Genomic DNA, 144,179 nt, shown 5'->3' on the forward strand with positions numbered 1-144,179 from the left:
TTATACCATTTCAGTATTTGTTAACATGTCAGGACAGAAATGCTTTAAGCGGATTACAATTTTGCTGAACACTATAAACACAGTCTGGAAAGGCAAGGCAGCATAATTCACTGAGAAATCCTGTTCGTCTAAGGAATTTCATCGCTTTAAATGGTTTGAAATGCAATGTGGGTCTAGTGCAAACAGTGGGAAATGCTTTGAGCATTTTTCCTGATTTGCATTTTAAAGGAAATTCGGCTTCACTCATGGAGTGTGCATCCCTGTGTTTGAGCTGCCGATCATCTGCAGTTTTAAAGGTCAAACCCACGAAAGTCCCAAAAGCTAACTTTACCAACCAGCATCATATATTTATGATGATAAAACCAAGATGACACAGTTATGAAAAAGACACAGCATTAAGAAAGATGTAAATAGATTTATTCAGGCCATTACAACAACCCTACTTAGCTGATCTAATCAGGAGTACACTGTTGCTTAAATAGTAACTTATAAATAGATTGTACATCAGGCAAATAAATAATTTACTATAGTGTATAAGTCACTTGGTGGTCGAGGTTTTTTTGTGCCGGCTTTGAACAGTCTAGCGCTAAATGCTACACGTCATGCTTTGTGAGTGGCTGCACGCTAACACGTGGGCTGACTGTAGCGGCGTGCAGTGCAAACCTAAAACCAAAGGCAGCTCCAGTTATCACAAGTCAGTCTCTCCCAAAAAGCTCTCACCCAGTCCTGATGACATCAGGACCATCTGGGAGTGGGGGTCTGGAAGGGTCAGAGACATTGCGTAAATGTTTGAAATCTGCAATTCTGAAGAAGACAGGAAAGGATGACAACAGCTCTCTAGTACTGTTTCTCTTCCTACTGACTTTTACACATTGTACATGGAGTTAAACGCTAGGTTTTAAACCATATACTGTTTTTTTTACACTGATGCGGCTCTTTACTTAGTCAGACTCGGGTTCTGGAGAGCCAAACGCCTGCAGAAATTATTTCCCAAACACAAAGTATAACAATAGTTGCTGAATACTTGATTATCATTTCTGGGATATTTTGAAGTACTAACATCATAAGACTAACACTGCATTAATAAACTCTGTGCCTTTTTTAACTGCACAGTAAATTGAAATTTTATGTCTGCAAACCAGGGCCGGCTTTTTCTTTATTATTATTATTTATTTTTTTTATCACTACTGAGTTTTCTGGAGTAGACAGATGAATTGAAATGATCCTGTTTTTCACACTGTTGGAGCGGTTGCCAAGGAAACAAGTTTGTAAGATCAAATTGGCTGAGCAGCAACATTTTAGAATGTAAATAGACAGAGTTATAGATGTTAATTTAGTTTAAAACAGCTAGATAACATCAAGACAACATCATTGTAATGTTATGTACAAATTTCTTCGGTACTTTGGATGATTTTGACTGATCGAGACTTAATGCACTCTGAACTCCACTTAACTAAATAACCAAACTGTATTACCCCTAAAAGAAACATCTGTATGGTGTAATCAACAATCTCCATTAAGGTTTACTCCGTCTGCAATAATCAAGATGAACACACCAGTCTAGATTTGTTAAATGATGTAAGGAGAACAGGCCCCCAGTGCTGCTCAGTCATTTCTCTGTGGCTGAACTCATACCTGCTCAAAATGTTAAAAAGGTAACACAGTGGTCTTTGCTATACTACAACTATACGGAATATTAAAAATAAAGACTATGAAGAAGTCGGGTAACAACTGATCTTATGCATTCTAATATTTGGGTAATTACTTAAAATGGCAAGTTTTGGTCAGTCTAATTTAATTGGTCAATTCGTCTATTAATCTATCAGAATGTAAAGTTCTATACTGTAGGTACTACAGTCGACACTTTTTAAGGAATAAAACTGTTGTCTTAAAATATGACCACTCGTCATCTGAATCTGACGATGCAAAAGCGATGCCAGTTTTACTGGCTGCACCTTTAATGGAAATGTACAAACCAACATGAGCTATCTAGCCAATGTACAAATGAATGTTGTCATTGGGATCTGATTCAACTAGTGGAGCTTAAAATACACAAAGCTCTTGTGTCCGAAATATCTCTTGCTCTATATAATTGTGTGTTTTGTTTATAGTACTATTGACAGCTGTGATTAATAAATACGAACCAAATCACAGAGTACAGACGTTAAGAGGTAGAATGCTAATCTCTGCAGTGCCATGGTGATTCAGGACACTCCTGTTATCTAAAAATAAATAAATAAATAAAATCATACACCTTGTCCGTATATTGCACAAGTAATGCTACCGATACCCCTGTATTACTCTAAACACACTAACACTCCTGCTCCTCAGAGTGCTGATGACTCCTGGAAAGTTCCGCATTGAGAAAAAGAAAAAGGGCTAATGAGAGAGTTTAGCTCAGGCGGAAGGAAAGACAGTGTGGGAGAGTGGATCAGCCCTTACTGCTGTGAGGAAGCCAGGCAGGTTTCTCACGCATGGTGACTGAGCTGCCATGGGCCTCAGCATCCCTGTCCTCATCCTCCTCGCCCTCAGACAGGAGGTCAGAGATCTGCTGCTGTAGCTCAGGGCTGATGGCGTTCTCAGCCAACACCAGCACACGCAGACAGGTCGGGTAGTTCTCCACCATGTCCAGGAAGACCTGAGGCCGTAGTAACAGAACATACACAAGCCCATTAACTGTTTCGGCCTGTGTTCTGTCCTAAACAATATATGAAAGTATGATGCAGACAGAATTTACACTGGTATTTAAACTTGAGCATGTGTAAGAGAGAGAGATGGAGATGATGGGGCAATGCAGTGTAAGAAGTGCTCTGCACTCAGCATTAAGTTATTTTAGTCTGTCTTATTATGAGGTTTGTAAAGGGAAATAGAAATTACACAAACAAACGAAAACAAATGGCTTTGCTCACTTTTAATTAATGAATGCTTCTTACCTATTCTGTTCCAACACATTCACATATAAATACAAATACCCTTGACTCATCTGATGGTTAATTTGTTCCCAGCTACTCTCATTTACTACCTGTTAAATATTTAGTAACTGTCAGCTGAGAAAAAGCAACACTAAGCCCTCGTTTAATAGTCAAGTGTGACCAGGACTGAATGCAAAGCACAGTCTACAGTGGGGGAAGGCAGACATTTGATTTGTGATCAGCCAGTGTTTAATTGACATTTCTTGACCATTTCTTTGAGCCCTAATAGTGTACGTCATCATTTGTTCTGGTGTTTTATCCCGTATGCTCCGCTCAGGCAGCCCACACATGAAAGTCTTGTAATAAAGGCAGGACTGAGCACCCACACAACAAACCCAACTGCTATTTGGATTACGAGGGCACAATGTTGCCCTCTAGTGGAGGTTACCCCAAGGACTATTAGAATTTTACATTTGCTTCAAGTGTACTTTATCTCAGTTGTATGCTTGTACAACACACATCATCTGGAAGTCACAAATTTTGGCATTTACCCATAATTTCCATAAACAATGTCACTGATGTCCACCTGTGGCCAAAGATGATTGATTTCATTATGGTTTCAGTTATGTTTCATTAGCTACCTACATGTCCTCACTCTACAGAGATGGCAAGTGTTTAGGAACTAATTTGTATCATAAAGAGACAGGAAGCATCAAATTTCATTAATTCAGTATTATTTTCTAGTCAGACTGTCTGGAAAATTTTAGGCCAAATATGGCAGTCCGGTTGGTGGGTTTTTTGTCATGGTAGACCAAATACTGATGTTCCTCAGAGTGTTCTTTCACAAGGACAAATAAAACAAATAAGAGTTCTCTCATTCTGCTTTAACCTGGGAAAGATTATGATGACTGGTGAAGGACACATGTATATTTTAAATATTTTTTCAGGTGGCATAAAGTGGCAACTCGGACTGCATAAGAGAAACGATTTTCATTAAAAAATGAACTAGTGTTATCAGTAATCAACTGCTGGCAGCTCTGCTGTATGTGTAGTAGTAGACATTGTAATGGCTCAAACATAGGTACTATTAAATATCATAATATGGGATTAAATATTAGTCCTGATCAGAGTCCTCAGTTCTAGTCCTTTATAAACCTGTTTATTCTCATGCTCATGTCCGCATGTTTCTTTTTATAGAATGGTCTGTAACTGCAGCAGTTTGCAGTAATTCACACTAACAGCAATGCTATCATGGCTGTTTGTCTCTCTGTTGACACGCTGCTAGCCGAATTTTTAGCCCTGTGTCAATGTTGACTTGCAGCAAGCTAACCGTGAAGAGAAATTAACTTCAACATCTGGTACACTTAATTATTAACTCAGCTAATGAAACATGCTCTAAGTGACTCACCTCCTTGTGAGGGTGTTGGAAAATGAATAATGAATTAAATCATTTCGTTTAAATGTGGACTGTGATTGAAGAGTTGTACAGTAGCATACTGCACAGCCACAATGATTGGCAGTGCTATTCTGCATTTGGGAGTCACATATAAATGCACACTGCAGAATCAGTTTAGAATCGTGTTAAATCAAATTAATCGAAATATAATTTTTTTGTGTTTATAATTTCAAGCTTTTTGCTATTTTTTTTGAGCAGATAGTGTTTCACATAGCAGCCAGCAGATGTACACATTTAGAAGATAGCAACAGATGCACATTTCCTCACTAATGCATGTATGTATATATCCCTTTTTTTCCCTGAAAGATTTGTGTACAAAGGTAGATTTATTTTTAGAGCAGAACTTAACAGCGTGGAGTGTTATATGGCATAACGAAACACAAGCACTTAGGCCTACTCTGCATGGAACAGTTAAAGATTGCACTGCAATGACTAATAGTTTATTTTAGATCATGCCATTTCCACTCCATAATTATTTGAAATAACACAGCAGTGGTTGCTCTGGGTTACTGAATGGATGGTTGGGGTTTCAAATCCCAGCACCACCAAGCTGCCACTGTTAGGCCCTTGAGCAAGGCCCTTGTCCCTCTCTCTACTCCACAGCATGCATCATGACTGACCCTGCACTCTCACCTCAGCTTCCTAATAAGCTGAAATATGTGAAGAACAAAAAAAAACAAAAAAAAAAACACATATCACAGTGCAGTAATGTGTGTGTCAAATAAAAGTTTAAAAAACAGTAATAAAAACACCAAGGCCCAGACTTCAGGACCACCCATGTGCCACTGCTGGACCCTTGAATAAAGCCCTAAACCCTTAACTTCTCAGTTATATAAATGAGATAAATTAAAGTCACCCTGGATAAGGGCATCTGTCAAATGCTGGAAAAGTAAAATGTAGCTGCAGGATACAAGGCATGTTTAATCTATGACCTTTCTGTAATCACTAAGGAGAGGTTTGACAGTCACAGTCGCAGGATGATAGTTACTGTAGAATATCTTTGCAGTGGGACCAGTCCAACAGAAGGAGCTTTACCTCTCTCTCTTTTGCTCAGCTTAATTATTTAAACTGTTTGTGAAATGTGGCTTGTACCTGCAAAGAACATCTCCTGTATGTCAGATCGAGCTTTGAATAGAAGAATTTATTTTGTGACCTATTCTTTACACCACAGTGAAAATTAGAGCACAGGGTTAGCCATGACACAGCAACCCTGTAGCAGTGAGGGTTAAGGGCATTGCACTAGGGCCCAACATAGCTTGAAAGCGCTGGGGCTTGAACCCCAATCCTTCGATGGAACTGCCCTGGTATGCTAAGTATTAAATAATAAAGGGTGCATGTGAAGTGAAATGAGTGGCAGAATTAAAGATAAATAGATGTTGATTATCTCATAGCAGTTTCAAGTCATCATGTTTTAAAGTTTAGAATTATAATAATCCAAATACGATACATAAATCGTCAAAAAGAAACATTTGAGGAGAGGTTACATTTTTCATAGAAAATCATTATCAAACCCTGCTAACAGATGCAAGAAAAAAAAGGAGAACAGACCATATGCCATAAACTTTGAAGTTTATGAAATAGCAGAAGTATAACATGACAGATTAGACATTAGCAATTGATGTACAGTAAGGGGAAAGAATATTTGATCCCCTGCGGATTTTGTACATTTGCACACTGACAAAGAAACCATCAGTCTAAAATTTTAATAGTAGGTTTATTTTAACAGTGAGAGACAGAATAACAAAAATAAATCCAGAAAATCGCATTTGAAAAAAGTTATAAATTGATTTGCATTTTAATGAGTGGAAAAGTATTGGATTCCTATCAATCAGCAAGATTTCTGTGCTCCTAATCTCAGCTCATTACCTGTATAAATGAGATCTGTCCACAGAAGCAATCAATCATATTCCAAATTCTCTACCTTGGCCAAGACCAAAGAGCTGTTCAAGGATGTCAGAGACTAGATTGTAGACCTACTGTACAAAAGGCAGGAATGGTCTACAAGAACATCGTCAAGCAGCTTGGTGAGAAGGTAACAACAGTTGGTGCAATTATTTGCAAATGGAAGAAACACAAAATAACTATCAATCTCCCTCCTTCTGGGGCTCCATTCAAGATCTCACCTCATGGAGTTTCAATAAGAAGAAGAACATGTGAGGAATCAGCTAAGAACTACATGAGAGGATCTTGTCAATTATCTCAGAGCAGCTGGGTCCATAGTCACCAAGAAAACAATTGATAGCACACTATGCCATGAAGGACTGAAATCCTGCTCCAAGAAATCACATGTACAGGCCCGTCTGAAGTTTGCCAATAAGCATCTGAATGATTTAGAGGAGAACTGCGTGAAAATGTTCTGGTCAGATGAGACCAAATTTGAGCTCTTTGGCATCAACTCAACTCGCCGTGTTTGGAGGAACAGGACTGCTGCCTATGACCCCAGTAACACCATCCCCACCGTCAAACTTCATGCATTGGGGTGTTTTTCTGCTCTAGGGACAGAATAACTTCACCACATCACAGGGACGTTGTGCACGGCCATGTACCATCAAATGGGTATTCCAGCATGACAATAACCCAAAACACACAGCCAAGGCAACAAAGGAGTGGCTTAAGAAGAAGCACATTAAGGTCATGGGGTGTCCTTGCCAGTCTCCAGACCTTAATCCCATAGAAAATCTGTGGAGGGAGTTGAAAGTTCGAGTTGCCATACATCAGCCTCAATGACTTCGAGAGGAACTGGAAGTGGGACAGAATCCCTCCTGAGATGTATGCAAACCTGGTGGCCAACTACAAGAAACGTCTGACCCCTGTGATTGCCAACAACTATTTAGTTTTGTGAAGGGGTCAAATACTTATTTCACTCATTAAAATGCAAATCAATTTATAACTTTTTTGGAAATGTATTTTTCTGGATTTCATTTGTTATTAATCTGTATCACACTGTTAAAATAATCTTACCATTCAAATTATAGCCTGATCGTTTCTTTGTCAGTGTTCAAATGTAAAAAAATATTTTTCCCCTCACTATACACCTTCACTATATGAAGTGGGTCACACTTCTAAATCCCATCAATAGTTAATTCAGAGTGTTCTGCGTATACTGTAGCATTCTTGCATGTATTGTTTACCTGTGCTGATTGATTTGTGAGCCCTGTTCCCTCCAAGTCTAAAACCTCCAGAGTCCTGCTGGATGCCACAGCAACAGCCAGCATGCCAGCTATCTGGTCCCCTAAGAAGTACATTTTAAAAAAAGAGCTGAGACAGATAGAAATGTTTTCTGCTTTGGAGTCCTGAATTTGCAATCACTGCATTGCTGCAGCAGTTTGGACACTAAGATGGTATTTTCATTCTGTGGAAAGAGGCAAATCAGCAAAACACCTGGAAAATAGAACAAGGACATGGCATCATTAAATGTGGAGCAGACATCTTACAGAGCACACTAGCACTTTTTTTTACCTGTGCTCATCACAACGCAAATGATGTATGTAAGCACAGGCTAATTTTGGGACAGGCTAATTTTGGGATAGGCTAATTTTGGGATAGGCTAATTTTGGGACGACAGACTTAGAAATGTAACCAACAATTAAGTAATGAAAATAAACACAATTAAGATAAAGCTTTTAAATCTTTTTATTTATACATAATTACCAGAATAGATCTGTATCTCTATGGGAAAAGAAAGTACTCCAGCTAATTAGGCACCTACAAAAAACAGTAATGGCAAAACTTTAGAATTTGTTGAGCTGAAAAGCTTGCGATTTATCAGAAGCCGGTTACAAGACAGCCTGACACATTCAGACTTTCTTAAGCAAATGATTAAGGGAAGTAATCATCTGAAAAGTACAACAGACTTGGCCTGTTAATAAAACAATGCATCAGAATAAAATCACAGTGTATTGTTCTTCATTGTTTTAGATAGTGTTTTGTGTTTATCGGGGGAAAAAAATTATCTGCCAACTGAACAAGACTATCTCAAGCTAGAAAGGAGTAAACAAAAATGCCTGGAAGTTCATTATATGGTCAATAGTGTAGGTGGAAACCTGACCATCACGTTTAAATATTAACGTGATGCAAGTCGTGGTCTGGGAGCAAGTCGTAGAGAGTCTGACTCGTAATCCTAAGGTTGTGGGTTCAAGTCTCGGGCTGGCCACGACTGAGGTGCCCTTGAGCAAGGCACCAAACCCCCCAACTGCTCCCCGGGCACCGCAGCATTAATGGCTGCCCACTGCTCCAGGTGTGTGTTCATGGTGTGTGTGTGTTCACTGCTGTGTGTGCACTTTGGATGGGTCAAATGCAGAGAATGAATTCTAAGTATGGTTCACCTTACTTAGCCATATTTCACTTCACTTTTTCACTTTTTTCACTTTCACTTTAAATATTCAATGCTTGCTGAACATTCCAGATTCAGTTCCTCTTTGTGGTTATAATAACTTCCTCTCTGTAAGGAAGGCTTTCCACTAGATTTTGGAGCAGGGCTGTGAGGATCTGAGCTCATTCAGCTACAAGAGTGTTAGTGACATCGTTTTGTGCATTCTGAGCATCGTCGTACCGGAACAGGTTTGAGCCACTGAATGCTACAGAATATAGAGACTTTCTAAACAATTGTGTTTAAAAGTTTGTGATAACAGATTAATAAGGACCCAGAGATGAGTGAGATGGTCAAGTCTCCACTGAAAAAAGTTTAGACTGATGGTCATTTTAGTATGGTATTCTTAGTCTGGGACTTAATGAACCAGTATTACATAATGACTGTATTCATGACTTCTAAACTTCAATGTGTCCACATACCTTTGATTATATAATGAAGGTTTAATAAGTTTATATTTGGTTACGCAACATACTAGATAGATTTGACAATTAATATCCAAATTATTTTTACTTGACAAGATGATATTTTTGGATTTGGATTTAAGTCATCCATAAAGTATGACGAATGAATTAATACAGCATTTTGTCCGGCATCTTCAAAAATGCTTACCTAAGGGATTGTAGTCTAGATTAAGGACCCGTAGTTGTGAGCTGTGAGCCACTGCGATTGCCAGGCGAGCCCAGCCTTTAGTGGTGACGGCTGGGTTTGCACTTAGTGTCAACTCTCTCAGACCTGCAGAACAAAAATATAAGTCCAAACAACACATTAGACATGACAAAACATTTAAACGTAAGGATTCTTAATACTTAATTGCTCTGTAACTGATTTTGATGTTACATGGCTGAATAACAAATTGCATTTTTTTGTGTTTAATTAATTCAAGAGTAATATGAATTTTTACCAGATTTGGCCCCATCTGGAGGCAACATGCCACAAATCAGCTGAATCGCTTCATCTCCCAGCATACAATCGCCAAGGTCCAAGGACACCAGAGAGGGGTGAGTTGACAGCGCTGTGTTCAGAGTGACCAACCCTGCATCTAAAAGAGGGCTTCCATGCAGACTGTGAGGATGAGAGCAACACACAGACTATTAGAGGTCATGTTATACAAGGTATTAGTCAAATACACTCAGTGCATTCTGATATCATGTGTTATAACTAGAGGGTTTTGCTTTGCTTTGCAGCACTTGCTTTGATAAAGGTCCCTTTGGCCTTTGCCTAACTGTGGACTGTGTAGTGGAAATGTTAAATATAATGAGTGATTTTATATAATTGTTATGTGCTTTTACCGTATTGTGTATGTCAGACCAGCAAGAAAGAACAAGAGGCCCTTGTTCCAGCCGTTAACATTGTACATGAAAGAAAGATGGGAAATTTAGTGGAGTTTGTGTGCATGTGCTCGATAAAAACTGAAAATGGAACGTGGCCTTGCTGAGGTGACTCAGCGATACATCTTCAGTAACCAGGGAGGACGCATGAACACACACACACACACACACATACACACACACACACACACACACACACACACACACACACACACACACCTAGGGTACAAAAGGGAGAGCTGTACACAAAAGAGACTTTGCACTGTATGGAAGACACCCTTTGCTGCAGCAAAATAAAATTCTCTCATTACTTCTTTGCTTTTACCACCACCTCGGAGTCTGTGTGTTTTATACATCTAGATCAAAACTGCCACCACATTTTTGGAGGTTCCAACGAGATCCCTTCATCTGTGTGCTAGTCTCGAGGTTGATCCCAGATCGGTCTGGGCCGGATCAACCCGAAGACAGTTACTTTGTCGAACCATGCAATTGACTACTAGTGGGGAGATCTGGACAACAATGAGACTGACCCAGCGACGGGATCCTGAGCTAAGTGGTAAGATTTCAATTTATTTATATTCTCGATTTTTCCATCTTCAGACATTCTGCCTCAAGGAAAGGAAAAATTTAAGTTTGGATTCTGGCCAACGGTTCAGAGAACCGGTAAAACTGCATACAGTAAATATCTCCAGGAACTGACTGCATACTGCAACACGTAAGCCTTAATCATGTAATTACTTTCAGCAAGCTTTAAGGAACGAGCACAGCGAAGTGTATCTGCCCAGATAAAATTGTCTGTTGATTGTTTGGAAGGAAAAAAAAAATTAAAAAGATATGGGTGGTGGAGGAAGCAAAGATGAGAGTGATGATTTTTTTTAAAGACATGTAAACATCCTAATGTTCAATGTTAACTAATATAACTAATTACTGACCTGTTTCTGTATCGCAATATCGTATGTGGGTGATAGACTGGATTTCCAGAAAAGGGTAGTTTTAGAGAAAGGCAGTTAGAAAAGTTGAGAGAAAAGTTGCAAGAGCATGAGGCTTCAAAGAAAAGAGGGAAAAGAGACGAGAAGTAGATTAGGTTACATATAATATGTGCCAGAGCACGCAAAACAAACACAAACTAATTCACAATCTTCCTCTCTTCTGTGTATTAAATCTCTTGTAGACCCAGACCTGGACGGCTGCCACCCAGACCGCCACCTCAGGCCTTTTGACCAGGCCTTCCCAGTAAAAATGGACATGACAAAAAAATCTCCTTATGCAGACAAGAGGACGATGAACAGTCTCCAGATATCTTGCACGACTGACCGAAGTACACTGACACGATTAAACTCACACCATACGAGACATGTCTGAGAAACAGTTTCATAAGTGGATTAAGAGAGGACATTGCAAGAAAAGTGAAGCAAACACTGTCTCACCATGGTCAGTTGTCTGAGGCCCGATGAGATTCCACCAGAGGGAGAGGCCGTGGCCGTGGAAAAGGTAGAGGAAGAGGACGGAGCAGACCTGGATTTCAGAGTGGATGTTTTTTAGGCAGAGGTTCAGACTACTAGGCACGGGATTGCCCTAAGAAATATCGACTGGAAGCTGGGAAGCCGAGAACCAGGAGGCATGAGGTTTGGACGGGTCTGAGACAGGTGTTCACCTAGGGAATCTAACTCTTTTATGCAATGCAATAAATAAAATAAGCTAACTGTTCCATTTTCACCTGACACTAATTCAATGCCTAGCAAAGAATTAGAGTTTGCAATCTCCCATGTGAATGAAATCTTTGCTAAATATACTGTAGTGAGCCCAGGTTTAAAGAAATGCCTGTAACTACATTACTTGTCTAACAAATACCGATAGAGCAGGGTACTCTGTGATACGATTGTGTAAAGTTTCCGTTCCACCTAGAATGTTTACTACAGGAGCATCAGGAATGTCAGTCATTCATTGAGACATTCTCAGTGCCCTTAAGGTGAGAACCATAACTACTTAAGATAGAATATTCCCCCTTATCACACAGACTACATGACACCAGACGTTCTGCATTGCACTGCAAACATACACAGACACGAACCAGATGAGAGCTATGAGAAGGAGTGGTTTAGGAATATCCAGATATACTGATGCTGATGTTTGATATGGAGTGAGCACAGATGTGTTATAGAGGTAGACTTAACTCGGGTTTCAGCTCAAGCTGGTCATCCAAACCCATTCCAAATGAAACATGCATCGCCACATCTCTCTTTAGCTAAATCCGCGAAGATGAGTGGGAAATCGCTCAGACTCATGATTGGGAGCAAACCTAGCAGCCAGCTGTTTTTTACAGCACAAAATTGAATGCATATAGCACACCACTACATTGACTGGTTATAGCCAAAAGAGATGTGGACCACCCTAATCTGGAACTATTTGTGGATGGAACAGCATCCAGGAACTCAGAAACAGGTCAAAACTGTGTGGGGTTTGCAGTAGTCACTCAGAACTTTTACTCTCAGTTAAACTCCCATCTCATTACTCAGTAATGGCGGCAGAACTTACCACCTTTATAGAAGCCTGCAAATTGGCAGAGGGTAAGACTGTGACTGTGTATACTGATAGCTGTTATACTAGGGGCTTTATTACCTCCTCGGACAAACCCATCCCGAACCATGGCCTTATAACTGACCTCCTGGATGCAATCCTACTTCCAAAAGCAATTGCAGTTTGTAAATGCAAAGCGCATACATAAACAAAACACAAATGTTGTGACTAAACTGTTTTAGATCTCAATAAACAAGAGTATGAGCAATCATGAGGAGAAACAATGCTGGACAATGCTGGGATGTGTCTAAAAACAGGGTGTTTGTTATGGCCCCCCAGGGGGTAAAAATGTTTCCTTTTTATGCTAAATTGACACATGGTAAAAACATGTGTCAAAATGAGGCATGGTAACAGAAATAAAGAAACGTTGTCATTGAGCATTTCATAACATTGTCATTGAGCATGTCATAGGCTTTATTAATTATTTCCAAAAATTTTGTAAATGCTGTGTCATATGTGCAACAAACAACGTTGGAAGCGGCATCCTGGTTACTCGGAGTGTACATCCACCACCGCAAAGGCCATTTGAACACTTACAGAGGGAACACCTTTATTGAGCAAACACCTAGTGAATATAAGAAGTACTGTCTTGTCATTGTAGATATGTTCTTTAATGGGTAGAAGCTTTCCCTACATCTTAGCAAGATGTCAGTGCATTGGCTAAAGCACTTTTCACTGAAATTATTCCACGATGGGGAATTCCTGAGAGAATTGGCAAAAATTTGTAAACCAGGCTCCACAAAAAGTCAGTGAATACTTAGGATTCAACCTAAAACAACACTGTGCCCATCATCCAGCTATTAGTGGAGCAGCAGAAAGGGAAAATGGCACACTAAAACACAAATTGGCCCTTTCAGTAGAGTTGATGCATATGCGAGCACAAGCAAGAGGTAGAGCTAACCTGAGTTCCTTTAAAATTCTTTTTGGCAGGCCGTTAACCACAGGAGTGGGACCCCAGGGAATCCAGAGATCCAGTATCGGCAAATGTGGAGATGAAATGCTGAACTACTGCACAAATATGTACTCCGTGTTATCTGATATTCATAGACAGGTAAAGACGCCCTTCCTAAACCACATACAGATGCATTGCATGACCTGAAGCCTGGCGAGTGGATCGTGGTGAAAGTCTTCAACCTGAATCAGAAATACATGCTAGTGGCTGAACTCTCCGTGATAACCAACAGACCAGTCGAAGATCACCTGAGAGGAATTAGAAAAGTGGTTACTGAATTCACACACCATCTCACTGACATCACAGATATAATTGACACTGAGTTCCGAACCAGATGGGCAGGTCCACTTTTTCCACCTGGGGTGAAACTAAGCCCCTATGAATAAGAGTTCAGCTATCACCACCTCTGAATGGTGGAGCTGTTCATCTCTGCATGTACAAGAAGAAACCTCATCAAAACCTACTTTACCATTCCAGAAGAACTGTGTGGAGAGATTTCTAACATCATCACTGCAGAGGCAGAGAAACGTGGGTTGAGACTACATCTGTATGACAATCCGCACTCACTCATGAGCCTAGACTGGTAGTGTTCCCAAGCCCTGAAGAGGTGGGACGAGTGCGAAAGGGCAGCGCCTGCACTCTGAGCACCGATATACATCAAGAAAGGTGAATGTTCGCTTAAAGTTTAGTGCTGTCCACATGAATCACCCAACAGACATCCCAAATATCCTGTTACTGAGACACAGAGAGTTGAAATTTGACGAGAGCACACCTCTGCTGGAGAGAGAAAAGACGACAATTTTGATTAGTGGAGAGAACAATTTCGAGACATGGACTTTCCGCCTGATCCAACACAAACTGACTATGCTCCGGCATTGACAAATATAGGTGAATAAATTTGCTTTGCTTGTTTTATTTTCTTGCATACCATTGACCGAGGTCTTTCCCTAATCATGATTATGTTTAAATTTTGTTTATATAATTTGTCCTAAAGGACAAAAAGGAGGGAAGTGTAGTGGAAAAATATCATGTTTTTTTTATATAGCTGTTATGTGCTTTTACAGTATTCTGTGTGTCAGACTAGGGAGAAAAAAACAGAGGCCCTTGTTCCTGCTGTTAACATCGTACATGTTAGAAAGATGGGAACTTTAGCGGATTTTGTGTGCATGTGCTCGATAAAATCTGAAAATGGAATGTGGCCTTGCTGAGGTGATAACTCAAAGAGATACATCTTCAGTAACCAGGGAGGGTGCATGAACACACATACACACCAACACACAGCAACAAACACACACCAATGAACACACACCAAAAAACCTGGGGTACAAAAGGGAGAGATGAGATACTAGAATATGCCTCTCACTGTATAGACTTTGCACTGTATGGAAGACGCCTTTTGCTGCAGAAAAATAAAATTCTTTCTTTACTTCTTTCTTTTACCATCACCTCGGAGTCTGAATGCGTTTTATACATCTAGATCAAAACTGCCACCAGAACTGTTAGCTCTGAACAGTGTAGTGCAGCAAACCAGTTCTAACCCTAACCCTAACCCAGTTCTTCCCCAAAATGTGGCCACAAAGCTGGAAGCACATAATTAGACATCAAGTGAACATTCAGTTCTTGATGTTAATTTGCTGGAAGTAGGAACAATGTGCAAGCGTAAGAATCTGAGCGACTTTGACAGGGGCCAGGTGGGGAGTTCCCAGTATATGTCGGTTAGTATCTACCATAAATGGTCAAAAAAAGGGCAACTAGGGAACTGGTGACAGGTTCATAGGCTCACTGATGCATGTAATAAGTGAAGGCTAGCCTGATCCCAGAGAATATCTACTGTAGCCTGCTGTAAACGTCAATACTGGAAATTATAGAAAGGTGTCAGAACACACAGTACATCGCAAGTTGCTGCATATGGTTGGACTCTGGGCACTCTGACTGGTCTGTGTATATGCAAGCTGTCCACTACCTAAAGCACCTACAATGGGCATGTATGCATCAGATCTGGACTATGGAGCAATGTTAGAAGGTGAACTGGCCTGATGAATCATGTCAATGTGTGTACATTGCTTATCTCTGGAAAAGAAGGAAATAGGATGTACTATGGAAAGAAGGAAAGATAATGAAGGACGTGGATGTTAATTTTCCATGTAGCACCTACCTAAACATTGTTGCTGTCCAAGTACACCATTTTATGTTAACAGTATTCCATGATGGCAGTGAGTGGCCTCTTGCAGCAGGACAAGGCATCCTGCTACACTGCAAAAATTGTTCAGGAATGGTTTGGGGAACATAGCCAGAGGTTCAAGGTGTTGACCTGGTCTCCAGATTACTTAGATCTCAGTTTAATCGAGCATCTGTGGAATGTGCTAAATAAACAAATCTGCTAGAATCGATAAAGGCTCCACCGCAACTAACAGGACTTAAAGTTTTCTACTGCTAACATCTTGGTGCCAGATCAAACAGCACACCTTCAGAGGTCGTGTGGTCCATGTGTAGTCCATAGAGCTGTTTTAGTGGCACCAGATGAACCTACACAATATTAGGTACGTGATATTACTATTACGATAATCTTTATATTTCTGTAACTCGGTACAATCTCATTGTACACTGTCAGTTTAATTGCACGGCCTAATTCGGGTGTTCTATTATCACTTTCATCTGTTATATACGAGTTGATTCGATCCTGCTTGTTATTTCACTACAGCAGGAGTTTATTCGTTATGAGTGAATTGTAATGCAGCTCTGAAATGGGAGTTATTCAAAACAAGGTGAATAAACCTGATTTATGACAGAGGGACATGTTCACTACATAATGTTGTACTTACAACAGTGTCTGTATGGACCTGTTGGCTGTGAGCGCTTCCGCGAGCTGCTTTGCGCGGCCGCTGCTCGACACCACGCCCAGGTTCAGGTTGAGCTGCGCGAGCGAACGCGACTCGGACACACCGCGACACACGCGCCCGAAGTCCCGGTCAGACAGCTGACATCCTCTTACCGACAACAACCTCACGCTGTTCTCCTTCAGACTGTCGCAAATGTCTCGGATTTCTGCTCCAGACAGCGCCTCTCCTGTGATCTGAATGGAACCCGGCAGCATACTGGTGAGGCTGGAGGAGTCACGGACGAGTCGACACCATAGTCGATTCAGGTAACTGGAGGTAAGGCGGCTGAAGTTCAGGTTCAAAAAGAGACGATGACGCTCTAAAGGAACGAGCTACATCATCGTTCAAATACACGACAGAACAATAGGGTGTTGATGGGAAAAATGAAACATGCCGTTTGATAAACTATAAACCCTGAGGATTTGTGCTCATGTTATTAGCAGATTAGCTCATCTCTAAAGTTACCGCATTTAAACATACACGGTTTCTCTCCTGAACCTTTCCTCGTACAACAGAGCCTCGTTAAGTGGTGTTCGTTTCGTTTGAGCACAATTCTTATGCTGGCAAGCCAATAAACGTGGCTTTAAATCCTTGAACAGGTGCAATTTTCTCAGTCTCAGGTTGTCCGCTGCGTTTTGCGGCATCCAAGACAAAGCTAATCGTTCCTGCTGTCCGTTACCATGGACACCACCCGTCCTGTGTCTATCCAGTCCAGTCACCAGTGATGCTCTGAAAGCTGGAGGTGCTGATAATCCGCTTCTAAGAGATTTGTGCTAAGGGTAACCTACAAAACAGGTCTCCACTGAGTGCGTTTCCTAAAACTGGGAAAAGATCCCAGAGCTACTGATGTCACTATACACCGTGTTAGGGATCACATGCGATTAGTTGGGTCTAGTTTGCTTGTATGAGAAGCCTCATACCCTGAGGAAATTAAAGAGCACACGTCGCTTTCTAATGGTTCCATTTAGTTAGAGGTCTTGTTGATCATTTATTTCATAACATGGACATTGGACCAGCCTTGACTTGTTCAAAAATGTTTCAGATTTACTAATGGCTCAGATCACACTTGATTGGTCAGCACGCTAGATGATCTAAATAAGGAGTATAATGTCTAAATGATGTCTCTGTCTTAGTCATTTTAGTAATTTATTATGCAGTCTATCCCCAAAATGTGATTGCTTATAGTCTACCAGTTGTACTTAGAGTGGATCTGGTTGCAAAGCCACATTTCCTATGGAGCTTGGTGTAATATGAGCCCAGATTCTTGTCACAAACACAGGTGGTATACAGCAAGGACTTCTCAAGGCTGAAAACAGATCAGCTTTATCTTTATTGGGTTACCTCAATAACCCAAACTAGTATACCACACTAGTTCACATCAGTATGTTCCACTTCATTTTCTAACATATTAAATATAACCAGTACTGTGTGACTAAGAAATGTCCTGATGGCAGAAATGGTAATGTTTCAATAACCTTAAACTTGACAATAAAATAATATAATCACAGTAAGAAGCAATGACATTGTGTCATGTTACAGATGAGCTGACTTTTGTTGGCATGGCAACAGCCAGTGAATTTTACTCATCACAGATCAAACATATTGTCACACATCTTTAGTCTCAATGAATACTGAATATAAATGATCAATAAACTGTAAACACACTGAGTATATAGTGGACCATGAATATAAACTTGTAACACTCATATGCTCTTTACGTTTATGAATTCGCAGAATGAAAGAACATGTGTTAATCTTGTTTTAATACATTACTTTTATTCTAAACTTTCTCTGTACAGCATTCCTATAAATACAAATCCACATGTCAAAGAAAAAATAATGAGCACAAACTGATATCCATAATCTCACACCCAAAGTACCTCCAAGAAATCAATGGAGGTGTAAATGACAGTTCAAATAAAACTGAATTAAAAAAATGACACAAAGGAATTCATAACTACATGATCACCACAGATCTGCATCAAGAATTTGCTCATACAAAATAAATCTTTGCCCAAGTAGAAAGTACAATAGAGAAATTGACCAGATATTTTTCTGATTGAAAAAAAGCTTAAATTTGGGAGTAAGCAATGTAGTGCCACAATTAGTGTAACATATTTCTTAATCCTAATGTTTCATATCATCATTATCAAATTTGTTTTTTTTGGGAAAAGAATTGTAAAGTTGTGAGGTTAACAAACAACATGTAAAAAATCTTTTAAATAATAAGCATGTTTTTCTTTGACCAGATTAAAAAGTACCAATAAACCCCATAAAAGGAAAAGTTTTACAGATTTGTTTTAGTGGACCCTCAAGATCTGCAGTACTTCTGCAGAATATCTGCTGCAAATGTGAAATTTGCAGTATATAAGCACAAGCAGGTTTCACAATATATAATTAAAGGTGGATTTCAAACATCTCTTAGAATAAATGATACAGAATTTAATCAGCCCTAAATAACAGTGTGTGTAAACAAATTTTAAGGAGCTTTAGCCAGGATGGCTAATAAAATAACAGCGTCTCAATTTTCATTTACAACTGCACATGTATATTCCAATTCCATTTAAAGGAAAGTTTACACCATCTAGTGAAGGGTATAGGATTACAGACTATAGAACTCTTATCATTTTTAACATTAATATAATAATAAATAGTGTTGTCCTAACAAGGATAATATTTGCAGTTGAAGCTTCTCTTATTTTAAAAGTTATTACTCAAAAATTCCCACAACTAGAAAAAGGTCCAATATTAGACTTGAGATGGTGTTTATAAAATTGGTAAATTGTAGGTGAAATAAATTCACCTGTTACGAAAGCCAAAACCTTATGTAATGAACTCTAAATTAATTAGTTCATGTGGTGATGCATCGCTCAGGTGGACAAACTTCATTGCACTTTACTTACAGAAATGAGTCTTTAGTGTTGGCATTTTATACAAAAAAAAAATTGTGTCAATGCCAATAACAGCAACTTAGAGCAAATGTTCCTGTTGCCTAACAAGGTTTTACAACAGCAGATGATCTCAGGGAACTATTAAAGTTAAGACCCAAAAGAATAATGAGGAATGTAGGCATAATTTTTTGTTGTCTAAGCCTATTCAGATCAAGATCAGATTACACCACCATATGACCATATCTTATGCCAGTCATCATGTCAAATATGTTATTATTTAACCGTTAGCTAAACTGACAACTTACTGAGGTGGTAAATATGAACTCCTTTTTTTACGCACCTGTGCCTAGTTTGTTCACACCAAACCAGTTTCCTTGTCCAAAGAGAAAAACATGAGAATAAGTGATTTACTGCAAGTGTATGATTGCAGCCACAGACTTCACTGTGGCATTCATAACAACAGTAGCCACGTTAGGGACATCTCTGGCCACTCTCTGAATGGGGGGAACATTGGGTCCTTCCAGGGTGTCCAGGATCCCTTAAAAAAACAATAATAATAATTATATATAGGCCATGCTTTATTAATAACCTATTATTTAGTAGTAGTACTAAAGAATAACAATAGTAGTAATAGTCTATAATATTTATGAAATGACACACATTGGCACATCAGTTCTGTTAAGAACCAGCTAATCGTGTTATTAAACAAAAACTCATTGATATAGGTCAATAACCTCATTCAAAATATAAGATGATTTTTAATGTTATTACTAATAATACAGCACAAAGAGATCTTGAAGGTATTAGTACACATTTCCTGAAGTGAACAGAAAAAGAAAATTACACATAGCACTCTCAATTCAATGTTTTAGGTGGGCAAATTTTTCCAAAATTCTGACCTACTTATACATCATTTGGACCACATAATTGTTTCTAAATGTAGAGTCAAGACTAAAGACAAGAGATCTATTATCACACGGTAATAATAATGTCTAGCTATGCACAAGAGACAATACTTTCATTATTTGGTGGCCCATTGGGACGTTGGACTCCTTTCTTAAATTTTCTATAATAGCCCAAGAAGTAATATATGTACAGGACCCTGAATTAACTGTGAATCAGATCAAATGAAAGATGAACAGTGACTGAATATAGTTTGGTAAACATACAAAATAGAGTGAATACTGAGCATAGATTTATGTGCAATTATAGTGAAGGATCAGGCATTTCATAATCTCTAAGAGCATACTCGTTACCTTCAACCATCTTGTGGTAGGCAAAATGCAGGTAGAGCAAGAAAAGCATGTGGAGAGCCGACAGGGTTCCACACAATATGAGACGAGGAGTTTTACCCACAGTACGAGAAATCAGCACAGCTACCTAACACAGAAAATGGGGGAGAAAGAGAAAATCAGGACTGAACTGACTCGACACATCAATTTCTGTACTAGATACGCAGTATGGTTCGAATACCAGTGCACTATGAAGAAATTTGATTTAATTACTTCTCCTCAGATATTTTATTCCATATTATTTTAAACAATTTATTATGTAGTGAAAGCAGTTTAGATGGTAAAATAATTGACACTTATGTACCATGTATAAAGGTATAGCTGTCTACTTAAAGAGACAACGTTAATCCACACTGTGTGTTGGAGGTGTGCATGTGTTACAATTTAAAAGGAATTAAATTATAATCCTTTTAAAAACAAATGTAACTAGTTTTTGGCAGGGTTTTTAATAATGTGTTCCTGAATATAAATAGTAACTGTATAGAAATATGTGCTTTAAATAACCTAGTAATTCTCCATTTTATTTCTAATAGTTTTTTTTTATAAACTTAATAAACACTTGCATCTTAATAAATATATGATATAGCATTTTGCTGATTGGGTCAGTTACCTTTAAAAAGTGAAATGCAATACAAAATTTGATCAGTGCTGTCTTTGTAAAATAAATCATTATGAGCATTAAACTGTGGACTGAACCCTGATGTCTCATGTGAATATGTGAATTTAAAATGACAATAAAATTAGTTTGTCATTACCATTCGAAGGGTAGAAAGTCCTCCTATTACCAGCCACAAAATATAGAACAAGGAGTGAAAGTGGACATTGTAGGTGATGAAAAGGATCACACAATGGCCAAAGAGACCATAGCCCTGTAAAACACAGTTTCAAAGCATAATACAGATGTGCCATGGGACCACCTCAATCAGAACAAATCAAATCTCATTCAGATGTTACTCACTAGTAAAGACAACATCTGGAGCATGGTGATCTGAGAGTTGCAAAGGTAAGCCAAGAAATAGATGAAGGAGGATGTTCCAAGCCAGTAACCAAAACATGTCCCAATGGCAGTTCCCATAAGCGTGCCCTCTCTCTGTTTTAGTAAACATCATTACTCGGTGAGAAAGATGATGCAAAGAGATTTAACAAATATTCCTTACAGGCCTCCAGAATGGGAGATAAATGTATGAACCACAGATTTACACAAAATTCTAATTGGCTGACTAATAGCTGTGAAATGTATAGAGTTTTACATACAATAACAGTTCCAGAAGTCTTCATGCCATGAAGCAGGATGGCCACCAGAGTAAACACTAGCATCATTGGACCATACAACTCCCCAGCAATTTTCTATTGGTTTGAATAATACACACTTCAGCAGAGCTCTCGAAAGCCTTCAATTTATACACACTTTAAATAACAATTTCTTATTAAATTTTCCACAAAGATCAACCATTCAGAAAATGACTTTCTACTGTTAAACAACAATGAAAAAAGGCTTACCTGTGGGAAGTTGATCATTTTTAACGGAATCATGGATTCAATTATTCTGTGAATTTGAAATATCATTAATGGAAATACCCAAACACAAGCACATTACACATGTGAACATCCCCTTGTTTTGGATTTTACCTGTTTCTCACTTGAATAGGCTCCACGTCAAAGTAAGGTCGGAGGATGTCGATGTTAGCATACAGGTTAAAGGCTTTTGAGGCCTGACGCTTGCCTGCTTTCCAAACCTGTATCATGTGGAATATCAGTCATGTGCTTATACATTTCACCTCACTAAGAGAAAACTACCTCTATGTTTCTATACTTTATTGGACATTAACTGTGAATGAAAGCAGATTGAAATGCACTAGTGACTGAATATAGCAGAACTGCATGCTGAATAATGATAATATAGCAAGAATGCATCAATAATTAAATAAAATTATAGATTGAAACAATAAATTTCTGAATGTCCTTAATGTCTGCGTTAGATTTATAAGAGTTGAACAATGTACATGGAATTGCAATTACATATCAGCTATCACTTGTATAGCAAGAAGAGGACAGCAGACTAATAACCTGTATACTGTAACAACATAAAATTGTTACTCGCCACTACATGGCTGCTAACCTCATCTGCAACTTGTCTTCCTAACTGGCCTTTAAGGCCCTTCATGCCGAGGAACTCTCCATCTTCTCCAGCCTCATCCTCAGTAGCTGCAGCCTCAGCTGACACCTCCTCCTCTTCCTTCATCCTCTGGTGCATCTCTCCCATGTCCTCAAAGCTGGAGCCAGAGGTGTCGTCCATGTTCTCCATGTCTATAACTGCTGAGTTACTACCCTGTAATGATATGAAAATGGAATCAACACACATAGAGACTAGACTCCTCTAGTAAAAAACACAGAAATGTAAAAACATTACATTGCCAAAGTGATTTTTGGGACAATGGTAAATGAAGTGGTTTAGAGTCAGAAGGGTTTTGGGTTCATATCCCTAGAGCCACCAATCATTCCATTACACAGCCTGTTTTAAGATTTACCTCATTTCTAGATTATTTTGGACAAAGGAGACATATAATGCAAAGTAATTGAACTGGTTATTAACCATAATCGTTGCTATCAATAAACAAAAACACACACACACACACAAATAACATGTTCAAAAACAGATTAGACTTTATACATTTGGGCTGTTTATAGTTTGATATAGTGAATGTGACACTGTTTAAAACATTTATCGTGGAAAAAATAATAATAAATATTCGTCAACAACTAGCTAGCTAACAAAGTTAACGACTTAGCCGAGTCGCTGGACGGATGTAAAAGTGCCCTAGTCTATAGGTAGGGCGCATAGACAGGGAGTCGGGAGTCATTTGTGATTCAAATGGTTAAATGACAACAAAGACCTCAAAAACGAACTAAAAACGCATCGTGGCATTAATTATTGTAGCTTTAATGAAGAAGATTTAAAATAGAAAAGTCTGTAAATAACGCTAGTTTACCTGAATCATAATGTTGTCATCAAAACCACCCCATGGTTCCGTATTCGTGTGTTTGGCTCCTTCCGATGCCGACATTTTAGCCCTCGGTGTAACGACACTACAGTACAAAGTTAAACAGCGGTGCGACTACAACGTGTCTATACAAAGGCACAAACGCTCATTATACTCTTAGCTAGAAATACACGAATTCGGACGATTGTTCCTGCCAGAAACGTTCAACGAAATTCCACATAGCAGCTGTGAAGCAAGAAGCAATAGAAACCGACACTATACAAAGAATCGATTCACTGATCCGAAACCAAAGCTTCGAATGCCAGATTCACGTCACGTGACGCACTCACCATGCGTAAACAAAAAGTGCGACAGGTTGTGATGATCGGCTGATGACTTTAACTTAATTATCACTTAACACATAACTTCATTGTTTATCTTGCCAATATTTTATACATAAATGTTAGATATTAAAAATTAAACCCTATTTTTTTACTTTATTATTATTATTATTATTATTATTATTATTATTATTATTATTATTATTATTATTATTTTAATAACCATTGTTTCTTATATTAGACATTAAAATCAGAGATACGTGCAATAACAGAAATTTTGAAAAACGTGCAATATTACCTGTGTGCAATACGTCTGTTAGTGTAACTATACTCGTGGTCTCTTTTTTTCTCCTCTGTATTTATACATTGTGTTGTGTATATACTGTATATTATATTATGTCTCTTTTATATATATATATATATTTGCATTTCTTTCTCTTTGCTGCTGCAACAGAGAAATTTCCCCATTGTGGGAAGAACAAAGGTATATCTTATCTTATTCATGCTTCTCTATTATTACTATGCACCAACACACCAAGACAAATTATTGTACATGTAGACCCTACAGTACCTGGCAATAAATCTGATTCTGATTCTGGTACAAAAAGTTAAAAACAAAATAATAATAATAATAATAATAATAATAACAATAATAATAATAATAATAATAATAATACATTTTATTTAAAGGCGCCTTTCTAACACTCAAGGTCACCGTACAAAAGAAGAAGAAAAACAACAAAAAATATAGTTATACAATACTTGCATAGAAAAAAAAAATTGGACCAACATTACAAATCATGATCTAGAATATGCTAAACTAAACAGATGAGTTTTAAGCTGAGATTTAAATGATGAAAGAGAATCAATATTACGGAGCTCAGATGGGAGTGAGTTCCAGAGCTGAGGTGCAGAGTAACTGAAAGCTCTGTTCCCCATCGTTACAAGACGGACAGAGGGAACAATGAAATGAGTGGAAGAAGAAGACCTAAGAGTGCGAGTTGGTTTTGGAGTATGAAGAAGATCAAGAAGATATGAAGGTGCAAGATTGTGGATAGCTTTAAATGTTAGAAGAAGAATTTTATACTTGATACGAAAATTAATGGGAAGCCAGTGTAGCTGTTCCAGAACAGGTGTAATATGATGGATAGAGGGAGTATGAGTGATAATACGGGCAGAAGAGTTTTGAACGAGTTGCAGCTTATGAAGGGTTTTGTGAGGAAGCCCAATAAGAAGAGAATTACAGTAGTCAAGCCGGGAGGTTACTAGACTGTGAATAAGAGTGGTGGTAGATTGATTGGTGAGAAAGGAACGAAGCCTATTGATATTTTGAAGGTGAAAGTATGCAGCCCGAGTAACATTATTTACATGTGAGGTAAAAGAAAGGGTACTATCAAAGATGACACCAAGACTCTTAACCTGAGATGAGGGAGCTATGAGAGATTCATCAATGGAAATAAGAAAATTCGAAAATTTGTTAAGCACAGTTTTTGTGCCTATAAGGAGAAATTCTGTTTTATTGCTATTTAGTTTAAGAAAATTTGCTGAAAACCATGATTTTATGTCAATGAGACAATCAGAAAGAGCAGATGGAGGGAGTTTGGAATGTGGTTTTGTGGAAAGGTAGAGCTGGGTGTCATCCGCATAGCAATGAAACTTAACCTGATGTTTATGAAAAATATGACCAAGGGGTAAAAGTTAAGTAATAAATAACAAAGGGCCAAGAACAGAGCCCTGGGGAACACCAGAGGTAACGGAAACTACAGAAGAGGTGAATGATTTTAGTTGAACAAACTGTGTGCGATCAGTGAGATATGAATGAAACCATTTCAGAGGCGTGTTGGTGATGCCAATAGTGGAAAGCCTGTCTAAAAGAATATCGTGGGAAATTGTATCAAAAATGTTTACTTGATTGTGTCCATGCAGAATTCCTCCAGTTTCTTCTCACCTTTTATCAAGAGATTGTATAGGAATATAAGCCTAAGGAGATACTGAGAATGTTCACTGCTTTTAGACTACAGACAAACTGGTTAACATTGCACAAACCCAAATTGTGTGTTAAGAGAGTTTAGGTTGTGATGTCTTAATCTCCACTTTAATAGGAACACCTGTACACCTGCAGGGGGCACAGTGGCTTAGTGGTTAGCATGTTTGCCTCACACCTCCAGGGTGTGGCCTCCGCCTTGTGTGTGGAGTTTGCATATTCTCCCCTCAGGGGTTTCCTCCGGGTACTCCGGTTTCCTCCCCCGGTCCAAAGACATGCATGGTAGGTTGATTGGCATCTCTGGAAAATTGTCCGTAGTGTGTGAGTGAATGAGAGTGTGTGTGTGCCCTGCAATGGGTTGGCACTCCGTCCAGGGTGTATCCTGCCTCGATGCCGCCTGAGATAGGCACAGGCTTCCCGTGACCCGGGACGTTCGGATAAGCGGTAGAAAATGAGTGAATGAATGTACACCTGCAGATGTATGCAGTTGTTTAATCAGCCAATCATGTGGCAGCTCTACAAGGTATAAAATTATACAGATACAGTATTGAGTATTTCGGAAGATGCATTATATAATGAACTTTCATGCACAACAGTCTCTCATATTTACGCAAAGTGGTGTAAAAAGCACAGATATTGAATTAGTGACTGTTCTGTGAGTGGGTAGGTAAGAGTTGACGAGTCAAAGGAGAGGAATATTGCCAGATTTGTTTGAGCTGCCAGGAAGTCCGAAGATAACTCAAACAGTAGAAGACATCAGTTCCATTCCTGTCCTGTCCATATAGACTATCATGGGCACAGACTACCCAAATCTGGTGGGTCAGTATACAAATCACCTGCTCTCTTCCCGGTGTTCAGCTGTCCAGTGTCTGTATGGCTGTGCTGAGTTTCGACAGATCTCATGTCAGCTAAGACCAGTCTGGTCATTCACCTCTAATCTCTCTCATCAACAAGCTGTTTCCATCTGGTCCTCACACACCTTTGTTGTTCTCACCATTCTGTATAAATTCTAGCGAGCTTAGTGGGTTAAAATTTGAGGAAATCTGGCACCAGCAATCGTGCTTGAGATCAGATTTTTCTTCATTCTGATGTTTGATATGAACATTTAATGAAAGGTCTTGACCTATATGTATATGATTGTTCTGCTGCCACATGACTGGCTGATCAAATAATGTGTTCCTATTAAATAATAATAATAATAATAATAATAATAATAATAATAATAATATACACACTACTATATTAAGAGAAGTAGAAAACATACATACAAAAAGGAAAGTTTTTAATCGTTTTGTCAACATAAACTAAAATAATGCAGTTTTCGGTATTACCTTATTTTAAGGAGACTTTATGGAGTGTTAAATTGTACCACACTGTGGCGCGCTGACCTTTCAGTGCAGTACCTTGTGGCGACCACCAGGTGTCAGTACAACAACAACAACTATGTAGCATGTGTCATTGAAGGACAGAATAGATATTTTGTCTATGTGGAATTTGCCGGTTCGTGTTTCTGTCCTTTTCCCGTACGACAGTCTGTCTACGAATAATTCTATGTCATCAGTGTCATACAAACACAAACGGAAGGATCGTAGGTAGGTGTTTTATTTAAAATATTAAGATAAAATGAGCTAATTTATGGTGGCAGAGACTCGGTGGTTTAACTGGAGTAACAAACCACGATTGGCTGATTTTAACCTACACTTAATGTACTTCGCTAACTTTCGCACAAGTCGACAAAATATGTAAAAGAAATGTTGTGAAATGGTTTTTTTGGGGGGGGGGGCTTTCGCTTTTACTAGCTCAGCAAATCTCCGCATTGTGCTTTCACTCTGGGTTGCCAGGTCTATCCAACAAAACCGTCTGTATACATACGCAGATAGAGTATATACAGAAACTAGCATAAATAAAAATCAACCACACAGTATAGTATTACGAAAATCTCGAGTTTCACACGCACAATTATACACATATTAGTAGTTAATTGTTTGTAGCGTTTAGCGTAAGACATTCAGACCTGGCAACTCGTGTGTACGTGCGAAATGGAAGAGCCTTCGTGGACGACGCCTCGCGCCGGATATGATCGCTTTTCCATTGCCCGTATAACGAGAAGAAAGCAAGCTCTGTGATTGGCTGTGATTGAGAGCCAGCAAAGCGCACAAGCCAATAAGGGGCGGGTTTTAAACATGCAGGAAGTACTGATGTGGAAAGAGACCCTGGTGGCAGTAATAAACCGTCCAGAAGGGTAATTAGAGCTTTGGGTTAGGATCACTGGAGACAATACTGCGTTGAGGAATATCTCGTCACTGATCGGATGAGGTATGACCCATTAATGATGTATAGTTAGTCAGCTCCACGTGTAGGCCTGTGCATTTCACCTTCATACGTTCATTAGTCACACGTTTTCATATGGATCTGAAGTCTACACTCTTCTGTGACTAGTAGCTTGTTTACTCAACTCTAATATGCCGGATTGGTCGTTTTGTGTTGATTGAAACTGGTTCAGTAAAATTGCTCCTAGTTCAGTGACGGATGTTTTGTTATAACTGCATTTTATAATGAAGAACAATGGCATCAATGTTGTGGTTTAATTAACCATCACTTTCTCTCCTGGATCTGGACCTTTTTATTTTTTTTATTTTATTTTTGTATAAACGTCGATACAATAATAATAATAAAAAAAAGATGAATGCGATCTAAGAATTGTCGAGTTCTTCATATCATTTAAATATCTATGGAGGTCTTATTTTATTTAATAAGACAAAGCGCCTTTTTAAATAAAAACATTTAAAGACTTATGGTGGTTAAAAATATAATGGGTTATAATCGTTGGTTATTTTCAGTGCTAACAGATCAATTTTGTTTTATTCAGGATTTCTATCTTTCTCTGTGAAGGAAAAACTGAAGATATAAATAAATCAACATGTCATGTAAATAGAAGTACTGCTGTTTGGGGGAAAAGAGTGTTTTGTTCAGCATATGGATTTTGTCATGCAGAGAAACTGAACACATTTTCTTAGAAAAAAACGAAAGTGAATCTTTGCTGAACAACGAGTCCAAACATGTTTCAAAAGCATTTACACCAGACATCGTTCATTAAACTTTTACTATCAGATTTCACAGAATCCACACAAACTGTACAGTGACACTGAAATATGTCGAAACTGTCGTTTTTACAGCAGATTAAACAAAACTGAAATGACGTTTTTCTGCAGCATGTCACAGGTAGGCGAGCGAGAGAATGCAGCCCTCAGGCAGTGTGTTCAGTCTCGGGCACAGCTGGAGGAGGCCATATCCGGGGTTATTAAAGCTGAGGCCCAGCTCAGGGGTAATTCTAGAGAGGTGAGTAGCTTTAAGCAAGTCTTAAATCTGCTGTCTGCACTATAGGTCTTTCATTATGTTTTTCCAGCTTTACTCATCATGCCTGGTATTTTCTGCTGTAAAGACTGTTGTTTAGAAGGTCTTTATTTAAGCACTTTGAGTAATCCCTTGTAGTGCATAGAGAAAGGGGGCATTTTTATCAGAAGCACACAGCATATGACGTGATAACCACTATTTCCCCCACACCCTTGTGCATGCTGTATCATGTGGTAAAAGTCTGGGAAGGCGTGTGTGTTAGGATGACATTACAATATCTTTGTGGCTTACTATTGATTTGTAATTACTACCTCTGTCTAACAATTCTAAGCCTGGAAGATTTATTTACCGCACGTGGTTGACAGGTTAACATGACGGAATCATTGACCCTTCTCGTATAAATAGGATGTAGGTTGATATTCAGCTTCCTATTCCCTGTTGCCTTTGACTAGTGCATGTTTCTCCTGAAGTAAATTCTTGACCAGCAACAAACTTCTTTATAAATCTTTCACACCTGGAACTGGGGGAAAACTAGGTATTTCCAGAAGGGAAGATTTATTTATTTATTTTTTTATTGATTTGTTTCAGTGATGATTTGTTAGTCTTTGATTACAATTTCGGGGATTGTATTTAATAAAGCCACAGCTTTTATATAACTGCAGAGTACAGAAAACTGAAGTAAAGGTTTGAGTGGTTTGTAATCAGACACAGAATATTTGCTGTGCTGCTGCTGTGTGCGTGCATAGGAAAAATTCGTTGTCTTTCATTTCCTAACTGTAAGTTCCTCTGCAACATTGAAATGTTCAGGTGAAGTCTCAGCTGCACAGCTGTATCAGCAGGCATTTGGAGACGCTGCGCTCACGGGAAGTTTGGCTCCTTGAGCAGATTGACCTGTTGGAGCACTTGAAGGCAGAAGCTCTGCAGCAGCAGTTACACCAGCTCCACTGGGTGGGTACATTACTGACGACTCTGTCTCTCGAACCTGTATGTGTAATCTCGTTGATAACGATGTACTAGTAACATACATGTTACAGCTTGTTCTGTTCTAACCCTGATCTTGAAGACTTTGGTTATTCAATACAATAATATATTTTGATGTGTGTGTTTATTTATTTTTGGCTGTAGCTCCGGGGTCAGTTTGACATCCTTATCCATCAACTGCAAAATTCCTTCAGCAACAACCTTGCCAGTCAACTCACTGCCTGCTTGGAAAAGTAAGCCGCTGCTCACATGGGAGTTTTTCAGTCTTTGGTTTAGTCTGCGCTTCACACAGAAAAATTATTGTTTACAAGTCACAGTATTCTGTAGCAGCAATGTAGTGGTTAAAGCCTCTGTTCTTAGCTGCTCTTCAGTGAGGCAAGCTTGATCCCACACCCAGGCTATGATGCTATGTATATGTCAGAGGCAAAGAGCTTAAGAGCTACTACTCTTGTGCATTGTGCAGGTTTTCTGGTCTGAATCTGAGTCCTGAGGAAACACCAGAGATGAGTTTTGAAGCGGACGCTCGTGCCTTGCGCCAAGCTATTACCTCTTTTGGGACCATTTCCACTGAGGTTTGTGCTTCTTTTTTTTTGTTATTGTTTTTTGAGTAAACACATTTTATTTTTCCCCCCTTTTCTATCTTTGCTTTTGTTGTTGGCATAATATAATTTTCTGTTACATGGAACCCTAAAGTTAAAACTAGTTTAAAATCAGTGCTGTAGATCCTTAATGTCAGTTGGTATTATTAACTTTTTTGCTGTGTGCAAATTGACTTTGGCCTTACACCGTGTACCGTCCCAGCTGACCGGAATAGAATGTGATCTATTGAACTGTCTTGGCACTTATTACTCCCTACCTCAGCAGATGTTGAAGTCCTCTGTCTCCAGCCTAACCAATCAAAGATCAAGCTCTGCTGAGGAAACTTGGCTTGTACAAAGCTGCCCAGTCACTGCAAAGAGACAGGTTTGTCCTTTACAATGTGCACTTTTCACCAGCAGAATGTGATTTGCATACTTTGCTCCATCTTTTCATGTTATGTAAATAGCCTGTTAATCTTGTTTCACAGAAGCTGGATCAAGACTGCGGAGGCCTACTTTCTGAATGGTTACTCACCAGCAGTCCTGTGACCAGTGCTCCAATTGGATACCAGGGCAGTAAGAACCCTCAGGACTGGTTGTTAACCCCTAGAGAGAAATTTCAGGTGAGTTCTTATGGCTTGTTACCTGGTTGCTAACGTGAATATTTTGCATGTCTTCAGCTGACCTTTAAAATCAATGGCTAGAGATGGCTTGAAATTTAAAAAAAAAAAATTGATCAGCTCCTCTTGGATGGATTACTGTTATGCTTAGGTGATACGTGAGATTATTTTGAGTGTCTGGAAAAAACGAAATGGGTTGAATTTAAGTACAACACAAATTCGTGAATTCGTTTGATTTTTGCAAACAGGCTAACAATATGAATCAACTGTTGTCTAGTACACCAAAATGTTTGTTAGGTCAGGATAGAAACCTGTAAATGTAGATAAACATATGCCAAGCTTTTTGACTTTGACTAATGTTAACTGTTTTGTTGTTGTTTAAAGTCTTGTGTGTATTTTGACATTTTGGTACTGCTAAATAAATGTTTGATAATATGATGCTACTAATTATCAGTATGAGATTCATGATATTACAAAGGGATATAGATGTGTAACCAAAGTCCTGATCAGATGTACCTGAATTTGGTATTGAAAGGGCAGCAAGGCACTGAGGGCTATTACATATACACATTATAAACAACAAAAATGTGTAAAAGTTATGGCTCTATCCACTCAAGGTTAATGTTCAGGTTAAAATAAAGTGAAGACTCTGTCAGTCATAAACCAAATGTTGTGGTATCTTTATATTTAAGATATTAAGTCCCCACTGAAATGCCAGTCTGTGGTATTGGCACATTGAGTAAAGAAGTGGGTTTGGAATGATGAGGTTATATAGATTAGACAATTAAACAAAATGTATCTATGACTATCAATTCAATTTATTTGTATAGCGCTTTTAACAACTTCCCATTGTCTTAAAGCAGCTTTACAGAAGTATGGAATCAGAAGAGAGAGAAAAATAAATAAATATATAATAATAATAATAAGAAGAAGAAGAAAAAATAATTCAAGTTTAAAATTAATTCAAAAAAGGATTAACTTTTCAATTTAAAATACTATATATCTATCCCTATCCCTAATGAGCGAGCCGGCGGCGGCAAGGAAAAACTCCTTGAGACGATATGAGGAAGAAACCTTGAGAGGAACCAGGCTCAGAAGGAAATACCTCCTGAGGAAGTAATGGGTCAGCACAAACTGAGGAAGTAATGGGTCAGCACAAACTCTGAGTTCAGCACAGACCTGAATGCTGATAAAGACCAGACCATACAGCTGACTGACAACTTTCTTTTTGTTTTTAGATTTTTTCTTTTTTGGTAAACAAATGAATAGTGAAATGCAATTGGTTCCTTTTAATTGTTTTTCTGGCATTTAATTCAGTTTAATGGTGTGTATTTATTTAGTATTTTTAACAATGAACATTTGTTATGAAGTGGATTAGTTGCTAATAAGGAAAGATTGCTTGAGATGGAGTGAGGATGTAACATTCAAACAGAGACTCCATGCTTTTCTGGGAGATGTAGTTATGAATCAATGATATCATATTGACCTGCTCAAGTAATACTTTTACTGTTCAGCTACCACTTCAATAATTTCTTTAAACTTGCCAGATTAAATAAAGAGATGCCAGAGATTTGTGACTAATTGCTATGAATTTTGCTCGGGGAAAAGCCTAATGAATTTTCATTGATCTCTCTCTTTCAGGCACACTGCCCACTTGTGCCCTTTGACTTTTATAAGGCCTGGGGTCAGCTCAAAGATCTAGAGGTGTGGCTCATGAAAGAGAATTCACCTGCACGTGAGCGAGCCAACAGCAATACCAGCACCAGCAGCTCCGCTTTCTCCATTGAGAAGATTGAGGAGAATGACTTCCTGGGAGAAGGGGAAGTTGAGGGAGCCCAAATGGAGGATGTTGAGACTGATGACACAGAGTCTCTCGATGACTGGCTCGTCACCCCCAAAACCAGCAAATCCATGGAGACCAGCCCTGTTTCAGATTCAGTCCAGTGGAAGCAGGTGTTCCAACCTTTCCATGAGAACTTCTCTTCCAGCGAGTGGCTCCTGAAGTCAGACTGTGGCTCATGCTGCACCTCACGTGTCAAAGCGGTGGAGATTGAGAACCTTGGCAAGCTCAAGTGCCTGAAAACTCCCTTGTCCTCAGGGGCTACCTCTCCCACTACTCCCACTCCATCTTCTGTGAGTCCTGATCCAGTGGAGGTCTGGCTCCAGCAAGCCATCCCTATAGAAAATAACTGCAAAGCCAATGAGAAATGTTCAAGCTTTGCTCAGTGCGTGTGTGATACCAACTGTGGGAAGGAAGCTCTGAGTGCCTGGCTGCTTAAGAAAGAGGGCAAAGATAAGAATGGTGTGCCCTTGGACAAGAATGCCAGCAACAAATCGTCCATGTTACAGCAGCAAGAGCAGAAGGTGCAGGCCATCTTGGATGCCTGGCTTTATCCCAGCAAAAGAGAAGAAGCTGAGGTTCTGTCCTCTCTGTCAGGCTGGGTATCTCCATGCAAGCTTGAGGCGAAAGAGAGAGCCACTTCTGACAAAAGCTCACCCACTGATTTGCTTGGACATTCTGAGGGTGTCTTCCACAAACCCCTGAAACCTGAGAATTGGCTGCTTTCAGAGATTAGTAATAAAAACACACCAGAGCCAGATGCTGAAGAGGACAAATGGCTTCTACGCAAGAGGGCCAATATACAGGTATTACAGAACTGTTTCATCTGAAATAATTTCAAGGTGCTTTTTCACCACAGTGTGTAATGTGAATCTGACTCTCTTGTTTTTTTTTCTCTCCCTGTCCATTCTGGTTGCTTTACAGGACAGACTTGGTCTCCCCAGAGTATGTGATTTATTTTCCTGTCTCAAGCTTGATGGGGACAGGGACAAGTGGCTACATCACACAACATTTGAAGTAAGAACTAGCACCTTTTGATGAAACAAAGTTGTAATGTTGGGTCAAACGGATAAAGGAGAGTAAAACAACTTCTCTTTTCCAGATGTGAACAACAAAACGCGGCATTAGATTTCTGCTGGACTGAATTGCTGATCATCTTCCTGTTGCCTTATTTTCATATTTCTACCCAATTTTTTTTGTCTGCTTAACACTGCTCTCGGGAGAGAATGAGCCTGAATCAGGCTGAAGGATTGAGTTATGAGGTAGTATTTTACCTAACTCGCAAGAATAATAAAGGTAAATCAGATCAAGAGCTATTTTAAATCGGGTTACATAATTCAGCATAATTTAACACCATATGGCTTTCTGAATAGGAAAAAAGGTTTATTAGCAAATTTTATTACACTTGATTTCTATTTCCTTTCATTTTAAGAAGCCAGTCTATTCTTTCTGGTTGTTTTTTGTTTTTTTTGTTTTAATAAATATGGTAAAATATGATCCTCCATTGTTGACCAGGTATAGTTTTCTTCCAGTATGGATAGCTGATATTATGATATATGATTTAAAGAAATAAGCACACAAAATAGGTAATCAGTACAAATTTTGGCACAGTATATTTTTAATAATTGCTCACCTTCCTCTAAGCCTCACTACAGTTTTTATTCTTAATATCCCTCCGTGTGCATTTCCACCAAGCGGACACCCTGCAGTAATTCCTGAATAAAGTGTGGCAAACTGCATTAGAACATATTGTATTATGACCACTTGTTTTCCTTCTGCTTTGTTAGCTTGGACAGATATAGTTAAATTGCTCTAGATATCATGGGCTTGAGAAGATCTAGTTCTGTGATGTAATAAAGCAAATATAGGATGTTAAACAGATTACCAAGGAAATAGGATGTTTAGCTTTTGCCAGCTCTCCCTAAAAAGACTAAGGGTTTGGTGCAATATATAATAACAAAATATGTGACGTCAATACCACCTACGTCAGTTTTAATAGGGTCCCATTTTCAAACCCATTCTCATTCCGAAGTTTAATGCTACACGCACATGCATCACTAACAGATCATATGTTATTTAAAGAAGTATTGCTTCTCTGCTTTCTGTCTTCTGCTCACTGTATCACAATCTCTTAATAAATATATTTAAACAATAAATGACTTTTCTTTTTGTTCATATTGGCTGATGAAAAATCAGTTTTATTTTCTGTATTCTGTTGGGAATTTAAAGTATACAATAAAGAAAATGTTCTTTAAACCATGACTCCTTCTCCACCTTTCCATGACTTCTTTACACACTTTGGGTTCTTTGCCCAGTTTAACACTGGACATAATATTTTCCATAAGTTAAAACACTACATGCTGAAAGTGTCATGGTTTGGTGGATGTTTTCTGCAGCATGAGTTGGCCCTGAACGCAATTTTTTTTTCAGAACCTTCTTTGGCAACACGCGATTCCTTCCCTATTAGCATTTCCTAATCCTAGCCTGTAATCTTCATGCAAGATTCTCAACAACGTAAAGGTTTTTGTTGAAGTGGCTTCAATATTTTGTAAAAAAAAAAAAGAACAGTGGTATTTTTAATTGTTCTCTAATTTTGATCTCCATTATGCACTATATTGCCAAAAGAAGTGCATTTGTGAGGTCAGGCACTGATGTTGGAGGAGATGGCCTGGTCTCTGCTTTAATTCATCCCTAAAGGTGTTCTATCAGGTTGAGGTCAGGATTCTGTGCAGGTCAGTCAAGTTCCTCCACACCAAACTCCATGAGCCATGTCTTTATGGACCTTGCTTTGTGCACTGATGTACAGCCATCTTAGAATAAGAAGTAGCCCCAAACTATTTACAAAGTTGGGAGCATGAAATTGTCCAAATTTCTTGGTATGCTGAAGGATTCAGTTCCTTTAAATGGAACTATGGGGCCAAGCTCAACCCCTGAAAAACACCACCACACCATAATACCTCCTTCACCATACTTTATACTTGGCATAATGCAGTCAGGCAAGTACCGTTCTCCTGGTGACTGCCGAAGCCAGCCAGATAAGCTTGATTCGTAACTCCAGAGAACACGTCTCCTCTGCTCTAGAGTCCAGTGGCAGCGTGCTTTACACCACTGCATCCAACACTTTGCATTGCACTTGGTGATGTAAGGCTTGGATGCAGCTGCTTGGCCATGAAAACCCATTCCATGGAGCTCCCTACACACTGTTCCTGAGCTAATCTGAAGGTCACACAAAGTTTGGAGTTCTGTAGCTATTGACTCTGCAGAAAGTTGGTGACTTCAGAGCACTGTGTGCCTCAGCATGTGCTGACCCTGCTATGTGATTTTACATGGCCTACCACTTTGTGGCTGAGTTGCTGTTGTTCCTAATTGCTTCCACTTTGTTTTATACCAGTAACTGTTAACTGTGGAATATTTAGTAGTGGTATTATTATACGAATGCACTTATTGCACAGATGGCAACCTATTACGGTACTGTGCTTGAATACATGGAGCTCTTTCACAAATGTTTATAGAGGCTTTTGGCAATATAGTCCATATCAGGTAATCTGTATAGAAATTCTTTAAGTGCCCATTCAAGCAGGTTGCTGTATGTTGTCCCCATATCCATGTGGGACTTCTTTCATACACACCCAGTATTACAGAGACAGCGATTTACAGTGATTCACCAGGATAGAGAAGTTTCCCAAACTCTCAGTTCAACTGTCCTTTTCAGAAAATTAGCGATATGGTCCTTGCTATAAAACACAGTTCAATGGTTATTTCATACTCTCTTCCCCTGTTACCCATCTGTTCTGACATTCTCTGTGATTAAGTCATGAATTATCCACAGGCTTCAAGTTTTTCGCTCCAGTGTGCTTTGGTTCTTAACGATGTACCAAAATAGTCAGTTCTGACCTATCTGATGATTTTGACAGATCTGATTCCTTTTAAAACTTGGGCTGGTTTTGAGAAATGAAAATTTGTACCCACAATGAAAGACCATAGCATTATGCTTCAGGCACAAATGTAACATTTACCGTTTTTGTGTATGAACTATTTATTTAATGACACAGTAGAAAATAGTTTTCAGGAGATATAATTTTATGCTTACAATGCATTGTGCTTCGTTTATAGCAGGGCAATTTCCTCCTTATTACTTGTTTTGCTGATAAAGAAAGTCTTTACAAGGTTGAAATCACGGCAGAAGCTAAAGTCATGTCTTCAGAGCAAGTGAATGACTGTCAAAGCCAATTAACAGTGTTACCATTCTCCTTGATTTATTTCATGAGCCCATATTTTTAATAAGGAAATTTTGCCAAAAAGATCATCAATTTATTATTTTTTGTTGAAAAAAAAAACACAACAACAACCACCTGGGCTTTTATATGTAGAATAATTCTTACAGATATTTGAGTTAATAGTTCACATTAAAATAAATTCACATTTATTAGCATATACAAACAAGGCCTAATAACAGTGCAACAATTCAGGAGCCAAAATTGTGAACACAACACAACATCTGAAATCATTTAGATTTTGGGATTCTGGTTCAAAAATAAAAAAAAAATGTACAGTACCAAGTTTCAGTTTATAAACCACACAATACTTATTCATATCTTCAACTTGAAACCTTTTAATCTTGTTAAAACCTCAGAGGCATTAATTCATAGTTGAAACGGTGGTTTTGTAGGACTGACCCATATACCAGGCTTTGACATCTCACGGAATGTTTGCTCTTGGCCCTCAGTAGCGAGTGGTGGAGCTGCCTTTCAAATGGTTCCAGTTGTTATACAAGGCGTACAATCCTGATAATGCAAAGCCAGCCACACCACCTCGAACTGCTCCACGCAGACCTCCTGTAAACACACAAATACCCCACTGGATCTGAAAAATCACCTCAAGATGTTTTAACAGATGATTATTTCTAAAAAGGAGAACTTAATACTGACAGCATTGACGGAGATGAATTCACTCCCAAAAATAATTTATATCCTTCAAATACCCTTAATAATATACTTCAAACCGGAATGAAAGCTATTAAATAGATATTACTGACATTTGATCTTGCTGTGATCTTGACCTTGTTTGGATCGATTCCAAAATCTAACATTCAACTACTTGTTTTTAAGATATCATGCTAACTAGCATTTTGGATGATTACCAAACTGTAGTAAAGGCATAAAAATATAATTAGGCTCTGAAACACAAAGAAGTGCATACTAAACAGTGTCAGTGGTTTAAAACAATTAACCTTAGATTTGACCTAATGCTAAAAAGTTCATTAAGGTTTAGTTTTAGAATCATTTTCTAGGCCATTCGGCGTTCAGCGATTTTCATTCAGTGCCTGAAAATGTCAAATACCAGCGTTGGAGTAGCAGGATGAAGTTTCAACTTAAGGGTTTTTATCCTGCTTAAGTGCAGATAAAGTCTGATACAGTTCTCAAGTAGTGCTTCATGTGCTCCACACCCAGCACTGGTCGAGTCTTGATAACTGCAGGATGACTCAACTCTACCTTCACTAAGCAGCAACTTAGTGTCCCTAACACTGTGCACTAATTAGTGCTGGATTGAGAGTGCACACGATCATCTCGACTAATAACAAAGCCAATCTAACACAGAATGACCAAAAATGGAATATATTCAATTCAGTTTAATTTATTTGTATAGCGCCTTAACCATTTCACATTGTCTCGAAGCAGCTTTACAAAAGTACAGAAAAAAGAACAAAAATGTAAAAGTTTAAAATGAAGTTACTATATATATCAGATGATATGAGGTAGAAACCTTGAGAGGAACCTCATCCTTATTTGGGTGGTATACATATTCTCAACTCTATACATTTCTTCTTTTGCTATCCAATTTATTTCGATGCAAAACTCTTACCATTTGGCAGCAAATCAGTGACCCAGGTCTACACGAGTCTATAATAAAGGGATCTCTACAATAAAGATGATAAACTCCCTATATTTCTTCACTAACCCTTAACATTAACGTGTGTTCTAAATAAAATAAAATAAAAGTAAAAATAATAAATTAGCAGTACTACATAATCAATAGTTGACTGCCTCTCCATGGCCCTGTATCTCAGTTGCATGTCTGTTTACTCAGCTGCCAGCTGATGTCAAAAACATCGTTCCAAGAATACATCATCCACACAAAGACTTTGACCTTGATGTTACTTATATAAAACTTTGAGAAGCTTGTAAAAAGGGCTTAGCAGTTAACTACTGTACTTTCTACAAGTTTCTTCCCTTTATATTAAGACAAACAAAACAATTCACTGTTTTGGATGACATGGAAGAGGGAAAAAATAAAAATAAAACTGAACCGGTCAGTGAACGTGCAATAAAGCACAGACTGCCTGTAGCAGGCGCGGAGGTCAAAGAGCAATCCGGATTCTCCTTTCAGCTGACTGGCAAAAATGAGCTGGTCTTTTCCCCCTGTGCATAACAGCATAATTGCTTTCTAGTAACTTTTCCCTGAATTGAGCATAGACTTCACTAACTACAATAAAACCTGAATGATTAAAAACTCTATCATTGATCAACTCCAAACTTCAGTGTTAAAATGGCATCAAATTAAATGAAACTCAGAAACCTCCTCTATCCATTGTTGGGCATAAAGAAGAGAAGTCACGGCTTTCATTTATGTTGAAATAAATGTGCATGATTATTTATTGTTTATTTGTTATTTGATTTGCCTTGCATTTTGCCTTACACTTATATATATGACAAGTCAAAACTTCAGGAGGTATGAGAGGCATTTAGTAATTTTTGTTGCAGAAACCATTTTATTTATAAAACAACTTAACTATATTTTATGTTGAAACTAAAATAACTAATATTTATCAGATTCGGGTTAAAGGCAGGGTCTCCGATTTTTGAAAGCCAATGTTGACATATAAACTCACCAAAACAAACATGCCCCTAACCTAAATGGGTCCCACCCCTGTATTGATAGCTCCGCCCACACATACATACACAACCCAGACAACTAATGGAAAGAAATGTGTCCATCATAGCTGAAGGGAAGAACAATACGATTGCAGATACACACTAACTTTTTACATTTAAGACACTTGCGGTAGTAGTTCAGATTGTTTTTATTTTTAAAATACGTTTTCGAAATAAAGGCTGTCACAGACTTTTTCATATGCAAACCACATAAAAATGTCTGCTCTTCTCCAATGGCTTCCTGTTTACTACATAATCAGATCAGCCATGACATTAAATCGATCTGCCTAACATTGTGTAGGTCCCCCTTGTGCCCCCAAAACAGCTCTGACCCTCTGAAGGTATGCTGTAATATTTGGCACCAACACGTTAGCAGCAGATCCTCTAAGTCCTGCAAGTGAGCTTCATGGATCAGACTTGTTTATCTATTGTTATCTTGGATTGAGAGTTCCTCAAACCATTCCTGTGTGGACAGCTGGATGTGACTTCATTGCCTTGCAAAAGAAGAGATGGCACCAGGATGCACTATGGGAAGGAAATAAGCTGGCAGAGCCTGTGTGATTCTCTACACAATGTTCTGCTGGGAAAACTTGGGTCCCACCTTCTTAAACATTTCTGCAGACCAAGAACTCCCTTCATTGTAACAGTATTCTCAAATGTAAAAAATGTTCGGAACGGTTTGAGGAAAACGACAGCTCTGATCTGATCTGTGGTTTGTGCTGGACAAACAAGTCTGATTAATGGGGGCCTTACTTCCCAGCTTAAAGTATCTGCTACTTGTTTAGGTTCCAGATACCACAGAAATCCACTGAGCACTTGTGACCTCTATGTGCTTCCCCTTTAAAAAAAAAAAAAAACTAAAAAATACCAGCTGCTACTGTTCTGCACTACATTTCCTCAGATAAACTTCCTCAAATATGTAGCTGGGAAGTTTTCACTGTTTCAATGAAGCAATGAAATATTTATGTGATCTCAAAAAACTCCCAAGCATTTCTCGAACTCATGCACCAACATGAATGTACATCAACTTCCTAGAAAAAAATGATTGTGCAAAAAACTATTCAAAAACATAAGTAATCTCTGAGTGCATGACATAAACACTAATCTTCATTACAGCATCTTCAGATCTACACCTGTTCTTGTTTATCCATGAAGTGAATCACCAAAAATATCACAGGTTTAGGGGGCAGTTTTCTCAAGGGGTGTGAAACACTCTTGTTTTTTTCTCCCAAAAAAGATTTTTTAAGATAAATGCTTACCAATTACTCATACACAACTACACAGCACCTCTCCTGGTAGAAATAGATTTCTGTTATAAATGCCCCTTTGTTTTTTTACCTGGGGATTTGTAGAGGATGCCAGTCATCGTGCCCGCAGCCAGGGTGTTGAGATCATCCTCCGCCCCTCTGGTTTTTTCGACGATCACACCAAATACACTGTATAATAGAGCTGTACATGTACACACACACACACACACACACACACACACACACACACACACACACACACACACACACACACACACACACACACATTATGTTAAAAACATTGGCATTTGGCAGAGGCCCTTATCCAGAGCGACTTACAGCTGAGGATTTACCCAGCAATGCCATATTTGTGGTCCAGTGAAACAAACTCACAACAATCTTATTAGTAGCCTAATACCTTAACCAGTGAGCTAACATGTCCTTTAATTATTAATTTATTTACTATTCTGAATATTTCATGTTGTTTGCTTTGGTTCAAGACAACATTACACAGTACAATTCAGGTCTATGATATCATCTGGTCAGTCTGTTCTGTTGCTTTTTTCAATGTACATATGTTTTTAATGTAAACTGTTTAACACCACTTGTTTTGTTTTTACAGATTTAATTTTTTTTCTGATGCAATAAACAAAGTGGGGAAATGTTAAGAGGCAAAGTGAAAGAGACGGTCATTAGTTAGGCGAATCATGAATCATGAGATAAACCATATGGACAGAAAAAAGGAAGGGCAATAAATAAACAGCTACATTAACATGGGGAGGGAGAATACAGTTATCTAGTCTGCATGTCTATAAAACAGGCTTTACAGACCTCACCTAATTAACACAGTTACCATTTATACCATTTAGCTTTAAGTAAAATGAAAACGGAGGTTTAGACATAAATGCCTACATATTTAACATTAAAAAAAAAACTACACATTTAACCAAAGTTAAAATGACGCCAATTTTATTTAAAAAAAAAAATGAAAACAATATAAACCACCAGATCATTTTCCAGTTCGATTCAATTTTATATGTATAGTGCTTCTGATAATTTACAATGTCTACAAATAGCTTTGCAGCAGAGTAAAAATCCAGAATTTTGCCAGATGCTCTTATCCAGAGCGACTTACAGAAGTGCTGTAGAAGTCTAAATCAATGAATACATCAATACTGGTTCACTCGTTTAGTAAAAGAATACAGTCAGTCTAAAACTCTTAAAGCTAAAATATCTGAAAACACGTGTGGTCAAAAGGACTTCTGATGTAAACAGTGTAACTGAAACACTCACCCAATGAGCCCAGATTGTTGGCCCATGTAGCTCCCTGACGAGTCACCAGGTTTATTATTCTGCAGGAGAAAGAAAATGACTTGATTGTGTGAATGTAGGGATATATTTAGGTTTTTTTTTGTTTTACACACTACCATATCACACAACTGACAAGACTATTTTCTCTAATAAACTAGACTAATTTAGTTGTAAACATGAAGGAACATTACAACATTATTTGCAGTAGCTGCTCTGACTTTTACATTTTAATTCCAATGTCTCTTCCATCCCAATATGTTCTTTGATTAGATTGTGCGTGTGAGGAAACACAGTCAGACTTTGGCCCACCTAATCAGATTTCACTTCTACTAGATTGCTTTTCTCTGTGAGAGGATAAACGCTCTCTGCACACACAGCTGCAATCGAGGTCCTGTTCAAACAGATGTTCGAATCCCAGACATGCTCTGTTGTACCTCATTGCATCACTGTAGTACACATGGTCAATAAACTTTATCTGATGTAGACATTTCTCACAGGCTATACTGGAAAATACTTACACTAGAGATGGAAAAAATCTACAAAGCCTAAAATATATTGAATTAGACCTTTATATAAAAAATACACTGAATACAAGTCATGCTCATGAAGGATAAAATAAGTAAAAAAGGAAAAGGTAAAAGTATCAATCAAGAAATAAATTGAAACAGATGATTCGCTGTGGCGACACTGAACGGGAAAAGCCAAAAGTAATGTTTTGAATGACACTTCCACTACCAATATTATACCAAGATAAGTTAAAGAGGAACTGGTGTTAACAAAGCCCGAGAGCCCTGTGTGGTCTTGACAGTGAGTGTGTGAACAATGGTGCTCGTGTTACCGCTGTATTAAACAGACACCTGCTTCTTGTTGGGTTGCATTACACCACCAGTGTGGATTATTGCCCTATATACAATACAGTTAAATTAGTGCAAGAATTATGTCTTTAGTTATTAGTCATTTGCTCTATACAAACATATGTTACTCGCAGAATTAAATGTTTATTTATTACAGTAGTCCTATATTATAAATCTAAAACTAACAAAATCTGTATAAATTCTGTAAGTGTGTGTTGCCCCAATATTACACAAACACACACACAGGCAAACAGACAGACAAAAGACAGGCAAACACCACACAAAGACACAGAGACATGCACAGAGAGATGCACAGAGAGACGCAAAGAAAGACACACAGAGACGGACACACAGACACACAGGGACGCACACAGGGACACACACAGGGACACACACACAGGGACACACACACAGGGACACACACACAGGGACACACGCAGAGACTTCCAGGTCATTTGTTAACCTGTTAAGCTGCCAATTTAAACCAGATACTGATTTGCTAGATAAAGCTCAGAAGGAAGCTGCATATAATGTGCTTATGAAAATATAGTGACTTCAGATAGAGAAAACATTAAAAATGATAAGCCATGAGTCATTACAAAGGAGAAATGACTATACATTTCTTAAAAGTAGGGTGTGGTATTCTCAGGTCTGTTGGCCAAAATATTAAACTCACGGTAAATACTGACCTCTAGTGGCTGGAAAAATAAAGACAGTAAATAACGGAATTTTATATGCAAAAAGTCCAGAGAGTAACTGTAGTACATTTTTGCAGATGAACAATGAAATACTGATGCGATGGACTTTTGTCTGAAGTCATAGAAATCTGAGACTAATGCTTAGTCGTTTTTGTAAATCGCTTTGGTTGTTGCATCTGTTAGGTCAGTTAGGTCAGGTAAGAGTCATGTCCAGTATATTGTAAAGATTAATGAGCAAATTTACATTCAAGAGAAAGCCTGAGAAGCTGAAAGCTAAATACATGTTCATTAAAATGTAAATGACTTAAATCAATTTGTTTTTACAGAAATGAAAGTATAATGAAATGGTACTCACTGTACATTACGGGGTTTAGACCAGGCCATGTTTCTAGTTTCAGACAATCCCATTCGTAATCCATTGATGGAGCCAAAGAGTGCACCTGAGTGTCAAACAGCCAAAATCTCATCACAAGTTTCAGCAGCAGTAAATAAGCAAAGGCAGGAGGCTGAATTAGCTAATGGATGAGTGGAAAGATGCCAAAAATTGAGTCATTCACATAAGCTGGTCATTTGTTTCTAATATGTGTGTGATGTGGATTTTTCAAAACTGTGGATAATCTCATTTTGCTTAAAACATTTTTATTGCATTGAGTCTATAAATCTCTTTAGTGCTATTGCCCCTCAGTAGAAACTGAGACATTTTAAATAACACAGTAGAACTACTGAAATATTACTTTCATACCACTATCGACTATCAAAGTATTTTTTATTCTCTATTTCTACTTATTATGTATTCGTTTTAATAATAAAATTTCCCTTATGACAGATAAAAGTATGTATTTATCTGTTTAATAGATCATCGCACAGGATTCTGAAAAATAAATGAAAAATAAAAATACGAAAGAACACCTGCCTGTTAAACAGCATGAGCCAATGGTGAAGAAAGCCAGCTCAAAGCGTCCTCTTGTCTTGTTGGCACCAGTGGGCAAAATGAACTCATCTGCATCCTAGAGAGCAATTAATTCAGTAATAACATGAGTAACCATATCCAGCTCCTCAGAAGGCATAATGAATGTTGTAGTCTATAGGCCCCTAGAAACACAGGGGTCTTAATATCTCACCTGAATAAGATATTTGGGGTCAACATTAAGATAAGGTGAAAGAGGGCTCATACCAGACACTGTAAATAGAACCACATGGTTTTTATTACTAAATGCACCTTTCATCCATTCATCAATGCAAAAAACTTCATCAGTACATCTTCAGTAAGTGACCAGAGTCACGGTGGATTTGGAGCCAATTGAAGGAACACTTGGCATAAGGTTGAATAGAACCTGGATGGAATGCTAGTCCATCACAGAAAGCACAATGCCTCGGTGCAATATTTGATAGAGGTTTTGTGCATGTTTCAATGCACCAGTGTTATAGACTTTATAGGATACTTAGCACGAATTTCTAAATGCTGAGATATTGTCGATTTCGTTCTTGTAGAATTGCAGTATGTTTTCTGTTTGTTTGTTCTGTTTGTAACAACCATTGCCTGTAACTTCCACTTTGTAGCTAAACATAAATTGAACTGTGGGCCAGGTGTAATAACAGTGAGCAAGGAATTATGTAAAACTCACACCAGCCATATGCCAATGCCAATACACTAGAAAACATACAAATGAAGGATTTGTTTCTGCAGATCTGATGCACACAAAACACATATCATGCAAATTTATACAATTGCAAGAGTTTTTTTCCTATGTTATTCATTTTGATAGACCAACTCAAGTAAATATAATCCATTATTTAAAAAATAAGCATATATAAAGCCAAGTAAAGGTAGTACAGTGGTCAGCGCTGTTTTTTGTTAATTGTCTTTTGTGTGATGTCTTCTATTTTTTTGTTTGCACTGTCTTTTGCCTTTGCCTTTCTGCACAGATGCACTTTATGTATCTAGGACTGACTTACTTGTCTTTGTCTTTGTTTTATGTAGCACCACAGTCCTGGAGAAACGTTGTCTCATTTCACTGTGTACTGCAACAGCTATATATGATTGAAATGACAGTAAAAGCTTCTTGTCTTGACTACAGTGGTATAGCAGAGGGCCACCTCGCAGTTTAGCTTTAGTTACTATATATATGTGTGTGTGTCCTTTGATGACTGATGGCTCTAATATGCTCTTAGGTATGAATACACGTGTGTTTAGTGCTTCTAATCAAGGGTGTATCATCATCCTGCCTCATGCCAAGTGTTCATTTACATTTCTGGCATTTATAGCAGACACTCCTTATCCAGAGTGACTTACTTTTTTTCTTTCAGTTTATACAATTGAGCCTTGCTCAGGGACCCGGCAGTGGCAACTTGGTGGACCTGGGATTCGAACTCATGACCTTCTAGTCAGTACCCTGAATGTTGTTGAGATGCTCTGGACTCAACACCACCCCGAACAAGAATAAACATAGCCTGAAAATGAGCAGTGTTAAATGTGTGATTGTGTCAGACTTGATTTACTTACAAGACACACCGGCTAGGTCTGGATTTGAATAACCTGGACCTGTAGGTCTGAATAAGCTGCCAAAGCCTCCTCCTCCTCCTGAGCTCGGGTTAGACGACCCTTCAGGTTCTTTATCCATCTTCCTTGTTATTGCTCACCTGCACTCAGACCAGGCAAAACAAACGACGTAACAAGTGATTTTAGCGTAAACATGCCACACAAACCAGCACTACTTCCTTACTTGTACACAATCTAGTTCTTACCGAAATATTAGACGAATTTTGTAACGTTATAAATACGAACAGTAAGAAAAAAAAGCGCTGTTACGTTCACGGCCAGTTTCATATTACCAACTTACACAATAACCGTCGCAGCCGCCAATCCCCTCGTTTGCCGTAAAGCAGGCTATCGTCCCAGAATAAAAATAAAAATACAAAATCAAAAATAATATTGCTTGCAATACAAGCAGGCGAATTACATTATTGATGCATATTAATTAAAAAGCAGAATAACAGGAATGTATCAACCCGTGCATTATAAATGTTTTCAGAGGTGTTTCACGCAACGTTCACGACAGTCTTTACAACAGCTAGTCTATTTTCTGGCCAGATTCCTATACAAGCCGCAGACGGATTTACGTAAACACAGCAGGCAACTCCATGCGCCGTGGTCGATGCCCATTTTACTAAGATCAACGATATAATGTAAAAAACGTCTAAATTGACAGTCATGACGACATCGTTTATGATCTGGCCGAGAGGTGCGGCAGAAGCGAACAGTCAGATTACTGCGAGGACCAAAAACGGCTATTTTGATTGCAGATGCTCGGTAATGAATTTCTATTCTAGTGACTACATTATCTTCCTAGGATTGTGAAAAACCCCTGACAGTCATATTGCAGGCAAACAGTCTAATCGGCGGTGTACAATGACGGGAGAAACATGATGTTCTGGCCGCGTTTACGTGTAACACGGCCGCCTGCTCCAGGTTCTGTTGTCAATTTTCATCTGCATTTACTGTGTGGATCCTAAAGCAGACGGAGACTCAGAGCACAGCCAGATAGCAGCAGCATTGTGAAATTCGTCCTCATTTACAGCGGCTCTGTCTCTGGTTCTGGTTCTGTTTCTCTCTGTGCCTGTCTCTGGTTCTGTCTCTGTTTCTCTCTGTCTCTTCTGTGTCTGTCTCTGTTTCTCTCTGTGTCTCTGTCTCTTCTGTGTCTGTCTCTGTGTCTCTGTCTCTTCTGTATCTGTCTCTGTTTCTCTCTGTGTCTCTTCTGTGCCTGTCTCTGTCTCTTCTGTGTCTGCCTCTAGTTCTGTCTCTGTTTCTAAGTCTCTTCTGTCTCTGTCTCTTCTGTGTCTGCCTCTAGTTCTGTCTCTGTGTCTTCAGTCTCTGACTCACTGTTTCTGTCTGTCTCTGCCTCTCTCTGTCTCTTCTGTTTCTGAATCTGTCTGACTCTGTTTCAGTCTCTGTCTCTTAGGTCTTTGCCTCTGGTTCTGTGTCTGCCTCTGTTTCTGTCTCTTCAGTCTCTGCCTCTGGTTCTATCTCTTCTCTCACTGTTTCTGCCTCTGTCTCTCTCTGTCTCATGGTCTTGTAATAAATAAAAACGTGGCTAAACTCGTTTGTTACTTCTCTAAGATAGAGGATGGATTAAGGCTGTAAACACGCCGTGTAGTGTTGAATCTGTGGACTGATCAGTAGGTACATTAGAGATGAACATGACCAGACATCCAAAGCCCTATAATGCGCTTAATACTACAGATAAGCAGCACCTCCGTGCCTATAGAGTGTAATGGAGGTTTGGGGTGCGAATGTAAACACACTTTGGGTTTACTGTCAGTTTATGTGGCCGATTGTATCCAGGCCGGTAAGATGTTCTGGTGAGAGGATTGTCTCTTCTCACAAGGTCAGATCATGTTTAAGGACGATTATCATTACGTCCGCTTGTTGTTTTATCCCTAAACGTGTTGTCAGTGTGCACCATGTCCGATAAAACGATATTATTCCGCTCACTTTCGCTGCGTTTCGGAGTGTCGCCGAACAGCCCTTTTAATCCATGCTACCCATGATGCACTGCGCGCCGTGTCTTCCCTCTGTTGTATTTCCTGTATGCTGCTCTGCAATGCTTTGTTTGCTTATTCGCTTTCACAAACGCGGGCTTTTGACAACTCTCTTTACAGTCGCGACTGCAAAACGATGGTGGGTACAATAAAACGCGTCTCCTGCGTGTTTGTTGACGTTTGTTTATCTGTATGTGACGCTACAGAGGGGATAAATAGCGGCGCTGAGGCCCCGCGCTAACGAGGAAATAACCTCCTGCTTTAGGTCGCTTTCGGTTTACACTTTAGTTCGGTGTGACTTTTGTACTCCGTCCTCGGGTTGAACGTCTTCTTTGTGCTTTATATTTAAACGTTAAAGCTTAATGAAACCCTCAGCATGTTGCTCAGACGTGTAAGTGTAGTCACAGTGACCTTTCTCAACACGGCTGTACAGCACAAGGCGTTCAAATCGTCACTAATGTTTATTTTTATTCACTGCACGTTAAACATTGTGTTTGTCTACATGCTGTGTTTTTTCCTCTATTTTTCTTATTGCAATATATGTCTGTGGGTATAACTATTAAACCCACCAGGGCCATTTTATGTACTACAGTTAATGTGCTGCTTATTAGATCCCTGCTACGATTAATATAAGTATTTTTGTGTTTGTTTTTCCCCTTGCTAGGAAACACAGAGGTTTAAATTGAGGTCGTGATATCCATAGAAGCAAATTGCTCAAGATTTTAACAAGACTGGTGTGCTAAAAAGAACAGGCCTGATGGAGGATACAGGAACTGAGTTAACTTCATCTGAACCCGATGCTCTCGGTGCAGACTTTATCACAGTCGAACTCGATACCCAGCCCATTGAGTATGTGGTCAAGTGGGCTGAGGTGGGATCTAAATTCACTCTTTCCTGCGTGAAAAGGGAATCAGATGAGAGCTTCCCGTCTGACCAGCTGGTTAAAACGGAATCTGATGAGAGGTTCTTTGTCCCATATGAGGCTGTGTATGCGGAGTGTGAGGACACAGAAACTGGCCTGATCGCCTCGCAGGAGGAGGAGGTAAGGAGTGTCTCGGATGTAGATGAGCACACGGTGCTCGTGAGCTCCCAGCTTGGGGAGGAGGAGGAGGAGGAGGAGGAGGACGATGATGGCTCAGACAGTGATTGGGATAAAGGTGGTTCCCATTCGAGAAGTAGGCTGTACAACTGCCACATCTGTGGGAAGAGCTACAGCCACTCGTCTAGTCTGGCACGCCACCTACACCTGCATTCTACAGGTGACCATTTGACCAATTCCACTTCACCGCTTTCTAAAGTGAGTGGCAAATCAGAGGATGGGAAAAAGCTTTTGCAGTGCAACTTGTGTGGCGTGCGATGCAATGGCAAGCGGCTCCTGGCAATCCATAAGAAGTGCCACAAAATCAAGAGACTGCACACATGCAATGCATGCGGCAAGTCATTTAACCACAGCTCGAGCCTTTCGCGCCACAGGCTGATCCATAAAAAAGGCCTGGACAAAAACCTAAAGCCACTATACACGACACCCCCATCGATGCCCCCCGTAACCCATCAGAGCCGTTCGTCTGGTCGTGGATCAAAGAAGAAGAAGTCACAGCAAGCAGAAAGCAAATTTGCTGTTGGTGAGAAGCAGTACCAGTGCACACAATGCGACATGGTGTTCAGCACATCCACCAATCTGTCAAAGCACCAAGTGTCTCACGTGCGGCAGTTGCTCAACTCCTATGCGCAGGGCAGAGACACACTGGACAAGTCCTCAGACCTGAAGATCCGTCTAAAGCTCTGCTCACGTGACAAACCCAATTACTATACTCTGTGTAAGAAGAACAAGCGCCGCAAAGGTGGCAAGAAAAGGCTGCCATTGGTCGATGATGATCAGCCATATTCAGGCTGCGGCGTCGCCCTAGCCAAGTTCGAGCAACCGCATACTGGTGACCGGCGCTACACCTGCAATGTGTGCAAGAAGACCTTTGTGCGCTTGTCCAACCTGAAGCAGCACCAGCAGACGCATGCCTCTGGCAAGCTCTATGAGTGCCAGCACTGTGGGAAGACCTTCGTTCACTCATCTAGCTTCTCGCGCCACAAGAAGGTTCACTCTGGGTTAAAGCAGGTGCCTAAACAATGTAAACGTGAGCTAATCGACGAGAGCGCACCTCTGGAATCTGAGTCTGAGTGAGAGACCCTCACGTTCCAGGACTGTCCAAGCACAGCTTATGGAAAAGTCCTTATTTTTGTGTGTCCCCCCTTTCCTTTTCCTTTATTTTTTCCCAGTCTTTTCTTATTTTGTTAAAGGACAGATAAATTGGCATTGCTCTCATTGTGAAGTGGGTGTGGTGATGTGTGAAGCGAGGCTGTGTGTTATCAGCAATAGGCGTCAACATGATGATGTTTTGATTTTTTTCATTTGATTTTTATTATTTTTTTGGGGTAGTGTTAGAGGATGCTCAGGCCATTTTTGGCAGTGTAAAGTATAAAAGACTTGTACATTTTTGTTGACATTCCCTTTTTGGTCATGGTTAGGGACAGTTAATTTAATGGCAGGGTAATTGTTTTGCCAGGTCTATAGTGTTATTTATGTCTACCTTTTTATTTGTAGTCATTCATAACAAAACGATTGACATTAGCATTGCAGATGTTAAATATTTTGGATGCTTGCACTAAACACACCTGAAAACAAGATGAAGTACTTAAGAGAAAAGATAGCAGGGTTTAAATGAGTAAATAATATTTGGAACCCAAACCTGCTCTTAATGGGCCTATAGTAGTTTCTGTGGTTAACAGCACCCCAAAAGACACAGAAATTGTTAAAGGATGGGTTTGATATCAAGACAAAATTCAACATTTGGACCTTTGTTTGGCCAGAAATCTTGTATTCTCTCTTCCCTTTACCTTAGACCAACAAATATAACCACCTAATCTCCTCATATTTTCACTTTTCTTTTGGCAACTGGTTTTTATGATCATTAAACACATACATACACTCAGTGACTTGTATACATTGGTTCAGATTTAAATGTTGACTTAAATATTTGAAGAATTGGATGTGTGTTCTGACCTGCCAAGTAGACAAGCCTTCTTGAAAGAATTTTTCTTTTTCATGTTTGATTCATCAGATCTGGAGTCAAAGTTTTGTTCTGCACAGTGCTCGGTTCTCTAGTACTGTTCTTCCTTCGTCTGATTGATTAAAGCGCGGAACTTCTGAAAGGTTGCTTGTCCATTTTTCAACCTGTGAAGTCCACATGGGTTACGCAGAACTGCAAATTGTGGTGCAGCCGTCAAGGGCAATGTATTCACAAACGGTGACTTCACATAAATTAGTGTGTGTGTGCATGTTGAATATATTGAGAGAATATACTCACCAAAATATATATACATTTTAAATATGTGCATATGTGTAAAAATGAGAAATGCCATGAAGAAAAAGTTATAATGTGTGAATGATTTGTGAATAATAACTTTGAATAACTAATGAAATAACCAGGGGATTTCATATTTCACCAGGCATTGCACTATCGATTAAACAAAAACAAACCAAGCACTACATACCTGCAAATCCGGAAATAAAAATGTTAGTGTTCAAAAAAAAAAAAAAGGTAGGCCATGCTAGATTAAAAGTTTAGAATACTAATGCTTTTTTTGTTGTTTTTTGTTTTAAACCCACTCAGTACTCTTCACACCTGTTTCAAATGTTTGCTTTATAAGACAGAAGTATAGATTGCATAGTATAGTTTACAACAGATCTTCAGACTTCTCTGATGCTGTCATTGACTGAGCACCACCAAAGCATTTAGGAAGCAACTGTCCACATGCACTCGATTGGTTCCCTGTCAGTCGTGCGCCTCAGCAGCGTGTTCTCCGTACACTTCAACGTTAAAATCGACGTGATGATCTACTTAATCTTCTCTTGTTCAAACGTAGGTTAAATAGCAATGACTAACCTGTGACGTTGCTTGTTTGAATCATGAATCATTGCGGATGTCTCGAGACGAACAAATCAAGCACAGCTCTGATCTCGGACTCGGATCGATGTTTGTTATGGGGGGAAAAAACAAAGGAAAAACATAAATATGCTTGGTACTCGATTTTTCTTTGTTTGTTTTGAAATAGTTCCTCTGTTCACCTTGAAGCTGAGGGTCAAATTACCTCAGTAAAAACATTCATTTAATCTTATTAGTCTCTTCTTGCCTCCAACTTTCTTCTGCAGTAAACAGGTTCTTTCTTGTTTTCTGCACTTCTCTCTCTCTCTCTCTCTCTCTTATGGGTCATGTCCATATCATTACCTTCTGTTTTTAACCGCTGTCGTTGTCTCATTTTTTTGATGCAGCGGACCTACATCTAATATGAGGTGTATGTTTTTGTGTTGTGTTTGCCATTAGAAGACGGTTTATGAATTTTCTGTCTTGCAGTTTTGTAATAAACCATTGGATCAAACCGTGTGGTTTCGTAGGTGTGTGCTGCTGAAACAGCTGCTCCAATCACTGACTATCAGGTACTCGTAGGAAAAAGGGCTGTGTGATGTTTAACTCTTCATTTGTTCGTTCATCAATTCTTTCATCTATCAGTTTATTCATTTGTATACAGAAAAGCAGACCCAATGACAGGAATTAATTTCTGCAATACATTTAATCAAAATCAAATTTTTCAGTACTTTGCTGTTTTCTCATTGTTATTAATTACAAGATGGTTCTTTACAGGGTGTATAGTCTGGGATTATATTCACACATGTAAATTTGACATCCCTTTCTTTCATTAACTTGAAGTATCAGGCGTTGTTTGTTAAAGTGGAAGTGTGTACAGTTTTATTTGGGACTGGTAAAAGAAATGTGAACTATAAGCAATTGGTTTGACATTCTTCACGTATTGCTGGAATTTAAGTGACTTAGTTCAGTGTTCTACCACCAGGTGGCGACAAAACCATTTATGAGCGATCTCTCACTTTCTCTCTTCTCTCTCTGTCTCTCACTCTAACACTTTCTCTCACTCACTTTGTCTTCCTCTCTCTCTCTTTTCCTCCCCCTCTCTCCCCCTCTCTCTGTTTGTCTTGTCTGTCTTCCTCCCCTCTCTCTGTCTCCCCTCTCTCTCTGCCCCCCCCCCTCTCTGTCTCTGTCTGCCTCCCCCATGCCCCCCAACACATGAGTGATATTTAAGGTGGTACAAATGTGAAAATAAAGTATGTTATACCCTGCACTTATGCATTAGGACTTTTAATGCATTAAGATATTGACCAATAATTTACCAATTTTAATACTTAGTTGCAAATCCTGTGAAGTCCATGAAAACCTAAAGCCTGAAAACCATAAAGATCACCAGATGCTTGATGTCTTTCCTGCTGATGTTCTTCCATTCTTCTGCTTTTGTCAGTAACATCATAAAATGTATTTAAAATGTCAGAAGCTTCTTTTGAGTGATTGACAATAATAAACTCACAATACATAAATAAAACGTGACAGATATGACTACGTTCCATTTATTTGCTCGCCTTAAGTGCCCAAGCTGCAGGCGGCGAGATTCTTAGAGAAATTCTGACATCTAGTGGTCGGAAATGGAAACTGCATCAACTGCATAAATGGTTCATTGCGAAAGAAATCCCAAGGCTCCATTCTCAGTTTTCAGTGCTGGATGAGAGGCACAAGTTAATGCTTGACAATTAATCACATAGCTGTTAAATTAGGCTAATGTTAACATGTACAATCAAGTGAGAGTTGCAAACCAGGACGTGTTGGAAGAAGTGCTGACAAATATGGTTTTGGTATTAAAATAATAAAAAACCTCAGGATGTATAATCAACTATATCACATCTCTCCACTGTTAATTATTCTTAACAACATGTAAATGCTTTGGCAATACATGTATTGCAGGTGTACTTCTAATTTGCTGTTAGCTTTCTTGACTGAAATAGCATTCTACCTTACATACCTCTACTAGTACAAATTCAATCTTTGCGCATTCTACTCACTAAGCTGGACAGATGAAAGCATCCATAACTCTGTAATGCATCATTTATTATTCACAGTGACATTAGATCCAATGTGATCTGTACCTTTTAACCATATTTACAGCAAGGCCTTTGGTCTGTTACACCTTGCATGTCCTACAGTATATTAAATTATGTCCGTTCAGAGCCAAACCTCTATGGCACTGTGTTTCATACATGTTCTACACCACCATCAGCCTATAAATAATTCTTAGGCAAAACTGAAAATTTTCAATATTCTACTGCATTTATTGTCATTTCAGATTTTTTGTTTATATTTCTTTTATATTTAAATCTAAAAAGAATTATCAATACATGCAATGTTTTTCTTAAATAGTTATCCTTAAATATCAATTGATCAATTGTTATGATTAGACTGATTTTTAATGAAATTAAATTTTTAATTTCATACAAATATGACATTGCATATAAAAAAAATAAATGCCTCTGCAAGAGATATTGGTATAATCATGTTTTATATCTTTTTTATTAAATAAAAATCATTAAGAAAAATACAAGAGATGGCTTATTGATAATTAATGATAATTAACTGTCTTCACAATAAGTTATTGGTGGGCAGAATGAAGAAAGCTGCAGCCTAAATAAGAAGAAAACACACACACACACACACACACACACACACACACACACACACACACACACACACACACTATTAGCACAGGGTTTGTTAATGATGGAGGGTCAATAAGTGGTAAAATTCTGTGTTATAACACATGTTAAGGTTTACATTCCTATCAAACCTTATTGTAGCTACACAGCTTTCTCAACTCTCACAGGATAATAGCCACAATGAGTGGAGGAGGCACTTCTGGAGCAGGACTTCTTGTTGGGAGCAGGTCATGTTGGAATCCAAAGAGCCTGGGATACAGCAATGGTTCTCTGCAACAAAACGAACACAAAACAAATGGCTCAGTGTTGAGTAACATGTTAACCAGATGTCACTAATACATTATTCTGAAACAATATTACAATACAATACAGCTCCTAGTGTCCATCTTCTGGACATCTGTCAAGGTGAAATATCAGGTATTAAAATAACTGTGTTACCCAATTTCCCCCTGGGGTTAGTAAGGTATTCTGATTCTGATTATTAACACTCAATGGACACTGAATTAAGGGTCCATTAAATCAACAGAAATCATGTCAAATCAATATTCTATATAAAAGAAATTTATTCTAATTCCTAGAAATCCATATTTGGTAAAAAAAAAAAAATATTTGATGGCTAAAGTGATACTCATGGAGTTTGGACAAATACCTGTTACCTATTATCTGTCAACACTTTTATTGTGAATCAATGGACTTAACTACATCCCAAATTGCATGCAAGCATACATCATACTAATGGCCAAAACTATTGTATTTCCTACGCAGCATGCAACCGGGCTGTATAGTAGGCTTAGAGTAATTAAACTATTATACTTTAACTTTTCAACTATTCTACTATGGATGGATGTACAGGCAGAAATCTATGGCCAAATTGGCAACATTTAAATTCAACACTCAAAAGTGTTAAAACACATTCCAAGAACAAGACTATATATATATATATATATATATATACGATGGAATCACGATAGCAAACGAACTATATTACGAACACGTTTTGCAACAATGAAAACAAAACAATGCAGTGCAATTATGAAGTAAAATGTAATGAACAACTTAACTTTCTTTTTTAACTTTTAATTTTTTTATGATCAGTGTTTTTTTTTTTGTATTTCCACAACAGGTGTGTGTGAGAGAGAGAGTGTGTGTGAGTGTGTGTAGCTTAATAATTTATTTGTAAGTGTGTTTGGTTACTGGTTAGAGACAGCTGAAGGTTTAAAAAAGAAAAAAAATCTCCGACAGGCGAGTCGCATTCTACCAAGCAAGCACCACGTCTGAACGAACCCACGTTTACCAGAACTCTACTGGTTAGTAAGTACGTATTATTAACGTTACAAACCGAAGTAAAAAGCTGAAGAAACCCTAAACGTTAACGGAAAAGACCCGCGAACCCGAGTGACTGAGGGAGAGACAGAGAGCTGTTCTGTGTGTGACTGTGAGTGAGCAGAGCGAGACACAGCAACACAATACATCTGTATGTGTGTAGGGGAGGGGCGCTGGGACTAGCCTATCACAGAACGCTGACGCAATCAGCTACCCAATGATGATTTTCATTCAATCCGAGCACAGATATTGACTCGTATTACTCGTATAATACTCGTACTAGGCAGAAGTGCTCAGCCGAGTATCCGGCTCATCTCTAATATATATATATATATTGTAAATTGTTACCTGTAAGCGTTTTTCACGTAGTCCAAAATGCTGCACAGCTTGTTTACTTTTGCTGCTGCACTGAAAGATGGCCATTTATAAACATATAGCATAACATGTTACCTTTACATATTGTGTTTTATTATTTTCAGAGTTCAACTACGTCCTCCCCATACAATTTCAATGCAGAACGTTCTGATTGAGTCACAAGAAAATGTAACACAAAACACTAATAACATAAACATAACAAAAAATCAGTTATATGTGTCCTACAATGCAGTGAACCTTCCCCTTTACTTGAATCTCAACTAAAAATTAATTTAAAAAAAAAGTTTATATTTGAGCTGTCAGTCATGATTTTACAGCTACAAAGCTACAATTTTGGTGACAGAGGAAAAAGTGATAGACAGCAGCTTCAAATGAGCTCAGAAAAAAGTTGTTCACAGAGAGATGATGGTTTCTAACGGCAAACTTGATGCAAGTAGCCTATATTTAAATATTTGTGCTTAAGTGTAAACACGAACTTTACACAATCCACAATGCATATTTGATTCGAGCAACACAGCAACGTAGCGGGCTAAATCTGGCACAAGCGGCCTGGATCTTGCTCGGATCTGGACCAAAGCTAAGCTGTTGGGGAAGCACACACTTGTATGAATAACCACAATGTACATTACTAAAGGAACAGATACAATTTATTTAGACACTAAAGTAAAACTTATATTTTACATTTTAATACTTACATTTTTATACTACATTTCCCTACTTTTAAGAGATTTTTGTCCACACACACATTTGCACAAGTGTTTGTGAAGAAAAGCCAAAGAATAATTAAATATGCAATGTTTTAAGTAATAGTAACTCATCATATCACTTTATATTTGTTGAGAGAACAAATGACTTTTTACAGTGTAGAGCAGCAGAGGACGGAAGAACTGCTATGTGTGGAGCTCAACTACTACAGTACAAGATTCACTACTGTCTCTCTTTTACTGCTCTGTGTGCAGGAAAATAAATTCAATATCATCCAAATAATGTCCCCTCAAAGCACTTTGCAATGACTGACCAGTCTCTGTAAGTTAAACCTCTGGCGCACTGTTTAAAGCTTCATGCATGTTCCACACCACCATCAGCCTATATATAGTTCTTAGGCAAAACTGTGCATATTCAATATTCTACTGCATTGATTCTTGTTTCACATCTTTTGTTAAATACTAGAACGTTGTTCATAACTTATTTCCAAAACTTTACCAAATAAGTGTATAGAAGCTACAAAAAATAAATTACTTTGTTGAATAAATCTTTTAGTACATTTCATGCATCAGGCCCCACTTTTCTGTGCATTGTTTTATACATTCATCTTTAAGATATGGTTAAAATTTATTGCTAAGTCAAATTTGCATTAAAATAATACTTGTCAAAGTAGCACTAAATTTATATTTAAATCTAAAAAGAATTAGCAATACATGCAATTTCTTTAAAATAGTTACTCTTAAATAACAATAGCTTTGATTAGACTCATGTACAAATTTTAAATTCATACAAATATCACATTGCATTTGATATAGTAAATGCCTCTGCAAGAGCTATTGGTATATTCATGTTTTATGTTTTCTTATTAAAGAAATGAATAATAATACAAAATATGGCTTAATGATAATACTTATTTAATAAATATAAATGAATATAATATAAATAATTACTGATATTTAACTGTCTTCACAAGTCAAGCAGAGTGAAGAAATCAGCAGCCTGATCATCTAATCTGAAATAACTGTATTATAATGCTTTCTGTATAACCTGACCTGCATTTCATCTTCTGCATCGAATACAGTGTCCAGGTTCATGTGATTCTTTCTGGGATCTGGATCCTGGCCAGTGTACAGAAGGTGGCTCAATAAGTCTTCCTGGACATCAGTTGATTCCCAGTTTGGATCCTGGCCAGTGTACTGGAGGTGGTTAAATAAGTCGTCCTGGACATCAGCTGATTCCTAGTTTGGATTCTGGCCAGTATCCTGGAGGTGGTTAAATAAGTCGTCCTGGACATCAGCTGATTCCCAGTTTGGATCCTGGCCAGTGTACTGGAGGTGGCTAAATAAGTCATCCTGGACATCAGCTGATTCCCAGTTTGAATCTTGGCCAGTGTACTGGAGGTGGCTATATGAGTCCTGGACAATAAGTGGTTCTGTGTCAGAGCACACATTAAGGTTTAAAGTTTACATTCCTACCAAACCTTATTGAGCCTGGGATACAGCAATGGTTCTCTGCAACAAAACGAACACAAAACAATGAAGGCTGACAAATGGCTCAGTGTTGAGTAACATGTTAGCCAGATGTCACTAATACATTATTCTGAAACAATATTACAATACAATGCAGCTCCTAGTGTCCATCTTCTGGACTTCTGTCAAGGTGAAATATCAGGTTTTTTAAAATAAATTTGATACCCAATTTCCTTCCTCAAATGTACTTAGATTTCATACCTCCTACATCCTTCCCCTAACATGCCAGGAAATGAATTGGTTATGCTAATGAATAGCATATTGGTGTGTATGTGTGTGATGGGCTGGCATCCCAATCAGAGCACCCAGTTTTATTTTGATAGGCTCTGGAGCCACTTTGAAACTGACCAGTTTAGAAACAGAATATTTTCTCCAGGTAAATTATACAGATTTTTTTTTAAACAATTAAGAATAGAATAAACAAAACAAGTATAATATACTAAAAAAAGTTTTCTGTCCAAAATAATCTATGTTTTTGCACAATTGTCTGTATGGTGTATATTGATTTGGTAGAATGTTAACTGTGCAGGAGCAATTTAGGTAATTTCTTTCAATAATTACACATTAATATTATATATTATGTTAGTTCAACTTGATTAAATAGACTTTTTTTTATGTAACTGTGTCTAACATTCGCCATGAGATGAATTTTTGAACGTTTATTCTTACAACATATGCGTTTCACCCACAGCACTTCTTCCTTGTTCTACTGCACATCATTCAATCAGCTCGTAGTAGCGCCACCGGCGCAGCCAATAGGAAGCGCGCTCACATTAAGGCAGGATTTAACTTAAACAACCCTCGAACTTTAATACTTATCACCTTGTATATATATACTGCTGAAAAAACGCAGGGCACACTTCTATTACACACTGGATCACGATAAACCAAATATACAAGTAAAAACTAAATACTTCACTAATCACAAAATCATCTGTCTGAAATGTCAAAACTAAATATTCTCAAAAACAAATTCTTCTTCACTATGTTGACCTACAATTTACTACACAGCCTGAAATCACTTTATGATTGTCGCAGTCTCTTGTTTCACTCTGATTGGACAGATCCAAGCGCGCACTTATTCAATATTTCTGAATGACGTCAGAAATTCTGCGCGTCCACTGGTTTATATTTAAATTTAAACTCCAGAGGTCCGCGAGTGCTTAAGAGTTTCTGTATAAACGCTTTACACTGATCTTTCACTGACTTTAAAAGCTTCTGAAAATGAGTGGAAACGTCGATTCAACAGAAGGAGTCGAGATATCAGGTATTTGTATATGATATAGTCAGATATCAGAAATAATCCGATCGTTTTTCATTTGTTTTTTAATTTATTTTCCACTCAGCAGCCGAGAAAACTCAGGAGAGCTGCTGCTAGCTTGTTGATGACAATTTTTGAGTACTTAATATTTCTTTCTTTCTTTCTTTCTTTCTTTCTTTCTTTCTTTCTTTCTTTCTTTCTTTCTTTCTTTCTTTTAGAAATCATTTGTTAATGAAGATGGATGAATGTGTTAGATAGCCGCCCTGCTAACTAGTTAGCGCTAGAGATCAACTGTCACAATCTAGTTAGCAATCGTCTAGCTGTATAAACATCTATAGTTCAATAACACTGAGCTCCTATCTGTTTACAAATCATTTAGCTGGGATGGAAGTCCGGATCAACCGAAGAAACTTTCCCATCAACTTGTGGAATTTGGTGAATGATCCTCAGATTTGTTCAATCTGCTGGGATGACAGTGGGGAAGGAATTCTAATCTGTCCAGAGGCCTTCAAAGCTGAAGTGCTGTCTAAAGCCAACAAGGAGAAGATCTTCAGAACTACGAATTTCATCAATTTTGTTCGTCAGCTAAACCTGTATGGCTTCAGGAAAGTTTGCCCAGACTATAAGATCTCATTGACAGAAGTGAGCTTCATACAGCACTATTTTAACCCTGACTTCAAACGGGCCAACCCGGAGCTTCTGGTGAATCTAAAGAGACTCACACCTTCCAACAGGGCCAAGCTTGCCACTGGGCAAGATGTCTCCAACCACACAAGTACTTTTCATCCAGTGCTGAATTCACCTGACATCTCTGCTGTGGTCGGTCAGTAGATATTCAGAACAAGCTATAATTTATTCTTTCATTTATATATTCATTGATCTTTAGTAACTACTTTACTCTGGTCAGTTTGAAAGTGGCTCCAGAGCCTATCAAAATAAAACTGGGTGCTCTGATTGGGATGCCAGCCCATCACACACATACACACCAATATGCTATTCATTAGCATAACCAATTCATTTCCTGGCATGTTAGGGGAAGGATGTAGGAAGTATGAAATCTAAGTACATTAGAGGGAAGGAAATTGGGTATCAAATTTATTTTAAAAACCTGATATTTCACCTTGACAGAAGTCCAGAAGATGGGTTTTGTTGCAGAGAACCATTGCTGTATCCCAGGCTCTTTGGATTCCAACATGACCTGCTCCCAACAAGAAGTTGCCTCCTCCACTCATTGTGGCTATTATCCTGTGAGAGCTTAGAAACTTTTTTAGTTTACATACTGATCAAAAGGAATTGACAGTGCAATTATTTTAGCCTGTGTAGCTACAATAAGGTTTGGTATGTAGACTTTAAACCTTAATGTGTGCTCTAACACAGAACCACTTATTGCCCAGGACTCATATAACCACCTCCAGTACACTGGCCAGGATCCAAACTGGGAATCAACTGATGTCCAGTGCGACTTATTGAGCCACCTTCTGCACACTGGCCAGGGTCCAGATCCCAGGAAGAATCACATGAACCTGGACACTGTATTCGATGCAGATCAGGTTATACAGAAAGTATTAAAATACAGTTAATTCAGATTAGATGATCCTCCCTCATTAACACCCCTTGTGCTAATAGTCTGTGTTTGTTTGTGTGTTTTGTCTCTATTCAGGCTGCTGTTTTCTTTACTCTGCTTGACTTGTGAAGACAGTTAAATATAATTAATTATTCATATTATATTCATTTATATTTATTAAATAATTATTATCTTTAAGCCATATTTTGTATTATTATTCATTTCTTTAATAAAAAAAAACATAAAACATGAATATACCAATAGCTCTTGCAGAGGCATTTACTATATCAAATGCAATGTGATATTTGTATGAATTTAAAATTTGTACATCAGTCTAATCATAACTATTGTTATTTAACAATACCTATTTTAAAAAAATGCATGTATTGATAATTCTTTTTAGATTTAAATATAAATTTAGTGCTACTTTGACAAGTATTATTTTAATGCAAATTTGACTTAGCAATAAATTCCAACCATATCTTAAAGATGAATGTATAAAACAATGCACAGAAAAGTGGGGCCTGATGCATGAAATGTACTAAATGATTTATTCAACAAAGTAATTTATTTTTTGAAGCTTCTATACACTTATTTGGTAAAGTTTTGGAAATAAGTTATGAACAACGTTCTAATATTTAACAAAAGATGTGAAACAAGAATCAATGCAGTAGAATATTGAATATGCACAGTTTTGCCTAAGAACTATATATAGGCTGATGATGGCGTGGAACATGCATGAAGCTTTAAACAGTGCGCTAGAGGTTTAACTTACAGAGACTGGTCAGTCATTGCAAAGTGCTCTGAGCAGACATCATTTCATCATTTGGATGATATTGAATTTATTTTCCTGCACACAGAGCAGTAATAGGTGGACAGTAGTGAATCATGTAGTTGTAGTTGAGCTCCACACACAGCAGTTCTCCAGTGCTCTGCTGCTCAGTCTAACAGTACACTGTAAAAAGTGAACGTTGTCCATAGTGATATGATAAGTATGTGATATGTGATAAGTAACTATAAGATAGTGATATGATAAGTAACTATTACTTAAAATATTAAATAATAAACACTTGTGAACTTAAGGCTATGTATATAGTCAAGTTAATAATGTGAGTGTGGACAAAATATGTTAAAAGTAGGTAAATGTAGCATAAAAATGTAAGCATTTAAATTTAATTTATAAGTATTTATTTATACTTAAAGCTTTAAATTGTAAAGCTTTAAAAGTAGGTAAATGTAGCATAAAAATGTAAGCATTTAAATTTAATTTATAAGTATTTATTTATACTTAAAGCTTTAAATTGTAATTATAAACCTGATAGATTACAGCATGATTGTCTAGGTTGGCATCGATCACTTCCATGTGTTGATCCGAATTGTCCATGTTCATTTAAGATATTAAACTCCCTTCGTTCACACTTGAAGAGGCACCATGTCCCTGATGATATACACACACCTGGGGAGCACATTTCCTTCTCATGTCAACATTGTGCCTCTGTCACATTTCCAACAGACACTGACTTGTTCACATATCTCACAGCATCGAAATAATCTTAAAACTGTTGTGTTTTTAACCATGGTGATTTTTTAAAATGGCACATTTGCTGTTCACAAAAGCAGAAAGCATCCTTACAATTGTCAGGATAAGGGATGACTGGAAAAAATCAATGACAAAATAACAAGAACTTTCTCCCAAAGTCGGCAGGATATAAAGGACAATCCACCCATAGAATTTCTTCAGCAAAGATGGCCTGCCTTGTTTGTCATCTTAAGTACTTATTTAATTACAACTTGTGTTAAAAGCTTTTTGTTTCTGGCTGGCCATTGCCTTGTTGGCCTAATTTTTCCATTTATTAAATTACAGGATGTTAAAAGTCTAATTGTAATGCTTTAGTAGTTTTGAAGGTCAAAGAAGAATTCAGGAGGTTAAAAACTGTTGAGCTTGAATGGCAAACACGGACAAATACACAGACATACACCTTTCGTTGTTTCGAACCAAAGGAGGAAATGCTGGATGGCAGATGCATAACATTTTAAATATGCTTAATCAGGTACAGATTATTTTGTTTGCACATGCTCGTGTTTTTAATGTAAATGTCGTTTTATTTATCCACACTTGAAAGCATTTTTATTGTGATTTTCAGACTAATGCTATGGAAAAACGTAGAGAAGTTGATTGTGATGTTGAGATTGTAATTTTATCACATGAATTGTGTGAAACTGAAAATACAAATACATACAATGATAATGTAATGTGTCTGTCTGTGTTTTCCCCTTGTTTCTGTCTGCCGTCTCTCCCTGATGTTAATTGTTGACCCCGCCCACCTATCTGTTACCATGGACACTAATTACATTCATTCTCACCATATATACTCTGTCTGTTCACTTCAATGTTGTTGGTCGTTGTTGGTGTGTGCATGTCCGTGTTCCCGTTTCCTGTTTGTTCCGCGTTGCCTGCCTGTTTGTTTTTGTTTTGTTTAGTAAAGACCTCTAAACTGCATTTGGATCCTCACTCGTCTTTGTCTCACCGTGTCACATCGTGACCGAACGACCAACCCCACATGGATCCAGCAGAAATCCTGTTTTGTCTTCGTCAGGAGGACGCCCCAGTTGAGGAATACACGGAGGTATTCTTGGACCTGTGCAACGAGGTCAACTTCGATGAGAAGGCTCTCAAAGACATTTTTAAGCACGGACTAAGGGAGATCCTGCGGTATTTGATGCCGTCTACCAGAGAAATAAAGACATTCTCGGAGTTCGTCAACTTGGCGTTGCTCCTGGATGGGTCCACGCTGAGCGTGAGCACTGTAGAGACGGAAGCCGGCCGTAAGTATTTTTTGGGGGGGGGCAGCAAGCATCGGGATCCGTGGGCCACAGAGTGGAATCAGCCACGGACGCCCGAATGCTCCACAGTGCCTCCGCCCAGACCAGTCCCGTGCACATCCGTGATTGAGCCAGTTCCCATGGCTACCGTACCGGCGAGCTCGGCTGAGGTCCGTGCTAACCGGCTGGTCTCCAAACTGGCGGATACCCCGATGAGGTCGGCTCGGGCGGCCGGCATCCCTAAGCCGCCAGCTGGACCAGCCGGGTCGCCGGAACCAGCCGGGTCGCCGGAACCGACCGGGTCGACGGAACCTGCCGAACCTGCCGAGCCGACCGGGTCGACGGAACCTGCTGAACCGACCGGGTCGATGGAACCTGCAGGGTCGACAGAACCTGCCGAACCGACCGGGTCGACGGAACCTGCAGGGTCGACAGAACCTGCCGAACCGACCGGGTCGACGGAACCTGCAGGGTCGACGGAACCTGCCGAACCGACCGGGTCGGCGGAACCTGCCGAACCGACCGGGTCGACGGAACCTGCCGAACCGACCGGGTCGACGGAACCTGCAGGGTCGACAGAACCTGCCGAACCGACCGGGTCGACGGAACCTGCAGGGTCGACGGAACCTGCCGAACCGACCGGGTCGGCGGAACCTGCCGAACCGACCGGGTCGACGGAACCTGCCGAACCGACCGGGTCGACGGAACCTGCCGAACCGACCGGGTCGACGGAACCGGCCGAGCTGACGGAACCAGCCGAATCGGCCGGGTCGACCGAAATGACTGAGTCAGAGGACGCGGTCGACATCATGACACCCAAACTACCTGAACTCTCTGCCTGGCCTGAACCTATTCATGTTTCTGTTTTCCTGTGTTTTGCTTTCCTGTGTTTCGCCCTGGCCTCCGGCTCTGCCGGCGCCGCCCTGGCCTCCGGCTCTGCCGGCGCCGCCCCGGCCTCCGGCTCGGCTGTCGCCACCCCGGCCTCCTGCTCGGCGGGCGCCACCACTACACGAACCCGACCCGCCCTCCCACCCTGGTTGCGCCTTCGCTCCACCCGCCTGAACTGGGTTTTGTGGACTTGGGAGCGTCTGGAAGCCGCTCGTAGGGGGGGGGGGGGCCTCTGTAATGTGTCTGTCTGTGTTTTCCCCTTGTTTCTGTCTGCCGTCTCTCCCTGATGTTAATTGTTGACCCCGCCCACCTATCTGTTACCATGGACACTAATTACATTCATTCTCTTCCCCAGGTGTTTTGTCTTAGTCCTTGTCTGTCTCTGTTTTGTGATTGGTTCTCGTTCACCATATATACTCTGTCTGTTCACTTCAATGTTGTTGGTCGTTGTTGGTGTGTGCATGTCCGTGTTCCCGTTTCCTGTTTGTTCCGCGTTGCCTGCCTGTTTGTTTTTGTTTTGTTTAGTAAAGACCTCTAAACTGCATTTGGATCCTCACTCGTCTTTGTCTCACCGTGTCACATCGTGACAGATAAGGTGCATTATCTTTAACAGTTTATTATATAATGCATAAGCATAACCAGTGCTTATAGTGTTTACTCAGCACTATCAACAAATGTGCTATACTTCCAAAAATATGATATTAACTTTATAAAATAATAGCACCGTTTTGGAAAGCATACACAAATCATTCTAAATAACATCATACAGATCATAAAATAACTACACAAAATGCACTAAACACAATCATGAGTAATGACAATGAGATGACTTACAGGGAATGCCTTATTAACAACTTTGAACAGAGGATGTCTTTGGATTAATGAATGCCCATAACATGATCGATCTGTCCACAAGATGTCACTTGAATGCATTATTTTACACCTGGCAATGCCAGAACAGTGTACAGTACCTGTCTGAAAAAAACTGAAAAAATTCCTGTTTGGAATTCACTTTACAGATGGATTCAAAACTCATTATCACCTTAAGCACAACAATCAGTGGTGTGTATGTGACAGAGACATGTTTAATATCTTATTAAGAAATGTATAAAATAATACCAAGGCGTATTAAGTTTTATGATGTTATAAATGTAACACTGTTCAAAATTGAATATCCTCATGGGGAAATATACCAGCAGGAACTGTCATAGCATGTGCTTAGGATTGTCACAAAAGGAGGCTCCAGAGATTATCCCATAGAGACTGTGATAGTGCTGGAAGGCATCAAGGTCTTGAGAGTGTTGACAGTTGTTGCAACGACCTGTGTTTTGCTTCTTGGCCTAATACATGCAGTTAATCTGAGTGACCCCAAAGAACTCAGATAGACATATTAATTTTTCTATAAAATTTCACTGGGCAATAAATAAATAAATAAATAAATAAATAAATAAATAAATAAATAAATAAATAAAGTGACTGAAGAACAAGGTTTATTGTTGACCTGATTAAAAACATTTGGCCATTTTGAGCATTCTGTTCAACAAAAAGGATGAAAGACACAGGTCTTGATACATTTTGTTTCATTTTCTAAAGAGGGCGGCCACAGAGAATAGAAATGACCTGTATTATTTTCATGTTTTTAATTACTTCTTCCTGTATTGTGTTATTGAGAATTATTTATTTTGACATTTTTCATTATGAGTTCTAAACAGTTTAAATATCATTGTTTTGACTTACTATGCCACAACATAATGTAAAAAATACATTTACTTAACTTATTTATGCCTTACTCAAGGTTCCACACTGTAAGTCTGTTTTCAGCCGTGTTAGAAATTTTCTTGCATAGTTGAAATGTAAAGGTTGAACAAATATTCAGTTTTTCTTTCAAAGTAATTTTATTTTTCCTCAGTTAAAAAAAATTGTTAGTCTGCACTTGTCTGTGACAATTTTGTTTTATAAGATTAATAAGGGCATATTTTATTGAAGTTTTCTGTCCAAAATAAACAATTTTGCACAATTGTTGTTTTTGCACAATTGTCTGTATGGTGTATATTGATTTGGTAGAATGTTAACTGTGCAGGAACAATTTGGGTAATTTCTTTCAATAATTACAAATCAATATTATATATTATGTTAGTTCAACTTGATTAATAAGACTATTTTAATGTAAATGAGCTACATGCATAATATAGATTTGAATTTAAAACAAGAAAAAAAATATTTATTACATGTGTACATTTTACAAATACTTTGCTGTTAGTTTTATTTGAAACCTATTCAAGTTGAATTTACTTAAAAAGTGTGATGCAAAAATGGTTCCAACACATAATTTTTTTACACTCTGGCGGCACAATAATCTTAAAACCGCCAAGGAGTTGAGTGGGAAGCAATAAAATAGTGACAACAACACTGCTTCTCAATGAATATATTATTATACAGTGATTATACGGTCAACCAAAAAATATGTGCTCCTGCACTCACTCCTGTATTGTTCCTCTATACTCTGTATTCAAGAACACAACTAACTGGATGAAATCAGACAACACCTTTTTTATTCTACTCGCTTGTTCAGGGGTGGCCAACCCGCGGCTCCCGAGCCGCTTAGTTTGAGTTCAATTCAGTCAAAAATGTTAATGCAAACTTCAATCAAACAAACATGTTTCTCCTAATAAACATTTAACTCTTCTAACAGAAAATTAGGACGCTTTTTTCTTTTACTCAGTGGTGTATATGCATGGGTTTCACGTCCAAAGGTCTAGTCTCTCATCAGCCTTAGACAGCCTCCCTGACCTAGTCATTATCATTTCACCTGGTGCAGGAGGCACCGGAACTTTCCTGAGGTGTGAAAGGTTGCGTCACAGCCGTCTTCCATACGGGGTCTCTACCTCATAAGGACCTGGTGTAGTTGCAGTATTAACAACTGTCCCTTTTGTGCTTGTAGGTTTGATCCATATACTGTATGCTGTCCCAGCTGGAGAGGTGGTAGGGTTTGAGTACGGTGTCTGTGATTGAATGTTTGTTCCTGTTGCAATTCCAGCGCTGTATCCTTTTCTCTGAATCTGTCAAGATCAGGCCACTGTTGTTGTAACACTGGAACTGGTGTTCTGATTCTCCTCCCCATCAGTAGTTGTGCTGGGGAGCTCCCATGCACCAATGGAGTGGCTCTGTATTTCAGCAGAGCTTTGTGGAAATCTCCCTTTCCCCCTAAAAGGGACTTCACAGTTCTGACAGCCCGTTCCGCCTCACCATTGCTCCGGGGGTAACAGGGACTTTTTGTCACATAGGTAAAGTCATAGTCCTGTGCATATTGAAGGAATTCATTGCAGGAGAACGGAAGACCATTGTCCATGACCAGCACTTCTGGACATCCGTATCTGGCAAACACAGCTTTAAATCTGCCAATGGTCTGTTTTGCTGATGTGCTGCCCTGCAGGGAGCAAACTTCAATATAGCAAGAAATAGTCTATCATGACTAAATAGTTCCCATTCTGCCATTGAAAAAGATCCGCCGCGACTCTCTGCCATGGTCTGCTTGGGAGTTCAGTCGTTAGGAGAGCTGGTATTTGGACCATTTGCTTTACTGCAGATGTGATACCTGGCCACCAGACTGATTCTCTGGCTCTAGCTAGACATTTGTTGATACCTTGATGCCCCTGGTGCAGTCTCTGCAGGATGTCAGGTCCCATGCATTCAGGGATTATAAGTCTCTCTCTTTTCATGAGCAGTCCTCTTCCTTCATGCAAGACTGACCGATTGGGCCAATAGGATAGCAGCTGCTCATGCAAATCTTGTCTGTGTCCCAGCCAGCCATTTGCAATGTATCAGCTGAGATGTTTCCAGATGTCATCCGAAGTTTGTGCACTCTTAATCTGTTCCAGCTGTGTCTGCTAAACTGTCTACTACACTGTCCAAATAAGCTTTGCATTCTCTTTCCAAGTCTAGCTCTGCCTCTGTAGCTGGAAGTCAGCATAAGCATCCTCGCAAGAGCTTACATGCCCAGGTCACAGCTAAAGCCTCCTTTTCTATTTGAGCATATCTTGATTCAGTTTTAGTCAGACTTCCTAGAAATAAAAACGACAGGTTTCTCCACTCACCATCTGTCTGTTTTTGTGTCAAGACACCTCCTAATCCATATGAAGAGGCATCAGCTGACACCATGGTTTCGTGATTTGGGCTGTACTGGGCTAACACCGTCTCTGACCCCAATTCTTTTTTTGTTTCAAGAAATGCTTTCTGTTGAGGTGCTGGTGTTCTCTGTCCTTAACAGGTCACGAATGGGCTTTGTCAGATCAGGCAGGCATGGCGAAAACGCGTTGTGTTGTGGTACCTGCCAGAAGCCTGATGTCGTGTCGAGCTTTGTAAAAACTCTGGCTCCATCCAGCTTGGCCAGTGTCTGGTCCACTGCCGGTAGGATATGCATCTCTCTGATGAAACTCTCATTCAGACAGGTTAAGTCCACGCAAATGCGAATTTTCTCCGACAATTTCACTATCGGGACCATGCCCACGCACCATTCCGTCGGTTCTTCAACACTGGCTATGACTCCCATCTTCTCCATTCTATCTAGTTCCTCTTTGACTTTGGCCCAGAAAGGAATGGCAACGATGTGGAGCAGAGAGGGCATAGTGTGTTGCATTGTCTCTCAGTTTAATTTTGTACTCCCATTTAAGGTTACCCAGCCCTTTAAATACATCTGGGTAAGTTGAGCAAAAGTGAGTGGCACAGTGCTGAGTGTCTGCCATATATATATCCAGTGTGAATTCTGATTCTGGGATCGCAGTCACAGATGCACCTGTGTCCACCTTAAAACACAATGGGCTGCCGTTTATGGTAAGTATTTCAGTCCATGTGGATGACTGTGGATAGTCAACAGCCCCAAGATAAGCCGCTCCATCCTCTTCAATTGAATCCAGCTTTTGAACTGATCTGCACACAGCCGCAAAGTGTCCCTTCTTTTGACATTTTCTATACTTTTCTAAACAATTTTATACACAATGAGCTGTCTTTTGCTGGGCATTCAGTCCATGAATTCAGTCCATTTTGGGGTTTTGCCACACTTCCTGCACTCTTTTGACTTAGTTGAGGTAGACTGAGGCTGATAATGGCTTCCATGTTGAAAAGATTATTTTCTTTGAGCCTGTCCCTTACTGTTATGAAAAAGTGCATCTATTTGTCCTGGCAAATAAGCTGACCACAGAACAGCTTGTTGCTTTTTTACTTCCTTGTGTTGCCTCACTTGAACTATAGCTGTAGCTAAATCCATATTTGGGTTGAGCTGCAGTTTCTCAGACAATTTAGCATCACATATGCCAACCACAATTCTATCTCAGATCATGGTGTTTCGGATCACCTATTTACACACAGGTGTTTTAACCTTACATAATTACTGACGCCCCTATTCTCCCATGGTCACATGAAATACACTTAACATGGCTTCTACATACACTGTAAACGTGACATTCACATAACTTAGTACGGAACAAAACAACAAACAGAAATAAAATATGAATAAGAAATTGAATATTTTCTCCAGGTATACAGATTTTTTAACAATCAAGAATAAAATAAACAGAACAAATATAATATACTAAAATATTAATAAGGGCATATTTTATTAGACGTTTTCTGTCCAAAATAAACAATGTTTTTACACAATTGTCTGTATGGTGTATATTGTTTGTTAGAATGTTAACTGCAGGAGCAATGTAGGTAATTTCTTTCAGTAATTAACAGGGGCGGTTCTAGCCCTTTTTAGGGTGGCTCCAGCCCCCCTGTTTGTAATCTCAGCCACCCTAAAACTAAAAGTATAATTTTTACTTTCATAAATAAACAATAAAAAATACGTTAAAATGCAGGACATGTCGTTGATGGGAAAGAAAATTATTTATCAGTTTGATCCAAGAGCGAATTTTTTACTTTGCTTTTACGCGTGTGCGTTGTAGTCTTCAAAAGTGCGTCATCAGCTGTCTGCTTTATTTGAACGGAGAAGCACAGGCACGCGCAGTGTGCACCCGCAGTCAGAGCTAGTGATGGGAAGTTCGGTTGTTTTCCGCGAACCGGTTCTTTCAGACAGTTCGATTTAGGGTGCTTTCACACCTGCCTTGTTTAGTTTGGTTGAATCGTACCAGAATTCGATTGCTCATTTGGTGCGGTTCGTTTGGGCAGGTGAGAATGCAGCAATCGAACTCTGGTGCGCGCCAAAAGCGGACCAAACAAGCGTACCGAGACCTCCTTGAAGAGGTGGTCTCGGTACGCTTTCAAACGAACTCTGGTACAGTTCGTTTGTGGTGAGAACACGGTCCGAGATCGAATAGACCTAACTGCAAAAAGTATTGCGCATTATGGACTAAACCAGCTGCCGTAGTGGGTCGTTGGCAATATTTTCGGAAGATAAGCATGTCACAGTTTCACAAAAGTAATGCTCGCCACCTCCTGAAGTGTCTTGCAATGCGTCTTCGCCGTTTGCAGTGCATTAAAATTATATTTTCAAGCCGCATCCGCGCTTCATTCTGAAAGTTAAGACTTTGCATAGAATGCTGAAAGTCGTTGAAATTTCCCGCACATTTATTCTGACCAATCGAGAAGCAGTTTAGGAAATACGCTCAAAGACATGTGGCCAATGAGTGATGTGGATGTTATCACATGACTGCATTTTGGTTCGTTTCAACTGGTGCGGAACAGAACGATCAGTGTGGTGTGAAAAGGAACCAAAATTGCTAAAAAGTTACAATGTATAATTTTTTGCTTTTTGGTCTGGACCAAATGAACCGAACTATAGGTGTGAAAACACCTTCAGAACCAGTTCAAAAATCCAGTTCACCAGTTCTTTTACGTAATGACGTCATTTACAATAACGCAATGACGCAAATTCCATCATCCCGCTGCCGGCAGATATTAATACAATTAATTTAACACATTCTAAAAGTTCTTTGTAATCATAACTTGAATACGTTTGAAGTTTAATACGTTTCTTACATTTAAGTTTTGCAACTAAAACACCAAGTACAGGCATTGATGTGCAAACGTGGATGTTTTACGTGTCGTAAAGATATAAAGTTAATAAACTAATCATCAACTTACAAAAAGCGGCATACTAAAAATACAGACTAACCTGCACAATAGTCAATAGTAAAATTAACTGACATATATTGAGTGACATATATTGATTTTTTTTTTTTTTATAAAAATGTTTAATAGCCTATGACTAGTTACTATGCATATCCCAATATGTATAAGTTGCTCTGAAGGTTCACGCATGCGCAGCATCAACAGTATGTCGGACGCATCCGAAACAGTTCGTTCAGTGTACTGATGATTCGCTGTACCAGTTCATCGGTTCTCGGACGCGTCCGAAAGAAACAGTTCTCAGTTCAGTTATTCAAGCATGCGCAGTATCAACAGCTCATTGGTTCTCGGACGCGTCCGAAACAAACAGTTCTCAGTTCAGTGTACTGATGATTCGCTGTATCGGTTCAGTAATTCATTCATGCGCAGTATCAACAGCTCGCGCTCACAGTTCTCTCAGCACAACATGTCTCAGTTCAGTGTACAGGAGTTACATATAGTCCGGGATATTAGTTTATATAGAGTCTTGTGGATCAGCGCTGACTCAAGACGCGAACTGTTTAGAACGAATCAGTCCGGTTTGGTGAACCGGTTCATCCAGTTCACTAAAAAGAACTGGTTCAAAAGAACGATTCGTTCACGAACTGGCCATCATTAGTCAGAGCTAGAGGCATTTATCTACTGTATAACGTTAATCGGCGGAAAGCCACAAAGACGGCAACCAAAAGTTCTTATGACCAGAGTTGATAGCACAAACAAAATATTAGTATCAAAATATTAATGCAAACAATCCATTCAATACTATATAAAAATAACATTTATTGATTTGGTGTTTGTCTTTTGAATATTTTTTATTAATGACTGCATTAATTGGACACACTGTTTGTAGACAATGGACACATACATTAACTTATTTGATTCAAGACTGGCATCATTACATCATGCATAAAATTTTGGTGTCCACTTTTACCATTTTAAATAATAGCATAACGTTTGGCTTAATATGTAGTCATCTAAAATATAATATAAATCTTTTCTTTTTTTTTTAAATTCTCACTTAAGCTTAAGAAATGAAATCCTAGAACCACCCCTGTTGTATTGTAAGATATATTGCAAATATTTTTTACTTGTTTTCTTGTTATATAAAGAACACGTCTTTTTCCCATTTAACTGCCTGGGATAGTTTCAGGTAATTCATGTAGGCTTTGAGGTGTTGTTAATTCACACATTTGCCATGCCATCATTTCAATAAGCTTATGCAATGCCACCATATTTATTTCCATCCAGAGTTGCATCTATTTCTTGCCAAGATCTTGTATTCATGAAGTGAGAGTCAGAGCCTATATGTACGTCTTCTCCAACACGTCCAATCCCAAAGATTCTGTGTGGTCTGGAGGTCTGAACTGTGGAGGACCTGATGAAACCTAATTAGGTCCGATGATCTCTGAGCCAGATAAATCCTGGCATTGCCATCTTGGTATCTACCCATGCCTGCGGGGAAGAAAAAAATTGATGGAAATATCTGTTCATTCACTATATTCAGTCTGGCCTCCTTTTTTTCTGAACTGAGACCTGACCTGAAGCAACACCACATAATAACACTCCTCCATAGGCTTGTATGCTAGGCACTAGGCATGATGGGTACAACACCTCATCTGCTTCTCTTTAAAAAACAACAACAAACAAACAAACAAAAAAAAAAACGCAAGAATTCTACTGTTTTATTATTATTATTATTATTATTATTATTATTATTATTATTATTATTATTATTATTATTATTATTATTATTATTATTTTATAATTTTTCCCTCAAAGATGATGGTACACAACTATCCTTCCTGGTTTGTGGACAGTTCTTAACCCAATTTTAGTGGTTTCAGCAACCTTGTAAGTTGTTTATCTTTACTTGATGCAGGCCAATAATTTGACCCTTCTCAACCAGAGTAAATCTTTTCCAAGACTACAGGATATGTCTGAGGACATGGTTGTTTAAGAAATGAGAAGCTATTCACTGCATCATTTAGGGTAAAAAAAAATGATTGCTACCTGAAACATAATCACTGCAGTAATTATCCAATTTAGTGTTCAATATTTGCTTAGTTTAATCAAGGTGGTGACTCTTTTTTTTTGTCCTGGCAATGTAATAATGAGCAAGTACCAAGTTAGAGGTGACTGCAATAACATAAAGGGCAGATTTTGATATCAGTAAATCTGTTTCAGGTCACATTAAAATAATGACAAAAATGTGAAGGCTTTAATCTGCTCTAATGTTATATACTGGTTACTTTTGACTGAAGGAGTAACAACAGAGAAGCGTCAAACAGTTCAGGATACCTCTAAAATGCATCTATATCACAAGTGTACTGGAGAAAATAATTGTACCTCATACAAATAATTGCATACACAGTGGTTTCCATGTTTTAGTTGAATAACAGTTAATAATAATTCAACATAAAAAAGTACTTCTACTACTAGTACTATTAATTATTATTATTACATTTATTTTACTCTTTTACTGTTATCTATAAAAATTAAGAAACGAGTAGAAAATTGGTAGAAGTCAAAAGTGCACATATTTGTACATGCTACATTTTGTAAAAGCCCAATAAAAGTTTACATCAACTCAAGTCAGTCTATTTACACATTCAGTCCAACAGAGGGCATCCAACTACAGAAGAAAGAATCAGTACATGCAGTTTCTTCACAGAGTTGCCAACAGAAGAATTTACCTGATCAGCCATTTGATTCATCTGTATCATCTCAATATTTACATTTTATGAATTGATTTAAAAATAACCATGATTCTAAATATATAAATGTGAATTTACATGCACACTATGGTTTACTGTGAATTGGACTGGTTTTAAACTGTGTCTTGCAAACCTTCATTGATTCTTGAAACTCCGTCTTCTGTGAGTGTTTGTGTGTGTGTATGTGTGTGTGTGTGTGATAGAGAGAGAGAGAGAGAGAGAGAGAGAGAGAGAGAGAAAGAGAGAGAGAGATTGAAGAACAGAAAGAGAGGAGGAACAAGTTCCCATTAGAATTCTGGAGCTGCAGCTGTGAGTTCTCGGGCCGTCGAAGTGAGGCAATGAAGTTTGCCATTGTTGCAGAGCTCACAGGCCTTGGCTTCCTGGCAACCGTGAAGTGAATTAGCCAGGCCTTTCTGTGGGTCGAGAAACAGCTCCTCTGTTCCTCAACAAAAAGCCCATTGAGATGAAGGGCGAGCTGGCCTCCCCAGGCCTCCTGAAAGGCGAACCCCAAAGCCAGCAAATGAAAGACCCAGCTCCCGCTAAGGCATCGGCCGCTGTGGGAAATGCGGGTGATGTCATTATCAATGAATTTTCTTACTGTTCTTGTTGCTTTCCTAAACCCCCCTCCTTGATCTGTTCGCACTCACCCTCCTATCCACCCTACTGTTCTCTTCCTGTTCCATTTAGATCCCTATTATGGGGCTGCATCTCACTGCAAATCCAAAGAAACCCTCAGACTTGGTTGCTATGGAAACATGGAAACAGTGCAGGGGTTTGAGGGTAGCGATCTTTTAAATCAGTTAGAGGCGATGAGTTGGGGACTGTTGGAGCGTGGGGACGATGAGACCGGAATGAGCAGGAATTTGGACATGTTTAAAGACAAATTTGTAATCCTTCAATTTCTAGGCTTTTACTCAAACAAAGTTTTGAAAGTCTAATGGAGTTTGTGATCTCAAAAGATCCTCTACAGTCAGCCAAAGCTTTTTCACAAAGACATGCTGAGAATTTTAATACAACTCAACTGCTGGAAAAAAATATTGCAGTGCTGCAGCATACTGTCTTTTATCATCGCACTAAAATTGCACTCGTATTGTTACACACAGTGGAGATTTATGTCCTAATTTCTTGGAGCATTTCTCATTATTCAGTCTCAATATCAATGTTCAGTCAAGTCGAGAAGGAAAACAAATCCAGAAGTATTAACAGTGGCAAAGCATTGATTAAAAAAGGCATAATGACAGTATATGTGTAGCTACAGCGTACCAAATCAAGTCTTTAGGGCTGAGAGAGTTCTTTTGAAGATGGAAAGGTTCTCACGGTACTTTGCAAAGAGACTTTTCTTGCTCATTTGGCTTCCATTCAGGGTCACTTTAGGCTAATTTTCACTGTCACTATGGTGTTTTTCTGTTGGATGCTAAACAATGACAATAACTACTCAGAGCTTAACTGATTCTCACCGAGCTTTGACTACAGAGGGGAGTAATTTAAAAAACATAGCCTGACACATTATTTAGGAGAAAAAAGACAAGTGTGATTAATATCTACTTTTTTTCTGCACACTGCTGCATTGCACCGCCAGAGTGAGTTAGGTCTGGAGAAAGTATTCTGATCATGCTCATGAAGCTTCTATAGTCTACAGATAAAGTGAATTAAAAGCAGTTTCAGTTTCATCTGAAGATAAATTTTGACACACAAATTATTTCACCACAGCAACACTAAAGCCCATCACTTTTAATGTACGCATGAATTCAGGCAGCTGACAAACACTGTTTTGAATGATTATTTAGTAATTTCCTCTTAAGAGCCTATTTGTGAATTTGTATTTATATTCTAAGCTTTTTCTAAAGCTTTTCTCATACATGTTGAGTACAATTTTGTCTTCTCTCCACATTAGCGGATGAGAGACGCAAATGAAAGCGTTGCACTGATAAGTTTTGACACATTCTGAAAGAGGCATTAAATTATACGCTATCTTGTTAGGTGTCTTTTTAATGGGTTTCAGAATGTTTCAGAAAGTGGCCTGAGAACTAGATAAGAGAAATAGTTCCTGCTCTTCCTATTTATATTAGAGGGACTCTCATATTTACAGCACAGCAACTCTTCACAGCAACCTCAGCTAACTGCAGAGTTTTAAATCAAACTCTTTATCTCATTCGTTACATTGGATTTAATTAATCTCTATGGTAGGGTCTGAAAGATATATAATAATCTTGGCAATATATTCATTATAATCCATTCAATCTTTGAGCTGAGACCAAAGAAAATGATTAGTTCCTCACTCACTCACTCACTCATTTTCTACCGCTTATCCGAACTTCTCGGGTCACGGGGAGCCTGTGCCTATCTCAGGCGTCATCGGTCATCAAGGCAGGATACACCCTGGACGGAGTGCCAACCCATCGCAGGGCACACACTCCCACTATCTCATTCACTCACGCCTTCACACACTACGGACAATTTCCCAGAGATGCCAATCAACCTACCATGCATGTCTTTGGACCCGGGGAGGAAACCGGAGTACCCGGAGGAAACCCCCGAGGCACGGGGAGAACATGCAAACTCCACACACACAAGGTGGAGGCGGGAATCGAACCCCCAACCCTGGAGGTGTGAGGCGAACATGCTAAGCACTAAGCCACTGTGCCCCCCTCCGATTAGGTTCCTTTTCTTGTTAATATCCTCCTTATTTTTTTTATGTATAGGAAAAATATTGCATTCTGGTAGATTTGTCAAATCTTTTGAAATACTCAATTTGGAATACTCAAATATTTGAAAGAGTCTGTTTATCATGTCAAAGGATGATATATTCTTATGCCTTTTCAACATTCATATTTATTACTATTGCTTTAATTTTATTGTATTGTTTATCTTGTGTTTGACATTGTCGTATAAAGCCTGTATGGTCATTGTGTTTCAATGTATGTAGGAACTTTTCTAATCTTCTCGCCATGATCTTTTGCCTAGGTAAACAATCTATAATCTACGTTGAGAACAGATATTGGTCTATATGATCTATTCAAGCTTGTCCTTGCCTTCTTTTGGTATTACTGTGATTATCGGCTCTTTCCAGCTAGGTGGTGTTTATGGCTTTTTCAGAGCCCGGTGTATGAAGTATAATATGTTTGAGCTCATTTCTAAATTCTTTATACCACTCTGTCATTGAGCTATATGATCCTGGTGATTTACTTAGTTTGAGCCTATTTATTGCAGTTTTAATTCATCTTCAGTTATGTCAGCAATCATCATGCCATTTTGCTCTTTGTGTAAGGTGGATAACTCAAGGGAATTCAAGTACGAGTTGAACTTAAGAATATAAAGTTTTGTAGAACACCCGGTTTCCACACCAATATTTTCATAGAATTAGATCCACTCTCATAATGTCTCTGTTTCAAAAACATGATTGATTTAAGTCCTAATAGTCCCTAATTTCCTCTAGTATGTTTTGTCCCATGTTTAATTTTTTTTTAGCTTGGTTTGTAAATTCTCCAGTAAATCATTCTTCGTTTTTTTCTTGTATGTGGATATTGCTATGATTTTCCCTCTTAAGACAGCTTTATTGGTATCTCAGAATTCATTCTCATTGAACTCTAAGTAAAGATTTCTTTGTTCCTTAAAATAAGGGTCATTTAGTAAACCTGAATCTAGATTCTTTGTAGTATTCTTTGGTAACAGGTTAAGATCTAAAGATATAGAAGTGCATGGTCACTTAAGACTGACTCCACAGGTCTTTATTTTGTCTTTATCTTTTCCAAACGCTAAAAAATAACCAATTCATGTGTATAAAGAGTGGGGGACAGAGTAATGGGTATAATCCCTCATATTAGGAATAAGATCTCTTATTCTCATATATCAATTAGATCAACCTATCCAAAAGTGTGGGGCCCCCACTGCAAAAAAACAAACAAATAAATGAATGAGTCTTCATGTCTTCTGTCTTCAGTCGTCTGAAATCTCAGAGTCTCTCTCTGATATTGTTCTCGTTCCTCCTACAGTTTCCCAGGCGAGGAGGGATAAACGCTCTGCCAGGGTTTCCCTCGTTGTGATAACAATAACAGGAAGCCCTCTATTCTTCAGGTCTGTAGTCGCCTACACTACTGTCTGGTACAACTGCATCTCATTCTCATGGAATACCTGTAGTGTAGCAGGATATGGAGTCCGGAAGCTGATCTGATCTGGGTATATTAATCTCCCATTAAGATGGACCTTCATCTTTCCCCAGGCCTCTGCTTTAGTTTTGAAGCTGTAGAATCTGGTTACTTTTGTCAAGCTCAGTAGTCAGAGGAATCTCCAATGTGTTTATTAGTAATTTTTCCACAAATTTCTCCACAGACAAACCCTCCTCCCCTTCAGGTACATTATATATCATCATGTTCTTCCTTCTGGATCTCCCTTTTATATCCAGTAGTTTATTTTCTAATTGGTTTAACACTTTTAGTGCACTGTATCTTACTTTGATCCTGTTCCACGTTTGAACACGACCTTCTCAATTGGTGTCTCTGCCTCCACTATGTTTGGAATGGCATTGGTAAGCTCAGATTTAATATCATTCAGTTGTTGATTTATGTCTTAATTGAAATCCCTTATCTCACCAGAACTCTTATTATACTAACTGCTTCCCTCAAATGGGTGTTAGTGTTAGCCTCACCATCATGTTCCTGTGCTGCAACTCTTCTCCGTATTTTCTTCATTTTCCAGGTCTGAGTTACATGAGTTCAAATCCTGAGACTGTCATGTTCATTTGATATCAGACTGATTTTGTTTTGTTTAAAACTGACTTTAAAATGACGCCACTCCTCCACAAGGAGAAACAGCCATAAAAGATCCACAACCATAATTTACACTGGCTTCTGGTGCTTTTCCTTGTATTCAGTGACAGTGAGCATGAACAAAAGGTTCAGCAGTGGCTCTTAATACAGAATACCTGATGAGCTACACGCTATCTGGACTTGGCTGATTCATCCTGATGCTCTGCTTCTGCTTCACCTGAGATTCACTCAGGAGAGTCACTGAGGATGGCCACACATGTCTAGTGTCAGGTTTGCTCACCACACAGATAATGTAATGTCTGTGGATTTTTTTGTTTGGATATTCAGTGTAAATCTGGTGTCACCAAGATGAGGATGGGTTTCATTTTGAGTCTGGTTCCTCTCAAGGTTTCCTCCTCATATCATCTCAAGAACTGTCACCTCTGGCTTGTTCATTGTGGATAAAGTAAAAATGTATAATGTATATCCTGAAATTATATATTTCTCTGAAACTTGTTAAAACTATTTATTAAAAAAACTTAAATAACTTTTGATAACTTAAAAAACTATTAAAAAAATGCTATACAAAATAAAATTGAATTGAATAGCTTAACATTAATACTAGACTTAAAAAAAGACTATTTATACTGAAGGTCATTTCATCACACCTAGGTCTGCTTGACTCTGTAATATATAGTTGATGATGTTGGGCTCCTCTAAAGGTTTCTTCGTTTCTTACTTATGTTCACTTATGGTGATTTATCCTTGCTTCTCTCACCTCTGACTTGCTCATTATTGATGAATATTTGCAATATTTGCATTTCTTTAAAGCTGCTTTGTGACAATGTCTATAATTAAATAAGATTGATTTGGAATTGAATAGAATTAAATATGTTTGGTTTGGTAAATATGATATGTTTGGTTTCTGTTAGCTAAGAATTTGTTTAGTGTAGCTTGGGTTCATGGGAATCTCATCTAATAGCTTGTTTGTGTTCAGGTAGTGATGAAGGGTCCAGGGTTTGATCTGAAGCTTCGGCAACAGATTTAAAAGAAAAAACAAACACATTCACAATTAAAATGATTATTTATGGAAATACTACAATATGCTATTATTTGATTCATGTAAAGTAAACGTCTGTGGATAGGAACGGTCAGTTTTCTTTTAATGTGTGTTGCTGCTGAGCTTTTTTATGAGATGTTTGTGGCACGATTAAAGCACTTTTTTTGCTGAAAGGAAACTGCTACTTGTGCTAACTGGAGTGAGCAGAGGCAGACCGCAGATCCAGTGTTCCGGTGCAGAACGCCACTCTGTCTCCAGAAAGCTGAGCTGAAGTGCCCTGCTCACACATGAAGGTCAGCAGTGTTCTTCGCATGGCTAAGGTGATCCCTGTGTTCCTGCTAAACACTCTCTGAGGGCTCTTTAACTCAGCCTGGTCGGCTCGCTTTTCCTCGAGCCTGCCTATCTGAGCAGTCCCCTCTGCATCTTAGCAGCACAATTACTCTCTCATTAGCCCCATCCCCTCCCTCTCTCCTAGGCACACTGCATTGTATTACATTAGGATAAAGAGGACAGGCTAATGTGTGTGTGTGTGTGTGTGTGTGTGTGTGTGAGTGTGAGGAAAAGGGAGCTCTTAAGAGCAGTGTCTGGCGTTTGCATATTCAGAAGGAAACTGATCTCACCGAGACTTTTGTCTCCCATTTTAATCTCACTCTTGTTCCTCTGTCCACACAACCTTGCTCTTTCTCTGTCCTGACAGATTCTCATTTAAATTAGCTGAATATTTTAGGCAGCCCCAAGTGATTAAGACAATATTTAATGCTCCTGTATATCTCCTATGACGATGGATGAAAGGCGCTCGATTCCAGATTGTGGAGTTTGCAGCTTCATATTGTTTTAAAAAGTAGATTTTTTTTAACTGCTGAAGATTAGTCACTTTTACCTGTAAACATGCAGGAGCTCCTGGGAAAAGGGGTTGTGATTACATGAGGTATGACATTTTTTGCCAACAAAAGAAAACATTCCCACTTTACAGACAGCACACTATCGTACTTTCCATGAGTACACCAGTGTACTAGTTGATGCTTTCATTACAAGATGAACTAGTTTATTTCACTGTGCATTCCTTATCTCAGCAGCAACGCAATGCATTCCAGACTTAATATTCTCTCACACTGTCACTGTATAATTGAACCCCCCCCCCCCCCCCCACACACACACCCTCGAGTGCAGACACAGCTGAGAGAAGCGAGAGAGCGGAGGCGAGAGTGAAGGAGGGAGAAAAAGTCAGGCGAGTGAGCCGTGTTTCCCTCAGCTCTGGTCATGCATTTTTTTCTCTCTGCAGCACAAACAAACACTTTCATGGCTGAACAACTGGTGGTGACTCAAGATGCGATTTCTTCCTCCAAACAGCCAGCAGGATCCTCTGCATGCCTTATCAGTGGTGAGCAGAGGAGCACAGAGGCCCAGGCAATTTGAGCCCTGTGATAGACACGGTAATTTCCGCTGCACATGCTTGGACTTGAAGAAAACAAGGATGCAGAGGATGTGAATGAGGGAAGGACGGTTGCACAGAGAAAGAGCTGGAGAGACAAAGGAGTGCACACAGAGGGGGCACTTGCTCAACTGAATAAATATTGTTGTCTGCTCGAGTTATTTGAATTATGATGGTTTGCTCTCTGTAAAGCTGGAGCTGATCATGATTATTATTCCCTTCCATGAAAGTTTGATAATGCATAACATTATGCATTAGGTAAACACAAATGGTGAAGACATCATGCCCTGTGTGTAATGGTTTTTTTTTTCTAACCAGAAACTCTTTGCATTCATGTAAAAATAAAAATAATTCTCTTTTTAGCTTTCAAGACGAATTGTGTTTTCACAAAATGTCACAATCAGTGTTAACACCGAGAGCTTGAAAAGGATCACCTTTGGTGTTTAAAATTATTTTGGCATCTGAAAATTTATGTGAACTTCTATTTTTTTTTTGACTTGCTTATCTGTCTCCCATGAGGAATGTTGGGTTGCTCATTTATTTTTTATTATTATTATTACAATAGATTGTATTTTACACATATTCATTATAATGTGGATATGAGACTAACTCGAGGAACTAAATCACAGTCTATGTGTAATTTGTATGTTCTCATTTAGCTATTTTGAAACTGCCCTCTCATCTGAAGAAAACATATCTGTCAATGTTATCTGTTAACTCACAACAAAAAGGAATGTTTTATAGAATTCTGTTCCAAAGATAAACATTTCCGCGTAATTAAAAAACAATGGTATTCTCATATTTTTATTAGCCAAACTGTTTAATTTATAGTGCTAATTTACACCTGTCTTGGATAGCAGGTTGAACTAGCAGGTTTACAAATTGACAGTCATACGCATTTCTTTGACTGTGAGTCAATAACTTACAGTAGAACTTAAGAAAAACTGAAACAGAAGGTCACATCTAAGACAAACGTCTGTTTTGGTCAACGTCCAACAAATCCATTAGCATATAAATGTCCATGAAAATGCTTTAGTCTGTAGAATCCTGGGTCTGAATACAGATGTGTGCTGTTTTGGTATTAACTCCTAACTACTACCCACCCAATGAGTTCAGTAAGTATAAAATTACAGTATGTGTTTTTTATTTATTTTATTTTAAGAAGCATAATTCTTCATTCCTGTGCATTAGGAAGACTACTTTTGAATCAAATAAAGAATGTTGTCAGAGCACTGATTGGTAAGAAGAAATAAAATACATCTCTGTTCATTTAGAAAGTGCTCTCTTGGCACAGCTCCATTAATATGAACATCTTTTATAACTATATATACTGTAGTTCCACTAAGGACGTTATTGACAGACTAGCTGTGAGATTCCACCGGCAACATAGAGACGAAATAGGACAGGTATAGAATGATAAGGATTCTTCATATACACACAACACTGAGACAAGGCATTTAATGTAGTTTATTACGTACATATAAAATAAGATAGAAAAATAAGGTATAAACTTGTAACAATGGCTGTTGATACAGACATACATTTTTTTTTTTCATAGGCAATACCTGGGTAGGGGCACAACATAGCATGAATCTAACACAGTCTTATGTCTGCATGTGTGGAATACACTTATTCACTCATGTAATAAAGAACATTTACTGAAATAAAATCAAGAAGTGGGGGGGGGGGGGTAATCAGTAACCAACACAAACCAGTTTTATACTTTAATTGCTATCTAGGGTGGAATATCATGCGATATTTAGTAGGATGTGGCTCTTTCACAGATAGAGCTAACCTGTTATTGTACTGTCAAGCTTTTTTCCATAGAATATTTTCAAATTCAACCTTTTTCATAATCTCAACTACTAAGCAACAATGCTTTATTTATTTATTTATTTATTTATTTACCTACGGGCTATTTTCATCTTATTCCAAAAATACAAGCTTTAAGTTCAACTTTAATACCTTCATAACTACAATAGTACGCTCACTGTACTGCATAATTCAAACTGAAAGCGGAAGTGATGTGAAGATGGTACAGGAAGACATATTGAATGACCCCCCCACAAGACATCAGAGGCCATTTTGTTGCATAGTAAAGAAAGATTTGGGGGAAATGACACACGCAACATGGTGCGGCCCAGCATGAGCAGTGCACACAGCTTCCGGTGAAAAATACAGTGATTTTGGCTCAGACTTTGTGGCAGTTCACTCATATTGCAATGTTTCACAGTGGCATCATTTGTTAGCGTTCGGCTGAAAACACAAGATGATAAATTCCACCGAAAAGGTTTACAGACTATTAAAGGAGCACAGGTGGAATATTGGCTACAACATAAATCATAGTCCGGATGTCAGAGGCTGGGGGCATGAAACTTTTTTAAGCATACTAATTTCCCAAAGAGCTCATATAGCAATTTACATTTCCTAGTAGAGGATTTAAGGATTAGGATTCAGATTTAGGATTTACATTCAGAGAAATATTACACGTCTTGAATAATCACTGATTTATTTTGAACTGAAAGGGGAAAGAAGAGAAGACTGCACGACTTGTCGTCAGAGAAAGCTGTGTGCACCGTGTGCCAGCCTGCTCAATCGCTACTAACGATGACACATTCAGATTGAAGAAACCATGAGAACCACAATAAGGCACTTTGTAATGTTTCTGTTCAACCCCCGTCAGCAGAAGGTAAAGGTCGATTTGGTCGTCCGTTTCTACATCCAATTACAGAAAACCGGATTGTTTTCACATAAAGGGTTCAGTGTTCAGTTTTTTTTTTTCATTTTTACTTTACAATACTTATAAAAGATTGACTTGTAAAAATATATACTTTCTCTTCCCCTGAACTGGAGGATATTAAAAGTTTTCTGTATATATATTTTTAACTTGTTTCTTTTTTTCCCTCTTTAAACATTTATCTACAAATTTGATACATTTGTACAGCAGGTAGGCAAGCATGGCTTATACATCCTCAGAAAAACACGTCCACTGAAAAGTGTTCGATTGTTTGTTGGGCAAAATGCTAAACACACCTCTTTATGCTCATCATTCGCTTTTGCACTGCCTATGTTGATGCGCCAGATCTCATTCGTATGAGTCAAAGTTCCATTTCATCCCTTTATCAGTTTTCTGAAAAGAACACAGAGTTTTAATGTGACCAGTTTACACAGCCAATGGACAGGGACAGAAAGGTGCATGCACTGATGCCACACCATCACAGAATACATTCAGATAGATGTGTTACCGTCACACCTGGGTAACGACCGGAGCAACAAGGGCTGTTTTTCTTTTTTCACTCTTGAAGGCTGGATCTGTGTATGCATGGAGCTCTGAACACCATGTATCATGTGTTGTGGAGCTGTAGAGTATGTGGTGTAAGTGTTAGGATCAGGTCCGAGTGGGCTAACCGTTATTGCTTATTGCTTACAAATGACTCAGTGCAGGTCTACAGTAGCAGGATGGTCCGCTCCCTACAGACCTTTCGAACTGGAGGGTGTCTTCCAGGCTTCGCTTCGTGTCCACAGATCAGGTGCAGAGACGCTGCATCTCCACTGTCAGTGCAGTGAAAGCTGTTTAATGCTCATTTTCTTTCTTTCTTTCTTTTTTCTTTCATTCTTTCTTTCTATTATTCACTCATTTGATGTGTTTTTAGAGCAGAGAAGTGATCTGCAGGCGGGCAATGAGCAGGTCATCATTGGATGAAGTTGAGAAGTCAGAAGGTCAGGGGTTAGTTGCCGGTGGTGGCTGGGTGGTTAGAGAAAAAAAAAGAAAGGAAAAGAAGGACAACAAAAGAGGGAGGAAAAGAAAAAAGATACAGAGGAGATTAGTTTCAGCTAGTGAAGGCAGGATGACAATATGATAAACCCATCACAATTAGGCTCCAGTTTGAATTGAGTCAATACCTAAAGCTTTACTGCGCTCATGCCTTACACAACAACTGTTCAGTTACGTGTGAGGCATGAAACGATTTAACAATTTAGGACAAGGCCAAGTGTGGTTTGACTAGATGTACAGTAGGAGCGCTGGAAGAACCGCTGGTCTTCATTTACACAATGCAGTAAAATCAGAACGTGATTTTACTGACAGGATGGCAGCCAGTGTGAACCAATAGGTTACATGTTAAGAAGGAGGAAATGAAAAGAGAAAATTCCTGACAAAAAAAACCAAAAAAACCAAAAATAAAAACCAACTGTGGCAAACATGTCTAATGGTTAGTAGCAGTCAAGTGAAGGAACTCAGATATAGTTCCTAATGAAAGGAAAGGACAGACCAGAGAGCAGTCGGTGTAGCGGCTTGTTACCTGACTGCTAATAAGCACTAGAGCTCTTCAGAGGTTTAAGCGGCAAGCTGACAGTTATGATGGAGATGGATTATAATGTCAAGCAAACAAGTAACTGAACACCGAAATAATTTAGCGCCAAAACAGTTGTTGGTTGTTGTTGTACTCAATAAAATGTTTATTGCCTTTTCAAATGATCTTTTTTTCCTTCTATTTACAACAACATAAAAATCTTGGCTTTTATTTATACAAAGCAACACTACACTGAATTCTCTAGATAACATAATAGCCATGGAAATACAAGCTTTGGGAATTGTAGCCATCACCCTCAGCTTTGCAGACTATTGACAATTCACAGGACACATAATATAAAATGCTTTTGCATATAAACACTGGAAAAGTCCTGTCGTTCATAGAAAGCCCTAACATATATCCAAAAATATAGGAAATTCTCTAAGATGATACTATAAAGCAACTATTATTCATATTTGCCTTTCCTACAAATAGCCCTCTATAATATCACTGCTATTTCTTTGCAAATTGCAAGTAAATTGACATTTCATATACATTCCTGCTTTATATTTATATATTTAGATTTATATATATTTTTAAGAAGCAACAAGTAAATACTATTTTCTTTTTCGACAAACAACAAAAAAATAAAAACGATGTTTACAGTAAAACATAAAAAAAAGTATCAAGTGGAATTTTTTTTTTTTTATAAATGCATCTATGCTCTGACATTTTTGTCCACACGATAGTGGTCAACCGTAAGACTATGCAGCTTCGATCACACACGTATTCAATACTCTTTTCAGTTCTGTCGTCTGAGGTTTGATGTCGTTTTCACTTTTTCAACATGTCTGTTCTTTGCCGAACAGAAGAGATGAATGCTTCTGACTTGTTCAGTGCAAAATAATAGCTGTGCCACATTGCATCTCTGTATCAAATGAGGCAAATACCAAGAGTAGCTTAACTAAAATAAAAATAAAAAGTGAGACCTCTGAAGACTGCCAGTCCAGTAAAAATGCACAGATCGGTAAATCGGAAGTTCTGCGCAAATGGGTTCTCAAAAGTATAATTTCTGGAAAGCAGTAGTACCATAATATAAAACATTTGCAGTAGAAAAAAAAAGGATATGAGAAATACATGATAAATGATAACAATGAAAAAAGGAGTAAAAAATATAGATACATTTTTTCCCCCGTTTGCCATCTGTAGTTGCAGCTGGTAAAGGGCATCAAGCTTAAAAATGGCACTTAAGAATAACTATATCCTTCCTTCTCATTCAGTCAAGCAGAAGTACCACAGGACCCGGAATATAAATCAGATCACAACGACATAAAGCAAAACTAAAACCAAACAGTGATTATACAATCTAGATAGTTTGAGGATCTGTTTCTCTGCTGGACTGAGTTCAGGGATTTGGCCTGTAAAATTGAATAATGTATATTTTTCACAAATGTTACTCATTGTTTATAATCATTTTACCTACAGTAATTATCGGTGTAGATGATTTCTTCTTGCTCCATTACATCAGCAAATATGTTGAACTGATCCATCAAACAATTTATCATATAAATCTCATGGTATAATCTGATTTTCTATAAAAACACAAATGATAAAAATTGATCCTAAGCTCTGGTTCTGGAGTTTCCCTCTGATTTCTCTGGTTTGCTTCTGCCTCCCAAAAACATGCCAGTGGCTACACTAAATTACTGCCAGGAGTGTGTGAGTGTGTGTGTGTTTGTGTGTGTGTGCATGGTGACTGGCATACCATCCAGGGTGAATTTGCACCTAAAGTACCCAGTGATCTTCTGTGACCAGGGTAATGCCGTTAAAGATGAAGTATTTGTTGAGAAAAGGATCAGAATGTTGATTTCTGAGATATATATATATATATTTTTTTTTGCAATAATGCTATATTTATTATGCAATTTTTTTTTAACTAGGGCCTGCCATATAAATAGACATAAATAGTAAATTTAAATGGGATTTTGAATGGCACTTAAAGAAATTTCAAAACAAAACCAGTCCATTATTTGTCATCAACATCATGTCAAGGTCACAAGGTCATCAAAATAATGGAATGAAGTCGAAAAATCCAGGTGCTGTGTTTGTACTGTGTACGTTTTTACTGCGTGGGCTTGTATTCCCAGCTGTTAAAGGGTTTAACATTAACACGGCTGTTTCTGCCTGGATTGAGGCTGGTCACAACAGATCATATCTAAAAGGTAGTCACGAAAACACAAAAGCATGTGAGCTAAACTAACCTCTGTCTGTGGTCACTACCCTTTGGTAAGGATGGACCCGCATTTCGTGCCTTCGAACTTTAGTTGCCACTGCACCTGCTTGGATTGCAACAATATCACCAAATACACAGATTAGATAAAAAATAATCCCATCAAGTAAATCAATCAAATTGAACAGATTTCATTTATCTGTGTGGCCAAATATGTGTAACAGTTCTTATGCAAATAATAAAAAAATACAAGTTAAGGCACAAATAATACTTCATTTTTGAAAGTAGCATATTGAAAGTGGAAAAAAATTTGCATTCATTCCAAGTGGTGGATCCATGCTTGGATAATATAATGGACATTAGTGACGAATACACACATATAGACAGAGAGAGAGAGAGAGAGAGAGAGAGAGAGAGAGAGAGAGAGAGAGAGAGAGAGAGAGAGAGAGAGAGAGAGAGAGAGAGAGAGAGAGAGAGAGAGAGAGAGAGAGTGACAGAGAGAGAAGGGAGCTTTACTAGTCACATAATCCTGCACTGAAGCAAAAGGGAAGTGCATCTCTCCAGTTCCACATTTAAATATAATACTGATAAACTCACTCTCTGAGCAAAGACACAGAGAGGATAGTGCGTAGGCACATGTGCAGTAGTAAAAACAAAAGGGTAGAAAATACAAGGGCAATGATTAAAGTGATTAGTAAAGCAATCTTCTTGATTTTTACTCTCTTTTCTCCAAAACCATAAAACATAGCAGTCAGTGGAACAGTTCTGTGATCTACACATACACACAGATTCCTTTACTGCTGAACGGGCATCAGGCACAGATACAATATTTCTAAGCATACGCTGAGCCTCTTTGGGCAGAGGGCCGGCCAGTGTAAACAAAACAGTAGTGTGTCCGACTGACTGCTAGGCTTGATTTCATAATTCTTTAACACTCAAGAAATAACAAGGCCGCTGTGAAACGAAAGCGCATGTGTGTTAACACTCAGATCGGATGAGGGGCTCAGTAAGGATCCTCGAAAGCACTTTTAGCCTTTCGTGGGGAAAGCCACACCTAAAGAATAAAGGAAGGGAATGTGAAATTAGTGAGAGGAGTGTCTGTCCTCAAGAAGCAACACACAGTACAATTCCATGCGTTACCAAAGCCATTTTCGAGCTTTGTTTAAGACCTTTGAAAAGCAGAGATTCTAGATTTGGTCACTGCATGCATAAGGCTATGGTTTTCATATTGGTTCTAATTACACTGTAAACAAACTTGGAACTCACTGCCACAGAGCACCATCTGTGTGAGTAGAACTTGAATAGGTCTGACTTTTAGAACAATCCCACCATCCCATGACTCCCAAAGCAGCCCCTGCCTGACCCCCACTGTCCCCTCACCATCTTCATGTTACCTCTCCAGATGCACCCTCCGCAACAAGGGAGGGAGCATCCAGAGAGGGTTTGCAGCAGTTTGGGGCTCAGTGCTTTTTCTCCCTTAATATGTTACACACAGTTTTAACACATGACATTAAATAAACCAAAAACAAAACAGGCTTCAGGTCGCAGAAGAAACAAACATTGGAAGGCTCCTGGAATAGGGAGTGCTTTCCGGTCAGTCCAATAAGTTGAGTGTTTGCAGGGGGACGTGAGGGTGTCGAAGGGGGGAATGTGCAGGGTGAGTGAGGGTCAGGAAAGGGAATGAGGGAAGTGGGTCTGCTTTAAAAAGGAGGCCGGCCGGCTGGCTCTGCACGCTGCACAGTGATGGGAAAGTGACAGGTCTGAAAGCCCAGGTACAGCGGCAGCTCTTCGGCCTTTGAGGATGCTGTATAGGTGTACACAAGAGAGAAGACATGGATGAAATCTTCCACTCTCCTCCCGCCACAACACTCCTCACCTCCTTTGCTGTCTCAATGAAGTGCCGTCATGATCAAACCAAAACACCAAAGCTACTAAAAGCAGGTCTCTAATATACCGCTACTATACTGGGCTTAGAACACTTGGAACAGTCAGCCTGATCTTGGCAGAATAAAGGCTGCTTTATTAGACAAAGACTAAACCCTGCTCTGGCTCATCTCATTGGACACGCTGATCTTGCCTCATGGACGTACTTTTTTGTCATTTCTCAACTTAACACTATGCCTCTGGGAGCAGCTTGTGTTAAACTGGCAGAATGCTGTTTGTAACATGATACTCATAATCGGCTTTTCTCAAGTGCCTTAATGAAGCCATAGAGCTTGTGTGGAGAGGGAAGGACAGGGCCTCTGAGAGCGAGAAAGAGAGAGCGTGCGAGAAAGAGGGAGGGAGAAAGAGTGAGAGTGGAAAGCAAAAAAGATCCCTCTCATATACTTCATATAAAGCCAACAGAGCACTTAGCAGCCCAATCGTTTATGGCACATTTCTTTAGTATGTTTTATTTGCAATGAGAAATGACTTTTATTAAACTAAATGGATTAAGTGGGAAAATGTTTGCAGTGCTATTTTGTTGCCTATTTATTTTTCCTAAGGTGATGGGAAAAGAGGTGGGGGTGTGTGGTGTGTTCGGGGTTTAAGAAGAGTGACGCAGGAGAAAGGTAGGCGCTGCACCCCATTGCCCAAGTGGGTGCTGGTGTTGGTGAGGTGGCATGCCAGGGCACTCACAACTGTGCTTACCTAACACGCCACTGGAGTCGATGGGGTACTCAAGGATGGAGGTGGCTGGTGCCAGTGTGTATGGATATTCATAGGGTGCGGCGTAAATCAGGCCAGCTGACTCCGGGCCGGGAGGCACCAAGGTGGCAGCGGCTGCATGGGCGTGGGCTGAACCGTTGGGCATGACAGTCTGGATCTGCCGAATTAGGGGCATGATGGTGGGGCCAGCAGGAGCAGGAGTGCGCAGGGCGGCTTGGGGCAACACGGGCGCTGGGCCGCTGATGATGCGCGGGGCCTGGGCACTCGCTGCAAGAGAGAAGGCAAGGGCAGCTGCAGTGAACGAAAGGAATGTAGAGGTTGAGAAAAAGAGAGAAGAAAAGAAGGAGAGACAAAACAAGAGTTAGTATTAGCCATGAGCTGTACATGGCACATAGAGCAAGTCAGCACGAGCAGCCAGTTTAATGGAAAAATAAACCAATCCAGTGGTACTTATGTCACAGCTATTACAAAATTCAATTCAACGGCATTTCAACAGCAGCATTAGCAAAGAGCAAGACAGCAAAGAGCCAAATAATGTAGTGTTCAGTGGAATATGCTTTTTTTTTACAGCATACCTTTTTGAGTGTTTGCAAGCTTTTGCAGGCGTACAGCTCACGGTGGCAATTTAGAATCAAACTAGCGAGCTGTTTTGAGTGCTCTTATCTGAGAATCAGGGTTATCTGAGAGTGCACTGTTGGGCATTAGTAAAAGCTGGGATCACACAGGCCTTCCACAATGCCAGCACTGTTGGTAAAAAAAAGCTGTCACAAACAAATCCCTGTAGAGAGATGAGGAGGCACTTACGTGATTTAATGTTGGCATCCCTGTAGGTGCCATTGAGAATGGCCAGCTCCATCAGCTGCATCTTCTTCAGACTGTCCTCTCCTTCAGCCTGGGAAAAAACACAAAGGAGTGGCATTTACATTAGAGGCACGCACACATGAAAAACACATCGCATACATGCATCTTAGACGGGAATTCATCTTCATCAGTCCTTTATCTTGTAGGATTAAGTATGAACACAGGCTGTAATTTTAGGAAGTATGACCCATCGAAATGAGATGCTAGATCTTTATCCAAGAAATTACCGGGACACTCAAGCAGTTCATTAAAGCGTAGAGCTCTGGTACAAATTGATATGGATGTTTTACACAACTCAGTGACAGGGTGGGCGTGAATGATCAGCAGCTGCAGACAGAGAGGAGGAGGTGGGCTGAACCAGCAGGTAGTGCACGATGATTCTCACCTGTGTGTGATCACAGCGAGTTTATTTACGTGTGCTTTGTCCTTTAAGAGGGAGAATGCCGTGAACACATACACACACTTGTACACACACTGAGTATGAGTCTGGACAGTGTTAATGAACCGGAGTGAGGAGAAACCCCCGGAAATACGGGACTGTGTTTTATTTAGCTTTTTCTGTCGAGTTGTTGAAAGCACACTAAAATGCACTAGGGTGAGAAGGAAAATGGGCATTGAACCGCTGTCAGCCTCCACCTGTGTCTCGAGTCATTCTTCACACACACCAGGTTCTACAAACTCTTAATACAGCTACATGACAACAGGGTAAATCAGCAAAGCGTGATAAATGAACAAATCTTCGGACTATGATAACATAGAATGAATCTAAACACAAACATTAATAGTTAAGACATACGGGAATACAGTAAGCCACACACACACACACACACACACACACACACACACACACACACACACACACACACACACACACACACACACACACACTTCTGATTGTTTTAAAGAACTCAACAGGCAATTGTCAATCTTTTAATGTATTATACTTGGATTGGAGTTGGCAAAAACCCAATTAAAAACTAATTAGAGCAAAATATCTTATGTTTATACTTATCTAATCTGTGTGGCTGGAACAGTGGCAGAAACACAACAACCCTCTGTTTCATTATTCTTTCTACATCCCACATCACAGCTCTGTTTGATGTCTCTCAGGCCCACTGCAGCAATTAACTCGCCAAGTGTAATGCATTCTGACTTCAATCCGTCTTCATCTTTGATTTGTTTGAATCCTCTCCAGATGAAACAGAGAAGGAGAGATGTATTTCGTGCCCTGTCTGAATGCCACTGCGGAGATTTTGCAAGGTCCCAAAACACTCCCCTGCTTGGGCTATGTCTAAATATCAATACTTTATTAAGTCAAGAGGTTTGTGATGAATTGTAGGAGAGAGACGGAGAGCTGTTATAAATCACTCCATGTCTTTATGTAATCAGCCTAATGGACACTGTCCTTGAGAGGCCTCCAGGACCTGTGGGCTGCTTAGCTCACGCTCGGCTTTATGAGTCCTAGGAAAAAAACAGGAGAGTTTGGGAACTTTGCTGACAGCGACCTACATAGGGGTAATGATTTAAGGCTTTAGATTGTAAATTATATGGAACAAAATTGCTGGTATATATATTAGCATAAGAAGTGCACTGGACTATTTTTCCAACATAATTCACACATACCCTGAAATACAAAAGACGTAACTTTTGAAGTGAAGCTTTTTGATATGGATATGATGCAGTATCAGCTATGAGCCAGTGAGAGGAGCTGTGTTGTCATTATAGCATTGTGTTTAAGCCTGGCAATCTGGTGCTTCTAAACGCACTAAACAGAAGTGCGCTAGAAACACAAAACTCTCTCTCTCTCTCTCTCTCTCTCTCTCTCTCTCTCTCTCTCTCTCTCTCTCTCTCTCTCTCTCAAACACACCCACACCACACCTGTGTACCAACACCCACACACACGCATACACACATGTACACACATGCAAGTGACTTTATTCTTAAACTTGAGCTCCAGCACAGAAGTTAGACAGTGCTGTGAAGTAAAGCCTCTAATTCACACTGTGATTTTATTCTGCTTCCCTTCTACACAGCTTCCATCCACTTTTCACTCTTCAAATAAAAACACTTTCTTCCTCCACACTTGTGCTTAGCTCTTCATTCTCTCTCTCTCTCTCTCTCTCTCTCTCTCTCTCTCTCTCTTTCTCTCTCTCTCTCTCTCTCTTTCTCTCTCTATCCCTCTCTCTCTCTCTCTAACTCACTACTCATCTCTTTATAGCAGAAAGTGAGTCAGTTGTCAGCTTCGTACACCTTAATAATCTATTACAGACCTGCTAACTCTCTTCCATTCACGCACTGTTCTCTCTATCCATCTACTGCACCCTATAGCTCTCTTTTCCCTTCTTCATCCTGCCTCCTTCTCTCTCCTTCACTCACTTTCTCTGTGACAAATTTGCCCAGGGCCTTCCTGCACACACAGCGCAAACGTGCCAGACAAAGCTGCACAAAGCCTAAGTGATTATGCTAGTGTGTGTGTGTGTGTGTGTGTGTGTGTGTGTGTGTGTGTGTGTGTGTGTGTGTGTGTGGTTCCTGATGCTTGCAGCAAACATCAATATGGTCGATCTCAGTTTAATATAAGGAATGCTCTAGGATGCCGAAGCTGCTAAATCTTATTCTCGGTTTTCCACCAGGCGCCGTGGGGTTCAGCCGCTTGTCTTTTCTTGTGTGGTGTGGAGCGCTGAAGTATTTTCAAAAGCACAATACAAATCTCAGGCTGTGCAGAAACTTTGTCAGAAGGCTCCCAGCAACTAGACAACACAAAACGGCTGGCCAAAAACTATTTGTCAGACAGCTCACAGCAAAAAAAACAGCAAACTGAGCAAGCCTGGGTTTCCCTGAAAACCTGCTGGCAAAATGAACTGTTCGTTTACGGAGCATCGAAATCAATACGATCCCAACCGTCGAGCGAGTATTAAAAATAGTGTGATAATGTTGTATGAAAGTATAATGAATGTACCTTGATCTAGATGCTTAAAGAAGTAGACATAACACTCTTGCCTGAATGGTTAAGTAGTCGTGACACCAATAAAAGTCATTTTGCTTTTTCAATAAATATCAGTTTCAGAAGCGTCTAATGAAGACATATAGCTCAGTCAGCCTGAGTGCACATATAGTAGCTGATGACCTTCAAATAACAAATTAAAAATACAGAGATTTATTAGTGTCATCATTCAGTCACTAAGCAGTGGTCCGAGCAGGGAGAGAGAGGGGGAAGAGAGGGAAACTAAAGTACTTATAGTGGGGCTACAGCACAGTTCAGCTGCACTGGAATGCTTTTAATGTCTGTCTGCATAAAGAGGAATCACTCTGGAGCTATTCAGCCTGGGACTATAATGACCTTTGGAGTACAATGCCTGCCTGCCTAACCCTCCATCACCGGCTGTCAAGCTGACTCTGACTCGTCTCTCCTTTCTTTGTCTCTCTCTCTCTCTGGAATTCTGGTATTAACCAATTCTGTAATACTTTAATATACCTCAGCCTCATATTTATATCATTATTATACTCAGAATCCAGTCTGCAAAATAATAGCAGTGACACAATCATTAGATAAATAATACCGCAGGCCTTCTGTACACCCTGGATCGAAGAATGCATTTTTTCATAGCATTAATCACTCACTCTCACTCACTCACTTTCCACCGCTTATCCGAACTTCTCGGTCACGGGGAGCCTGTGCCTATCTCAGGCGTCATCGGGCATCGAGGCAGGATACACCCTGGACGGAGTGCCAACCCATCACAGGGCACACACTCTCATTCACTCACACACTACGGACAATTTTCCAGACATGCCAATTAACCTACCATGCATATCTTTGGACCGGGGGAGGAAACCCCTGAGGCACGGGGAGAACATGCAAACTCCACACACACAAGGCGGAGGTGGGAATCGAACCCCGAACCCTGGAGGTGTGAGGCGAACGTGCTAACCGCTAAGCCACCGTGCCCCCCTAGCATTAATCATTCGAAAAAAATATATTTTCATTAGTGTACACAGAATTTGCTCAGTGACAGTACTGATATTACATTTTCTCCTTTTCCACCCAGTAATTCCCAACCTCACATAATTAAATAAATAAAACAGAAATTTATTTTTTAAAAAGGGAAGAACTTTACTTTGAGTTAGGAGTACATTCAAGTCAGTAATTCTATAAATGGGTCTCAAATTCTATAAATCTTTTTATCTTTTTATTTTTTTATTTCATTAGATCACTGAGTCATGATGATGATGATGATGATGATGACGATGATGGTTTAGGTGACTTCCACTCTAGAAGTTTCCTCCTTCTGGATATTAAGTGCTCCAAAAGCCAAAGCATGTTTTGTACCTTTAGATATTGGAACTTCAACAATATTATTTGTGAAGAGATATCTCCTTTACTAGTAGTAGCTTTCTACACCTGTCATATAACATCAAGGCAACTACTAGGGTTGTGCGATATTGATTTTTTTTTCCTGCTTGCGATTTACCTTAAAAAAAAAACATGATAAATGATTTAGAAATGACTTCTAGATCTGATCTTCTGAACCAAACAAACAAGCGAACGAAAGATATACTACAGACGTCTTTTGTTTGTCAGTTTTTGACAATTTTCAACTGACATTTTTCATCCCTAATAAATAGAGTTAGATACGTTAACCATACGTGTCTCTAATGCCAATTAGATAGAGTGCACAGTTTTTTCAGTAACTCAAAATATTCCCCATTAACCTTGAAGATCATTCCAGATTCATATGTTGGTTGGTTTGTCTCCTTTTTAGGATAAGAGTTATGTATTTATTTTTTTACTGATGACTTGTACTAGTATAATGGATGGCATTTCAGGTAATAAACAATAAATGTCCATGGAAATTGTGGCATATGTCATTTAGTGTAGAGTAAATTCTGCTGTTATACAGAATAAAGCACTATTCGGACGGGACTAGTTTTACGTGGGGACGTGGAGTAATGCAATTTTACCTCAGGACATCTGTAATATTAATTGGCCAATTCGCACGGGACAAGACATCTCAGTAAAACTAGCAGAAGTGAGAGGGGTAACTCACTTTATGCACCACAGTAACCTCCTTGTCGTCATGTGCGTATGACGTTGCTTCCTGTTTCAAGCACCTCCATGCTTGTAAAATGCGCCAAAAACTACTTTTAAACAGGAAATGACGGAATTTTACCGTACATATTTACAGCGGGTCTTTTCGGACGGGATTAGTATTACCTGAGGTAATTTTTCCGGACCTTTTTACAGAAGGTAAAAGTCACCGTAATCTTTACTGACATTGTCCGTAATGATTACCGAGATGGCGCATTCGGACGGGACTAAAATCACCGAGAAGCTCTGGTAATAATTACTTTACCCCCACGTCCCCACATAGAACTAGTTCCGTCCGAATAGTGCTTAAGCCTAGCAAAATCTTAAAACAGCTTTAAAAATCTTCAGGGTTTTATTCCCACCCTGAATGTGCATCATCAGAAGGAGCTTCTCAAGGAATTAAACAGAGAGATCCCACTCTATTCGCCACTGCGTCACTGCTGTAAGACTCTTACAGGCACATGCTTTTAATTGACTGTAAGTTACAGTGGTTTAGGATGGAGCTATTGAGTGCACTTTTCTTGACATAATTCATTGTTGCATTCTTACTTATTTTTGCATCTCTCTCTCTCTCTCTCTCTCTCTCTCTCTCTCTCTCTCTCTCTCTCTCTCCCTCCCTCCAGTCTAAGAACAATAAAACTTCTGGGTACAAGTCAGCTGATTGAACGTAAACAATATTAAATGAATTACAACATGATCAGATTTGGAATCTTTTAAGATCTTGTTAGTAGTACGCCATCATTTTTCAAGGTCGGTAATTCAGGCTGGTCATCAGACAAGGCTCTGGTTGGAGGAGACTGAAAGACAGCGAAATGCTGTGATTGGTTGAGTATGAATCATCAGGACACAGGCTGGGACAAATGGAAACTGGATGCCAGGCATTCAAGAGCCTCTCACTTTCAGTGCACACAGCTGATATTACTGAACGCACATACACATAAACCTACACACACACACACACACACACACACACACACACACACACACACACACACACACACACATAGTATCCTCATCCTATCTCCAGTCCCTCCTGTCTCTGCACAGTCCTTTTTGCCAGTGTGACTCTGTGCTTTAACTTGTGTATCCTCTGAGCTCCTCTGTCTGGAGCTCTTAAAAGAATTATCGTGATGTTTAGCACCAGTGGCATTCTGACAGGTGGAAAGGAGAAATGCAGAGTAAGTTTCCACTCTGGCTTCACAAACCAAACTCAGCTGACCCATCCTACTCAAACACTGAAAATTTGAGATATCCATCTTTTTCTCCTTCTCTTACCTTTTTCATCAAATCCTCTTTCTGTCTCTATTTCACAGACACACTGAAGGAGAAGTGTGTGTGTGTGGGGGTGTGTGTGTGTGTGTGTGTGTGTGTGTGTGTGTGTGTGACCATACTGTTTGTTATGCAGTGGGAGCAATTTTACTAGCAGTCTGTCACCTTTAGACTGAGGTTATTCTGACTGATCCTGTTTATCCTATGATAAAACATTTCTATCCTGATAGGATCGGTCACTTCGAGGATGGCGATGTCCACTTCCACAGTGTTTTTCCACCTATTGTAGATTGTGAAGTGACATGCCATGCAGCTTGTGCCGGCACAATCGTCTAAACAGTAAATAAGGAAAAATTTTGCTTTAAAAAAAACAGTACACCTTTAATTTCTCACCCCTCTGTATATATACACACACACACACACACACACACACACACACACACACACACACACACACACACACACACACACACACACACACACACAATGTGAATGTGCCCATCAATGGCAGTATAACTTTCTAACTGAAGAGAAGCAAATGCTGTCTGATTATTTAAATCTTTGGTGCATAAACTTAGAGATGAAAATGTGAGTAATCTCATGTCTAGAAAATGCCCAAAGATAATGAGGCAACTCTAATATATGTCTGATTGAAATTGCCCATTACCAGTGAAGTATGGAGTTAATTTGGTGCCAAAAGAATTAAACAAAATTACAAGAATTGCATCCAAATCTAAAAAGATGTAGCAAATAAAAACCTTACTCTATGACTTCCTGCCTTTTTCACCATTAGATCATGTGTCTCTTTACTTCAGTATGAGTGGGTCTTGGAAAAAAAATTGTACAGCTCAAATACCTACTGTAATGATCAACAAGAATATTATTCTCTGTCCCCTTCAGATGCCCATTCAAGCAAATGCCATTTTATCCAACATAACACAATGTGGCTAAACAAATGTGGACACGATCACTAAACGACTATGAGGTCCATCGCTCAGCTGTAGTCATAAAGCAGGAAGTGCACAATTGTATAGTGTGTAGCATAACAGATTCCATTCATTAGAACTATCAGATATGACAATTCCCCTGTGCACAAATTGGGCTCCTTAAACACATGGTTTGCCAAGAATGGAGCGGAAGATCTAGTGAATAACTTGCACAGAGCCCTGACCTCAACCTCACTGAACACTTTTGAGAAGAACTGGAAACCCAAACTGTCTGTAGGGTTTGTAACTGACCTCCTTGTCTGCCATCAGTGCTGTTAAGGCTGAATATATAGACAGACAGACAAACAGACAGACAGACAGACTGATGCTGAAGAACAAGGTTAACAAATGTGTTATATAATATCAGTTGAAGGAAACTAGAAGAAATAAATAGAAGGTTTAAGGGAATGAGAAAGGAGACCATGTTTAGTTATTGTTATGTGCGAGATCAAATTATGACACAAAGTAAACTGCACAGAACCCCCTGAGGTTTATTTATTACTCAGCTGGAGGAGAGTGTATTGTCTGTCTGAACAATACAGACGTCTGAGAGCAGAAACCTTTGTTGAAGCGCAATGACATGGACATGCATATCATTTGTTCATCACACACACAAACCCTTTAAAATGAGAGCAGTTTTCTGTATGTGTGGAACATGACTCAGTCCTTAGGGTCACAAAAGCACAGGAGGGGGAGAGAGAGAGAGAGAGAGAGAGAGAGAGAGAGAGAGAGAGAGAGAGAGAGAGAGAGAGAGAGAGAGAGAGAGAACACAAGAAGCAATGGGAAGAATTTGGGCTGAGCTGATTACATCATTAGCGTAGGTGTGTGTCTGAGATGCCTGCTTGCAAACTACTAAGAAAGAAACTCCATGGCTCTGACCTTTTATACTAAGTATATCTGTGTTAATTGGCTTTGAGAGATGAAACGATAGATGTCAGTCTTCTCTGGGTGTGTAACAGGAGTTTTGCGAAAGATAGATGGTCTGAGGCTTATTCCACCGTGGCAAGCGAAATGACAGGGTAATGTCACTCTATTCTGATTGGTTGGATTCATTTTAGTTTTTTTAGTTGGTGTGTGTTTCACTTGCTGAGCTTGGAACATCACAGAGACTGTCCTCTGCAAAGATATTTCATTCACAGTTAAAATCCTTGTGAGATAATAACTGCTAGCACCTTTAATTCTGATCTGGTCCTGCTCATACATCAAAGTAATAAAATATATAGTAAATCTAAAAAAAAAAAAAAATCAACTGCGTTGCTTGTAGTCATATGAAGTGAAGACTTTATTTGTCACATATACATTACAACACAGTGAAAATATTTCTTCACATATCCCAGTGAAGGTTAAGGGCCTTGCTCAAGGGCCCAACAGGGGAAGCTTGGACCCTGGTTTTCCAATTAACAACCCAGAGCCTTAACCACTTGAGCCACAATTGCGCCCCCCCCCCCATATCATATAATAGTCATATCTTCTAAATTACCTAATATGCAAACTAATACTCACTCAATCTATTTCATCCTGCTTCATTTACAGCTCAACCGTCATCTTAATACCTTCCACATTTGCTATTTCAGCTGTCTTTGTGCTCATGTACAACTGATGTGCTGAAGGTCGAGGGTCATCCCTCTTGGAATGTGCTAAATAGATCAGTTGATGCTGTTTCAGATCCTTTTCCAATTTACAGCTGCCATGCCCGCTAGACCTGCACTAAATTTTCAGACACTGTGCCATGTCTGAAAATGTACCATGAAGACTATGCAGATGAACACGTACAGAACTGCACGAAAATGAGCGAAAATACACAAACATATTTATTCTGTCAGTGCAGTTTAAAGAAAAGTGACTAGTTGTCAAATAGTGGTCTGGGTTTAAAGACGCATAATTAACTTAAAATAAATGAAATAAAGGGGAGGAATTTTCAAACATCAATCTGGCTTTGAACCATGGAAACTACTTAAGAGACCGGGGGGGGGGGGGGGGGGATTCATTCAAAGCTAGCTCACATGATTGACAGCCAAGGAGACATACTTTATCGTTCAGGAAGTGGTATACACACACACACAGAGAGAGAGAGAGAGAGAGAGAGAGAGAGAGAGAGAGAGAGAGAGAGAGAGAGAGAGAGAGAGTGTTTCAAATTAACACATAATCTCTCCCTTTCCTCCCTTTTATATTTCACACTTTAAGAAATGGTCCAGATGGTCCGGTGCTCTCTTCGTATAATAGCATGCCCTTATTCCCACTCTCCTCATAAAAAGCAGCCTCAGACGCAAAAAATATGCACAAGAGAAGTGCCGCGACAAGTCAGCTGGTCACGAAGTCAAAAACATTAGAAAAGAAAGAAAAAAAAACACGAAAAGAAAGAGAGGGGTGGAAAAAGAGCTCTTTGACATCACACAGATGGAATCCTCTCATCTTTCCAGCAGCACCAGAGGCCAAAAGCTGTCTCAGACACACATGCACATACACACACACACACACACACACACACACACACACACACACACACACACACACACACACACACACACACACACACACACACACACACACACACACACAGACACACACACACACAGAAACAGATTCGAGTCAATTAGGCCTGCAAAAATGCATGGCATCTTATAGAATATTCCACCCAAATTCAAAATCTCTGTGAGAGACAAAGCCTGTCCCAGTCTGAATGAAAAGCATTGTTAAGTGCCTGTGATCAAAATGGATAATGATCTGAGAGAGGGATGTGAAAATGCTGAGAAATTGCTGTCTTTCATAAAAAGAGCTGAGGACAAATTTCTTTAAAATGAAGGGCTTCTGTTCTACATCAGTGCTTTTTGCTGTTACATGATGTGACAGCTCTCAAAGACATCTCTAAATGTAATGTTCAAAAAAAAAAAACTCTTTTCGATTCTAACGTTTAGACAACGGAGCCCTTGAGCGAATGACTTCTTATGTCTTCATTTCATATGATTTTGCCCTGTCTGCTCGAGACAGGCAGAACAGTCTATCAGCTATCTATTAAACATTAAAGAAAAAGGAATATAATATTTTTCCAGAATATGAAAACAGACCCATTGCATTGTTTGCGACCAAAAGTAACTTCTCGTCATTCACTTTTACACAGTGGGGTCCTTTTTTAGTACTTGGTACCCTTTTGTAAGTATTTAAACAGTGACACAATTGGGGTTTTTCCTCTCCACAGCACCAAAATGAATCTGACATCAGGAGATCAAGATGTGATCAAATCCACTGTGTTGACATGCAGGGGGAAATTTCTGAAAAATGTGTCCATGTCCAAAGACTTATGGACCCAAATTTATATACGGTAAAGTATAAAAGCCAAAAAATAGAAATAGCTTCTTAAGTGATTAAAATTGAAATAAATAAATAAATAAATAAATAAATAAATAAATAAATAAATAAATAAATAAATAAATAAATTTAAAAAATGAATTTGGCAATTCTTCAAAAAAAGTCATCTTACCCAGTTGAAATATACTGCACACTGTCCAAATGATCCACTATTGCTTAATATAAGAGTATACTAAATAAACTAGAAAACACACAGAATTTTAAGCCTGTGTCTAGCAAATTGTACTATTTGTAAGCCTTAAATCTTCTTATTTCATTGGCAGATAATTTAGCTAATGTTAGGCTAAATGCTCTGTCAACAGAATAAGAATATTTACAGCTTAAAAACAGCAAAGTACTCATAGAAAAAGGCTTCACTCTCTTACTAAGAACTAGTAGATCACTTGACTTGATGTTTAACTTGCTAAGCCGTTATCTGTTACAGGTTAGCGGCTCAGAGGAGATGTTTGAGAGATAGGGATAGGGATGCTGATAGAGTGGACATGTCGTGAACAGGTGCCACTATTTCATTTGGTGACATTTTGTTTATGTGGTGCCTGGGGAAGCCTTGTGCTACACAATTGTGTCCATTTCGAAGCCAACATCTTTACACTTCACTGGGATTATTGAAGGCAGCGAAGTTCGAGGGTGTATGATCTTTGAGTGAGCATTATGTGGTCCTTGTTACCAGGGCAAAGCGAGTTTGGAAAAGTAGCCCTGGCTGCAGGATTAAAGCCCCTCTGTCATGCTCATATGAACGTATACTTGAAAGATGGGCTAAGAGCCTCTTAACGGGTCTCCACGGCGATGTACTGTGTAAGGGTGCATTAAAGAATTCTTTTATTTCCTGTGGAAATTTGACTATACTTACTTAGGCTGCAAAACAACACACAATACTAAATAAAGCAGACATATGAGAAAGAAAAAAGTGTGTACATTGGCATGGATAGAGATAAGCTGAAATAAAGTACAGGAGAAAGAGGAGAATGAGAAAGAGGGATAAAGAAAGAGAGAGAGAGAGAGAGAGAGAGAGAGAGAGAGAGAGAGAGAGAGAGAGAGAGAGAGAGAGAGAGAGAGAAAGAGAGAGAGAAAGAAAGAGAGAGAGAAAGATGGGGATGTGGAAGGGGTAAGGGGAGAAAGCCCCACTGGGAGCATTATATCCAGCCCTACAGGAGCTGAAAGCTCAGCTCAGGATTTCCACACTCCACTTGTAAACAAAAGGCCTTTTGATGCTCCCTCAGCCTCAAAGACCTGGATGACTGCTCAATCATGTGACCAGAGAGAAGAAGTGCCTGCTGTTCACACGTCTACTAAAGACGTACTCTAAATCACAGACACTGACTTGAGCATGTTTTCCAACAGGTATTGAGACAGAATGTGAAATAGCCATGCAACGATGACAGCTGCGGATTTATTGCCTTTTGGACGTGAGTGTAAACGTCTGCACACTTCATTGGAAAATTTGACCATTTTTGACAATTAACAATAAGCAAAAATAAAAAGATATGAACTGTAAAATGAATAAATAATTAATTGTAGAGGTTTGTGAAAATAAGACAACGATCCAAAACTCCCTCACTCTTCAGAGTTGGCCTGGAGAAGAACGAATTGTAGAATTGTAATCTAATCTATCAAAATCAATAAATAAAAATGGCCAGACAATCTGAATGAAAACACTAAAAACACTTGCTAAAAAGAACTGAAACTTTTGAAATGCTAGTTTATTGACAACTAATACCTTATTTTTCAAAATTTGTTGTTTTTACTTGTGGGAATGAAGGAAGATAAGGAAGATGTATGTTCTTCATTTTGTCCCAGGTCCCTTATTCACACACACACACACACACACACACACACACACACACACACACACACACACACACACACACACACACACACACACACACACACACACACACACAGCCCCATTTCCAGTCAGAGAAACAGGGGCCATGTTGAAAGAGAGGCTCCCTGCCTGGGCAGCTGGGCTGAGCACTCAGAGAAGCAGCAAGCGGCACAAAAACATGTCATGCAAGAGGGAGCCTATTGTGCTGCACAAAGAACAGATGGGAACTCCCACAAACCACTGGGCCCTTTATTTCTCCAGTCAGCTGCATTCATAAACACATACCCTGTCACAAACAGCAATGGCGGCTCCTGTCGCCCACCACAGGGACTTTTCTCATTTTACATCCTCTTGAGCTCTATCGTAGAGATACGAGTTTTTCTGTGTTCATTCTAGTATTGGTGAGAGCATGCTTGGAACTTGCTTCAGACGGGAATCCCCAAGCTATAAGTCTATAACTCTGCACCCAGATACACAGCTAGTTACATGCGTCCTCTGAGCATCAGGAGAGCTGGTAGGCTCACACAATGCCCTGAATCCAATACAAAGGGACGACACCAGAGAGGTGAACATGATTCAGTACATATTTCCGACTGTGTGTGTATATGTGTGTGGTAATAATGTAAAACAAAGAGACAGTGATATGCTGGAATCATGCCTAAAATTGATGCAATGACTAGACCGAAAAACATAAGTAATATCCAGCGGTTCCCTCGAGGTCACAAGCACTGATGTAAAACTGCTGAGCATGTGCTCTGTTAACTGAAGCAGGAAGTGCTGTGTGATTGACATGCTGTGGTTGGCTCTTAAGAATAATCCACATCTCCTCAGAGTTACCCCAGTGTCCTCGCTTCTCTGACAGCTGATGGCCACTGTGTTTGCACCGCATGTTTGTGAATAGCTCTTGTAACCTCCTCAAACCTCCATTTTAAATTCCACTTTATCTCTAACAATGACAATTAAAGCTGTCTCTATCTGTCCTGACTGAGACTGGAAGCCACAGCGGGAAGGTTGACAGACAGAACTTTAATTAAACTAGCCCCTTTAGCGATGACCGTTTAAAGCTGGATTGGTGTGGAACAACATCAGCGAGAACTTTTCTTTCTCCGGCAGGTTAAGAAACAGACAAACAGCACATATTCTCAATAAGAACATTATCATGTTTCTCCAGGATGTTAGTGTAATTTCATGCTGGAGTTGTGTGCCTCAGTCCAAGAAATGAGGTCACTGAATTTGGTGTCACTATAACGCTGATTTAGAAAAATATAAACCTCTTCATCAGAGAAGTGTATAGATCTTTTCTGTATAGTTCTGAGCACAGAAGCAATAAATAAATAAATAAATAAATAAATAAATAAATTCCATGATATATTGTATGTACAGATCAACAAAGTGTCCATCAAACAGGCACATGAGCTAAAACCAATATTACCTTACAACCCCCCCCCCCACACACACACACACTTTACCACTAACTTTGTTGTGCAAGATTAGTGTCATGTGCAGTAAGTGCATGAGTGTGCTTGCGTGAACTGCTGCTTCTGTCAGCACAATCAGATGTGATTGTCTGCAGTACGGCATTTTGTATTTTTGTCACAAAGCCATTGATGATAATTGCTTTTGACTGTGTTACCAGCATCCCGCTGACCACTGCGTTCCTGTTGGCACCAAGCCTATCGCAAAAACATGATTTCTGATTACATGTGTAATGATGATGATGATGATGATAATGATGATTATAGCTGAATTGGATCACACAGAGGCAGGTAGACCAAGTATTTGTTCCCTTCTGGCTAAAGCTACTTTTTTTTGCCAGCCTATGAGAGGTACACTGTAACACTGTTTTCCAATGACTTGACAGCTAAGTATTGGCACAACAGGACCTCTACTAATGTGTACCATTAAAGACAGCACATTTCCCATAAGGGCTGCTGTCATTGGGTTGCCTCATTTGCCTGCTTGGGAGCACAGCTAGGAGATCTAGTACCATGGAACTCCTTCAATCTGTATGTAAATTTCAGTGGGGATTATGGCATGCACTTGATGAGCTGGAGCAGAACACTAGAAGCTCTTAGTGCAAACAGAGAAAAACAGACTCTTTTTTTATCTCCTTCCCTGAGCCGTGCCTCTGAAAGCCAAGAACGAAGTCACTGTTTTCCATACGTACTTTGAAGGCACCCGATATTAACCGAGGACCACCCAAGTGCATTTTGATCCAATGAAAAAAGATAGTACTGTGAACATGAAGGGTTCAGGGGTGAGTTCAGTGCAAGCGAGTGGGAAAGAGAGAGAGTGATGGAGAGAGAGAGAGAAGAGCAGAGCAAAGCAGAGCAGCGTTTACGTAACAGAAAGAAACAAGGAGACAGAAGAACCTGCTGGACCTGGTAAAGCTTCTTATTCCTTGGTCATTATTTAGAGTTTTCTCCAAGCAAAAGTTTAATGTTACAGAGTTTAATGATACATAAAGTTGGACTTGAGCTTTTGCTGCCACACAGGGAGGCAGTAACTTCTTTTTTTTTTATTGGGAACAACCCGACACAGACAGTAAGCCAAGCTCAGGGGGCCCAAGCTCATGTGGGGACCCTGCACATCACACCCATATGTGGTTCTTCCCCAAACTGTTGCCACAAAATTTGACACAATTGTCTAGAATGTCTTTGTACACTGTAGCATAAAGGTCACTGTGACATTACAAAAGAATGAAATATATTCCTAAAACCAATCTAAGGGGTAATTTGTCAGGTGTCTCCATACTTTAGGTATCATTTAAATGCATGTTATTTGACATATTGCATGTGATGTAATAGGTGTATTGTGCGCATGTGTCCTGCGTGTACTGCGTCAGCGATATACCGTTATATACCGTTGAATAATATACTAATAAAAGTGTCTTGACTCGACTTGGAATAACTGCACAGAAAAGATGTCATGTAAATGGATAATAGTTATCTTTTTGCTCATAAGTCACATATTCTGCTGGAGGACTTGAGCAATTGGTGCTTTGACATTTTTACAGCAATAAAAAAAAAAGAAACCAGATTAGTTTAGGAAGAAGATTTTTGGAAAATCTAATTAATCTTTAAATGAATGTCATATTTTGTTGAAAAGTCTCTGGTCTCGCCCTCGTGCCTGACTCATAGGGAAGTTCGCTGGAGTGGGTTCAGGTTCGTGGTGGCCTCGCTTTTACACTTTTACATAAGCTTTTACTCTCTTCAAATTGTGGCTACATCACTTGGGCGTGGAGAGCGATTAGTGTTGCTGAATATAAGGTCAGACATCATGATAATGATACATAAATGAGCCATAGATAATGTATTCGTTGTAGTATGGCAGCCTAGAAATCGTCTGTAAAGTGCAAAAGTGATGTATGAACACGAGTTCAGTTCTCAGTGCTTCTTAACGTTCTTAATTTAACAAACACAAAGAATGTCCCACAAAATCACACTGGAAACTCATGTTAATGAATGTAGGTTCTATATACTAATAGCGCTCATACACACAGTTTTGGGGCAGCCAGGTGCTCCAGTGACAGACCCTGAAATCTTGTGTTCTTCATTAATCCCTTGCAGCTAATGAAATCAACATAACAGGCCTCTGGTCATGCCCTAGCTGTTAGCAGACTGCCCACAGCTTTGATTTCATCAGTGGCAGCTCAGATAATCCAATAACCATGACCCACATGAAGCTACCAGCTCATCACATGACCTCAGCCTGACGTATCGCATGACCTAGTATTAATAAGTCAAGACAAAACATGACAGATGAAATTAAGCTTTCTGATTAAGGTTATTAGTTATCAACCACTCAGCAGCACCTAGGAGTGCATATGCTTGGTGATACATCTGTGGAATTTCAGAGACATCAGTTCCACCAAGAATAATGTTCATGCATCGTACAATGTCCAAACCCATACAGTGTCCATACCCATATTCTGCCCATACACATACCCTGCCCATACCCATACCCTGTCCATACCCATACTCTGTCCATACCCATACTCTGTCCATATCCATACCCTGTCCATACCCATACCCTGCCCATACCCATACCCTGTCCATACCCATACCCTGTCCATACCCATACCCTGTCCAAACCCATACTCTGCCCATACCCATACCCTGCCCATACCCATACCCTGTCCATACCTATACTCTGCCCATACCTATACTCTGCCCACACCCATACCCTGTCCATACCCATACCCTGCCCATACCCATACCCTGTCCATACCCATACCCTGCCCATACCCTGTCCATACCCATACCCTGCCCATACCCATACTCTGTCCATATCCATACCCTGTCCATACCCATACCCTGTCCATACCCATACCCTGTCCATACCCATACCCTGCCCATACCCATACCCCGCCCAAACCCATACCCTGTACATACCCATACCCTGTCCATACACATACTGTCCATACCCATACCCTGCCCATACCCATACCCTGCCCATACCCTGCCCATACCCATACCCTGCCCACACCCATACCCTGCCCATACCCATACCCTCCCAATACCCATACCCTGCCCAAACCCATACCCTGTACATACCCATACCCTGTCCATACCCATACCCTGCCCATACACATACTGTCCATACCCATACCCTGCCCATACCCTGCCCATACCCATACCCATACCCATACCCTGCCCATACCCATACCCTGCCCATACCCATACCCATACCCTGTCCATACCCATACCTTTATTGACTCTACGATGAATTAAGATGCCAGTGGAACATCTCCTTCTTCATCCTGATGTTCTTATTAGTACAGATGAAAATGTTTAAAAGGCATGTCCAAAGAATGTCAGTGATCTAAAATGATTATTCAGTCACAACCATGCTAAGGAGCACTTTCACTTTCTCAAGTGTGCTGAAGGTAAGTTTCATTTCCTATTTTTTAAGTGACATGACAGCGAATGGAAATGAAAAGAGGAATTGCAGAGTTGCTAAAGGAATAGCGCAACACACACACACACGTACACACATGCACACAAGCACACATACACACACACACATGCACACACACACACACACACATACACACACACACACATGCGCACACACACGCACACGCACACGCACACACACGCACACACACACACACACACACTGTCCATTCGGCTAACACACAAAACAAACATGTCAAAAGTCTTATTTGTTAGGATAAAGCTGACACTTGGGATGATCAGCTACACTGTTGTGGAATACAGTGGAATGCCTAACAGTGCAATCACTGATAATTGGATTTAAAGGGCAGACACTATGTCTGGTGATTTGATGATGCCATTCTGAATAAAATGAATACTCTAATAACCACCCAAAGGTCTGGAGAAACTGCAAAATAAATCCACACAGATGAACACAGTCTTTTACAAGACGTCTTATTCACTCATACCTAAAACCTTTTTTTTTTACTTTGAGTAAAATTCTCTCAATATCACCTACCAGCCATAATAAACGTCTGTCTTATGTCCATCAAGTATCTGTCACTCTGGCACATTCATTTCAGGGGGAGAAATAATTCTGCTGTGCAACGTCAGTGAGAATAAAAGTCACAAGCTGTAGCAAGAAGTGACGTGAGCACGACTTACTGCAGGCACCAGCAACTTGTTGACTTCCTCCACGGCTCGTTTGAGCTTGATCTCAGCACGGTTCTGAGCATCTTCTACTGTGATTAGGACGTGCAGGTCTTCGTTCAGGTGCTCCCAGTTGGGTTTGCCACGGTTCTGCTCCTCCTGGAACAGAGAGATTACAAATGAATGGCTAGTCTTATGCAAGCGTGGTGCGATTCATGCACTGTTTATGACTCAGTGGAAGTGAAATATGAATAAAGAAAATGAACAGGAGGATGAAACATTATTTTTTAGCTTTATGACTGAAGTAGAGTGAATTTAAATTTCAGGATGAAAGCAATGATCAAAGAGCGAGGAGTTTTTTGCTGTTTGAACTCTGGCACACTGTATTCTAGTTCGCTGCTGGATTTTACTGCTCGGGACCTAAACAATGTACATTGTTTACAGTTCTCCAGCAGAGAACAGAACCAGCAAGAATGTAACAGGAAAGAACATGGAAATAAACATAAAATGAAACAGAAAGAGGTCCCGGTGACTTTGATCTGACTCGTGAACCAAGGACAAGATGTTTTAGACATGCCTCGGTATAATGTGCTGATATACAAAGGAAGCATCACACAAGGCACAAACAGAAGCTGATAACCCAAAAGCAAACACTTCCTTCCTGCATACAATAATCCCAATCAGCTCTAAAACGCTAAATAATGCTCAGTTATGGCCTAAGTACAGAGCAGGACAATCAGAGAAATTCTTATTCACCAGTTGAAGATCTGGCAATGCCGGAGTACTTAATTGATAGGAAACAGCACTGCGGTGAAAAAGAAAAGGAGTTCCGCTTCTCCCGTGCCAGCCTTTTGTTTGCCAGCACCCTGCATTGTTCTCTGCTTGAATTTCCTTTTCATATATAATTTTCCCAGATGAAAAAAAAACAAGATTTGATTTATGCAATAATCAGACATGCAAACAGTGCTCATTTTTCTCTTCGTGCCAGAAAAATGGGAAATTGATGGCAATCCACGCCGCCGTCTGTGCTGCTGCATTTTGCCTGCTGATTTTCATTAGGGCTCCATTGTTGGCCCTGTTTGCGTGATGTGATGAGGGAAAATATTGCAGCATTAGTATCATCAGACGTGCTCAATATGATTTATCATCTGACACCGAGGCAGCAAGCTCACATTAGGTCACTTCCTTTTTTCTCGCCGTTCATCAGTCCGTTTTCTGCTCGGCTGATTTACTCGGCTTTCCTTGGTTTTGACAAGCACTAAAAATTGATCCTCTGTGCCTGACTGTCACAGCTCAGCCGCCCATCTATAGCCACCCAGTCAATAACTCACGGAGAAAAAAGCTCAGCCAAGACGGCCAGGAGGGTGTGTGAGTGCCAATTTCAAAGGGGTTAATGATAGGTCTTTTTGTCGACCTGTCTATCTCCGAGTCTGTTTGGGTTTGTGTGTGTCTGTTGTAAAGGTGTATCTTGAACACTTGTTTTTCTCATGGATCGCTCAGATTTTTTCACATTGCACTTTCTCAGGCCCTGCAGGACCCCCAGTGACAGGGTGGTAGTCAAGGTGATCCTGCCGTAACGGTCTGCAGAGGAAACATGTCCAGCTGTGCTGCTGTCCACTATCCTATTGTTTACACGTCCACTACTCCTACAAAAACCCCATCCGCCTCCCTGCCGCCTCTAACCGGCCGTCCTGAAGCCGTACAGTGGCATAAGCAATGTCTATAAATCCACTGGCTAGAGCCGTGGTAATCTTCGAACAGACAATAATGTCGTCCCGAGGCATCTCCCTACTGCTGAAACCTCAACTAATTTCACAGCTGCCTGGGGAGGAAAGGGAGCGGACTGCCTCACACACACACACACACACACACACACACACACACACACACACACACACACACACACACACACACACACACACACACACACACACACACAGACGGAAAGCAGGGGGATGGAAAAAAGGATGTAGTGATGAACTGTGCTACTAGAAACCTAGTCCAAGGCAGATTGCTGGTGTTTGTTAAGAAACAGTGTGTGAGATATTAAAATCCTTGTGTGGTGTTTGGGTCAAATTAACCCTGGTATTTTTTTTATTATTATTCCTTTTTTTTTTTAATAAAAGTGTTTGCTTTTGCTGTAAATCATGTAACTTTGCAGATGTATTTTTGAGAGCTGTATTTCAGAGCCAGTGACTACAATAATCTTTTGGTACTCGTGCTTGTACACATTGTTTCTTGTATTTATTCCCCCAGATTTATGCCATTACGTTTTGTTACACTGCATTGGAAAATCGAACACTTTTAATGTTAAATTTGATCTAGAAATTGCAGACATTAATCATAAAAAATGTTGTCTATGTTGTTTAGGAATGAGATAAAAACAATATGTCTAAGGAACTTTTATTTATTTGTTTGTTTGTTTGTTTGTTTGTTTATTCATTCATTCATTCATTCATTCATTCATTCATTCATTTATATAGAGCTTTTAAAACCCTAATAATGTCCTGGGTCAATCTGACAGTACCAAACAGTCAGGAGAGTGTGTGCATTTACAGTATAAGTGTACATGTGCCTTTGGTTTGTGACTGCAACTGTAACTGAGGGCATTTTCCATATGCACCGCTTTGATACTAAAGCAGGTGCAGGATTGCAGGGTGAGGGGTGAGAGAAGAGAGCAGACCGTGTGAGGGCTTTGCTCTGAGATCCTGACAACACTGTGATTGTGTAAAAGCCTCAGCACATCAAAGCTGCTTGTTAAAGGATTTAGAGAACAGAAAAGAAAAAAAATCTAGCGTTATGTTCTTTGTTACTTCTAATCGCAGGATCCTAGTATTCTGTTTGCACTGAGACACATACAGGCACATGGATGTGGACACACACACACACACACACACACACACACACACACACACACACACACACACACACACACACACACACACACACACACGACTGTGTTCTTTATTCCGTTTCTTTCTGGCTGACTAATAAAGACGGACCGTGCAAAATGACACTGTTGAATTATGCATTACTCTTATGTATGCTGTCAGTTTGTCCTCATTCATATTGAGCTGAGACAACATTTCATTTTAATCTCAGCTGTCCTAGTTGTACAGGTGTAGAATTTTTGAGGACACGTTCGACGGGGGTAATTAAGACGGGTTTAAAATTCGGTAGTGTGCGGCTCCTTAAAATTTCCATCGCCAGACAATGAGCCGGTGGCTAGCTTCTTGTTACCATAGTCACGTTGTGCCTCAAATACTAATTTAAGTTCGCTGTATAAACCACTGAGTTCAATATGTGTCCACTGCGAGGGGCGGAGGTTGTTCTAAATAAAAATAAACCTTCTGCGATTCCACACACACACACACACACACACACACACACACACACACACACACACACACACACACACACACACACACACACACACACACAGTGCTGCTGACCCGTGGCTGTTCTAGGACTAAAGTGATTTTGACAGCCTTAATAACCATAATTGGTGGCAACTGAGCCACCAGAAAACAAGTTCTCACTCATCATCTGCACAGTCTTAGAAACTGAAATCTACTGAAATCTTGAACACTAAAACCAGGAGTTTCCAAAAGGTCTGACTTTAAGCCTTGACCACAGGAACAACTATTTAAACATTTTGAACATCTGTAACATATTTTAGACTTACCAGCCTGATGGGAACGGTGAAGTTACATTCCTTGACACACCTTTTTAAAAAATCTAGAGGTGTGTTTGAAAGGGCGTATCTCTTTCTGCGGTCACGTTCAGCTTCATCTGATACATAAGGACTAAAACACCATGAGCATGTTGTTATAGGTGTGATGTGCAGCAGAGAGACCGTGTTTATACTTTACACAGGACTTGAGTAGCCTAACGTGAGTGCCGTTATTCACACACTTGTCTGTGTATCATACGTACAGTCCGTTGGAAATAAATGTGAGGTTCACTAGAGGCAAAACATCCCTGTACTTCAGCTTTCCAAAGTATTCAGTGAATTCATGCACAATGACATTATTTGAGCAGTGATTGATGAGCTGTTGTCACTGGCTGCATTTCATAAGTCTACGAGAATCTAACATAGGGAATAGTAATAGTAAATTCAATTACTATTACTCACAATTACAGCGCTAGTTTGTTTTGTGACAGTAGATGGATGAGGGGGGAAAGGACAAATCCTGTGCTGGTGCTGCATGTCAGGACAGAATAAGAATAAGGTTCTATCTTGCATTTATTCCTGACTCAGATAAAGCCTTATACAGTCACAAATTACACAAATGCATTGTCCAATTCCTCCAGGAATACGTGATTTTGTGATCACAGAAATGAACGCAAAATCAAGCAAACACTACGATGTTCAGTACTTGCGATTTTTTTCAACATTACCGCAAATTTTCCGAACATCATTTTCGCGTGACATCATCACAACAGATTCAACCAAGGGCTTATTACTTACTTTACTGGGAAGAGTTTAAAAGATGAATCATGTACTTTGCAGTTTCACCAATTCAAGTAGTGTTCTTAAAAAAAAAAAAAAAAGAGAAATTTGGTAATCTGTAAAAATAAATGTGCTGGTTTGTACTGATTTAATATAAATGATAAATGTATTGTATTAAAGAGTCTGAATGTTTTCTAACCTACTTAATCTGTTGTTATAATTAATAATTAATTGTGATTTGAAAGTCCAACCAAGATCTACAAAATCTGAGTGTGTGTGTGTGTGTGTGTGTGTGTGTGTGTGTGTGTGTGTGTGTGTGTGTGTGTGTGTGTGTGTGTGTGTGTGTGTGTGTGTGTCTAGTGTACCTTAATGGCTCACTTTATTGTTTGGGCATCTTCATTAGACTTCCAAAAGAGATTTAGAAGGACGACGAGAGTCTATTTTGTTCAATTTTAGGATGCAGCGTGAGATGTCTTTAAAATGAGAGTGGGATAGATGTGCAGGCTGTGGAAAGCCTTGCCTTGGGTATAAGCAGAAAATGATCCTGCTGCCAGATGCCATCGCTGCTCACATTAAAGTTGTGCTTAAGGCAAGCGTAAGACAAAAGAAACTCAATTGCATTTAGATAGCATCAATAACTGTTCCTATTGTCTGCTTATGTACAACTGATGAGACTATGCTGGAGTTTTGAAGACCAGGCTGTTAAAATATGGTTGAAAAATGATTCCCACTTTGAAAGAAGTATTACTCGGTTGTTATTACGTTTGTTTAAAGAAACATTTGAACACATTATAATACTTAGTAAAGCATCATCGATCCAGAAAAGATTCAGTTCCTACTATGTTATAAAAAAAGACCCAGTTCCTTCTACATTATAGTTCTCTCTCACACACACACACACGTGCATGCAAACACATACATGCTCATACATGTGCACAAACACACACACGTAAAACACATATGCGCACATACATGTACATGTGAGTACACACTCATACACGCACACACACGTGCTCATACATGTGCACACACACACACATACACATATGCACATACAAATATACACACAAACACACACATACATGTGCCTGCAAACACACAAACTCACACAAGCACACACATACACGCACACGTCAGGTGGCATTTGTATCACTTAAGCTCTGTGTACACTGGTTCACGTGCATGTGTGTATGCATAGAAGCGTAAAAGAGCAAAAGAGCAAGCCATGAAAAATGACAAAACTATCTAGCTTTCCAAAATGAAGAGTAATCTAATCAAAATGTAAAGATATACGGAATCTGCTGAAAGTAAGGGAGAAAGGAAAGATGAAACGAAGGTCGAAGAAGATCTACACAGGGGTTCCTTTCTGTTTAACTAAGAACCTCAGTTACCATGTACTTAAACAAGCACACTCAAGCATGCATGTGAATGTTTACACTTTGCAGACGAGAGGTTCAGATGACCCCGTCTATGTCAAATGCCCTAGCAGTGCTAGCTGTGAAGGGCAGGACTGAGCACACATGAACTCACACACACATGCATGGACACACAGATGCGGAAAAACACACAGAACAGACGCGTACACAAAGCTGAGATCCGATATGCTGGCGACCAGCTGTGCTCCAACGGGACGCAGAACCGATCCAGATGTGGGAATGGAGTGTGAGATGACAACAGCACTCTTCACAGAGCACTTGTTTTGTTTTTCTGCCTGCTCCCAACCAGCACCGTGCAACCTGACCTTTGATAACTATCTCTGCAAGAGTCACTTGTCTAAATACAAGACCAGCCCTGCTCATGCACCACTTCTCACATCCTCTTAGATAATGGATAAAAACTGTTACACTACTAATGCAGGAGGGGCATAAAAGTTCATCGCCAGTGTTTGATATGCTGCTGAAGTCAATTCCAGAACCATACTAGGACTTATCAGCAACATGTCTACTCATATACCAAAAACTGAGATTGTGAATGTTTACCCAAGTGGTCAGAGACTCTGCTAATAGACTATGGATATAACCCCATATTCACAGACCCTCCCAGACCCCTACTGGCCTAGAGAGATAGATACCCAGCATGCAACACTCAATCTGGCATTTGACTGGGACAGGAGCCCTGGCAGGGAAACTGGAATCAGCCCCCATGCAATCTGAGGCCAAGGACAATGTTTGAACACCTGCCCAAAACTCTCAGCTACAGCATGGGGGAGTCAGGGAAGCTGACTGGCTCCGTAATAATACACCTTACAGAACGGACCAAGCAACATGATGCGTACTCTTTTCTATATACTCATATACTGTATGCCTTACTCTAAACAAGCAGGTTATTACTTTAAGATTATTGTTTTAATCCATGTGTATATACACATGCTTACCTTTTTCTTGTCTCTCATGGAGCCTTTGCCTCTCACCATGATCTTGCATCCTGTTTCAGCCTCCAGTTGCTTGGCCGTAAGACCTCGAGGGCCAAGGATCCGTCCCACAAAATTAAACTGCAACACACAAACACACACAACACTTAGTCATCTGTTTACACACTGCATGCTGACTGGATTCAATGTGTTAAATACTAAATTACAGCTTCTACAATAACATAACCAGTACAGGATGGTGCACCATGAGGTAGTGTGTAAAAATGCGTCCGACTAACTAACTAAATAACTATAATTGTGATGTGTTTTCTACATGGCATATGGGAGAGCTGATTTTGTACCAAAATGTACTTCTTTGCTTAATCTTGAGATACAACCTTTAACATTCAGATAAAACCTACCTCATAGGTATTAAGCTATAGGAAGGTGGCAAAATCTTCAACATCCACGGAAAAATAAATCATCACAGAATAGTGATTAGAGATAGACTTTGGTTTTTATTTAAATGTAATCTGCAATAATGAAAGTGAGAGGGAGAGAGAGAGAGAGAGAGAGAGAGAGAGAGAGAGAGAGAGAGAGAGAGAGAGAGAGAGAGAGAGAGAGAGAGAGAGAGAGAGAGAGAGAGATTTCCTGGGAGGCACCTTGTTTCAGCAAGCTGTCTGACCGTTATCTCTGAAGCTCATCAGCCCGAGCCCCGACAATAGTGCTCGATGTGTGGTGAGTGTGCCCTGCCTGCTCCAGGCCCATCACGACAAGATAAGAGTCACCGATCCTTCACCTGATCGATTGGGTATCAGAGCTAACCTGAGAACTGTCAGTCAATTGGCCAGGCAAAGTCCAAACGCCGCCGTGCGCTGACACATGAATGGATTTGACTGACAAGCTCTAAAACAAAGCCAACCTTGAGTGTTTTATAGAGATAAACATGAATTGGTTTTCTATTTTCTGTTTTACAGTAGTTTACAGGGGAAAGTAAACAAAACGCTACAAGTAATCAGTGGATAATACGTGCTATTGTGATGATAAACATGCAATGCACATCCGTCTGGCTAGACAAATGTGGTGTTTATGTCTGTCCTAATGTTTTACCAAATATTCTGTAAACAAAGACTGTATTTGCCTTTAAATTTAAATGTTTTATATATATTTTTTATTTTTATTTTTTTATTTTATATATATATATATATATATATATATATATATATATATATATATATATATATATATATATATATTTTTTTTTTTTTTCTTCTTCTTCTGAAATGAATTCCATTCATCAAAATAACAAAGTCAATACAACTTGTAACAAATTTTTGTATTGAGGCAGTGCCAAGTTTACACCGATGTTCCCTATTCTAATCAATAGTCCTTCAAGGCCTTATTTATCAATTCTTTTGATATTCAGATTCAATTACGTTTTCACATGAGTGACTCAACGCATAATTGACTGCTTGTAAAACACTGCTAAGTGTATGTGTACTAGATAACTGCATATTTTTGACCCTGTTGCATATTACATGGGGATGATATGAATAAAAAGGAGCAATTAAACTGTGCTTCAAGGCACAAAAGTAACAGTGCTGGTATGACATTTGTATTTATCAGCATACAAGGCACTTGAGTGTCAGAAATAGGAATGTGTGTGTATGTAATATTCTTCACACATCAGGACACTGTACTAGATTCCTTTATACCAACTGTCACATTAACTAGACCGCATTTTAGTCACCAGCAGGTCATTTTATCTCCTCTTCATGACTTTCACCTCACTGTTCTTTATGTGCTCTGGAAGGCTGAACCTACACAGAGCTCGACAAACCGGTGCAAGACAAATATCTTTCTTTAAACTCTTGTACAGATTTTCAAGGTGACTTTGGCGAGGTACAAATCAGAGCGAAGGCACGACGAGCACCAGGACGCCTTCATTTTTATAGAAGCAGCTTCGTTCATGCACAGGTGGAGGCAAATTGCACAGACGTAGTGTTGGGTTATCTTTATACTTCTCCTTGAGTAAAAAAAGCTTTTTTTTTCTTTATAAAATATGTAATGCACTCTGGTATAGGTAAAATGAGGCATTCACATGATGTGAAGAAGGACATTTCTCTGAAGGACTTCTTGATCTCAAGACGATCACTACTACACGCGTAATTACACTCAATCTCTGGATTTGCACTATATTGTTCATACATCTAATTGATTAAGAAGATGTAAAAAGTTGGACATTGTGTTAGATTGTTTCTGAGAACATTACACACGAGGGCCAGGAACGGAAAGACAATAGAAAATAAAAACATATAAACAATTTTTTTCTTGTTCTTTATACTTTTCCCATGTACTTCTATGTATTTATTTTTTTCTAGCTCTATTTTATTATTAGGGCATTATCCTTTATGTCGTATTGTGTATTTGACAATTAAAGCAATTAATAACTGATTAGAATCTAATCACTGTGTTTCTATCAAGCAACACAAAATTGTACAGTACGTATTGCTTTAAATGACTCTTCCTTTACTCCTTTAACCCAGTAAACAAGGTTACTATAAACTACACCAAACGAATGAGGTTAAGCTAATTGTACATCTCTGATTTATCTATGTCTGATTAAGTGGTATTATTTCACTCTCACCATGCAGGACACATTGTCATTCATTCATTCATTTTCTACCGCTTATCCGCACTTCTCGGGTCATGTGGAGCCTGTGCCTATCTCAGGCGTCATCGGGCATCAAGGCAGGATACACCCTGGACGGAGTGCCCACCCATCGCAGGGCACACACACTCTCATTCACTCACGCAATCATTGTCATAATTTACACATTTGAGGCAATAGCAAGGAAGAATGCCAACATTTTGGTATAGTATGTATGTGTACTAGTTATTAGTTATTAGTAATTTACACAGATTTCTATGAAAAATGACTTTGTGCTGATTGTGCATATTTTTGTGCTTGTTACACTGGGGGTATAAGTGGTTAAGCTGTTGGACTGCTGATCAGAAGGTTGTGAATTCATATCCCAGGTCCACAAACTGCCACTTGTTGGGCCCTTGAGGAAGGCCCTTAACCCTCAGTTGTATAAAATATAAGTTGCTCTGAATAAGGGTGTCTGCCAAATGCCATAAAGGTACAGAGCTTCTAGGGGAAGTGGTAGCTCAGTGGTTAAGACTTTGGACTGCTGCTTGGAAGGTTGTTAGTTTAAATCCACTGCTGGGCCCCCTAGCAAGGCCCTTAACCCTTGTTAAGCTAGAAAAAATAGGTCATCTACTAAATGCTCTCAGTGCTAACATCATGGTAAGCCTGCTTTAGAAAGCTCAATCATATATGTGTATTAGTTATTAGTAATTTAGACACTTTGAGAAAGTTAGGAAGGCAGGTACGTAAAGCACAAACAAACTGTGCTCTGGCTAACAGCAGCATTAATCAGGCCTGTGACTGTTGCTATTTCCACCTGCTTTCCACCCACACAAGCTCCGTTTCTAAATGACCACACTGTGCTCTGAGAATAACTTTGCCAGAAACATGTGAAATGGGAACTGAGACACACACTGTATGCATTTGAACAAATGCACAAAAAAAATTCAAGCAGTTTTCTATCAGGTTTTACTAAAAAGGATTTGCTCATTGCTGATTGCGTATATCTTTGTATTTGTCACACATGGGAATTTGGTAGGTTAAGGTGTTTGAATACTGATCAGAAGGGTGTGAGTTCAAATCCCTCGTTCACCAAATGCTGCTGCTGGGCCCTTGAGCATGGCCCTTAATGCTCAGTTGTATAAAAGGAAATAAAGATGTAAAGATGCTCTGGATGCTGTAAATGTACAGTTGCTATAGGGGAAGTGATAGGTAAGTGGTTAAGGTGTTGGGCTATTAATTGGAAGGTCATTAGTTCAAATCCTAGGGCCAGCAAGCTGCTACTCAGATGGATAAATGACATGAATGCAAGCTGCTCTGCATAAGGGCATCTGCCAAATGCCATGAATGTTAATTAATTGTTTCAGATAACCAAGCTAAGACAACCTGAGTAAACAAGATCGTTTTATTTGCTGTAGGAAAAAACGTTACACAAGACCAACTGGCCCTTTGTGGAAAATGAACTGCCTCCTCCTTACACAATCAAACAGTTAATTGAATTGAAATTGAATTGATAACTGAGTTTACTTGGAATAGACACACCCACATTAGACACAACCTTTCCTGATTACTGAATTGAAACATCACTTAAACAGAACTTTTCCATAATGTGAAGAAGGCTAAAAAGTCTCAACAAGTTGCACACTGATGCTGCGATCAAAGGAAATGATAGAATATAACAGTTTGCTCTGGAAGTCAAAGTCACAAAGCAACCTGTTCAACCATGTAAGAAACCACGGGGCTTGCTAACATCAGATAAGGTCTATGAGACTAGGAAAGTAGTATCCAGTGAAGAGCATGGTCACCAAGATGAATATAAAGATTCATCTGACATTAGACAAAAAAAAATACATTGTTGTCAGTAACCAAGCCTTTAAGGATAATGTTCTATGGACTGGTGTATCTGATTTGGAAGATTTTACATCTGACATAAACTGAACACAGTGCTTCACAATAAGTACGAATCTCACCAGACGTCACACATTGTGCCGTTAGTGTGAAGGTGTGGGAACGTGGTGCTACTTCAGGGTCTGGATGGCTTGCTGTAAATGACAAAACTATAAATTCTGCTCTCTACCAGAAACTACTGAAGGAGAAACAATCATTCAGTCAATCAATCAATCACTCAGTGCAACTGGTGCAACTATTCATCAAGACAGTGATCCAAGGCACAAAGGTCTGTAGCTGAATGGCTCAATAGATACAGAATTACGGTTATGGAATAATGGATATTATTGGGTTATACTCACAGCTCTGATATTACTATGATACTGTAACTGGGAAAAAGTGCAACTCAAATATATGTATAAGGATCACAGAGAAAGAAACATTTATCACATTTGTCACATATACAGTACAGAACAGTGAAATTCTTTCTTCGCATATCCAAACATTGAAGGTTGGGGTCGAGGCACAGGGTCAGCCATGATACAGCACCCGTGCAAGAGTGAGGACTAGAAGCCTTGCTCAAGGGCCCAACAGTGGCAGCTTGGCAGTGCTGAGGGTTGGAACCCCGATCCTCCATTTAACAGCCCAGAGTCTAAACTGGTTGAGCCACAACCGCCTGCTAAGGAAGGGCTTAATAAAGACAAAAATATGAAAATGTAATTTATTGATTGTTTGACCTACCATCTGGACTATGAATAAAATATACAGTCCGCAGAACAATACAAGGCACTATAATGTAGTAAAGAAAGCTTGTTGACTTAATTCTTATGAGTACAATGTGACTGAACCGAGTAACATTAATACAGCTAGTTTTTATACATGCGACGTGATTCGAGTGTGTGTTTGTGAAGCACTGAATAAAAGCAAACAGACACAGTACGGCTGTGTTATTCTACCCTGCATGTCTAGTTTCTTATTTTGAATACTGTAGTTATATGGTTCTTCCCATCAAGATCCTCATGAGATTTCACAGTTTAACATAAGCAATGAAATCACGTTTTGTTGAGAAACTAGTTTTCGTGATTTAAATTATATATAGTAAACTATATACAGTATATACAGAAGTGAGTACACCCCTCACATTTTTGCAAATATTTTATTATATCTTATCATGTGACAACACTGAAGAAATGACACCTTGCTACAGTGTAAAGTATTGAGTGTACAGCTTGTATAACAGTGTAAATTTGCTGTCCCCTCCTTAGTGTTACAAGGTCTTAGGTGTAAATGTGGAGCAGATTAAATTTGGTGCTATCGCTCTCACTCTCTCATACTGGACATTGGAAGTTCAACATGGCACCTCATGGCAAAGAACTCTCCTAGGATCTGAAAATCTCAGCTGCAGGAAGGTGGCCAAGACCATACAGCAGTTTAACAGGACAGGTTCCATTCAGAACCGGCCTCACCATGGTCAACCAAAGAAGTTGAGTGCACGTGGTCAGAGTCATATCCAGGGATTGTGTTTGGGAAATAGACGTATGAATGCTGCCAGCATGGCTGCAGAGGTTGAAGGGGTGGGGGTTCAGTCTGTCAGTGCTCAGACTATACGTCGCACACTGCATCGAATTGGTCTGCATGACTGTCGTCCCAGAAGGAAGCCTTATCTAAAGATAATTCACGAGAAAGCCCGCAAACAGTTTGCTGAAGACAAGCAGACTAAGGTCATGTATTACTGGAACCATGTCCTGTGGTCTGATGAGAACAGTAGATAGACTTTTTGGTTCAGATGATGTCAAGCGTGTGTTGTAGCAACCAGGTGAGGAGTACAAAGACAAGTGTGTCTTGCCTACAGTCAAGCATGGTGGTGGGAGTGTCATGGTCTGGGGCTGCATGAGTGCTGTTTGTACTGGGGAGCTACAGTTCATTGATGGAACCATGAATACCAACATGTACTATGACATACTGAAGCGGAGCATGATCCCCTCCCTGGACTGGCCCTCAGGGCAGTATTCCAACATGATAACGACCCCAAACACACCTCCAAGATGACCACTGCTTTGCTAAAGAAGCTGAGGGTAAAGATGTTGACTGGACAAGTATGTCTCCAGACCAAAACCCTATTGAGCATTTATGTGGCATCTTCAAAGTTAAGGTGGAGATGTGCAAGGTCTCTAACATCCACCAGCTCTGTGATGTCATCATGGAGGAGTGGAAGAGGGCTCCAGTGGCAACCTGGTGAACTCCATGCCCAAGAGGGTTAAGGCAGTGCTGGAATATAATGGTGAAAATATTGACACTTTGGGCCCAATTTTGATATTTTCACTTAGGGGTGTACTCACTTTTGTGGCCAGCGGTTTAGACATTAACGGCTGTTATTTTGAGGTGCAGCAAATTTACACTGTTCTACAAGCTTTAGTGTTGTCACATGAAAAGATATAATACATTTTGTACAAAAACCTGAGAGGTGTACTCACTTCTGTGAGATACTGAAAGTGGCAACGCAATATGAAAAGAAATATGTTACAAAGAAATATGTAACCTAATATGTATGTGCCTAATTATTGAATACAAATATGTGAAAAAAAAATGCTTAAGAAACATTTTGTTCTGTCTTTCTTACATTCTGTTCATGAGATGTTTACTCTGCCAGCCATATTCGTAAACATGCTCTTACGTCACCACACACAGATCTGCTGTAACGATTCACTACAACTCTGAAACCTTTTTTTTTCTCTTCAAGACAATGAGCAGAAGTTATTATACAGGAGTTATTATAAGCAACAGTGCACAAAGCAGGTTTTTTGGAGCAGTGTTAACAATGTTCCAGATGTAACAGTCTTCCAATTTCCACCTCAAATCTTGGCGGGTGACAAGAAAGTATTTTTTTGGCAAACGATAGTCTTTCTATTCCTCTTGCTAAGCTTGATTATTACGAATAAAAAAGTAAATATGAAAATGAAATGTATTAATGGTGTAATCTACCAGCTGGCCTGTGAATAAAATATAGATAAACACACACACACACACACACACACACACACACACACACACACACACACACACACACACACACACACACACACACACACACACACACACACTCACACACATACACACAAGTGCATCATTGGCGAAATTCTGATTCATAACGAATATAATCACCATAATCATGTCAAACTGATGAGGATTTCTACAAACAAGATTTGCATCTGTGTGAATGCAGCTGATGAAATATCATTACTGCACCTGGCCTGTGAAAAATGAAGCCAATTCACAGTTTTCGCAAACAGTTCATACAGCATGACCCATTAAACCTCTCTCGTGAAAAAGTAAATCTCAGGAACCAAAAGCATTCCAGCTCTGGGATGAGAGCCACACAAATACACACAGACACTGTATACGTGCTGAAAGACACACACAAACACTCACAGACACACACACAGCATTACTCATACACTTTATTCACACCCAAAGCCTCTGTGACAGCAGCAACTACTCTACCTGAGTGGATGTATCACGTCTCTACCCCCTGCTCTCGAGCTGTCATCTGAGCTTTGATGCTGCTCTTTCAGATGCACACACTCCTGAGCCTGAGCCTTTTGTGCTGGGTCTTCTCCTGCTGGGCAACACACACACCACCTCTGCTACACTTGGCACTGATGAATGCCTGTGTGTGTTTGGGTGTGTGCGTGTGTGCGTGTGTGTGTGTGTGTGTGTGTGTGTGTGTGTGTGTGTGTGTGTGTGTGTGTGTGTGTGTGTGTGTGGGTGTGGGTGTGTGTGTGTGGGTTTGTGATGGGATGGAAAGGAAGTGCAATTCTGTGTGCTTTTTAGGAAGGAGTCTAGAAGAGAAAGGGGAATTAAAATTTCATCTTCCGCACATCAGGTGGTCGAGGCAACTAAAGGTGATCTGCCGGAATAGATTTGAGAGTCGAAACCTCCATATTTCGGCACAAATTATTGTCAGAACATTTTGTTCTGTTTTTCTACATACTGTTCATGAGATGTTTACTTTACTTTAGAGAGAGACGCCACTGGCAATAATACGCAAAGACACGTGCGCACACCACCACACAAAGTTCTGCACAGGCAAAGTAAGTCTTTTTCATCTGCATTTGTTCTCTTTATGGCAATGTGCAGAATTTTACAACGTTTGGTAAACGTCCAAATCCAGTGCGACTTACATTAATCTCAATTATACAACTGAGCAGATGGGTTAGGGGCCTTGTTTAGGGGTCCAGGAGTGGCAGCTTGGTGACCCTGAGATATGAACTAACAACCTACTAGTTAATATCGCTGAGCTTTTAAAAAAGAATAAATTAGAAAACAAACAAACAAACAAACAAATAAATATGAAATTAATATAGAGTAACTGTTATTTAAAACTCAATATGGCCAAATAAAGTTTTTTTTTTTATTCTTTTCTCAATATGACAAAATATCTTTTCTCCAATTGTATCTCCTATTAATCTTGTGGATGTTGTGGGATGTGCATAAAAAAGAACAACACCACTTGTTGTTCCGGGTATCACAGTCTCTTATTTTTCTTCGGATGGAAGCAAAAAAAAACATCCTTGCATGTGTGCTATTTTTCTGAATGGCACATTACCGTTTGAATAGGTAAAGACTTGACTACTAGAAAACACACCTGTGCGTCTTTTTTGAAAGTGTGTGTGATAAGTTGTGTGTCCCTGTGTAAAACCTTGTCATAGTGCTCTGTGGTGCAGGCAGCATCTGTGTTCGGCTTTGGGTCATAGGACGCATTCTCTTCTTTTGAACTGCGCACTGAATCTGTTCCATTACTGCTCTCACCAGGTACAGGGCTTTGTGTGCCCAGGTTTGTGCAGGTGAAGAATTACAGTGTCCTTTTCAGTGTGTCACCATTGTCCCTTTAGTTTACTTTCAAAGCAGCGATTCTGCCACAGCACAATAGTAGCAGAAAGGGCTCACTTTTAGAAATAATGCTTTTTTTTATGTATTTTGTTGCCATGGACAAAGCTTTAGTCAGAAATTCAGTGTAGTATTTCAAAAGCTACCAAACTCGACTCAATGCTTTCTCTCTTTCTGCACAGAAGTTACTATTTACTGTTTCCAGCACCACTCAGACACACACATACACACACACACACAAAAAAAATAACCCGATGAAAAAGAAAATCATTAGGCTGTAATAGAATCTCTAATATCTACTGTTCAAAGCTCAGACCTATTTACACGATCTGCACAGTGGAGATTATGCGTGTTTTCCATCAACTACAATAAAACAGGCAGCAGGGACGTAATTAGGGCTGTTTAAGACAGCGCGCGCGGGCCTGCCAGAGAGCGCGAGTGATGGCATTATCTTATGAAGATAAACGAGCTGGCACTGCTAATAGGCAAATTAATTATTGCATGACTTCAAATACCACTGCGCTCTGATTCCTTTCTGCAAGATGTCTTTTGTTTTCATTACAGTGTGCAACAAGGGGAGGGGATGCAGGGCAGGGAGACTGCCCTACCCCTTTAAATGAGGGTGGGGGGTAAATCTAATATCTGAAACACTTGATGTCTCTGACTTGCTTCAGCAGCTGGGTTTATGCCTCTGGTAGTAGATTATATCATTGTACTCACAATAATAGTATTTTTTTATCAGGGGAAGCTGGTATAACTGGGCACAGATATAACATCAGTATAAAGTTTCATCAGGGTATATTCTGTTATGACATGCCTTAAGTGTGGGTTATTTGTGGACTGGATCCCAACAGTGGCATCAGTGGTGTGGCTGAAATACAATTACAGGTGGAATGAACACTGACAAGGTCGATTTTTTATTACTCTTTTCTTTTCCTCTCAAATGTCAGTCCAATTCACAGACACAAAATCAAGTAATAGAGGAGTTTGAATTTTTTTAATAAACTACTGCAGATTTTCCAAGGATGTGGGTCAGGGTGTGTCGTGTGAGATCATCACACTTCTTTCTTTCCCGTGCGTCAAACATGAGTACGGCTATCCGCAGGAAGTAATTACACACACGTCTTCACTTGTACAGTAGGAGTTTAAATCCTGTGCTTTCAGTTTCACCAATTTGAGTAGTCATTTTTTTCAAATGTTATTTCAAGTAGTTCTGCAATACAGCACATAAAACACAATGCTGCGTCACAAATTTTGAAAAAAGCTACTGCAAATTTTTTTTTTGCGGCAACAATCACAAAAAACTCAACAAAATCCTGGAGGGACTTTAGAAGAGAACCTTGTTATACAAAAAAAATGAGAGAACTATCTAACTAATAAGATCAGTCATTTTATTTTTAACCAAAGGGTTACAACATTTCTGTTTATTATATTTGATAACTTGGCATGAAAACACTATTATGGGCCAGCATCGGGAACTTAAGCAATAAAAATAAATAAAAAATAAAAATTTACATAAGCTTACATTATCATATTTTGAATTACAGTAAAAACTACACAGTCACATAAAAAAAACAACAATACTGAAAAGTGGCACAGAGCTAGTGACTCACAATGCTTTCAATACGTTTATAGCCCTTGACTGGCACTTTTTCACCTGCCCCTTTAAAATGACACCCCACCTACTGCGTCTCTACCTGGTTTGACACTGGGCTGTGATTGCTCCAGATTGACGGCATACATGAGTCCTGAGCTGGCTGAGAATCATCGCTGTCATTACGCGAGCGTGAAGGGGAGGAGGCCGAGCTGAAGGGCTGTCTGGCTGCCTCACGCGGGCCTGAGGAGTTGTTGTGAGCAGCCATCATGTCCTAATGAACCCTAATTAACCTTCATTAGCTTTGCAATGATCCAGAACGCAGGAGCTCCTGCCGCAGCATTCTCCCCTGTGCACATTCCTGTTTATTATCGTCAGGAATAATGAGAGCATTCGTGCTCCGTGTGCCAGTCCTCACCTAATCACGTCTGAATGAATGGTTGTTTGGGGGGGGGGGCTGTTTAGGTGTTTCACTATGTGACCTTCTTTCTCTATAGCATGCGGTCTGGCTTACTGAAAGCGTTCGCTCCAGACAGAACATTCACGGGTGGTCACACAAGTCTCAGAGCTACACTAGAAATCAGTTTCAGACCACACAGAACAGAGGTTAAACATTCTAAGACGCATTCATATGCAAGCACAAAATTAAGTCATATTAATCATGACCAGCTGGTTCAGAGACTGCTGCCAATCCCCAGATTACGTCCAGCAGTTTAGCATTCATTAGGCCCTGATTCGGTAGTGAGTTATGGGGCCATCCTCACAGCCCGGTTCAATTAAAACAACGACACCTGGAGAAGCAGGGCAGCTGGCCAACTCTCGCCTCCATCCCTCATGACACCTTAGACATTTCGCACTACGGTTAACACGACATCAAAAAAGCATCGCACTCAGATATGATGTCAGCACATCAAGTAGATAATGTTTCTGATAACAAGCAGGAAGAGATCTAAAATAAAAGCCATCCGTAACAGACTTTTCTTTGCAAGGTATACTGCTATAAAACACATTAGGTTTTGTCAATGATTGCAATCTCATAAAACTTAAAAGTATAATCATAGTTTATCCCTCCATCCATCCATCCATCCATCCATTTATTGTACCACTTATCCAAGACAGAACCTTGGACAGGGAGCCAACACATTATAGGGCAAAATCACACACACTCATTCACACACTACAGACAATTTAGTGAAGCCAATCGAGTCTTTTATACTGTAAGAGGACTGTAAAAGCGTAGAAGACGGAGGAAAGAGCCGGATCATAGAAAGAATTCCTTGCATGCAGGGCAGAGTCGGGACTCAAACCTCCAACCACCAAACCACCGTGCTCACACAGCATTATATGACTATCATATTCTTGAAATAATGCTGGGGTAAATAATTTTTTTCAGTTTTGCAATAACAACAAATTGAAAAGATGTTTACCTTTTTTTTGTAAATCTGGAGCTACAAAGGTGAACATGCACAATATAGCCTAAATAAATGGCCACCTTACACAAACCTGTAACAATGTCCCTGTGCACAAAGCCAGTTCCATGAAGACTTCGTCTGGAAGGTTTGTGTGGATGAAATGTGGAGTGTGGAGTTTCCTGCACAAAGATCTGAACTCAACCCCACTGAACATTAAATCTTTTGGAATGATTTAAAGCGCTTCATACCCAGACATGATCTTGTGAATTTGATATTCAAAAACCACATATGGGTGTGATGGTCAGGTGTCCACAAACCTGTGACCATGTATTGAAATGATCGAAATAATTTTTTAAATTGCTTACTTGATTGTTACAGTTTAACTAAAACCTGTGAGGTAACTAGAACATATTTATTGCTTTTATACTACTGAATAGTATCAGTGTGAAATTTATCTCTAGGTAGTGAAGAGAACTTGGCAGTTTAGCATGTCATACATATGCCATTGCCAACAGCCATACATATGCAAAAGTGTCCCTGGGCTCCACTCCTGTCCTACCTTTCTGAGCTTGCTGAAGGATGACCAAGGCCAAAGAGAGAACTGAGAGAGAATCAATCCTGTCGTGCATGCTTATAATGATTAATAATCAGTGATAGCTGCTCATCTCCGCATCGGACGAGCGTGACCCAGAAAAGGACAGTGAGGGAGGAATGATAGATGACAGTCTTCTCTTGTTCTCCTGCTTCCTCTCTCTCTTTCCACATCTTCCAAACCCAGTATGCACCACAATAGCTACAATTAAAAGCTCTGTCCAGGCCCAGAGCCTGAGAGGAGTATTTATAGAGCTCTTTCTATGCAGAGCACCGTCTCTAACATTACCCTCTCTCTCTCTCTCTCTCTCTCTCTCTCTCTCTCTCTCTCTCTCTCTCTCTCTCTCTCTCCATCTCTCTCTCTTTCTCACTCTCTCTCTCTCCATCTCTCTTTCTCACACACAGCACTTACTATAGATATGAGCACACAAATGAATGGCAACAATTACTGGGAACAGCAACATTCTGCTAGCACTGTTGTCTTTCCCAGCCTAATAACATTGTTCACCAAATTGGAACGAGTGTGTGCTGCCAAGAGAGCAACAGCGCTGCAAGAGTTTGAAGGACCAAATTAATTTCTGTGCCGCTGGCAGTCTGTCTTGGGGATGAGTATGGGAGACACCAGGGTGTGTACGAGTTTGTTCTCCCTCTTTTATCAGGCAGACCAGGCTAGTGCTCCTCTGCCCTGATTCCCCGACCTCATCATACCCTCACATTCATCTTGCATCCACAGCTGGTTATCATCTTCTCTCTTTCTCTCGCTCCCACACACACACAAACATGCGTACACTCTCTTTAATAATGTTATAATGCTATATGCCTCATACCCCCAACATGGAAGCAATAATGACCACCTATGAAAAGCTAATTGGAGATTCTGAAACACTATTTATGTGCAGAGGCAACACAGTGGGATACACACACACACACACACACACACACACACACACACACACACACACACACACACACACACACACACACACACACACACACACACAAACACACATATACACACATACTTGTGTTCAAAGACTTTGCTCTGTTCTCCAGAATCTGTGATGGCTTTTGGTTAATAGTTATTAATAATAACCAATTGATAAGTGATTTTGCTCTAAAACGTATGAACACATAAAACACAACTAAATGAGGGTTACTAAAGTTAAATAAATGATTAAAGTGTTTTTAGCAAAGGTTATAGATGAGTGACCACTCACATACTCACTCACACATACAAACACCCAAACACACACACACACACACACACACACACACACACACACACACACACACACACACACACACACACACACACACACACACACACACACACCTCTTAGATCTGCTGGGACTCTATTCTTGTCTGGCGGTTATTTAAGGCCTCTTATTTCATCTCTCATTCCTACTAATGAACCCAAGCACACTAATAATGATCCTGGGTGTCCTTCAGAGTAGCAAGGACAGCCAGAGCCAGAACACACACACACACACACACACACACACTAACACACACACACACACACACACACACACACACACACACACACACGCATGCATACACGCATACACACATACTCATACATATACACACATATACACACTCACTCAAATGTCCTTTGCACAGCCATAAACTCTCACAGTTATCAAAAGAAAAGAGTGGTTTACTAAATGTGAACTTTTTGGAACTCTCCATTGTACAGATGGTATAAACAGGAGGAGAAGACAGAAAACTGTTTGCATGTTATCTTATTATTTTAGTGCTCTCTCTTCAGCATTGTGTTTTATTCCAAATGGTCATAACCTCATTGTTCTGTATACAATTTCATTTTAATTTACTCAGAAAAATAACTAGTAGATTTAATAGTTAAATATATTTTTAATGTTTTATTTCTGTACCTACAGATCAGTTACTGAGAACAACTGAGAACTGACGAGACATATTTTAACCATTTTATTTCACCTTTAATGACTTTTAACTTAAATAAGTAGAAAATCATAACAATTTCAGAATAAACCTTGAGCCATCGCTGATCTGTTCTTGTGGACATTTCTGAAGTAAATCTACTATATAATCTACTAAGTAATCTACTATATATTTATCTTTGTATATATGTATGTATGTATGTGTGTGTATATATATATATATATATATATATATATATATATATATAGTTAGTATATATTTGTATGATAATTTTATCATTGAACAGGTCTGATATTTTGTGTGCTGATAATGAATGAATTAGTCAAACAGATGTGGTGTGACACCTCTGTCCTTACTACTCCATCCTTTGGGGAAATGCTCAAATAAACATTCTTTCAAACTAAGAAATGTCAACAAATTGAAGGATTGCTAATTCCAAACCTCCCCCCCCCCCAAGCTGGAAAAGCTCTATTAATGATACCCGTGCGGGAATCATTGGGGAACGGTGCAAGTTAATTGGGATCAATCAGCTTGGTGCTCTGAGCGCTCTCCTGGGCCAGAGGGCTTAAGCAATCGGGATCTGACAGAGATTGCTTAAAAGATTTGTTAACCGCTGGGATGCTAGCGACTCAACTGAGTGCATCTGACTCAACACAAACTGGGAAGCAAAGACACAGTCCAATGTCACCCCTATTACTGGTGTGCACACCAAAGCATTGCAGCACAGAGAGTACAAGCCAGTCTTAATGACTGCACTTAAAACAGAGACATGCATATGAAATGCTCTAGTGCAGAAAATGGTTAAAACTGAAGCTGCTCTGACAGTAAGTGCCTACAACAAACCATCTGTTTAGTCCATAATAGATTAAATGCGGCCATAAAATGAAGCAAAGCACGGTATGTGGCCCACTACCTAAACTTCTAGTAATGAAATCAATACACTGGATGTGTGCCCATGTCCTAATGCAAGGAAAACTAGATTACATTGACATGTAGACCTCTGTAATTAAATAATGTGATATTGTATGGAGCGCTGCGTTTTACAATTCCATTTACTTAAGAAGATTTAAAGAAGGGCTGTCGAGTAAAAGAAAAATAAAACATTCTTGGCATGCTTCCTTTACTTTATATTTTCACAGAGTACACAGAAGTAGGTGTGTGTGTTTACATTTTCTATTTGTAACCACTATATGAGATAGTTATAACCTAGAAACGTCTTCCTACTGCACTAGGTGTAAATAAGGTGATAAGCTGATACTCACATCAGGGTATTCTTTAACAGGCACATAAAGCTTCTCCTGGAGCTGTACAATGGGACCCACCGCGTCGGGAAGCTCTGAGCTCCTCTTCTCTGTGCTCCCATTTAACGTGTCGTTGTACATGTCTTTCCGTACTCTGCTGATCTCTGTAACAAATAGGCACACTCTCTCTTAGTCATGGCAATCACAGCATAAAACTGTAAATGATCAGTGTCTGATTTACATAGCATAGTTTTATGTTTTTTCCCCTGTGGTTCAAGGGTGTAATTCATAATTCCTAAGGAAAAATGCTCCCAAAGGTTGTTCAAAGGTTGTTTTTTGAAGCATTTTGGTAAACATTGACTAGCATTGTGTTTGATTCTTACTAGCATTATGATAGGGGCTGGTTAACATTGTGTAGACTCTGACTAGCATTGTGGTATATTTCAGTATTAAAACGCTAACTAGCATAGTGTTAAACTCCAACATTGTGTAAACTCTAACTAGCATAGTGTTAAACTCCATTGTGTAAACTCTAACTAGTACAGATATTGATATATTCTGGCATCAAATCATTCAAGACAGAATTTAAAAACAGAACAAACAGAACTTGATGACAATTGTGTTGATGTAGAAGCCTCCATTGCTAACCAGACCAGTCCTTTTTGTTACTAATTTGAATGCCTCAAATACCCTTAAAATATACCTCAAACATGAAGGAGGCTGTTAAAGAAAAACTAGATTTGACCTTGATGTGACCCTGACCCTGTTTGGACCAATTCTAAAATATAATCAGTACCTCTGCAGGCTACAAATCTATTTCCATACCAACAGTCAACACTTATTCTTGAGATAGCATGTTAATATCTTAGATGCCTGCACAGACAAAGAGATGGACACCCTGACTGATGGTCACATGTTAAAAAAAAATTGTCAAACGCTGTGCTGTGTGCATACTTCCATACAGAGCTCATAGTTCTGAGACTTCCCCTGTCTCTAATTGGTTTAAACATCACATGACGGTTTGCAGAACTGTACAGCGTGGCAATTTGATTACCAGGTCAGCTGTTTGTGTTTGCATGTGGTTTTGAAAGCTACTCAAAACTCAGAAAATCCACCTCTTCTCAGTCTTTTCAAAGGTTGCAAAATAAACCAACACTACAAATGCCATCTCTATCTGCCCCATTTGTGCACTCCTTTCACTCTTGACAATGCAGTTCAGCCTGCTATAAAAATACAAGCCCAATAATCCATTTCAAATCAAGATACACTACACTGCTTGTCCTCAGCATGATTACTACTACTATGCAGAATACGCTGTAACATATAAGTACTCAAAATACATTTTAACAAGGAAATATTAAAAATAAATAACAACACTTTAAAACCGGTGGCAAAGCTGAATCAGCAGTGCTTCAGTATTATGATGTCTGCTCATAGATTGCAGCCTTTTCAGCCTCAAAGAGTTTTCTAGGAAGCGACACACAGGATTTGTTTTGAGTATAACTGTCTGTTTGTTTTTCATTTAAATCTATTGCCATTTAATAGTATACCACCAGATTTACGCAAAGCATCCCATTTTTGTCCTAAAGCCTAAAGGAGACCTCACCATTGGGGAAGTATTGCTGTTGCAGTTTTGTTTTTGACATGGCTGAGACTAATTGCAAGTCAGTCTTCTCTATAGGGTCTCTTAAATTTCATCAACAACTAACACAGCAGATGATCAAAGACTTATTCAGCATAGTCCCGTGATAATGTTTAAGGAATGGATTATGTGCAACATTTATAATTAATTCAATTAAGTTTGTTCCGGTTTTTAATTTGTACGATGCCACAAAGGAGCTTTACAGAAAAGCAGATGTAGATTACGAGCCCTAATGAGATCAGATCAGAGATGACAATGGTGAGGTCTCTAAGATAGGGGGGGAGATATCTTTAGAAGTTCCACACTCTAAAGGGTACTCATACTCTTTATGATAACAGCAGAGAGTGGGATTATCCTGTAACAATATATTCTTCTTTGCCTAAAAAGTGTTCCAAAGCTGTTGGGTTTTTTTTTATTTAATGTCTGTATACAGAATAAATAGAAGCCTTTATTTTGTCACCTATACATTACAGCACAGTGATGTATAGGTAACAACCCAGAACCTTAACCGTTGAGCCACCATTGCTCCCTAAACAGAGAGCCAGATCAACCATCAAGATTGTGAAGCTTGAGAGCAAAAGACAGCAGATACACTATAGATTGTGGGCAGATCATCAGTGGTTGAAACTCGGCTGAGTGCTATAAAGATGCCACAGAATCTGCCTGCTTTAACAAATTCTCTTTAGTGAACTTCAGTGGTTACATGTTATTACTGCTGCCAGGATCTACAGCAGGAAACCATGGAACAGGCAGGAAGGATAATCACTATAATTACAGATGATCCCTTTTGTCAGTTAATGAAGGAAGCAATAAGTCTCCATTTCTTAAAACAACTCATATAATCCCATTGGAGAACCAAATGTGCAAGAGTGAGTTGGGGGAGGGAGAGAGAGAGAGAGAGAGAGAGAGAGAGAGAGAGAGAGAGAGAGAGAGAGAGAGAGAGAGAGAGAGAGAGAGGAATGTCTTGTAATAAGGTGGGAGAGATAATTAAAACCACCAGCTCTGTTAATATTTCATAAAAGACATTACGTCCAGGAATCCAGCAGCCACCATTGTGTGTTGTGTAATTCTATTACTGCAGGATGAATTCTCTGGAGCAAACCTCAGGGGCAAACGACGGTGGATGGAGAGATGTAATTACAATGGGAATAGCATGTGGCCACACACATACATCTGACACATGCACAGCCCCAAAATCATGCTGTTTCTATGACCAGTTCAATCCATATTTCATAAATCCTCTTTTATTTATGAGGATACTGACACCTATGGATTTATGCCACGGCTTAAATATATCATCACGGGTTAGGTGAATGCAAATGAGAAAGCTGGGGAATAAACAATACTGAGCTTCTAGGGAAAGCCCTGCTGTAATGCATAATCAAAAGTATAGAAAGAAACCCAGAATACTAAGTGTTGTGCATCAGGCACCCTTTTCTCTTCAGATACATGGATTGTGCTTGCTGTGTTACTTCAGTGGCGAATTTGACTTAGTATCTATTAAATAGCACGTATCGCTCATCCCAATAAGTCCATCCATCAATCTTCTCCACTGCTTATCCTACTCAGGGTCCCAGGAACCTGGAGTCTTTCCGAGGGGACTCAATATAAGGGACTCCCTGAACAACATGCCAACCCATCACAGGGCACATACACATACTCACCCTCACACCTTCACAAACTGTAGGCAATTTAAAGATGCCAAACAGAAAACCATGCATGCCTTTGGACTGGGGAGGAACCCGGAGTCCCTGAAGCATAGGGAGAAGATGAGGATCTACAGGGTGGATTTAGAATATCAAACCTCCATCCATCTTAATAAATCACACCGTAAAAAAAAACTTTTGATGGCTGTAAATGACAGTACATTGGTATAAAAGACAATTGATGCTCTCATTGTGATAACCAAGGACTTGACAAAGGTCCAATAAGGGAGAAGTTCCTTTGAGGGATGATAAGAAATATGAGTTACTCCAGGCTGGTCACAATGTGTGGAAGGTAAGTAGCAGCACACATAAGAGATATCAATGCACCAGGGATGACTTGATAGAGAACGGGGTAGAAACAGCAAGTCTCTTCACTTTGATGCTTTGAAATGTCAGCACTTGAATGGAACAGAATTTCAAATGCAGTCTTGGGAGGTCTTATTCTTCCCACATTCTTCCTTCTCTGATTGCTGAGATAGACTGAAGTGCATAAAACAGGTGGAGGTTATTTAAGGACTCTTACTCATTTCAGGTCCATTAAACAAGCCCAAGGTTCCTAATAACAGTTCTGTATGTTGACAGACGCATTCAGCTCTGTAAATACCGATTGACAATACTCTACGAAGAATGTAACCATAAATCCACTCCACATAGACTGCTGTATCTGCATGGCATGTGCACACAGGTCTCTATTCTCCTTGGTTGCTGGCACCTGTCAGCTTGAACGCAGTGGCAGTGCTGAGGATTAGCTCGCTACATACGGTGAACAGGCTACACGGAGCCTTTTATCAGCTAGGATGCCTGTGATTGTAGAGTGTAGCCTCATTCTGCTCTCTCTCTCTCCAGGTAGACTCTAGTTATTATACTTGCACTTAGCACCTGCTTTTTCACTGCTGCTCCCTTTCCCGATAACAGATATAAGAAATCATTACACACCGCCAAAGGATGACTCATACTGAATGAGTGTACAAGAGTAGAAACTTCAGAGAATAGTCATATCTTTCATCATCGAAGTAAAGATACTATTTGGATACTCTGTCTTTGATGCTATGGGAAATCAAGGCTCGGAGTATAAACAGGATCGAACAGGACGTGTACATAAGCTTGTTTTCTTTCTGACTGGAAGTGCTGTCCGGCGGTACAGACAAGGGCTCCAGAGTTGAGGATGATTAAACTGTCAGGGGTGATTTATGAATAACGTTATTACGGCGTTTTAAAAGCACTTTTTAGTGATTTGTCAGCTTTCTTGCTTGCCGAATTCAATCACTTTCATCACTGGCCTCAAGGGCTGGACTTGCTGCACGACTGAGCATACAGCAGCCACCTGTTCACATATGCCACTGATATCACACACACACACAAACACACACACACACACACACACACACACACACACACACACACACACACACACACACACACACACACACACACACACACACACACACACACACACACACACACACACACACACACACACACACACCTCTGATCTACTGAAATGGCATCTACCATTAGTATACAATTTGACCTGGACCATTTCTACAACTCCAGTTTATAGAGTTTACAAAAATATCATAGCAGTTAAGATCTATTAGACTCACATCCTTTTCAATAACCACAAGCCTACATGTCTGGACAGCCAGTCCAGTACATTTAAACTGCTGAACTAAAACAATCAACAGTCAAGCAGAATATAAAACACCGCATTATACTGTATGTGATTACATGTCATGTACAGTACTGTTTCTCATTCAACTCAATTTAGAGTAGCCAAACCATCCACTGACATGTTTGTTAGGAGTTGTGAGGAAACCCACACATAAACAGGAAAAACATGCACCAAGACAATGATAGCTCAGAGTTTAAGATGTTGGATTATTGAATGGAAGGTCATCAGTTCAAATCTTAGCACTGATAATCTGCTGGGCCCTTGAGCAAGGCCCTTAACCTTCAACTGCTCAGTTATAAATTAGATCAATTTAAGTTGCTCTGTCTGCCAAATGCTGTAAATGTAATGCAGGGAATCTGCACAATGACAGTAACCTGAGCACAGGATCAAGCTGGGAACCCTGGAGCTATGAGTTGGCAATGCTTCCTGCTGCACCAGCATGTCACCTTTTAACTGTACTGTTACAATTATTCAAAATTATATAGTTGCAGACTTCCCGAGGTGTCGTTGTACTAAATGTAGATTAGTAAAATAAATGTTAGTAAACAGTTTGTATCTAGAATAATGATTGACATTATAAACTATATGCCATGTTATACTCAAAGCATAAACAGTAACATTCTACAGATGTAAAAAAAAAAAAAAAAACTATGGTAAAAGCCATGGCATGGCAACCTTTTATTTTTAAAAGGGTACACAGTGTGCATCCAAACTAGCACACAATCTTACTATGTCTTATGCTACGTTCACACATTGACTCACAGCGACAGAGCAATGGGAGATTTATTCATTTTCACTGAGAGCTGGCGATTTCCAGACGACATGCACGACAACTAGCATTAGTGAACAAATGTGACGGAACAAGGTAAAGAAAAGTTTAACTTTGTGCAAATACGGAGCAATTTGGTGTGACTTCTTTACTAATGGTAATGAAAACAGTAGAATGACGATGAAATCGTATGATATGATGCGTGTATACGCTGCTGAATTTTATAAACAAACGCCAAAGCTACCTCCAGAATGTTTCATTTAAGCTGCAAGACTAGGAATGCTGGGTGTGCCACCCACTGATAGAAGTTATTACCATGGCAACAGTAGTGGGAACGCCTACTGATGACTTCTAATACAGAGACTGGAGACTTGCAGAGATAAAACAATGTTTATGTGATCTTTGCTTTAGGCTGCAAAGTAACTCTATATATAATGTAAAGTAACGTTATAAAGTCAACTCAACAGCGTGCATGCATCGATTTTAAGGACATACACTGAATCATTTTAAACACAACAAACTCATCTCCATTTGTTAATCTAAACATTAATTCTGTAGTAGGTTTTGGCTGCAGTGCCGCAACAGTAAACACACAAATTAGGCAGCCGGGGCATTTTATTTATAGATAAATTATTATTAATTAAAATGTCTTCTCATAAGAACCTTAGGCATGTCTTCCAAAAAATAGATGATAATATATTGTTGTTTTTTTTATTAGAAGGTCGTACAAAGTTTCAGCTCTTCACACAGCACAAGAGCACTCTATCAACATTTACAGTACAAATACAAGGAACTGGAATGATATTGCTGTAAGTGTTTTTAAGGTTATTGTATTCTGTAATGACAAAGTGCTCTTGTTAGGAAAGAGGAAGCACTGGAGTTTTGATAGACGGTTCTGAGATGTGTTTTTGGTGCTTTGATAGTTGTAGTGCACTTTGGTCACGAAATGATATGTGAAAACTATAAGCACAGCTCAGAGGGTAAGGAACTGAGCGTCCATCTCCAGCCCTTATCATAACCCTTTCACAGTCAGAGGATTTTTGTCAGCCAAGCCACACAGCTGCTGCCTCAGCTGACCACATAAAGATTACTCCAGTGATTTCTGACTCTTGGTATTATATTAATAAAACAGCTGTGGAATCTCAGGCTTTTGGCCCAGATGTAAGGAGCGTTGTGGTGTTGCCTGTATTGTGACACCACCGGATATGAGGAGATTGAGTGTGATGAGACCTTCCATCCAAACACAAGGCTAAAGCAAGCTATTACCATCACTCACTGCAGAGAAAGGTCCACATGAGTGGAGAACCTTTGAGAGAATGAATACAAAAGAGGGCGGTGAGATGTAGAGGATAAAAGGAAGATGGATTTCTAAGGAGTTTCTTAGAGAGAGAGAGAGAGAGAGAGAGAGAGAGAGAGAGAGAGAGAGAGAGAGAGAGAGAGAGAGGTAGAGAAAGAGAGAGAAGCTGAGCTTTAAATGGAGAGTCAGTGAAGCAGACAGGCATAAAATGCAAGCACGAAAATAAAGAGAGGAAAAAGAAAAGATAGAAAGAGACAGTCTAAAGTCTAAAATGCAGCATGGACACAGACAGTTACAATAGCATAAGTACAGTATGTCTGCTGTTGAGTCCAGGCAGCCAGGAGAGGTGCATATGATTGGATAAAGACAATGTGAGTGAAAAAAAAAATGGAAGCAGGCAAACCCACCAGCCACAAAGCTACTGTCAGTCAGTGCAAATCAGAGAGACAGGACTGGCTCGAAGAAGACAGGCAGAGAGCAGAGACCGATAGCTGAGGACAGAGTAAGAGACAGCCAGAGCTGAGGAAAGTAACACTTTTCTGTGTTTGTAATTATGCATTGCGAGTGAGAGTGCAGGTGGGGAGGGAAGGAAAGGGCACTTGCTCAAACCGAGATGCCATCTGGGCCTGTACCGGGTGCAGAATGGTAACGTTGCCCAGACCTGCAAGACGACCTGCTGCTTCACCACACATACCTACAGACATGCATGGCTGCACAGACACGCACACACACTATCATATCCCGCAAATCCAATCATGTGAAAAAAGTGCACCTGCTTGGTAAACAAATGCTAAGACAGAGCCTAGAATAGCTCCCAGTGCAAGCAAATGGACATGGCTTAGAAAACTAAATTGAGGCAGACGGAAAAGATATTTCCTGACGGTTATGATCACAAGGACTGACAGAAATGTCCTGGAATACTTTACAAATTGTTCATTGTTCATTGAAAGTGCTAATCACCGCTATTGACTAGTAAAGCAACCAGCTATTTTTGTCAAAGTCCTTTAACTGAGATATCTACGAGATAGTAAATGATCTTGCTAAACCAGCTGAACAAAGAAACTTAAGTTTGGGACTGGTCACCCGCACTGGCTCTTTCATGTCATGGGGAAACTGTTTCTCAGCACTGTAAATAAACAATGAGTCAGCGCTTAGCGTTTTGATAGCTTCGTGCTGGATATAGATTCTGACTAATGAAGGTTAACTACTGCACCATGTGGTGTGAGCAAGTACGTATGCTCCAATTTAGGAAACTCAACTGGCATTAGAATGTGAATGTGCTATAAAAGGGACAATACGAGGGGAAGAGAACAGCATGTCTCATGCCACACGCTTATGGAAGAACTAAGATCGAGGTGTTGAAGGCAGGAAGGAAGTTAGAAAGGAAGGAGTGACAAAAGGATGTGGATGCAGCTTCTCTCAGGAGAGCAAAAAGATATTCTTTCTAAGAATTCTCCGGAAGGCAATGACGCCTCAAAGATCTTATAATGTAAATGAGAGAGAAGAGGAAAAAGAGAGGAGGAAGGTGGGATAGGCTTCCTGCATGACTGGTTCTGGCAAAGACTCACTTCAATTAGCTCCGTGTGCTACAGCGAAGAGCAGGCGCTGGTGCTTTGCTGTGTCTCTAAAAGCATGAAGTACACTTTCCCTGCGGCCTGCACAGATGGATGACAACAGCATGGCTGAGTGCAGAGTCATCAGAGACAATCATGCAGAGATGGTATTTCCAGAATTTACACTGAACCCGCAGCTAGGAGGAATATTACAATGCTTCTGGACTTCTTTGTAAATATCACGAGGCTAAAAGTTGTCAGATTAATCTGCAACTAAATACAAAAGCACTCTTTATGAGTTGCACTCAAATGAGTAAACCTAGGTGGATAAATCTTAATCTGTTGTGTGTCATCATCCTAGCTGTATTGAAAGTTCTTTCTCAGCAGTACAATGTCTGTATGTATGAGGAACATAGAGGAAATGTATTATGTGCTGTGTGTGTGTGTGTGTGTGTGTGTGTGTGTGTGTGTGTGTGTGTGTGTGTGTGTGTGTGTGTGTGTGTGTGTGTGTGTGTGTGTGTGTGTGTGTGTGTATGTGATTGTGAGCATCTAAATCTTGGACTGTTCTTCTTTTCACTTGCTGCCTCAGGGGGTGGAGACACAGTGGTGAGGTTCCAATATGCACCAAGAGATACATAGCACTGGGCAACACACTGAGGACAGCATATGGGGCACTTTCTCACTGTCGAGTGTGCAGTACCAAACACCTCCTGGCTCCAATGTAAAACTCCCTCAACTCTACTAGCACAGCGTGGATCAATCCACACACACACACACACACACACACACACACACACACACACACACACACACACATAGTCGAGCAGTATATGAATGCCATAATAATATGAGAATTGGTTACATCCTCACACTAATACAGTCATTAAGCCCAGGATAAATATGTGTCCATGTGTCCATAAACACAGCACTGATTGAGACAAGAAGATAAGTTTACATAGTCAATGGATATTGCTGTGTCAATCTGAATGACCTCTACAGTGAATTAGTAAACTTACACCTCATCCCATATCAGCCAGATCTCATCTTATCTCAAAACTTCAATCAACGCCCAGGAAAAAAGACCCGAGTGCATTGCCACTAACTGGATTCTTTTAGTCCAGGTTGTGCTATGGTTTAATTGCATAGCGCTGTCACGTGCCAAGCCGCTAAGGGGTTAGTAGCTTAATGCTGCAGAATGAGCTGTCGTGTATGTCGCATGCCTTCAGAATAGAAGGTCATATTTGAGACTGCCAAATGATTGATGGGCTTGTGAGCGGCCTTTGATCCTTTACTAAAAGCTGCATTCGGTCCTAAATCAGTATGTAGCTTTAAAAGACTGGCACAAATTAAATG

General features: G+C 39.5%; 7 protein-coding genes across 21 annotated transcripts in view; 3 read left to right on the forward strand and 4 right to left on the reverse strand.

Moving 5' to 3' along the window:
• Positions 1-395: 395 nt before the first annotated feature.
• On the reverse strand, positions 396-17,396 carry lrrc73 (leucine rich repeat containing 73). The gene is made up of 6 exons (XM_027150283.2): positions 16,420-17,396; positions 9,642-9,802; positions 9,350-9,472; positions 7,500-7,600; positions 2,443-2,638; positions 396-759 (listed from the first exon to the last, which is right to left on the reverse strand). The coding sequence occupies exons 1-6, from the start codon at positions 16,689-16,691 to the stop codon at positions 689-691; spliced, it is 924 nt and encodes a 307-aa protein (XP_027006084.1). The 5' UTR covers positions 16,692-17,396; the 3' UTR covers positions 396-688.
• An 836-nt stretch (positions 17,397-18,232) lies between these two features.
• On the reverse strand, positions 18,233-23,949 carry yipf3 (Yip1 domain family, member 3). The gene is made up of 9 exons (XM_027150285.2): positions 23,650-23,949; positions 22,779-22,988; positions 22,289-22,395; positions 22,160-22,205; positions 21,914-22,006; positions 21,618-21,749; positions 21,415-21,528; positions 20,624-20,747; positions 18,233-19,905 (listed from the first exon to the last, which is right to left on the reverse strand). The coding sequence occupies exons 1-9, from the start codon at positions 23,722-23,724 to the stop codon at positions 19,775-19,777; spliced, it is 1,032 nt and encodes a 343-aa protein (XP_027006086.1). The 5' UTR covers positions 23,725-23,949; the 3' UTR covers positions 18,233-19,774.
• Positions 23,950-27,401: 3,452 nt separating this feature from the next.
• On the forward strand, positions 27,402-35,494 carry ncoa4 (nuclear receptor coactivator 4). 4 transcript variants are annotated; one of them, XM_027150253.2, is made up of 10 exons: positions 27,402-27,557; positions 29,178-29,304; positions 30,127-30,267; positions 30,445-30,533; positions 30,764-30,872; positions 31,162-31,263; positions 31,367-31,501; positions 33,140-34,144; positions 34,263-34,355; positions 34,441-35,494. In XM_027150253.2, the coding sequence occupies exons 1-10, from the start codon at positions 27,451-27,453 to the stop codon at positions 34,444-34,446; spliced, it is 1,914 nt and encodes a 637-aa protein (XP_027006054.1). In that variant the 5' UTR covers positions 27,402-27,450; the 3' UTR covers positions 34,447-35,494. The 4 variants fall into 4 exon arrangements, with proteins under 4 accessions (XP_027006054.1, XP_027006055.1, XP_027006056.1 ...); XM_027150254.2 differs by having other exon boundaries at positions 31,165-31,263; XM_027150255.2 differs by lacking the exon at positions 27,402-27,557 and adding an exon at positions 28,124-28,281.
• Positions 35,495-37,738: 2,244 nt separating this feature from the next.
• On the reverse strand, positions 37,739-47,377 carry timm23b (translocase of inner mitochondrial membrane 23 homolog b (yeast)). Of its 2 annotated transcripts, none has more exons than XM_027150188.2 (8): positions 47,221-47,377; positions 46,884-47,020; positions 45,502-45,560; positions 45,294-45,387; positions 44,736-44,820; positions 42,811-42,869; positions 41,609-41,719; positions 37,739-38,173 (listed from the first exon to the last, which is right to left on the reverse strand). In XM_027150188.2, the coding sequence occupies exons 2-8, from the start codon at positions 46,999-47,001 to the stop codon at positions 38,061-38,063; spliced, it is 639 nt and encodes a 212-aa protein (XP_027005989.1). In that variant the 5' UTR covers positions 47,002-47,020; positions 47,221-47,377; the 3' UTR covers positions 37,739-38,060. The 2 variants fall into 2 exon arrangements, with proteins under 2 accessions (XP_027005989.1, XP_027005988.1); XM_027150187.2 differs by having other exon boundaries at positions 47,126-47,282.
• A 152-nt stretch (positions 47,378-47,529) lies between these two features.
• Positions 47,530-53,350, forward strand: LOC113644970 (zinc finger protein 345). Of its 3 annotated transcripts, none has more exons than XM_027150186.2 (2): positions 47,530-47,690; positions 49,584-53,350. In XM_027150186.2, exon 2 carries the CDS (start codon positions 49,677-49,679, stop codon positions 51,093-51,095), a length of 1,419 nt encoding a protein of 472 aa, XP_027005987.1. In that variant the 5' UTR covers positions 47,530-47,690; positions 49,584-49,676; the 3' UTR covers positions 51,096-53,350. The 3 variants fall into 3 exon arrangements, with proteins under 3 accessions (XP_027005987.1, XP_027005985.1, XP_047668810.1); XM_027150184.2 differs by lacking the exon at positions 47,530-47,690 and adding an exon at positions 48,904-49,058; XM_047812854.1 differs by lacking the exon at positions 47,530-47,690 and adding an exon at positions 49,155-49,310.
• Positions 53,351-59,933: 6,583 nt separating this feature from the next.
• Positions 59,934-62,483, forward strand: LOC113645043 (heat shock factor protein 5-like). Of its 4 annotated transcripts, none has more exons than XM_047812744.1 (5): positions 59,938-60,722; positions 61,096-61,539; positions 61,872-61,963; positions 62,111-62,266; positions 62,377-62,483. In XM_047812744.1, exons 1-5 carry the CDS (start codon positions 60,680-60,682, stop codon positions 62,407-62,409), a joined length of 768 nt encoding a protein of 255 aa, XP_047668700.1. In that variant the 5' UTR covers positions 59,938-60,679; the 3' UTR covers positions 62,410-62,483. The 4 variants fall into 4 exon arrangements, with proteins under 4 accessions (XP_047668702.1, XP_047668700.1, XP_047668701.1 ...); XM_047812743.1 differs by having other exon boundaries at positions 59,943-60,722; positions 61,845-61,963; XM_047812746.1 differs by lacking the exon at positions 62,377-62,483 and having other exon boundaries at positions 59,934-60,722; positions 62,094-62,369.
• A 22,007-nt stretch (positions 62,484-84,490) lies between these two features.
• LOC113644968 (protein quaking) overlaps positions 84,491-144,179 on the reverse strand; it is a 70,977-nt gene continuing 11,288 nt past the window's right edge. Inside the window, exons 2-8 of one of the 6 annotated variants that reach the window (XM_027150180.2) lie at positions 134,209-134,351; positions 118,026-118,142; positions 111,214-111,357; positions 93,022-93,109; positions 92,200-92,508; positions 89,600-89,677; positions 84,491-86,791 (exon numbers count right to left, since the gene is read on the reverse strand). In XM_027150180.2, the coding sequence (XP_027005981.1) occupies positions 86,775-86,791; positions 89,600-89,677; positions 92,200-92,508; positions 93,022-93,109; positions 111,214-111,357; positions 118,026-118,142; positions 134,209-134,351 (896 nt within the window). In that variant the 3' untranslated portion in view covers positions 84,491-86,774. Of the gene's footprint in view, positions 86,792-87,476; positions 92,509-93,021; positions 93,110-111,213; positions 111,358-118,025; positions 118,143-134,208; positions 134,352-144,179 lie in introns of those variants that run through there. The other 5 variants (XR_007140400.1, XM_027150178.2, XM_027150183.2 and 2 more) reach the window with 5 other exon arrangements.

The sequence above is a fragment of the Tachysurus fulvidraco genome, chromosome 4 (assembly GCF_022655615.1).
Source record: "Tachysurus fulvidraco isolate hzauxx_2018 chromosome 4, HZAU_PFXX_2.0, whole genome shotgun sequence".
In the NCBI taxonomy this organism is placed as follows: domain Eukaryota; kingdom Metazoa; phylum Chordata; class Actinopteri; order Siluriformes; family Bagridae; genus Tachysurus; species Tachysurus fulvidraco.

What these genes read in the sequence shown, in the direction of transcription:
- LOC113645043 (XM_047812743.1), top strand. Translation starts at nt 60,680, where the DNA reads ATGAGTGGAAACGTCGATTCAACAGAAGGAGTCGAGATATCAG. An exon ending in AGAAGGAGTCGAGATATCAG is followed by an intron (nt 60,723 to 61,095) that starts GTATTTGTATAT and finishes CAAATCATTTAG; the next exon opens with CTGGGATGGAAGTCCGGATC. An exon ending in CTCATTGTGGCTATTATCCT is followed by an intron (nt 61,964 to 62,110) that starts GTGAGAGCTTAG and finishes CTTATTGCCCAG; the next exon opens with GACTCATATAACCACCTCCA.
- ncoa4 (XM_027150253.2), top strand. Translation starts at nt 27,451, where the DNA reads ATGTGGAATTTGCCGGTTCGTGTTTCTGTCCTTTTCCCGTACGACAGT. An exon ending in CTCACTGCCTGCTTGGAAAA is followed by an intron (nt 30,534 to 30,763) that starts GTAAGCCGCTGC and finishes TGCATTGTGCAG; the next exon opens with GTTTTCTGGTCTGAATCTGA. An exon ending in CAGTCACTGCAAAGAGACAG is followed by an intron (nt 31,264 to 31,366) that starts GTTTGTCCTTTA and finishes CTTGTTTCACAG; the next exon opens with AAGCTGGATCAAGACTGCGG.
- yipf3 (XM_027150285.2), bottom strand. Translation starts at nt 23,724, where the DNA reads ATGTCGGCATCGGAAGGAGCCAAACACACGAATACGGAACCATGGGGT. An exon ending in TCCAGATGTTGTCTTTACTA is followed by an intron (nt 21,529 to 21,617) that starts GTGAGTAACATC and finishes TGTGTTTTACAG; the next exon opens with GGCTATGGTCTCTTTGGCCA. An exon ending in GACTTTCTACCCTTCGAATG is followed by an intron (nt 20,748 to 21,414) that starts GTAATGACAAAC and finishes TTTCTGTGTTAG; the next exon opens with GTAGCTGTGCTGATTTCTCG.
- lrrc73 (XM_027150283.2), bottom strand. Translation starts at nt 16,691, where the DNA reads ATGCTGCCGGGTTCCATTCAGATCACAGGAGAGGCGCTGTCTGGAGCA. An exon ending in AGGTCCATACAGACACTGTT is followed by an intron (nt 9,803 to 16,419) that starts GTAAGTACAACA and finishes TCATCCTCACAG; the next exon opens with TCTGCATGGAAGCCCTCTTT. An exon ending in TGCCTGGCTTCCTCACAGCA is followed by an intron (nt 760 to 2,442) that starts GTAAGGGCTGAT and finishes TGACCCTTCCAG; the next exon opens with ACCCCCACTCCCAGATGGTC.
- LOC113644970 (XM_027150186.2), top strand. Translation starts at nt 49,677, where the DNA reads ATGGAGGATACAGGAACTGAGTTAACTTCATCTGAACCCGATGCTCTC.
- timm23b (XM_027150188.2), bottom strand. Translation starts at nt 47,001, where the DNA reads ATGGATAAAGAACCTGAAGGGTCGTCTAACCCGAGCTCAGGAGGAGGA. An exon ending in ACCCCAAATATCTTATTCAG is followed by an intron (nt 45,388 to 45,501) that starts GTGAGATATTAA and finishes ATTGCTCTCTAG; the next exon opens with GATGCAGATGAGTTCATTTT. An exon ending in CAACAATCTGGGCTCATTGG is followed by an intron (nt 41,720 to 42,810) that starts GTGAGTGTTTCA and finishes GTACATGTACAG; the next exon opens with CTCTATTATACAGTGTATTT.